The sequence below is a fragment of the Ananas comosus genome, linkage group 7, assembly GCF_001540865.1.
Source record: "Ananas comosus cultivar F153 linkage group 7, ASM154086v1, whole genome shotgun sequence".
NCBI lineage: Eukaryota > Viridiplantae > Streptophyta > Magnoliopsida > Poales > Bromeliaceae > Ananas > Ananas comosus.
In genome coordinates, this window is record NC_033627.1 from 369,800 (window position 1) to 506,797 (window position 136,998).

At 37.3% G+C, this 136,998-nt stretch overlaps 22 protein-coding genes across 45 annotated transcripts in view; 14 read left to right on the forward strand and 8 right to left on the reverse strand.

Annotated features, from left to right (window-relative positions):
* LOC109713499 (presenilin-like protein At2g29900) lies at positions 5,665–7,288 on the forward strand. The gene has a single exon (XM_020237615.1). It carries the CDS (start codon positions 5,728–5,730, stop codon positions 6,943–6,945), a length of 1,218 nt encoding a protein of 405 aa, XP_020093204.1. The 5' UTR covers positions 5,665–5,727; the 3' UTR covers positions 6,946–7,288.
* Positions 15,081–18,004, forward strand: LOC109712971 (UDP-glucose 6-dehydrogenase 4). The gene is made up of 2 exons (XM_020236854.1): positions 15,081–15,220; positions 16,217–18,004. Exon 2 carries the CDS (start codon positions 16,238–16,240, stop codon positions 17,678–17,680), a length of 1,443 nt encoding a protein of 480 aa, XP_020092443.1. The 5' UTR covers positions 15,081–15,220; positions 16,217–16,237; the 3' UTR covers positions 17,681–18,004.
* On the forward strand, positions 18,891–22,529 carry LOC109712973 (putative SNAP25 homologous protein SNAP30). 3 transcript variants are annotated; one of them, XM_020236859.1, is made up of 6 exons: positions 18,891–19,128; positions 20,540–21,054; positions 21,260–21,353; positions 21,435–21,562; positions 21,649–21,746; positions 22,290–22,529. In XM_020236859.1, exons 2-6 carry the CDS (start codon positions 20,560–20,562, stop codon positions 22,387–22,389), a joined length of 915 nt encoding a protein of 304 aa, XP_020092448.1. In that variant the 5' UTR covers positions 18,891–19,128; positions 20,540–20,559; the 3' UTR covers positions 22,390–22,529. The 3 variants fall into 3 exon arrangements, with proteins under 3 accessions (XP_020092448.1, XP_020092446.1, XP_020092447.1); XM_020236857.1 differs by having other exon boundaries at positions 18,892–19,171; XM_020236858.1 differs by lacking the exon at positions 18,891–19,128 and adding an exon at positions 19,620–19,725.
* LOC109712972 (BAG family molecular chaperone regulator 8, chloroplastic) lies at positions 23,013–24,704 on the forward strand. Its single transcript, XM_020236855.1, has 2 exons — positions 23,013–23,876; positions 23,977–24,704. Exons 1-2 carry the CDS (start codon positions 23,145–23,147, stop codon positions 24,436–24,438), a joined length of 1,194 nt encoding a protein of 397 aa, XP_020092444.1. The 5' UTR covers positions 23,013–23,144; the 3' UTR covers positions 24,439–24,704.
* LOC109712970 (probable inactive purple acid phosphatase 2) lies at positions 25,457–29,037 on the reverse strand. Its single transcript, XM_020236853.1, has 2 exons — positions 28,255–29,037; positions 25,457–27,112 (listed from the first exon to the last, which is right to left on the reverse strand). Exons 1-2 carry the CDS (start codon positions 28,951–28,953, stop codon positions 25,841–25,843), a joined length of 1,971 nt encoding a protein of 656 aa, XP_020092442.1. The 5' UTR covers positions 28,954–29,037; the 3' UTR covers positions 25,457–25,840.
* On the forward strand, positions 29,175–30,470 carry LOC109712974 (inactive protein FON2 SPARE1-like). Its single transcript, XM_020236860.1, has one exon. It carries the CDS (start codon positions 29,909–29,911, stop codon positions 30,284–30,286), a length of 378 nt encoding a protein of 125 aa, XP_020092449.1. The 5' UTR covers positions 29,175–29,908; the 3' UTR covers positions 30,287–30,470.
* On the forward strand, positions 35,803–41,852 carry LOC109712860 (probable galacturonosyltransferase 13). The gene is made up of 6 exons (XM_020236645.1): positions 35,803–36,566; positions 37,963–38,021; positions 38,117–38,272; positions 38,842–39,429; positions 40,066–40,368; positions 40,957–41,852. Exons 1-6 carry the CDS (start codon positions 36,356–36,358, stop codon positions 41,242–41,244), a joined length of 1,605 nt encoding a protein of 534 aa, XP_020092234.1. The 5' UTR covers positions 35,803–36,355; the 3' UTR covers positions 41,245–41,852.
* Positions 42,418–46,784, reverse strand: LOC109713063. Of its 2 annotated transcripts, XR_002217037.1 has the most exons (3): positions 46,299–46,784; positions 42,728–44,991; positions 42,418–42,636 (listed from the first exon to the last, which is right to left on the reverse strand). XR_002217037.1 is itself a non-coding variant. In XM_020237017.1 (2 exons), the coding sequence occupies exon 2, from the start codon at positions 44,947–44,949 to the stop codon at positions 42,895–42,897; it is 2,055 nt and encodes a 684-aa protein (XP_020092606.1). In that variant the 5' UTR covers positions 44,950–44,991; positions 46,299–46,784; the 3' UTR covers positions 42,418–42,894. The 2 variants fall into 2 exon arrangements, 1 of the variants encoding a protein (XP_020092606.1); XM_020237017.1 differs by having other exon boundaries at positions 42,418–44,991.
* LOC109713043 lies at positions 51,081–53,918 on the forward strand. 2 transcript variants are annotated; one of them, XM_020236979.1, is made up of 3 exons: positions 51,081–51,275; positions 52,714–52,761; positions 52,858–53,918. In XM_020236979.1, exon 3 carries the CDS (start codon positions 52,937–52,939, stop codon positions 53,708–53,710), a length of 774 nt encoding a protein of 257 aa, XP_020092568.1. In that variant the 5' UTR covers positions 51,081–51,275; positions 52,714–52,761; positions 52,858–52,936; the 3' UTR covers positions 53,711–53,918. The 2 variants fall into 2 exon arrangements, with proteins under 2 accessions (XP_020092568.1, XP_020092567.1); XM_020236978.1 differs by lacking the exon at positions 52,714–52,761.
* On the reverse strand, positions 55,812–63,061 carry LOC109713176 (cell division topological specificity factor homolog, chloroplastic-like). 3 transcript variants are annotated; one of them, XR_002217058.1, is made up of 5 exons: positions 62,833–63,061; positions 61,576–62,176; positions 59,215–59,437; positions 56,151–56,233; positions 55,812–56,048 (listed from the first exon to the last, which is right to left on the reverse strand). XR_002217058.1 is itself a non-coding variant. In XM_020237168.1 (2 exons), the coding sequence occupies exons 1-2, from the start codon at positions 62,874–62,876 to the stop codon at positions 61,858–61,860; spliced, it is 363 nt and encodes a 120-aa protein (XP_020092757.1). In that variant the 5' UTR covers positions 62,877–63,057; the 3' UTR covers positions 61,435–61,857. The 3 variants fall into 3 exon arrangements, 1 of the variants encoding a protein (XP_020092757.1); XR_002217057.1 differs by lacking the exon at positions 59,215–59,437 and having other exon boundaries at positions 62,833–63,057; XM_020237168.1 differs by lacking the exons at positions 55,812–56,048; positions 56,151–56,233; positions 59,215–59,437 and having other exon boundaries at positions 61,435–62,176; positions 62,833–63,057.
* LOC109713175 (flavin-containing monooxygenase FMO GS-OX-like 9) lies at positions 56,295–61,163 on the forward strand. Of its 3 annotated transcripts, XM_020237165.1 has the most exons (8): positions 56,295–58,236; positions 58,494–58,564; positions 58,745–58,903; positions 59,085–59,167; positions 59,287–59,422; positions 59,667–59,840; positions 60,279–60,356; positions 60,699–60,833. In XM_020237165.1, exons 1-7 carry the CDS (start codon positions 57,495–57,497, stop codon positions 60,312–60,314), a joined length of 1,401 nt encoding a protein of 466 aa, XP_020092754.1. In that variant the 5' UTR covers positions 56,295–57,494; the 3' UTR covers positions 60,315–60,356; positions 60,699–60,833. The 3 variants fall into 3 exon arrangements, with proteins under 3 accessions (XP_020092754.1, XP_020092756.1, XP_020092753.1); XM_020237164.1 differs by lacking the exon at positions 60,279–60,356 and having other exon boundaries at positions 56,300–58,236; positions 60,699–61,163; XM_020237167.1 differs by lacking the exons at positions 59,667–59,840; positions 60,279–60,356 and having other exon boundaries at positions 60,699–61,163.
* On the forward strand, positions 63,235–67,390 carry LOC109713053. 2 transcript variants are annotated; one of them, XM_020237006.1, is made up of 8 exons: positions 63,235–63,690; positions 64,210–64,312; positions 64,522–64,681; positions 65,184–65,332; positions 65,430–65,581; positions 65,808–65,922; positions 66,044–66,144; positions 67,162–67,390. In XM_020237006.1, the coding sequence occupies exons 1-8, from the start codon at positions 63,383–63,385 to the stop codon at positions 67,373–67,375; spliced, it is 1,302 nt and encodes a 433-aa protein (XP_020092595.1). In that variant the 5' UTR covers positions 63,235–63,382; the 3' UTR covers positions 67,376–67,390. The 2 variants fall into 2 exon arrangements, with proteins under 2 accessions (XP_020092595.1, XP_020092596.1); XM_020237007.1 differs by lacking the exon at positions 67,162–67,390 and having other exon boundaries at positions 63,237–63,690; positions 66,044–66,884.
* LOC109712348 (lamin-like protein) lies at positions 71,532–72,947 on the reverse strand. The gene is made up of 2 exons (XM_020235867.1): positions 72,612–72,947; positions 71,532–72,254 (listed from the first exon to the last, which is right to left on the reverse strand). The coding sequence occupies exons 1-2, from the start codon at positions 72,802–72,804 to the stop codon at positions 71,905–71,907; spliced, it is 543 nt and encodes a 180-aa protein (XP_020091456.1). The 5' UTR covers positions 72,805–72,947; the 3' UTR covers positions 71,532–71,904.
* On the reverse strand, positions 75,447–79,655 carry LOC109713214 (chorismate mutase 3, chloroplastic-like). The gene is made up of 6 exons (XM_020237212.1): positions 79,361–79,655; positions 78,064–78,283; positions 77,863–77,949; positions 76,408–76,551; positions 76,160–76,252; positions 75,447–76,072 (listed from the first exon to the last, which is right to left on the reverse strand). The coding sequence occupies exons 1-6, from the start codon at positions 79,561–79,563 to the stop codon at positions 75,836–75,838; spliced, it is 984 nt and encodes a 327-aa protein (XP_020092801.1). The 5' UTR covers positions 79,564–79,655; the 3' UTR covers positions 75,447–75,835.
* On the forward strand, positions 84,977–87,508 carry LOC109712413 (pentatricopeptide repeat-containing protein At3g29230). The gene has a single exon (XM_020235968.1). It carries the CDS (start codon positions 85,076–85,078, stop codon positions 86,876–86,878), a length of 1,803 nt encoding a protein of 600 aa, XP_020091557.1. The 5' UTR covers positions 84,977–85,075; the 3' UTR covers positions 86,879–87,508.
* Positions 93,889–100,334, forward strand: LOC109713339. 4 transcript variants are annotated; one of them, XM_020237367.1, is made up of 5 exons: positions 93,889–94,382; positions 95,105–95,235; positions 96,107–96,327; positions 96,802–97,567; positions 98,350–100,334. In XM_020237367.1, the coding sequence occupies exons 3-5, from the start codon at positions 96,109–96,111 to the stop codon at positions 100,074–100,076; spliced, it is 2,712 nt and encodes a 903-aa protein (XP_020092956.1). In that variant the 5' UTR covers positions 93,889–94,382; positions 95,105–95,235; positions 96,107–96,108; the 3' UTR covers positions 100,077–100,334. The 4 variants fall into 4 exon arrangements, with proteins under 4 accessions (XP_020092956.1, XP_020092958.1, XP_020092957.1 ...); XM_020237368.1 differs by lacking the exon at positions 93,889–94,382 and adding an exon at positions 94,470–94,828; XM_020237369.1 differs by lacking the exon at positions 95,105–95,235.
* On the reverse strand, positions 100,965–104,939 carry LOC109712319 (clp protease adapter protein ClpF, chloroplastic). 4 transcript variants are annotated; one of them, XM_020235817.1, is made up of 11 exons: positions 104,825–104,938; positions 103,788–104,258; positions 103,484–103,543; positions 103,306–103,397; positions 103,146–103,224; positions 102,891–102,984; positions 102,537–102,649; positions 101,891–101,936; positions 101,622–101,662; positions 101,310–101,529; positions 100,965–101,241 (listed from the first exon to the last, which is right to left on the reverse strand). In XM_020235817.1, exons 2-10 carry the CDS (start codon positions 104,112–104,114, stop codon positions 101,374–101,376), a joined length of 1,008 nt encoding a protein of 335 aa, XP_020091406.1. In that variant the 5' UTR covers positions 104,115–104,258; positions 104,825–104,938; the 3' UTR covers positions 100,965–101,241; positions 101,310–101,373. The 4 variants fall into 4 exon arrangements, with proteins under 4 accessions (XP_020091406.1, XP_020091404.1, XP_020091405.1 ...); XM_020235815.1 differs by having other exon boundaries at positions 100,986–101,225; XM_020235816.1 differs by having other exon boundaries at positions 100,986–101,225; positions 103,788–104,255; positions 104,825–104,921.
* Positions 105,059–108,635, forward strand: LOC109712320 (eukaryotic translation initiation factor 5A-2-like). The gene is made up of 6 exons (XM_020235820.1): positions 105,059–105,209; positions 105,320–105,447; positions 106,618–106,740; positions 106,826–106,882; positions 106,961–107,035; positions 108,147–108,635. The coding sequence occupies exons 2-6, from the start codon at positions 105,325–105,327 to the stop codon at positions 108,246–108,248; spliced, it is 480 nt and encodes a 159-aa protein (XP_020091409.1). The 5' UTR covers positions 105,059–105,209; positions 105,320–105,324; the 3' UTR covers positions 108,249–108,635.
* LOC109712317 (glutamate 5-kinase) lies at positions 108,926–113,532 on the reverse strand. 2 transcript variants are annotated; one of them, XM_020235813.1, is made up of 12 exons: positions 113,373–113,532; positions 113,007–113,255; positions 112,347–112,444; positions 112,176–112,218; positions 111,664–111,725; positions 111,500–111,556; positions 110,612–110,647; positions 110,399–110,476; positions 110,160–110,226; positions 109,972–110,034; positions 109,563–109,666; positions 108,926–109,473 (listed from the first exon to the last, which is right to left on the reverse strand). In XM_020235813.1, the coding sequence occupies exons 1-12, from the start codon at positions 113,467–113,469 to the stop codon at positions 109,363–109,365; spliced, it is 1,065 nt and encodes a 354-aa protein (XP_020091402.1). In that variant the 5' UTR covers positions 113,470–113,532; the 3' UTR covers positions 108,926–109,362. The 2 variants fall into 2 exon arrangements, with proteins under 2 accessions (XP_020091402.1, XP_020091403.1); XM_020235814.1 differs by lacking the exon at positions 110,399–110,476.
* On the forward strand, positions 117,681–122,028 carry LOC109712965 (probable serine/threonine-protein kinase At1g54610). 2 transcript variants are annotated; one of them, XM_020236840.1, is made up of 9 exons: positions 117,681–118,492; positions 118,803–119,087; positions 119,224–119,541; positions 119,649–119,876; positions 120,119–120,216; positions 120,435–120,531; positions 120,619–121,155; positions 121,240–121,372; positions 121,515–122,028. In XM_020236840.1, exons 1-9 carry the CDS (start codon positions 118,148–118,150, stop codon positions 121,523–121,525), a joined length of 2,052 nt encoding a protein of 683 aa, XP_020092429.1. In that variant the 5' UTR covers positions 117,681–118,147; the 3' UTR covers positions 121,526–122,028. The 2 variants fall into 2 exon arrangements, with proteins under 2 accessions (XP_020092429.1, XP_020092428.1); XM_020236839.1 differs by having other exon boundaries at positions 117,688–118,492; positions 120,435–120,546.
* LOC109712966 lies at positions 122,217–127,588 on the reverse strand. 4 transcript variants are annotated; one of them, XM_020236844.1, is made up of 10 exons: positions 127,343–127,588; positions 125,361–125,606; positions 124,959–125,042; positions 124,327–124,857; positions 124,071–124,206; positions 123,787–123,949; positions 123,577–123,705; positions 123,303–123,497; positions 123,080–123,202; positions 122,217–122,816 (listed from the first exon to the last, which is right to left on the reverse strand). In XM_020236844.1, exons 2-10 carry the CDS (start codon positions 125,374–125,376, stop codon positions 122,688–122,690), a joined length of 1,506 nt encoding a protein of 501 aa, XP_020092433.1. In that variant the 5' UTR covers positions 125,377–125,606; positions 127,343–127,588; the 3' UTR covers positions 122,217–122,687. The 4 variants fall into 4 exon arrangements, with proteins under 4 accessions (XP_020092433.1, XP_020092430.1, XP_020092432.1 ...); XM_020236841.1 differs by having other exon boundaries at positions 125,361–125,686; positions 127,343–127,511; XM_020236843.1 differs by lacking the exon at positions 127,343–127,588 and adding an exon at positions 126,564–126,785 and having other exon boundaries at positions 125,361–125,686.
* Positions 135,948–136,998, forward strand: part of LOC109712561 (formin-like protein 20) — an 18,178-nt gene continuing 17,127 nt past the window's right edge. For all 4 annotated transcript variants that reach the window (XM_020236185.1, XM_020236186.1, XM_020236188.1 and 1 more), the window contains exon 1: positions 135,948–136,345. In XM_020236185.1, coding sequence (XP_020091774.1) covers positions 136,273–136,345 — 73 coding nt within the window. In that variant the 5' untranslated portion in view covers positions 135,948–136,272. The remainder of the gene's footprint in view (positions 136,346–136,998) is intronic.

Genomic DNA, 136,998 nt, shown 5'->3' on the forward strand with positions numbered 1-136,998 from the left:
CGCTCAATTTTCAAAGTTGAAAACTTATATTCAAAATCTAATTTTTTTGGGAGGCTCATTATTTTAATAAATAAAGTAGATAATATGTTATCTTTTTCTTTCCTGGAAAAAAATATTGTTGATATAAGCAATGCTATTTTTACATCTAAAAAGAGGATGACAATTTTACACTCTCCGATTCAAGAATTCACATTATATTTTTATCTCGTTATTTATTTATACTAAAAATTTTTAAAAAAATTAAGTAAGAAGTTGCAAGATTACGGTCTTTCTTTCACCTCGCATGTATAATTTTTTATATGATAAATGAGAGGATTGAAGGACAAATGAGTACAATGAAATAGAGGTGCACGAAACTGCACTAAGCGTATTACCATTCTATAGCAACAAGGATAGAGAGGAAATAAAAATAATTTTGAAAGAAAATTTTCACTTTTAATAATCATACCCATTTTCGAAAAGAAAAGATTATAGCAAATGATGAGCAGACAAATTATCCATGTCTTTATGGTTGTAACAGAGGCATGTCTTTATGGCTGTAACAGAGGCAATGGAGCTGCAAAAGGAAAAGGCTAGCTATTCTAATATTCTAACGGCATAGCACAGGCACCGAGAGAGGAAAATGTCTAAAATGCATTTTGATACCAATCAATCAGATTGTATGTTTGAGTTCACCTGTTCCAACATGATAAATAAAAAAGGATTAATTTCATACATTGTCCTACAAACATAATGAATAACAAATATATTCCTACAAAGTGATGAATAGAAAATTTCATAGTGTCCATAAAACCTGTATAGTAACATAATTTCAAATTGTCGGCTAAAGCAATAGTAGAAGGAACGGTCTATCTGAATTGGCTGCATGTTGGTGGACCATTTGGAAGGCCAGAAACAACCTTGTTTTTCGTGATATTTAGTTTGACCTTATTTTAGCGGTGCAAAGACTCAAGCTTTTGATTGATTCTTGGAAAGACACTCTATGACATCCTTTTTTCTTTTTCTTTTTTTCTTTCTTTTTTTTCTCTTCTCGAGACCCTGGTTGTCTCATCTCTGTAGCCTAATTCATTTATTCAATGAATGAAGCAGGTAGCGTGCTATCTATTCTCAAAATCCTATCTCAAAATTATGGGTGTCCCAATTTTCATTCCAATAGTGAATAAAATATTTGGGTAGGGGAAATCGTGTAGAACCACATCAAAAACCGAATCTAACAAAGAAATTAAGCATCAAATTATTCAAAGAGATGTTCATGCCCCCAACAACGAATGAAGCGGATTATTGTGTGCTACCCAAAGAAACACTTCATCGAACATAGGGAGGCGTAGGCAGGCGCATACCTTCTTGCCAATATCCCACGCCGAGGGAGGCTGTTGGATGAAGTCGGCTGCCGCATTGCGGAAGGAGTCACTGCTCGGAGGAGCCATCATGGCGCATGGCGTGGAGAAGCAAGATCCCATTGGTGATAGGTGGGATGAGGTTCGTCTAGGGTTTAGTGTTTATGAGCGCAGAATGGGGGGTGCCTCGGCCTCGGAGTATCAGCTCTACGCGCGCTCGCGATGGCCTATGGGGACATTCTTTCTCATGACGATGCTGCTAAGCTGCTATCTTGTTTTTTTCGTAGTGCTCGATATTCCAAGCATAGCAAGCCTAAGATAAGACAATAGATTACATTGCAAAGATCACATAACAACTATGGAAAAGTTATTAACAATCCTAACATGAACAAGTCTAGAGACACATAGTTGAAAATATGAATCCATAGCATATATCAATTTCTAACTTTTTTTTTTCAGACTATAGTTGTATATAAATCTAAACGTCCGCAGTGATCTCTTTACAGAGCAAATCTATATTCAGGAAAGAATCTCAGCCAATTGAACATTAATCATATGGGCTAATCGAAAATATACATGGCCTTAAATAGTCTTGCTTCGAAACTGTAACAACATGTATATTCATTGTCCACCACAACAACAAGAATTTTTTTTCCTGAAAATGATGGATAGAAAATTTGTCCATGAGGCCTGTATAGTAACATAATTTCAAATTGTAGGCTAACGCAATAGATTGTTGGTTTCTTTGGAATAGTATCACTAATGTTTCGAAAATCAATGACTCGTATAGGCCTATGTTAGTTAATTTGTAAATTATTTGCGAAATATTCACAAATTATTGAGTCAAAACCAAACCAAACAAAAAACAAAAGCAATTATTCATTTGTTAGTTGATTATTGATTTGTTGGATTTGGTCTTAGCAAGATAAACAAATAAAAACAAATTATTCAGTCAAGTAATGTTCTAATAGTAGGTATGATAACATAACGCTCTGGTAGAAGCAATCTCTATCACGACACAGTCTCTCTGTACCCGTCTGAAATTTCTATAAAGCTAATTTTCAAAAAATAAACTGGTTTCTAAATTATTCAGTTGACTAATATCGTAGAACTTAAAATAGAAACGAGAAAAAACATTCTTCAATAGTATGGAACTTTTTGAGCCTCGGCATGTTTCTCGAAGATGGAGTTGCTAACAAGTGGTTCCTGCAATATACAATATACTTTTAATAATATACCCATTTTCGAAACGAAAAGGTTATAGCAAATGATGAGCAGACAAATTATCCATGTCTTTATGGCTGTAACAGAGGCAGGCATAGCACAGTGTCAATCGTTGGGGCTCGACCGTGACGCTCTTGTGACAATAGGCACCGAGAGAGGAAAAAGTCTAAAATGCTTGTTGATACCAATCAATCAAATTGTATGTTTGAGTTTACCTGTTACAACATGATAATTAAAGAAGGGTTAATTTCATACATTGTCCTACAAACATAGTAAATGACAAATATATATCACTACAAAGTTCAACTTTTATATGATGTCTTTGCAAAAGTCCTAATATTTTCAAATATGTCATTCTGGTTTGTTACCGTTAGAGAATCGTTAGAGAATTATTTATATTTTCAATTTTGTCATCATAAATATATACCTCCAAAGTCATACTAATATAATATAAATGGGTAAAAATGTTAAAAACTAACTAGGGTTAAGTATTTAACCTATAGTTAACTAACTTTTTATAACGGATTATAACGGCAGAAACATATTTAGAAATATTAAAACTTTTGTAGGGACAACATATGAAAGTTGAACTTTATAGGAATATATTTGCTATTTACTATGTTTGCAGAAATATTTATGAAATTAACCCATTAAAAATATTTTTATTATACTTTTTTTAAATAAAAATATATAATTAACTGGTTGTTAATGATGTGGTGTAAGTGATACATACATAATAAACTAACGATGAAAATATTAGGACTTGATAAATCTGACTGCAGAAACTGGTTGTTAATGGTGTAAGTGATTTACCTAATATATTTTAAAATTTGATAAAGAGAAATAATTACTTTCGATTTCGGTTTCGGATTCTTTGGTTTCAGTTTTGTTTTTTATGGCTTTTTAAAACTAACGATATTAGGTTGATGTTTCGGATTTCAATTTCTGCTGTCAGGTTCAGATTATGGTTTTTAAAAATCTTCACCGAATCCAACCCATATATAGATTAGTTTTGGTCTGCTGCTGCACTGCCTCATAATTTGCTTTTTTTTTCTAAAATATTTAGATAAATAACAAATTTTAAAAAATGTATAAGTATCTTTTCATTTGAGAGTACTATATAGCGAAACCTTTCTTCCCTTGTGAGTAACTCTTCAATACAAATGATAAAAATACGAAAACAAAAATAAAGTTCAATTTGTTTGTAAAAATATATTAAAATATGTAGATAAAGAAAGTCAACGGAAACAGTTACGAAATAGTTACATCTCCGTTCAATTAAAAAAAAAGAAGAGAAAGTGCAATTGATCAAATATGTAAAATGCAATTAATCAAATATGTAGAATATACTTACATGTAAAATGTACTTACCCTAAATAAGTAGTTAAAAGCAATGGCATCTCCGCCTAAAGCTGAAGTTATCTTCCTGTATCTCTCAAGCCTCCTCCGTATTCGAGATACCTCCGATCCAGCCTGTGTCTCCAGTATATACTTCTGTTTAAATATCACATTGATGAGAGCAATGCTATTTTTTACATTTAAAAAGAGGATAACAATTTTACACTCTCCAATCTAAGAATTCACATTATATATTTATCTCGTTATTTATTTATACTAAAAATTAAAAAATAATCTCGTAGATAGATGTTTAATGAGAGGAAGGATGAATAAGTAGAACAAAATAGAGTTCATTGGTGGAATACTGTCATCTTGCGACCCCTAATAATTTGCTCTCTATCCTACGTTTTTAATTTATGAAAATTCTAAATTAATATTTTTTATACAAAACATAATATAACCTTCTCTTTATTACTGACATAATTATACAAAACATAATTTTTTAAATATTTGAACGTATGTATCTATTATTTAAGTGAATAGTGACCGACCCAAATAAAGTTTACTATTTGTAATAGTGACTAGCCCGAATAAAGGTTTAAGTAACCACGATCTGGCCTATGGGGATATTTTTTATCGTGATGATGCTACTAAGCTGCTATCTTATCTTTTCGTACTACTCGGTATTTCAAACCCAACAAAAAACAAAAGCAATTATTCATTTGTTAGTTGATTATTGATTTGTTGGGTTTGTTCTTAAGAAGATAAAAAAATAAAACCAAATTATTCAGAGGTAATGTTCTAATAGTAGGTATGAGAACATAACGCTCTGGTAGAAGCAATCTCTATCACGACACGGTGTCTCCGTACCCGTCTGAAATTCCTATAAAACTAATTTTCAAAAAAAAACTGGCTTTGCGGGAAACCTTCCCAAACATTTCATACAAAAACGAGAAAAAACTAAAAAAAGAAACATCTTAATTAGCTGCATTGTTTTCGGGGGTTTTGATGAGAGGATATTGGGCTTGTTTTCGGGGGTTTTGATGAGAGGATATTGGGCGAGAGGTGGAGGGAAACCTTCCCTTTACCTATTCCGTTTGCTTTGCAGTCGCCGGTGCCTGGGGCTCTGGGCCTTTCAACCCCTTTTCCCGTTTTAATTAGCCACGCTATTTTATTTTTTAAAAAATAAATAAAATATATAGTATAATTTTATATACTTTTGAAATATTAAAAAAATTGTAAAAATCTAGTATAATTTTATATAATTTTATCTCGCCGCTTCACCGCTTCCGACGTAGTCTCGACGTTCTGACGCGTGGTAGAGGAGTTTGCATCTCGACGTCGCCGTGCCCTAGTGAAGAAGAAGGGTGGCGGCACGGCCTCAGCAGGGTTGGGCGAGTGCGAGGGCGAGGGCAAGGGCGAGAACGTGCATGGCAGAGGCGGAGGCGGAGGCGGAGGCGGGCTGTTTTCGCCTCCCCCTCCACTGCCTTTTTGGTTAATCAAATAAATTGCAAGATTACAAGTGCTATTTTTACATTTAAAAAGGTTTTTACTATAATATTGTAATAAAGTTTTTATTTTGTTATTGATTTTTACTATAATTTGGTGTAAGTGATACATAAAAAACTCCCTCCCGAGAGCGTGCATCTGGGCTAATAGCTCAGCTATATGCGGCCTTGGGTCCATTTCGGACCGAGCCTTTCCCAGACCCAGTTCGGCCCGAGAGTTTGTCCGTGGGCGACGGCGGCATTATAAAAATCCAAGTCCGAAACGACCAAGACCCTACTTGGCCCTTGCTACTCTCTCTCTTTGTCGCAGCTGTGCGACGATGGCCGATGCCGAGCTCGCCGATCCGGGGAGCGTCCTCGATTTCCTCGGCGAGGGAATCATCCGGATCGTCTCCCCCGTCTCCGCCTCCATGCTCCTCGTCGTCCTCCTCGTGTCCTCCCTCTCCTCCCCCTCCTCCTCCTCCTCGTCCCCCCTCTTCTCCATCACCTACTCCTCCTCATCCGCGTGGGACGACCTCAAGGTCGCCCTGCTCAGCTCCGTCGCCTTCGTCGCCCTCACCACCCTCGTCACCTTCGTCCTCGTCCTCCTCTTCTACCTACGCTGCTCCCGCCTCCTCCGCTCCTACCTCGCCCTCTCCTCCTTCGTCGTCTTCGCCTTCCTCGGCGGCCACGTCTCCCTCCTCCTCGTCCGCCGCTTCTCCCTCCCCCTCGACCCCCTCACCTTCGCCCTCCTCCTCCTCAACCTCTCCGTCGTCGGCGTCGCCGCCGTGTTCGCGCCCTCGAGGACCATCCCCATCTCCCTGAACCAGGCCTACCTCGTCCTCATCGGGGTCCTGGTCGCCTACTGGTTCACCCTCCTCCCCGAGTGGACCACCTGGGCTCTCCTGATCGCCATGGCCCTGTACGATCTCGCCGCCGTCCTGCTCCCCGGCGGCCCCTTAAGGCTTCTAGTGGAGATCGCCGAGTCCCGGGATGAGGAGATCCCCGCTTTGATCTACGAGGTCCGTCCCGTGGAGAACCTCCCCAGATTGAGTAGGAGGGTTTCGAGAGCAAGGACGCATTTTGACGCCAACCCACCTTCTAATTCCACCCCTGCTCCGCCCGGAGAGTCGCCGCCCCCCGAGATGGCAGTGGTGCTCGATGTGGATAGACCTGCAGCAGAGGAACCTTCGCCTGCCGATGTTAATGCTCCTTTAATAGAACAGAGACGAAACCACCCGGTAAATCGGTCCGGAGAAGAGTGGCTTGAAGGGATAGGAGTGGCTTCGTTGGGTTCGATCAAGTTAGGGCTGGGGGATTTCATCTTCTACAGCGTGTTGGTCGGGAGGGCGGCCATGTATGATTACACGGCAGTATACGCTTGCTACCTCGCGATTATAGCAGGGTTAGGTGTTACTTTGCTGCTTCTCGGCTTCTTTCGTCAGGCATTGCCGGCTCTTCCGGTGTCTATAACTCTTGGTGTTGTGTTTTATGTATTGACGCGGGAATTGCTCGAAGTTTTTGTTGTCCAGTGTTCGACAAATTTGCTGATGTTCTAAGAGGCCAACTCATTTGTTTAAGAGGAACCATTCCACACTGTTTTCCCTCCTGAAGGATTTCACAAAATCTCTATCATGTTCAACAAAGTTTTTGTGGTCCTGTGTTCAACAAATTTGTTGATGTTCTAAGACGCCAATTTATTTGTTTTAGAGGAACCATTCCACACTATTTTCCCTCCTGAAAGATTTCACTAAATCTCTATCATGCTCCTTGGACTGAAAGACTAAGAAGCACAGCTCCCAATTTCACTTCAAGCTGATGTTTAGCACTGGTTTCTTGGTGAAATCTGAATGCAACTCACAGAATGGCTTAACTTGTTTTTCTGGCTTTGATGGTTGAAAATTCTTTCTGAATCTTAATGGTAAAATATTTTCTCTGCACTTCATTCATGGTTAATGATGAGACTATTTCGCTGCATTTCATTCATATGGTTAATGATGAGACTATCTTATGATTATTCGTCTTAGTAAAAGTTTAAGATATTGATGAACTTGTAAATACTTGGATGTCTTAAGACCCTGAACCTCCTTTTAGGAGAATTACAATGCTGAAATATCATCAAATGGGACTACATGTAGTATCCCTCCAATTATTCCAAGCAGGTGCCGCTATTCGCTTCTAGCTCTTTCTGCTCATTTGGATTCCATTTACTTCTTTTCTGCAATTGTGCGGCATGTATTATGTATGACAGCAAGTGTTGTTCTTTATAATTTGGAACGTTTGATTGTTGAGACTTTTCTTATTGGTACGACTTGCCTCAACTTGGGCTTCTGCACTAGAATAGCTCTTCGATGTTGCAAGGTAATACGATAGTTGTGCTATTGGTGTATCTAATATTGTTTTACTTGAATAAGCAATACGCTATCTAGAACTTCCATCTTTTGAATTGAATTTTCCTTTCCGAGAAGAGGTACCTCTGCGTGTGTTCCACATGGTGTTTACAACTTTACATTGCATGATGTTATGTTTGCACATTTTAACGAGCGTGTTCCACATGGTGTTTACATTACATGATCTTAAGTTTGCACATAGTAATGAGCAAAATAATGGCCAGAAGCTATACATGTTAGATCCAAATGACTACATTATTTCCTATAGTATCCACTTTATTGTTATCAGTGCAATCTAAAGTGTATGGTTACTGTACAATTCTGATATCTGCATCCGATGATTGTAGATTTTGTCTTTGGCCCTTGATCTTTTATAGAAACTTCTCTTGCTAGGAACTTCTCAGTTCTCAGTAAGCGGGCAAGCCCAACATTGTATGAAAATTTAGAAGTAACTACAGAGTTTTGGTTGACCGCATTATGGTCAGGATAAGGTTATAATTTTACATTCCAAATTGGTTTTTAAGCTAAGCTTTCAATAAGCAAAGATTACATTGAAATTTGGTATCTAGTAAAATAAGGAAAGCTGGTGGATCGAATTCTGAATGTAGTAGTAGCTTCTACGTTGTCAGTAAGCAGTACTCAGACCCAAGATTACATGGAAATTTACAGTATCGAGTTGAACAATAACAGTTTTGGTGGATTGAACTAATTGCAACGAGTTCTCATAGTTGGTTACTTCTGAGCTGACTCTACTTTTATTAATATATATTTCATATTTGATTTTCGGTTCATTAAATCTTACATCTCTGTGTACCTGGAGACTCTTTTAATTCCAATTGGTTTTTCTAATGTAAGTTGTTTACTTGGTATCTGATCACTGCAGTACATAGCCAGAAGTATGTTACAAGATTATTTTGAATGTTCGTTTCATATACGGCAAACACGATATCTAATTTTTGAATGTAAGACTATCGAAAGAGCTTTTATTAAAACCAGAGCTTCCTATGTGTAGATAGATACTTGGCTATGGTCGGTGATGTAGGATAGTTGACATGCAACTTCTATTACTAGCTGAAGCTGCATAGTTCACACTAATTCAATTTGTGGGCTCAGATAATTAAAAAAATTCATATATTTCTTTTAAGATCGTCCTATCATTTTTATTAAAAAAAAAAAAGTTACAGAGACCCTAAAATATATTTAAGTAGAAAAAATAAAAAAATTGTATTGGCTCGTGGGGCACAAGGCAAGGCCCAGACCGTCTGGCTCAGGAAGAAAGCCTGGCACCTAATGCGTTGGATTGGGGAAGAATTACAGTATTTTCTTATAGCAGTATTTATGCAACTCAAAACTCGAGTAGCCAAAGAAAGATTCCATACAGTAAATATTGTAAGTATCAAAACATTGTATGTAGATGTTTTAATTTACTGATGACTTTGAATTGTGCCAGGTTTGCAATCGCCGGATCGATAACCAATTGATTCAGGCCAAACCGTGCCATCAGCATGAAGCGCTAGCTCCATCTTAACTACTGGACCTGCCGCCTGCTATTAGCGTAGGGTTTTGGATCTTGATATGCGCATATCAAGCAACTATTTCAAGCTATCCTATTGCAACTTTGCAAGGCTTCGCTCGAAGATGATCTGTTTTGCATGAATGTGGAGCAAAGTGTTTCATCTGACTCTCGAGTCACTATTCACAGGCTTTTGTGTTGTCTTAATCAGATTAGGTGCTGCTTATTACTCTACATTTGTTTTAACATCTTTTTCTCCAAAATTCTATAGTGCTTAAATCTGTACGAGACTCAAGACCCGTGCATCATGCGTGTACATCTCCCTCTATGACTGCATATAATGCTTGACGTATATTAAGTATTAACGTGTCTGTATGAGACTCTGGTAGCGTGCCTTTGGAGTTGGATAGATGATTGGTCAGAAATATTACATCTGTTACATCTTCATTCTTCCTCATCTGCAGTGCATTTTTTCTGGGAGATCTTACTATTTACGTTTCAATCATGTGAATCTTAGCTATTTGATCGAACAGTAAAAATTGCACTACAGTACTCAAATATTCTTTCCATAAATATATATGATACTCTAACCTTGCATTCCGTTGCCGCCACAGTTTTTTATTTACATCCCTCTTTTAACATGAACCCCCCCAAGAAAACCTAATTTTCTATTTATTACAAATTAAATTTCTATTATCGGCACCTGAATTCACTGGTCTGTGCCTTCAACTAACCTATATCATAGATCAGTTGAGGGCTACTTTGGGCACTCTGATTGCCATGTTACCGTTTTGTTTATTTGTACTAACTGAACGTTTAATTAGATTGAGAAAATTAGAGTAAAATATATTCATTCTGTTTTGCATGAAGAACAATTAGATAAAACTTTTACTTTTTATCTGTTACATTATTATCTATATTGCAAAATGATTATTATTATATCAAATAATTGGTTAATGAATCACATGTCATATGAAATGTGTGTTAAGTTACTGTCAATGAGCATTTTCTAACGGAAAAAATCAAAAATCTTTACTATTGTCACCGTGCCGATATTTACAATACAATCGCTATTAGGTGGTGTTTTAATTAAGGTACCACTACTAGTACTCTATTTAAAGATAGTACTAATTTAGGTTTGATTTTGGAGTCCAAATGGCTGTTAAATGTCATTATAAAATAGTACGGTATTATTATTTTTTCTTAGTTACTTTTTTGCTTTATTTTTGGACTTGATTACGTTGCTATTGACCAGTTGATAGACCTCCGAGGCCAATGGCGTCCCACGCATCCAAAATAATCCTCGCGACTAATGATGTTGACTTATATATGTGCAACATAAAATTAGGAAAGAAAAATAATTTTTATATTAAAATAAAAATAAATATGACTAGCAAAAATATAATAAACTTTCAATAAAAAGACTGCAATTTTGATACATGGTTTAAAAATGTACGTATAATATTACTCAATAATAAAATGCTATGATGCCGGTCATAATATTCTTATCCACTGTTGATGTATTAATGAAAATAACAAGGCTATATATTATTAATAGCATTAAATTATTAGTGCTATTAAATTTTCAGTCCTCGAATGAAGAGATGTGCGGTTAGCATGATAGTGGTCTCCGGTTAGCATAATAACAATTTTTTAGGGCTGAGTGGGTGGTTGATTAAATAGTATGATCCAACTAGTAAAAATGGTTAAAGAGGTAGATTCAACGGTGAAAAATTCAATGGCATCAAGCGCTTGGTACTATTGATAGCATAATAGTAAAAAATCTTTATATATATATATATATATATATATAAAATATTTAGACTGTATATATAATTTAATTAAAAAAATTTATAATATGTATTTCTACAAATTAACAATTCATATATAATACATGTGTGTATATCATTGAAGTACAGGTCCCTGGAATGTTGTTCTTTTGGGCCAGTAATTTATTGGCATATATACAAAGCACGCTTGACGCCACTCCAGCATACGAACAAATATTGGAATGTGCCCAGAATGCCTAATTTTGACGATTTCGAGCCGAGAGGGACCGGCACCTAACCGGCGGCGGCCATCGATCTCGATGCGCAGCCGCCCGCNTATGGCTCGGCGGGCGCTCAATCACGCCGCAGATGGCGGTGCCGGTCGAGTCCAAACGCCCAACTTTTGGAAGTCAATTTTTGACCACTTGGTGCCAACATATGTGGGGTCGATATGGCAGTGTTGTGTCCAATCGAGCGAGCGTTTCACATTAATAAGGGTTACATTGGAGAGGTTGGCATCTTGGCACGATCTCTATCGTCCTGGGTTTTCTCTATAGGTTGGTATAAGTTGGTACAAGTTGGTTTGGATGGTGACATCAATCCCCTCGGTTACTGCCACTTGTGAGTAACAAGTCAACTGTTCAGACCGACTGTCCCTAGAGCAAGTGGCAAAGGGTTTGATGATTGGTACCCGAAACCCAAGTTCGAATCCTAGTTGATTCACATTTCTTGCTAAGTTTATTTCTAAATAAAGTAAACGAAGCGGGTAGCGTGTAACCTATCTCTCAAAAAAAAAAAAAAAAAAAAAGTCAACTGTTCATGGCAACAAGAGTGCTGTAATGTGGACACTCCTGTGTGGTTGGATACATTTAATTTGCTGGTGCATATATAACTCAAATGTCTTACGTTTCAAATAAATACACAATTTTTTGATGTCTGAGGTTTCCATTGGTAATCTAAACTTGTATTATTTCGCAATTCTCAAAATGATATATACCTTTATGTATTATTAATGTTTTGCAAATTATAGCACTTTTCAATTCATGTTTCAAGCGGTTGGAAATTGATATGTCGGAGATATTCTATTAGATGCTTATATTCACAAAATACGAAAAGTAAGTTAAATAGTTAAAATATATGAAATTTTAATTAGTTTTTTGTATAAATAACACGGAGTACTAATATTTTTCTTCGCAGAAAAATATAAATCTGATTGAATATGATCATGCATTATATTTTCCGTATGATTCAATGAGAAAACTCAAAATTCACTTATATATTTTATGTGGACTACAAAGTTGACTTCTCAAGCCTAATGAGAAGTGGTTTTTTACTTCTGAAGTTGGACTTTGTTAATTAAAAAAGCTCCAAAAGAGGATTATAATGATGTAATCTAAAAGGACAAAACTGGGTTAAGTTCAATCAAATAGGAAGATTACAGATTAATCAGAGAATGAAAGTACAGGGCTAACTCTACGTGATCCGTAGATGATCGCTACGGTTGTAATGTGTTGGGTTGATCAGTCTCGGGTCTAAGCCGAACCAAACTCAACCTAGCAATTAAAAGGGTTCGCTCATGGACTCTCACAGTTGTGAAATAATAAGTCATTAAAACAATTTTCTTCTGTGTTTTTTTCACTGACCGGAAAAATGTGGTCAAATTCGCTCACTTGTGCTCAACATGTTTCCAAAAATACCTCGAGATAGTGTTATATATATTGACAGTAATTCAACTGCTGTCCCTGTGCTGCATAATTATTACATTTTTTTAAAAATTTAAGACTTTACTTAAACATAATAAGAAACTTTAAATTCAATTGACTTGTCAGAATATAAGAAAGTATACACAAACTTTTGGCACATGCAATGAATTTGTGCGGAGCATATATGTTTTATTATTATTATTATTATTATTATTTATTTGAGAGAGAATGATAGTAAATCATTTATTTTATTTATTTTTAAAAATTAATTCAGCTAGATATATAAAATAATTAGTTTCTGAATTTGAGACCGCGGATACCTCCATTAAATTCGTAAAAAATTGTACTAGATATAATCGGTATGTAAAAGCATGGATTTTAGGAAAGTACTTACACAGTTTTTTCTATTTAGGTATCAAAGATGCGTATAAAAATTCCCAAGTTCATAAGTTGTTTTGAAATTGACTCCTCAACTAATTTCTCTTTTAATTATTATATTTTCCAACTTTTAATTATTTTAATTTAAAATACTAAAAAACTTTACCTCTTATTTAGTTGTCAACAAAAGTATCATTGATTCTAATAAAAGTTAATTTACTTAATAAATATAATATAAATTTAAAAAATTATAAAACATATTTCAAAATATTTTATAGTCGAGGGGCTGTTGTACATTTTTCACTAGGAAATCTCATTGTACATTTCATTTATTTTTCTTTTGTTATAAATATATTTTTAACCACGGAGAGAGAGAGGGAAAAAAAAAAAGAAAAAGAAAAAAAGGCAACGGTAGAAAGGAAACGGTAAAAGGCACTGTTTTTTATCTTACTCCCCTCTCCACGCTCCACATACCCCACACCATTGGCGACCCCCAAAGCGCTCTCTCTCTCTCTCGAGATCTCGATCGAAGGCCCAACCCTAACGCCATTAAGTCGTTTTCGTCCAATTAAGGAAGGTCTCTGTCGCTCTCTCTCTCTCTCATAATTTTTTTTCTTTTTTTTCTGATTTGTAGATCTTGTGTTGCAGTGTTCGTTACGCTTCCACCAGGTGGGCCAGTTTTTGGTGGCATTTCCCTACCCCCAATTCCACTTTTTCTGGGTTAATTTATATATATTTTCCCCTTTTCGGTTGATCTAATTGTTCGCTTCAATCTCACTTAAAAGTCATCTCTTTTTCTTAATTTTTGACTCGTACGATCTCCTCTTTTCTGGGTTCTTAAACTTTCTATCGTTTTGCCTAACCCATAATGGGTAAAAATCGCATCTTGGGTTTAATTTCGCACATGCAATGTTGCGTTTTTTGTTTTTCTTTTGTAAGGACGAAAATATGCACATCAAGTGTATGGTATTTTTCTGCAGAAAAAAAAAATGCACTATTTTTCTGGGTTCTTAAGCTTTTTCTAGTTTTCTCTAACACATATGGGAAAATTCACATCTTGAATCTAATTATTTCGCACAGTCCATTTTAAAGTGAAAAATGTGCACACCAAGAATTTGGTTTTTGGTTATTTGAATAAAGGGGGGAATAGTTTGGTATTCCTATTTCTGGGTATTTTAGAATCAGTTACATATACGACGATTGGATCCATTATTCATGCTTGTAGAAATTCTACATCATGGTTCTCCTTGCGATAGTGATTGTTTGTTTGTTTTTTTCTTCCATATTTTTCATTAAAAAGTTTGATATTTTTCCCTTTTCTAGTTTCTTTTCTTGTCCTTATCAGGTTATTAAATGGAGAGGATGTTTAGGACCCACAATTTACATGACCTACCGAGTCATCATTAATATGAAAGGGGAGAATTTCTATTCCCATGATTTTTGTATGTCTAAAAAGGAAAATGGTGAAGCTTTTTAATAATTATTTCATGTAAATATTTACCTTTTTCATTTTTAACCCCGAATTGGCTCTTCTATTCCCATGAATTTAAACTGGGTTACTATTCAATGATTAATCTACTAGTTGACTACACGTCTACACATTAGAATATACCTTCTTAGTCGGTGTTATTATAGAGACCACGTTCCTAGTTTCCATTGACAGAGGTGTTGGAATCATACCCAGCTTATTTTTCAATTAAAAAACAACTTTTTTCATTGTTCTGAGTACAGTTGTATCAATTCCTTTTAACCATTTGTTCAATTAGGTAGGGTGTAGTTGTAAGATGGTTTATAATAATACGATCTTTAATTACTGTTCATAAGGAATTGTTGGCTCATTGAGTTATTGAAAACGTGTTGATTATTCCACCTTGGGTTTTTAACCCTGCGATTCTGCGCGGTTATTTCGTGAAGAAAACGGGGTAGATCTTAAGTGGGTTTTGGGTATTTAAGGAGCGGGGGCTGACCCTTTCTTGGGCAGCGAAAAAAGAAGGTTCCTTTCCTTCTCTTCCCCTCTTATTCTATTAGTAAAGATCTCTTCATTCAGTTCCTCTCTTGAGTCTTTCGGAGCATTTTTTGAGGTAATTCTCTAGCTGATCTGTGCAAATTTTTGTAATGAGAGCTGAAAATTTGGCTCAATTTGTTTTTGTTTTGGTTTGCAAGGTATTCTAATTGCCATTCTCTTTGGTTGGGTCATTCCAAAATGTGATCTTTTCCTTGCTTCTTTCTTGTGCCAATAAGGATCCATTTTTTTAAGGGCTTTCGGTTTGAGATATCGTTAAATTTTCCATTTTTCTCTTCTTGTTGCCCCTTTCTCTTAGATCTATGTTGTTTTTCTGTTTTCAATTTTAGCAATGCAGGTATAGATAGATCTGTAGTTTTTATTAATATATCTTTTGTCATTTTAAAGATTTGTAACTGTTTCTCGTTGGATCAATTAATCCTTCTCCTCCTTTTGAGATTGATATGCAAGTTAATCAAACGTACCCCGGAAATTTCTAAATTTAGTTTCCTATTCAGATCTACTCATTTGATTGCAATTTTTTGCATTTTTTTTTTTGCATTAATTTGCAGATCTCTGCATATTACTTTCTCTTTGCATTTTGGCTGCTCATTTCTTTTAGTTTCTCAGTCTTCTTGGTCAATTGGCTCATCTTGTTTATTTTCTGAAGGTGGGGAATTCAATTTGCTAGATCCTCTTTTGATGCAAAAGTGTGCGACGCATCTTTTGATTTGGAAGGATGCTGATCCCACTTTTTATTTATTTAGTATTAAGAGAGCAGTATATAAAATTTTCTTCTCCTTTATTATCTAGACAATGATCTATGGATTCCAGTATTTGGTGTTGAAACAAAATGTTTCCTTCCAAATCTTTTTTGGTATATATTTCTTTGAACCCTGAATATATGCCTATTTTGTTCGTCTTTAGTGAGAAATGAATTTTTACATTGGAAGAAATAAAAATTAATAATTGATATATTGCTGTATGAGATTTAGTTTTCTGAATTAGTACGAATGCTCTTTAGTTGCATAGGTGATGTTTATTTTCTTAAAATCTTCACTTAATTTACTTGCAGGCAGTAGAATAAGCCAAAAACATGGTGAAGATCTGCTGCATCGGAGCAGGCTATGTCGGCGGTCCGACAATGGCCGTGATAGCCCTTAAGTGCCCATCAATCGAGGTCGTGGTTGTTGACATCTCCACTACCCGCATTGCAGCCTGGAACAGCGACCAGCTCCCGATCTACGAGCCAGGCCTCGAGGATGTGGTCAAGGAGTGCCGTGGCCGCAACCTCTTCTTCAGCGTTGACGTTGAGAAGCACGTCTCTGAGGCCGACATCATCTTTGTCTCTGTCAACACCCCGACCAAAACCCGTGGTCTTGGTGCCGGCAAGGCTGCTGATCTCACCTACTGGGAGAGCGCCGCCCGCATGATCGCCAATGTCTCAAAATCCGACAAGATTGTTGTTGAGAAATCCACTGTCCCTGTCAAGACCGCTGAGGCGATCGAGAAGATCCTGACACATAACAGCAAGGGCATCAACTATCAGATCCTCTCCAACCCTGAATTCCTTGCAGAGGGCACGGCGATCAGTGACCTGTTCAACCCCGACCGCGTGCTAATTGGTGGGCGTGAGACTCCAGAGGGAAGGAAGGCAGTTCAGGCACTGAAGGAAGTTTATGCCCATTGGGTACCTGAGGATAGGATCCTAACCACTAACTTGTGGTCGGCTGAGCTATCCAAGCTTGCAGCTAACGCATTCCTGGCTCAGCGCATCTCGTCTGTCAATGCGATCTCTGCGCTTTGCGAGGCAACCGGTGCTAACGTGTCTGAGGTGGCCTACTCTGTCGGGAAGGACTCCCGTATTGGGCCCAAGTTCTTGAACGCCAGTGTCGGGTTCGGTGGGTCGTGCTTCCAAAAGGATATCCTTAACCTGGTCTACATCTGCGAGTGCAATGGTCTTCCTGAAGTGGCTAACTATTGGAAGCAGGTTATAAAGATTAACGACTACCAAAAAAGCCGGTTTGTGAACCGAGTTGTCTCCTCCATGTTCAATACTGTTGCGGGTAAGAAGATTGCGGTGCTCGGCTTTGCTTTTAAGAAGGATACTGGGGACACTAGGGAGACTCCCGCCATTGATGTGTGCAAGGGTTTGTTAGGTGATAAGGCCACAATCAGTATATATGATCCTCAAGTTACTGAAGATCAGATCCAACGTGATCTCGCCATGAACAAGTTCGATTGGGACCATCCAATTCACCTCCAGCCAATGAGCCCAACTGCGGTTAAGCAGGTTAGTGTGACTTGGGATGCATATGAGGCCACTAAGGGAGCTCATGGTGTATGCATTCTTACTGAGTGGGATGAGTTCAAGAACTTGGACTACGAGAAGATCTATGAGAACATGCAGAAGCCTGCTTTCCTGTTTGATGGGCGCAACGTGGTGGATCCGGTGAAGCTTAGGGCGATCGGATTCATTGTTTACGCCATTGGAAAGCCGCTCGACGCATGGCTCAAGGACCTGCCTGCGGTTGCTTAATAATAGAGGTTGCGATCAAGCAGAATGGTGATGGAAGAGCTTTTGTTGGTGTTAGATAAAACAACAATTCTTTATAGCTATTATTTCCTCATAGTGATTGGTTCTTTCCGTGGTCGTGTGTCGGATTAGGGGTTGAAACTAGTCAGTTTTATTGTTACCGAGCATTTTAGTATCATAACTGCTATGCTCTGTTTTTCTCTTTAAGATCTGGATACTGAAATTCTATTTTGCTAGTTGTCACATTTGTTCTTACTCCTACTTGATTACATCAGTTCTGTCAAATTTATGATATTTGGAATAAATTTTTCCTCTTCAATTTTTTAATTTTTACCAACTCTCCGATATTCCGCTAAATTGCTCTATCTTTCTACCCAGACACTTGATGTGTTGGAAATATTTGTCCCATTCCCAGCAGAAATAATTTCTGGAGTTATTTGGATTTATCAGGAACTGTTTGGGACGATGTTTTATAGTTATACCTTGCAGTAATTTAAATCTTCAATCCAGTTTTTATGTCACAGTTAAGTAGTAGTAGTAGTAGTATTACTGAAATTCGTTCCAGCTGGTAGTTGTATTAATTTTCTGCTTCTAATTCTATCAGCCAATCTTTACACTTACAGCATCTGAACTTCACCCATGAATACTATTACCAAGCATCGCGTGTGGAGATCAAGCGTGTTTCTCAAATTTCATTGGCTCTTTAAAAAGAGTATTTCACAAACTGTCACATTAACGGATGCTTGGTAATTACATGTTGAAGTGAATACTCTCCTTGCTTTTGCAATGAAATTAGCATAGAAGCAACACTTGGTGGTTGGGCTTCGTCTTCAATGGTAAGAGAAGGGGACAGGCCCATGTTTGGGCCCATCTCGGCCCGTAATGAGTCTGGTACAATTGGGCTTGGACTATAAAAAGATTAGGCCCAATGAGAGCCCAATTTTGTACAATGCCTACTACTTAGACTGATAGAGTAATTTTGCGCGTACTCTTCAAAAAGTAGATGAGAGTAAAATATGGACTAAAATAGTTAGGTTTTGTGAACGATGTTTTGTCTGCGAAAATTTGTTATCGTCAATCTGTCGTGTACTATTGGTATTGATATAAGTATTATCTTTGATCCAGGAGTAGATGAAGTAAAAGATGAACTTCATCTGCTTTTTTTAAGGTTTATTATTATCCATTAGTTGGGATTAGTTTATGCAACACGTAGAACGTTCTTATACGTCCGATCATCAATCAACGGGCAGGATTTCGCCATCGTCGTGTTCTTCGCTCTTGAGGAAAACGACTAGGAGTCCTAACGGTCGAAAAATAGCAATCGCCAACTCCATTCAATTGAATAGTAATAAATTAGGGTTTGAGACCTCGCTCCATTTGCTCTTTTATTAGTATTTTCCAAACTCGTACTTTCGAGAAACCCTACAAGCGTGATCGCTGCGCGGAGCAAGGCATAACCTTTTCTATTGCATTCTCCCTCCTCGATCCATTCCAGTACGATTCTAGTCGATCTATTTGATTGTTTCTTCCGTGTTTTGATCTCTTATGTGGCTTCTAGGGTTTGTAGATCGTAATATTTTGTTTAATCTGTTAAAAAATAGATCTTTTTTCAGTTATTTTTGAAAGGTTTGTGATCGGTTGCTCTATATATTTCGAGATTAGTTACTGTTCCAGTCTCATCCATTACTCTCAATTTTAAGTGATTTATCTCTCGATTTGTAGATCGACTTAAGCAATCTACAATGTTGTTTTGCCTTTTTTTAAATTAGGTTTTCTTTTTTCCTTTATTTTTTTTAGTGGAAAGGTTGGTTTTTTGTTTTGTTCTGTTAGTAGTGTTTCTGCAGCGACTTCTACTCCAAGAATCATTTTTGTTGCAAATTGCAACTTGTTAACTACAACTGTGACGTTTTAGTACCTATCTCTAGATTTATTTTGCATTCAATTACTCTATTTTGGAGTTCTCCGTTCTTTTCCCTTTTTTCCCTGCGTTTTTATTGTTAGTTTAACTCAAAAGAAAGTGATTTGGACTATCTTTTCAAGTGATCTTGGTTCGTAATGGCCTCGATATAGCATTCAATCCGTCTTATCCATTATGCTTGATGTTGTGTTATTTATTTGCTTATAGTTTTATGGATTTAACTCCAATATTTATTGTTTACTTTTTAAGTCATAAGCAGTTGAGCTTTTGATTGTGGACATTTGTTTTGGTTACACTTAGTTATTCTTTTCACCCTCTGACTTGTTCTATTGAGCATTATTCTTATTAACTTCTATTTTGCTCTTTCTGGCTTTGGAGTGGATTTGATTTCTCCAATTGTTTGATTACATATATGCAGATTTACCTGCAACATTACTTTGGTGTTGCTTCCCCTAAGATTTCATTAAATATCTGTATCTGTTTCTTGGATAGTCTTATGTTCAATTAATGCCTTGATTTCTATCTCTTGTTTATCTTGCTACCTGATAGGACTCTAGGGACCCTGTTTTTCTTGCTTGCTTTTATGGTATGTTCAGGCGTTCCCTTCCAGTATTCTTTTCCTTTTTTTCGTTCATGCATTCATTTATTTCTGCATCTTCTGAAATTTATAAATTTTTTTATGCAAATCTTTCTTCATGTGCAGCAACTCTTTCACCAAGTTCATTTTTGTTTACTAGAAGCATATGAGTATTATTGGCATGGTTTTCCTTCTTGTTTCCCATTCACTGTATTAATCTCTTATTTCTCAATCTTCCGCTTGTCATTTTCATTTGAAATATGTCTGTCCTGTTCAAAGTTCAAAACATTGTGTTCATTTAGATATATAAGTTTTATTGTATAATGCTGCCATACATCATTCTGATCAAAACTCTTTGTTTGTGTAGGATAAATTGTTTATATCATCATGTCAAATGCAAACATAATGAGAACACCTAATGACGAGGACTCCAAACAACGATCAGTCGATTGTAGATTTTCTGGTACAAACCAATTTGATTCTGATTCGGAACTCGATCTTGACCGTAAGCCTCCAAGAGCTTTCTCGGCCCCTCCGATCAGCAAGGCAAATTGCAGTAAAAACTCCCAACATAGCCACGAAGAAAATGAAGAGAAAGGAACTTCTACCTTCTCATTCTTTTTAGGCTTTTCAGCAGATAGAAACAGATACAGAAATGACTTTAATGGCTCAGAGAGTATTGAAAACCAGTCTGCGCAAGAGCTTGAAAATTATGCTGCATGTAAATCTGAGGAGACCACAAAGAAGGTAAATGGATGTTTGAGGATTGCGGAAGAAATTAGAGAAAGTGCTTCACGGACTCTTCTCATGTTGCATCAGCAGGGCCAGCAGATTACTCAGACTCATAAATCTGCTGTAGATATTGAGAATGACCTTAGCAGGGTATGTGTGCCTATTTATTTTCTTCTCTTTACATTTATTTTGTCATTTTCTTTTTCTGTAACTCATCTTTTTGAAAATAATGCTACCTACTACCAACGAAGGAAAATCATTTGAAAAAAATGACAGGAGAAAAATCAAGGAAATTGTTTGTATAAATCAATGATGATGTAGGGCACTGATTTAATCAGTTCATGCGCTTCTTCAGGGTGAAAAGCTTTTGGCGAGTCTTGGAGGAATTTTCTCTAGGACATGGAAGCCAACAAAAGCTAGCCCGATGAAGGGGCCTCTTCTAACAGGAGGTAAAGTACAACTATCTTATTAGACACTAATTCTCCTTTTTAATGCTTTTTCCTTAGCTGATGTGATCAATATACCACCAGATGATTCTTTTGAACGAGAAGGTAATCATATGGAGCAAAGACGGAGATTGGGAATATCTGGTTCTTCACTTCAATCTAGCCCTCAAAATACAGTTCATGGGCCTACATCTGCACTTGAAATAACTGAGGTAAAATACAATAGTACAAAGCTGGAAGAACTATGGCCAGCTGAAGCTATAACTGCTTATTGCTTATATTCTGATTATTTTACCAGATTGAAAAGGCAAAGCAAGATACTGCTCTTTCTGATCTGAGTAACTTACTGGGAGAGCTGAAGGAGATGGCCGTTGACATGGGTGCAGAGCTAGATAGGTTTGTATCTAATCTCTTCTTTATTATGAGCATATATCCTTCTTCATGAAAAAAAAAAAAAAAAAGAAAAAGAAAAAAAAAGAAAACCGTTCTGGCACAGCATAAAATTAGCTGAGAAAATTGCAGGTAAAATAGGAGGGCATTAAAAAGATGTCTTGTCAGTGTGCGCTTACACTGCTTAGCCTGGCATGTTGCAGCGATATTTTCTTAAACTGAGTTAATCTCATGTGTTTGCATAGCAAAATGTGCTTGTCCTTTTTTTTTTTCACATTGTTTACGGCGTTAGTTGGGTAAATTTACGATCGTTGGATGCCTCGCGAAGTTAGGGACACATTTGTTACCAAAACAACAAATAGATCTGCAAAATAAATGAAAAATACCAAATGATAGACGACCAAATTTTGTTTGCATTTTCAATTTCGCAATGCCAAATATACTCCTGACCCAAATAGTAAGATAGAGTGACTACTACTCAAATCGAATTAAATAAAACTAAAACAATATCAGGGAAAACTTAATAGCAACTTTTGTTTGGTGATACAGGCAAACCGCAGCTCTCGGCAATATGGAGGATGACATTGAAGTACTTAATTCGAGGGTAAAAGGAGCAAATATTCGAGGGCGACGCCTCCTTGGAAAGTAGTCTAGGTCCCAAAGATCTACACATGTTTTTCCTCATCTACTGAGGCATTTCTCGGTTTTTCTTTTCTTTTATGTGGCGAAGGCATAATTCTGATATCTAGCAATAAACATTTCAAGGCTATTCTTAATTGAATTTTGTGATTAATATGTTTTTTTACATCATACAATTTTTTTGCAGTTACAAATTTGTTCATGCTTAGATTTCTGTTCAAACTTCCAAATTATGCAGTTAGTTTCCAAGTATTTCTTAGAGCAGAACCATAATAAGTATAATATATATGACTGGAGAATCTTAAGTTTTATTAAGAGGAGACAGATCGCTTGAAATCAATGACCCTTTAGTCATATCCTCTTCGTTTAATCTGGATTTACCAAACTCAAGTTGAGTAACGTAATTATCACTTGTTCTCACCACAAAATAAAATAAAATGCATGCTCCTCACCACCTTCTACTCACATTATTAGCAAGAAACGTATAAGATCGTTTTTAAACCATAGCCCATTTTAAAATAAAGACCCGAACTTTAAAAACTCTAATTTTATAACATTATCTTTTAGAGTGTTGGTGAAAAAAAATTCTAAATTTCTGAAGATTTAGATTCGTATGGGTAAGTGCTAACCCATCCCGGTCCCGGGAAGAAAAGCCCTTTACCTTTCCTACACCCTAAATTTGACCACACTTCTCTCTCTCTCTCTCTCTCTCTCTCTCTGTACTTTTCACTCTCCCCTCTCCATTGCACCCCAATCAATCCCAAAATGTCCTCTCCTCGCCCCCATCACCATCCCCACCACCACCACCACTGCAACTCCCACCACTACTATTCTCCTTCTTGCTGCTGCTGCTCCTCCTCCTCCTACTACTCTTCTGCTGCTTCGTGCTGCTGCGGCTGCTGCAACTCCTCTTCTCCTCCACCATCACTACCGCCTCCTCCCTCCAACGCCACCGCCGCCGCAGATCCCCTTCTCCATGCCCTAGCCGACCACCTCCTCCTAATCCTCCAATCCCCCAAACCCTCTTCCCCTCCTCCCCCTCCTCTCTACTCCTATCCCCATCTCAAACCCTACCCATCTCCCCAAACCCATCAACCCCCACCTCACGATCACCACCATCAGCAGCAGCTCCTCCACTCCCTCCACCGCCGCATCTCCGCCCTCGAATCCTCTCTCCCCAGCCTCTCCCCTCCTCCCCATCCCCCTCCCCTTCACGCCCATTCCAAGCGATCGCCGTCGCCAAAGAAGCACCTTTTCTCTCCTCCGCCGCCGCCTCCGCCGCAAACGCTCCAGGATTTGGCGGCGCGGACCATCCAAACCCACTTCCGCCTCTTCCTCGTGCGGCGATCCCAAACCCTCCGCCACCTCAAACGCCTCGCCTCCATCAAATCCCATGTCGCCGCCCTCAGATCCTCCCTCTCCGACAAGACCCACCTCCACCCGGGAGCCCTCTCCGAATCCGCCATGGCTCTCCTCCTCGAGCTCGACGCCATACAGGTAAGCTCGACAAAGCCTACATTTCTATTTGGGTGGCTTTTTTTTTTCTTTTTTTCCTTATCCTGTGGGATTGCTCAACTGGGGTTTTTTTTAATTACAGGGCGGAGATCCGATGCTTCGTGAAGGGAAGAGATCGATAAGCCGGGAACTTACCCGCATGTTGGACTTCGTCGACAAGGTGTTGGTGAAGGAGAAGGAGCTCATGGAGATCCCAGAGAACGCCTACAGAGTGATCCCACCCACAAGGACGGGGAAAAAGGTGAGCTTTCTCGAGAACGAGAAGGGGAAGAGATCTCCGGTTTCTAGTGCTTCCCATGAACCATTTTCGGAAAAAAGAGATCTTTTACAGAGATTGAGGAGAGATCCTGGAGAGAATGGGATTCATGGATCTCATCATCAGCTCAATGGTGAAGAAGAAGAAGAAGAAGAAGAGGAAGAAGAAGAAGAAGAAGAAGAAGAGAAGAGCTCAGAGAGCAATTCAGAGAGCCCGAAAGCGAAGTTGGGGCTCTCCGCGCCATTGCCGGTGCAAATGGAGCCCAGGAGATTGACTGCTTCGAGGTGACGGTGCTGATTTTAGTGCCCAAATTTGATCTATATCGAGCAATGAGCAAAGAATTTTAATTTTTCCTACGAATCTTGTTTAGCGGTGAACTGTATTTTTAAGTAGAAAATCCTTTTGCTGCTGCTGCTGCTGCTGCTGCTTCTGCTGCTGCTGCTTCTGCTATCATTTTTTGTGCTTGCCTGTGTTTGCTAAGTAAGTGCTTTTGAGTGCGCAAGACTGCTGTTCCATTATTTATGAAAGATCTGCTGTCTTTGTTTTTTGATCGAGTTATTCTGCATTTGAGGAATTAATAGCCATAGGTGCTGTTATGTTGGTCTTGCTCATTCTTCTTTTTAAATTATCTCCAGTGTCCTAGATGTGTATGACACTTACTCCTTTGTGGGGGTAATCACTGTATGATCCATAGGAAGAGTATCTTAAATTTAGTATGATTTCATGATGTGGATTGTTTCCTGATCATGTAGGCGACCGGGTACACTATAATCAATCTACAGTTCTAGTTCGATTGTTGTACGTCACTGCTGAGGGCCAAATAGATGAAAATAAAGGACAAGGAAAAGAAAATGAAGACTAGTTGCTAGTGCTAACCCTACTGTTCCATGAAAATGTGAGCTCATGCTTCTTTCCCCCAAACTCATTTATTTTGTTATTGGATCTCAAAGGGAACATAAGCCATATTGGATTTTGTCCCGCTTAGAACCAGTTATCAGGTGCAGTAGCTATGTGTTGCACACCTGATAGGCCACTTGTAAGTAGGAAACATCTCAGAGTTTTCCAGGATGGTGGTAGGCACATGTCTTCACCAAAGAGACCTCTCCTCAGTTTGTACTGATCAGATATACTACGGATTAATTGTTGGGTAGATACTATGAAATTCTGAAAAATTTTCAAGAGTCGAGAAGATGTATATAATTTCTCTATGCATATCTTACGAAGTAGCTACAGGCATACATAAAGCATTCAGGCATACATAAAGCATTTTAACTATCACACATGGTTCGATAGAGCTCCAAAAATCTAGATCAAAACCATAACAGTGGACGATAAAACCAAATAATGGATAAAGAAACAGACTTGACATCCAATTGAGTACATTTCATCTCTGGCGCGTCATCTCTAGGGCATGTATAAGAACTCAATCAGAAGCACTAGATGAGCATTACAATTACTAGACAATGGATATAACTCAATGTACAATATAAGATGATAACACGGAAAAATTTACATACATCTCAGAGCCTCGAGCAAACTGCAATAGCAAAGCGGAGATTCAGAAGGATAATTGACCTGAATAAGCAGCTTGCACGTGTAGAACGAGCTCTCATCTTCACTTCATAGTGACGACAAATCCTCTTTAAATCATGTTTTTTAATGAACCTACACTGCTGTACTAATAGACCATCTACGATTCCTCACTCTTCACGGGCATCCACGAAGCACTCTGCCTGGAGTCCCGCCTCCAACGTGTCACAAACCCAAGAACGTAACCCAGTAAGACCGCACCAAGTATAAGGCTTGCGCCTTTCACATACCACGGGAATATAGTCTTAACGACCACCTTCTGACCACTGTCGCCACCGCCGCCACTCGTAATATTAATATTCAAGACTTGACCAGAAAAGATCTCCACCATATCATGCATTTGCCCATCATGGTTCCCAATATATGTAAGCGTTAGCTTCTCCCTCGTGGCAACAAGCCTCGTGTACCCAAACTCTCCCCCACGGTACATTGACCTCTCCGGCTGGGGGAAAATTGGCACATCTGGGTGGTCAGATCTTGGCTCCCATATCGGCTGCCAGTCCTGACCGGCCATTCCGATCACCACATGGACTGGCGCACCCCCAGCTGTAAAGCTTGAGTTTGTGTGAACACAGGTGAATTTCTTCACGGGGCAGAACCTCTCGTACCTATGGACATGGCCCCACAAAGCCAGGGTTACATTGTTATCCACTAATAAGGGTTCCAAACTCTCAAGCATTTTCTCTCTCAGTGGAGCATCCCTCACTTCATTACTTGTTGTGTACATTGGTCGGTGGCCTTGAACGACAATAAAAGGTGTCTTGTTTCTATCTACACTCTCGAGATCAGATTTGATGAAGTTATACTGATCGCTTCCCTGGAGGAAATTGGTCTCTGTCGATATGTAAAGGAAATGAACAACACCAAAATCAAATGAATAATAGAGGTTCTGCGTGTGCGGGGATCCTGTTCCTGTGGGGAAAGAAGAGTTCCCAGGCATTTGGAATCTGACACTATAAGGTACCCCACATTCACCTCCACCATCCTTTCCATAAACACCATATAAAGACCACCAAGGCCTCCAAGGCTGTGCCGGCCAGTCATACTCGTGGTTTCCGATGCAGACATGGTACGGTACGGCAGAAGCAATGGGCTCGATCTGGTTAAAGAACTCGTCCCATATCCACGCATATCCCCTGGCATAGCTGATGTCGCCTATGTGGGAAATGAAGGCAGGTTTATCTCCTAAGGCTTCAATGTCGCGGAGGATCCACTTCACAGTTGACTTGCTCTCATCTTGGGTGCGGTAGAAGGTTGAGTACGGGACATAAGTACCCATGTCCCCAAATAGAAAGGCGATGGTCTCGTTTGAATTATTGTCACGTGATATAAAGCTGCGGATTGCGCTCCAGCCTCCCGAATCACTACCAACCTGGTGATACAGATTATATAATATAAATAGAAATGATCATAGGCAAATCACAAATAACTCGGCAGAAACAGGACGGTGAGCTACTATATTCAACGAACGAACATTACTTATAATGAGATGAGCAATAAAGAGAGTCAGTCAAAAATCACCATGATGAGCAATCATCTCATACTAGAGATATATTGACAAATGAAGCTGAAACACAATCAAAATATTCACTAGTGTGATGTTTACTCATGAATAATTCTTGATATTATTGTCATATGACTCGCCATCTTTTTTTTTCCTTGCTATGCATATAGGTGCTAAAGCAAATCAAAACCTGGTGGAACCAAATTTGCTATTTTTTGTTATTCTTGTATATCTTATTTTGCACGAGTACATACATGCTCATATATATAAGCATATAATGATCATAGATTCATATAGACAATCTACAGAAAGACAGAGTGACAGACTATGATACATCATACATGGTATGCATTTGGAAAAACAACAAGCAAAGTACTCAACTAAGCAATCACATACATACTAATGCTTGTATAGTTTAAGCAGAACGTAGAAGATGTAAAGATTAAGAACAGCAAATTTCAAGCAATAAAAGTCATCGGATAGATAGGAAAGCATCTACATATAAAGCAGAAGCAGATGAAATGTAAATACAAGAAACCGATTAAAGTAAGACATGAACTAGCTATAAATATATATTCGCTAGAACTACCTTTCAAAACTAAGAGGCATACTAAGCAAAAACATGGTTATCTGCAGAAACCTAATAACCATTTGTAGAAAAGGATATGTGGATTAAGGAAATAAAAGCTAACATATATGCCAAATTATTCAGTCCGAAGTCCCTATAAACTGACTACTACTTTCCTCTGTGAGAAGAAAGCAGATAGAGTTATTCTGCGAAAATACGCTGGAGTTCCCACTAGAACTCAGACATGACATGACACAACCAATTAATCCAAAGGAACCTATGATTAGAAACATCTGCAAATGCCATAGCTAATGCCAAATTTTGATCTTTAGTCATCTGCAAGCAATTCCATACCCTTAAAAAGGGGTATTTCCAATTCCAATAGCCAAATTAGCAGCAAAAATAAACTATTGAAGCAATGGAAAGATCAAATCTTTCTCACCGTGTAATAATACCTCTTTCCCTTCTCCAAATTACTCATCACCCCATCGTGTGTAAACCCTGGATCCCTCCACCCGATGGTCGCGTTCGCGGGGTAATCACACATATCCTTCCTCTCATACCTCCTCACGTCCGTTTTCGCCATCCGATCGAGCTTCTCCATATCCAATCCGTAGCTCACGAAGCTCTCCGCCCCATCCACGGTGACAAACATCACCCGCATCTCATCCTCCCGATCCGTGATCGACAGGTGGATCTGATCGGGCCCTAGAACCTTCCCGAACCCCACCTCCTCCGACGCCGCGAGACGATGCTTCGTCCCCGGAAGTGGGTTCCCGTCGTGGTCGTGGTGGCGGTCGCTCACCTCGTTCCTGGTCCATCGAAACACCCGGAACACGTAGTTGGATCGGAGATCCACCAAGGGGAGATCAACGTACCCCGATCCGGATTGCCAATCGCGCGAGGAATTGAGGAAGACGTAGCCAATGAACTCCTTGTCGGGGGAGTTCGGGGGTGAGTAGATCCCGAGCCAATCGAGATCGGAGGGGGAGTCTACCCCCGACCATTGGATCCGCACGGTGCGGTTCGATCGGGTGAGGGTTTTGGGGGAGACCGAGAGGGAGACGTGGGAGGAGAGGGAGGGGGAGGGGGAGAGGAAGGAGACGAAGAAGATAAGGAAGAGGACTTGGGTCGACGCCATTGGGGAGGAGCTTATGCGGGGGAGGGGAGAGAGAGAGAGAGAGAGAGAGAGAGAGAGAGCTGGTGACGGACGTGGTGGTGAGGAATTAAATATTGGGTATAAAAGAACAAGGGTCGGGAGGAGAAACGAGAAACGGGGTTGGTTGGAATGAGTCGATCATAGCCGTCGGATTAGGATCGATATTAAGGGAGGGTGGGGGAAGGAGGATGATGCTAATGAGGTATCGGGTGGTGCGGTTACATGATAAGAACGTTTTCTTGAGTTGCAATTAAGGTGATATTCAGATTCTGTGTCCGGCCCAGGTGGATGAGTAGTTGTTAGTGAGTGGACGTCTCCGGACTTTGGAGCGATCGAAAGCAGAACAAAATTTATGAATTTTATAATATTTGGTTTCGTAAAGTTTGGATGATTTTACAACTTCGATGCTGAAATGAGCTCATGCTAAGTATAATCTTTTCTGAGATTCAAAAAAATAAGCGGGCCTTTAACACTTTTCACTTTGTTACTCGGAGGAGGGACCGAAGCCCGAATCGGAGTGTTGTATTGGGTTCCTTAAAATGGGCTAGAATTTTGGGCTATCGGTGGAAACTAGGCCCAGCGCCTTTGCATACATATTATTACTCACCGCGTTGGACTTGGAAATTAGTCTGAAACTGAAGCCCAGAATAAACCGTAATGAAGGGACGTATCGAATCTCAAAGCACCATTGGAGGGCTTGGATATCAGCGAATGTGGCTAAGACCCCGTCTCTAAAACAGATTAAGTAAACCCGACCCCATTGGTCTCTTCCGTTCATGCCATTCATTTTACTTCATGCCATTCATTTTACTACATTGATTACCGCACGTCCCGCTTTCCTCTTCATGGGTCTCTCGCCACGGCGTTTAAAGCCCACCACCCCTTCCCTCCCTCTCTTTCTCTCTCTCTCATTCCAAATGATCCCCATCTCTCCTAAATGATCACCGAGCATATTCAGAAAACAATGAAGAAGAAGAAGAGCTCTTCCGCCGCCTCCATCCTCTGGCCTCTCCTCTTGGCCACCCTTCTCCTCCCACCGCCCTCTCGGGCCCGGCTTCTTGAGCCCACCTCCGACGCGGCCGCCTTGGCCCATCTCTGCCGTGCCCATCGGGCCCACTGGGCCCACCACCACCACCACCACCACCGCCTTGCGGTGCATCATCCGCCGCCTTCTTGGTGCTTCCAATTCCTGCAAACACAGCTTCACCCACCGCCGCCGCCGCCGCCGCCGCCGCCGAGCGGAGAAGAGATCGACCCAAGGTATGGCATGGTGAAGCGGCTCGTGCCCACCGGGCCCAACCCTCTTCACAACTGATCCACAGGCTCGCCCGGCCGACCGACCGACCGACCCAGTCCGGCTTGGCGCGTCTTCTCTTGTGGATTTTTGGATAGTCATACTATTTCCGTCTTGAATTCATATATACTAGTACAAAGTCCTTTCTTGTTCTTTCTTTCCGTTTCTTGTTGTGCGTGGCTTCCTATTGCCGAATCAAGGTGAATCACTGTACTAGTTTCAATTGATGGAAAGAGATTACAATGGAGGATGTTTGCTTCAAAAAACAAAAAAATAAATAAAACTTTTTTTTAGGGGTTCATATTTCTACTATGGCAATGAAAAAAAAAAAAAAAAAACTTCTCTTTTTTTAAATTTTGATTCATATTTCCATTATGGCAATGGTGGTCTTTTAACAGTAGTCAAGAGAATCTTATGAGTTCATTAAATTATGGGGACTCAATGCACCAGCACTTTTCTGGTGGGGGCAGCTTTACATTATACGGACGCTCCCATAGTGTCCTCCAATGTATCTCCCCAACAGTTATGAAGAGCATTCATGGGTTGCTCATTTGTTCCAGTGAACATTAATGTCAACTACTAAGCCACTTATAGAAAGAAAAATGCGTGTTTCTGTGCTCTCCTACGTACGTCTATGTACTCTGCTTCTCCGCTTGTCATGGTTATTATTATTACTACTAAATAGGAATCTTTTGTAGCCTTTCTTTTTTTTCTTTTTTTCTTTTTTTTCCTACTGTTGGTTTTTAGTGAATTGCAAATTTATGTGTTTTTTGACTTAATTTCCTGATAATCTCATCTACAAAATTAGTTGTTGTTGCTAAAAGTGGTTTCCTGCTTTTATACACTCGGTTTACAATAGCTTCATTTTTATTTTCCTTCCAAGTTCTACGATTTTGAAGGCATCTATGTATAGTTTGTAGATTAGTTTGCAAACTCACTTTTTAAGGGAAAATAGAGTCCCAAAGAAACAATAAGCATTACTACTAACTTCACATTTTTCATTTAGAAACTGTTAAGAACAATAATTCTACACTGCCTCAAAAATTTGCTTAGTTCATCTCCTTTACGAATGAAGCGGTAGCATACTACCTTTTCTCAAAAAAAAATAATTCCGTAGTGGGTACACAGTAAAACCTTAATTAATATATAATATCAGGTATTTCTTACCTATTAGATTACGCTTTTCGGGTAGACCCGATTGAGATCCATTCGGGTTTACGATCAAATCCGAGTCCAAACAGTTGCCAACTATGGGGAAAGCAAGTTTGTAGTAAAATCATGGGCCAGGCTGGGCTGGATCAGCTCAAAAAATTTTGAATCCATGGGCTGGGCCTAAATGTTTCGGGCCTTAATATTTATACGAGATCTCGAACTTTGTAAACTTAAAATTATCTCGGGTATAAGGTTTAATTTCACCTAATTTAATAGATAAAATTTGGGCTATTGATTAATCTTAACAACTATCAATCATAAACAACAAAGAGCATGCAATATTTTCCAAGTCGTAGCCAAGATGCCAGGAAATTTCCGGCCAAATCTAAGCAATGAAAAAGAAAAGAGGTTCCCAGTGAGTGGTGTCGAGCACATGGTGGGACATTATCAAGCTTAGAGTCTCCCTATTCAGAGCTCCTACAACTAGCTTTTCCTCGTCACTTTGAATGGCTCTTTTCTACGCTCTAGCTCTAGGCATTTTCACTCTTATTGGTCAGAAACATGTTTCTAATCTCTAGCGGCCTGTTTAGTCCAGTTGAAATAAAAGTTAGATGTTTGACAAATAAAAATCTAGACACTTTCTAAAACGAGCGGGAAGCAGAACGAGCAGATCCAACTCGAAACTTTTTTTTGATTAAACAGGGATATACCCTATTTGATAAAGGGAGTACAGATTGAGAACTCGAAACTTTTTAACTACTAGCTTTAATAGAAAGCTATGGAGATTACTTTAATATGTCTAGTGCTTTCTCGAATAGATTTACTCAAAACACTTTTATAAAAGCTCCGGGCGAGGCCAAAGCGGTCATAGTAACGCCAAATGCAAATGCCAGGGAAGTCAACAAAGAAGGGAACCACTGAACACATACCTTGTGGCTTGTGGCTTTCATGAGATCACCATTTAAGTCCCTGATCATTGAAGCAGATTAATAGGAGAGTGGGGTCCAAGCTGCAGCAGCACAGCAGCAGCATCTGAAGCAGTGTTTCCTTGCACCAATTGAATGCTGTGGTTCTATCGATGACCATGGTTATGATACCATGGCTTGCCGACAGAAGCCTGCAATCATAAGATCCTACAAAATATAATTTTTTTAAAAAAAACCCAAGAAAAACCTTAATCAGTATTAAGATAATCATAGCAAATTTCTTCTCCTCCTTTTCTATGCCGTGAAAAACAGAGGAGGAAAAAATTCTCAATTGAACCAGGTATCACATTTAGTAATTATCTGTGAACAGTTTATTCTGTTGTGATAGCACATCATGGTATATTGAATAAAAAGGATGGTGTTTAGAGCCTTCCTTGGTTAGAGGAAGCCGATTAAGTGGCAAAGACAAAGTGAAAACAGCTTGGGATTAAAGAAATAGATGAATACCAAACAGGGCAAACTTACATGCATTGAAAAGCAAAAGGCTTGCAGAATGAGAAATGCGCTGTTCTCTCATGGGGTGCAAAGCATGTGATGGATTTTTCCAATGTATAAAACACGTGCATTTATTACATCCTGAATACATGCAATTTGTTTACGCAAAAATCAAGATTCTGTACTGTAACAACCAGTCCACATATGTTTGTAGTGCGATGGAACTAATTCTGAATAAAAGTCACATACGAAGTGCTTTCAATCATACTAGCAAAAACCATCATGAGGACCTACAGCGCAACATCATCCTCTAACTCGACTCAAAAGTAACTACGAGATGTTGAGATCCAATGCCAATGGACAGCTAGTCATTAAGCACCTTTGTTATGAATCATTTCAATAAGCCCAACATGATGATGCGTTTATATAACATGATGTATGCTCTGTAGCTTGATTATTCAACATGATGTACACTCTATAGCTAGAGCAATTCATATTTTAAAACAACTGATTGTTATTTTTCTTTTTTCTACAACATGATGTATGCTCTATAGCTCTATCGTACAACAGATGATACAAAAATTAATTACAAAAAATAGATAACAAGTGGTCAAATAAGTATATTTCTCTTCTGTCAACATCTTCTTTGGCCTAGCTTGCAAAGACTCGAAGGTGCAGAAAAATCTAGATGTCTGAACTTACTTGAGATTTTATCTTTTCTGGTCATGCAGATAAATCAAGTTGGGATCAGATTAATTCTCACTAGTCACTGAAGAGTCTATAGAGTCAGAGATCACTTAGCTAACAATGATGGGTTTCCAGTATATCAAATTCAGTTTTCACCAATCTGGTCGAGCAACCTGATCATTCAGTTTCTCCAATAAACTATATTTCTTCCATTTGCGAATGAATCTATTTTCCCGGAACAAACTCATGAACATACCCACCAAGCTCAATGGAGCTGCAACCTCGCCTTCAGGAAACCCTCTGTCCCTCATAGTCTTCCTCAACCTCCGGGCGTTATTCTCATAAGTATTCGATAACAGAATATAAGATCCGCCATGAACCTCCAATAGAGAGAGATGGTCAGCTGCAACTTCAGCCAATCCTGTCTCTCCATGAATCCAAGAAGCGCTCAACATGGATCTCCAAGCGATCACCTCTCCGAGGGGCTGCTTCAATGCGGCATCTCTTTGACGACCTTTGTAGCTTCTTTCAAGCACCTGGTTTGACTAAGAAAGTTAACAATACACCCATAATGCTCACTTTTAGGATCATCATATCATCATTCTGTATAATATCTCCGAGCATTCTTCCACCAAACCCGAATGGCTACAAGCGGATAATAATGCAGTGAATGTGGCATAATCCGGCCTCAGCTCTTCTCTCCGCATGAGATTAAACAGCTCTAGTGCTCCGTCCCCGTCGCCGTGCATGGCTAATGCCAAAATCATCACATTCCAATTTATGGTATCTCTTTGAGACGTTTCACTGAAGAGCTTTCTAGCCAAGCTCAAATTCCCCACTATTTACATACATGTCTATAAGAGCAGTCCCCAACCGAAATGCTCAGCGGCAAAACAACCCAGTTCATGGAGCCATGTGCCAAGATCGACGGAACCTTCAACATACCCAGCAATCATTGACCCCTAAATCCCCTTATCCTTTCTCAGAGCTCCGTCGAACACCATCCGAGCTTCGCCCGCCTCCCCCAGTTTACCATACCCAGATACCACAACAGTCCAAGACGATTCATTTCGTTGAGGCATATTATCAAACACCTTCCTTGCACAACCCGCTTCGCCAAAAACCAAGCTTCACCACATGGGCATGAACGCGTAGACCAATTCTCCCTTCCCGGAGCTTCGCGCGAGCCTTTGGAACGTACGGGAGAGTGTTGGAGATGGGCGTGGGATCGCTTTAGATGTTGCGGGGTGTTGCATTTTTGTGGCGGTTGGAGGCTTATTCGGCTGCTGCTCACGGGCGGTCGTGATGCGGAGCCTCGAACTCCGGCGACATGGATTAACGGATAGTCGGATAGGGCAAATTCACCCATTAGTCCCTAAACTTAATGTCGAATTCCACTTCGGTCCTCTAACGTTTTAGAATTACCTTTTTTTAGTTTTTTGTGACATGGAGCCATGGAGGGAAACCTAATACACACAGCTGGTTCATTTGTACGATTGCGCATCACAAAATTGTCGGTGTCTCCACATCTCGTATATTCAAATTAATAAATTAAAATAAAAGAAAAAGAATAAAGAAATAAAAGTTCAACACTAAAAGTTAAACGTCTTTAGAAATTCAAACTATTAAATATTAAATTTAAATATTTAAAGAATCGGAATGAAACTTTGGGCAGAATTTACGAGCCGGTAGTTTAGTTTACCTGTCCGGACGGTTAGAATTTTTGCACTTTCGTCCTTTAAAGTATGGTTATTGCATATATGCATTTTCTAACAATATCACACTTTAAAATATTTATAATGCTTCCATATTATATGCATTTTTGAAAATATTTATAATCCTTTAAAGTATGAGAATATTTTTTTTCAAATTTTTTATATTAATAATAATGAGAGCTACCGACAGTTTCTAGCTTACGTGATAAAAAAATTTAATAATTTAGAATATATTAGATTTTAAAATTTAAATTTAATTATTTTATATTTTTAGATAAGCTGAAATTTTGTTGTTTTATATTTGCAATTAAATTTTTTTTTTTTAAATAATAGTGTAGTGTAACAGGGGAGAGGTAAAATGGAATAAAAGTAAATACTTGGAAATCGTCGGTGCTTTTTTTACCGTCCCTAATTACTTTGTACCTTTTAGATTAGATTCCGTTGCATAGCTTATACGACTAATCACCCTTTTTTCTCTGCCTCTATGAAGTGGCCCCAATCATCATCAGGTCAAATCCTCAAAATCTTTTGTTTATTCGATTTACTCCACCTCTCTCTCCTCCGAAACAAATTAAAATGAAATAAAATAAAAGTCTCGTTCCCATCTCTCTCTCTCTCTCTCTCTCTCTCTCTCTCTCTCTTCACCTTCTCCGCCCCAAGAAGCGTTACGAGATCTCACGAATACGCGATCCAATTCGCTCAAAGCGATACGGATCTCGCAACAGAAGCGAAAACCATCGAGGAAGAGGAATCGGAAGGGGATTTTGCTTTGTTTTCTCGCTTCCTTCTTCGTCGCTGGAGTGGTAAAGGAGATCCTTCTTCTCCCTTCAATTCGGGAAGATCTCCCGAACGAAATTTACCTCGGAAATCCAATGCCGGATCTCGAGGGCCCGGCAAAATCCCACCTTTCCCACCCCCGCCTCTCGATCTCCCCGAGCTCCTCCGCTGTGTTCCATGGTGTTGGGTTGTGGCCGCTTCCGAGGTTCACACCCATGGCGCGTTGCTGTTGAGAGCATCTCCGTCTCCTCCACGACGACGACGACGACGACGACGAGGACGAGGGCGACGGGGGCGCGGGGAGCCGGCGGCGTGACGTGGCGGCGTCGGCTTCGAGGATGCAGATCCGGTTCTCGCCGAGCATGAGAAGCATCACGATATCGAGTACCAATGGGCTTCTCGACTTGATGAAGCTTAAGGCCGCGGCTCGCCACATCTCCTACCGAACCCTCTTCCACACCATCCTCATCCTCGCCTTCCTCCTCCCCTTCGTCTTCATCCTCACCGCCGTCGTCACCCTCGAGGGCGTCAACAAGTGCTCCTCCCTCGGTAAGCTCATTGATTTCCGATTCCTCTGTAATCTCTTGAATCTTTAGGCTATAATGCGTGGATTTCGTGTGAAGTGGGAAATTCGTGTTCATGTTGTTGATTTTGCATTAAATTGGATCACGAGGTGTTCGATGATTTGCCTTTGGATTATGCGATCTTAATTTATATGGTTTGAGCGAAAGGTACCAACTTTATCTCCTGTTACGTCTCTCATTTATCAAATCTCACTTAACTCTGGTGTAAATTAGGGAGTTTGAGTAAAAGTGTTGTTAATTCTGCATCATATTGGATCACAAAGTGCTTAGTGATTTGTCTTTTGGTTGTCATGTGATCTGAATTTCCAGGTTTTGAGATCAAGTTACTAATTTTATCTTTTACTACATCTTGTGATGATCAAAATGTGTTCGGACTCCTTGATTCTGGCACAGTGGCATGTGGTTATCCAATCTCGATCGGCAGGGTTTGTCATAATGCGAATTTCGGTACTTTTGATAAATTTGGTAGCTGAGTTTCCTGATTTGTTAATGTTTCCTTGCTTGTTAGTGCTTGAAGATATCTTTATTTCTATCCGTAAGTGCTTGCGGTTGTTGTCTCCAGCTGTTTTTAGAGTTGGGCTGATTTTGTTCTTGCCAGCTCACTAGGATTTCCAGTTGTTGCACTCTTTTCATTTTAATTGGTATTTTTCCTTTTCTGATATAGTTGTTAAGCTGGCAAATTGCACTCTTTCTTTCCTTTTTTTTCTTCTCGTACAAGATGTTTTGGTACATTTTGTCCAGTTTTCAAATCGCATCCTTTTAGTTGCCGTTATTAAGCTTCTCCTCTTCCTTCTTATCCCAAAAAGTGTGTCTGTAACTTTATGAGATGGATTTGCTTTTGGATGCCAGAGTGACTTGCAAGACGATTTGATGATATTTCCAGTAAAATTGGTTTCTGCAGCTGGTTTCATTGTGGTCTCAATCTAGATATTAGGAATAATGAAAGGGACTAGATCCTATCTAATTTTAGGTTTAGATCTGATTTGGAATTCCCTTAACACTTATTGTTTTAGTTTCCATAAGCTGTAGGACAAATTTAGTGGCATACATCAGGTATCTTAACTAAAATCTGCTGAAGCACTAGCCCAATTCTATCCTCTTCCTATATATTTTTGTGTTTCCTCTTCCACTTTTGCTTCTTTGGTATGAGACCACTACAAGGTGTTTGCTGTAGTGCAATGATTTTATATTGTCTTCTCTTCTCTTGTATCATAAACTCTTTGACTGTGTGTGTTGGTTATATACGAATATAAATTGTTAACTGCAAAATATATAGGCAACTTAGTAGCTTTGCTTTGGTGCAATACAGTTTGGTAGGTCAGTGAAATCCATTTTTCATTAATTCTTTCTGCTTGTATCAGATTGTTTAGGAAGGCGGCTTGGTCCAAGATTTCTTGGCAGGGGTGGTGACTATTCAATGGTACTTATCCATTCTTTTATATTCAAGTTTACAATATGATCGTTGAAAGAATAACTTTGGTTCTTACACTAGATTGCGTAATTGCACTTATGCAGAGGCTTGTGAGAGATTTATACAAGATACTTGACCAAGTAAACTCTGAGGAAGTTCCAGTTGGTTTTAAGGTGCCAGAATCTTTCAATGAATTACTCTCTGATATAAGGAATAACCAGTATGATGTGAAGACATTTGCTTTGAAGTTGAAGGCAATGGTATGCTTTCTAGTTTTCTGGCCAATAAGGGTGACTTTTAGAAATGCTGCATGTTGTATTTTATTTATCCACCATGTGGTTAAAATTCGTAGCATTTTGCCATCCTTCTTAACAGCAGGGTTCTAACAAAAACCAGAAACCAAAGGGGCACAAAGTGTTACTTTTTGAACCACAGGATCTAAAGTGAAATCAGGCTATACCATAAAGGGTTCTTTTTTAAGTTTTCCCAAAATAATTTCATTTATTGCTCTAAATTTTGTTCTACAAAAGTTTTAGCGTACGAAAGTCAACTTTTAATGTATGTTCTTCTCACTAGGTTATTTATGGCTTGCGCTTCTGCATATCCTATTTTCATTCTTGAATGCACATAAATTTTATGAGATGCAACATTTATTGAACTTAAAAAGTTTTTTCCCAACATACTAAATTGATTTAGGTGGAATAAGTTTTTGTCCTTGCTGAGAGCAACATTAAAAATTAATTATACATGGATTCTTTTTATAAAACTGATTCGGCGATTAGTTCTGGTTTTTTCCCCCTTTTCTCTTAGTAAATGTGTGTACATGCAGATGGAAAATATGGATAGGGAGGTAAAAAGATCAAGACTAGCAGAACAGTTGCACAAGCACTTTGCAGCGACAGCAATTCCTAAAGGCATTTACTGCCTCTCTTTGCGATTGACCGATGAATATTCATCCAATGCTCATGCAAGGAAACAACTACCACCTCCGGAAATGTTACCTCTCCTTTCAGATAACTCCTACCACCATTTTATTCTAGCCACTGATAACATTCTTGCTGCCTCAGTTGTGGTCACATCGGCTGTCCGATCTGCTTTAAAGCCTGAGAAAATAATTTTCCATGTGATCACCGATAAGAAGACTTATCCGGGTATGCATTCATGGTTCGCTTTGAACCCTATTTCACCTGCGATTATTGAGGTGAAAGGTGTTCACCAATTTGACTGGTTAACAAGAGAGAATGTACCAGTTCTTGAAGCTATGGAAAATCATCACGGTGTTAGAATACATTATCATGGAAATCACCTCACAGGGACCAATGATGGAGATAACCCTAGGGTTTTCGCTTCGAAACTGCAAGCCAGGAGCCCAAAATACATTTCTCTGCTCAATCATCTGCGGATATACCTGCCTGAGGTAAAATAGCTCATGTTATATGGGCATCATTTCTTTCTGTAGGTTATCTCATCTATATTAGTGAATCTTGTATAACATACTTCACCATTCCAAATGTTGAATCTGGTTAACAATACAGTTAAGAAATAATGTATTAGCAAAGCAGATTTACAAAGATGACAATGTCGAACTTTATAAGGTTATTTGTCCATAACAATACCTAAAATGGGTGGCTACAGGTTTGCTGTCGCTTTTATTGTGCTGCACCTAGGCCTATGCAGATACAGTATATGGGGAGTGGTGAAAGGAACTCCACTCACATATGCAGCTGCGCATGTAGGCATGCACTGGTTTTTAGACAACTGGTCAGTAAAATTGGTGAAATGTGCAACCAGAGAATGGGATCTCACCTTTTATAATTATAAATTTTTGTGATGTCAGTTAACAATAAGTATCTCAAATAATAAATCAAAAATTTTCCACTCTTGAGATATGATGAATACTGCCAAAATTGAAATGCATAAAGCAAAGGATTCAATAATCTCATAAATCACATTTCCTCTCTGGCCTAAACTGAAGTATTTCCCCTTAGTTTCTTGAAATTTGGGTCATTTTGCTCACTTACTAATTCTGGTGCTTTATATACTTTTTGAACAGCTCTTTCCAAACCTCAACAAGGTGGTATTTCTTGACGATGATATTGTTATCCAGCGGGACTTGTCTCCGCTGTGGGATATAGATCTTCATGGGAAGGTAAATGGAGCTGTTGAGACTTGCAAAGGTGAAGATGGATGGGTGATGTCTAAGCGCTTCAGGACATACTTTAACTTTTCTCACCCCCTCATAGCAAATAATTTGGACCCTAATGAGTGTGCATGGGCATATGGGATGAACATCTTTGACTTGAGTGCATGGAGGAAGACAAGTATTAGAGAAACATATCATTTCTGGGTGAAGGAGGTAAAACTTTAATTCATTCCCATTCTTCACAATTTAGTGAGTAGCCATGCAATTTCACTTTAAATGTGTCCCTCATGAGATTTGACTTTTGGAAAGAAATCTACGTGCTTATTGTTTATCATTATATATACTTGCTTGTTGAAGCATGTTTATCCCGGCTCAACTATGCAAAGCTTGGACTGCTGTAAGGCTTGATTCTGGAAATACCTACATAGTTTTATATCCATTAATCCTGTCATTCATTTTTTGTCATCCGAGTTCACATTTAGTGAAGAAAGCTAAATTTCAAGAATCAGTGGCTCATTGTTTTACAACTTCTGTTGAAAAGAAACTTTTGATTTAGTTGATAAATTACTAGCTATAATGTCATGGAAATGCTTTTAACAATATGATTTTTAGAGCACTTGTACCCTGTTCACCATTCAGGTTATCTATACTGAAACTTTGACGTGTGTTACTTTACGTTTTTGTCATATCATTTTACCAAATCACTGCTCTGTTTTACTTTCAATTTCCCTAATCAGAGCACCTGAGCCTGATCTTATTTTTATAGTCTTTGGTTCTTTCCTGTCTTCCATTCCATTGCAGAATCTGAAGTCGAACCTCACACTATGGAAGCTTGGAACATTACCACCAGCTCTTATAGCCTTCAAAGGCCATGTTCATCCTATAAATCCATCTTGGCACATGTTAGGCTTGGGCTATCAGGAAAAAACCAATGTCAACAGTGTACAAAAAGCCGCCGTGATACACTACAATGGACAATGCAAACCTTGGTTGGAAATTGGGTATAAGCATCTCCAGCCATTTTGGACGAAGTATGTGAACTACTCGAATGACTTCATAAAGAATTGTCATATTATAGAACCTCGATAACTGATAAATAAGACTTGAAAAATAATTAGAGGAGAGTAAGCAGTGAGATGGAATGGAATGCATTAATCTATCATTGGATGCTCGCGATAGGATATTCTTCAAGATTATCAAGAAGAAATTGGTGAGATGAGCACTACACTCAAAGATGGCTGTTGCCTCGACAACCCATATCACTTCAGCAGTACTCGCTTTTCTAGTGGCATAGGAAATTCTTTTAATTATGTATCATAGTGATTGAAGTTTCGTCGGTATTATGAAGGTAGTTATTTGATGTCTTCCTGGAGGGGTATATAATGCCTATTGGTGTAAATGATGCTAGAGAAGTAGCCATGGGCAGAGCAGCAGATTACATTTTTCGCCACCGCGAAAACAAGGATCGTAGTTTTGTCTCATGATGCGCTTATAATCCCGCTGTACACCCTTTCTTTTTTCCCTTTTTGCTATTTGATAATTTATTAAACTTAACCTTTTCTCGGTTCTCTATTTGTCCTCTGATTAAGAGGACATGATTATTGTTGTAGGCCCCCATGTATTTATGGGGTACTTTAAGATATTTGTTACTATTTATTAGATATTGAAATGTGCAGGTAATAATTTTTTAACTCTTATCTCCTTGCTAACATCTGTTGATGGTATTCTTATTCCATTTCTTGCCAGCTAATGTTGCTAACCGTGTAAGAATGAAAGGAAAGTTTACTGTTTTTTTCCCATTGCTCTTTTAATAAATGAAATATTGAAATAGGAAAGCTTAATTTAAAGGGGAGTGCTTTAATTTGTGGATTCTTCTATAGTTGGTGCTTCAGTTGCTTATTCATTTCTTTTTTAATCTTTTTGGCTTGATTGGCAAGTGGCGGTGAGCTTTTTGAATCTCAAAAAGCTCAGCGGGTGCCAAGAAGGTTTCAAATTGAAGATTCTGATTTTGGTGAAATTTGATTGGAAACAGGTTCGCAATCTTTTTCCTTGCAAATTGCTGTTATGCCTAAGTCATTGGCAAAAGCACCAAACCGAGGCTTCTACAGTTTGTGTCCATGCACCTGATTTTTATTTTCTCTATTAGAAAAATTATTTCAGAAGCTGGGCCACATGAGCACCTAGTTTGCCTACTGTAAGAAAAGAATTACTTGCTGATATACATATAATCACAACTAGTGAAAATAAACAGGAACAGATTGGTAAATCAAACATCAAATTTTGAGAATCACCAGTATCATTTACAAGATAGATTTAAATAACAAATTATAAAAGAAAACGACATACACATACACAAAAGGTTTGGAAATAACACCCTCAGATATTTAGTCCAATTACAACCTTCTGAGAATGACACAAGGGAAAATTCTATATAGATGCCACTCAAAATAGCAGTACCTCCCACAGCTTATTATTCAACATCTGACATGTATGAGAAGAATCAAATCAAATTGGTATTTAAGTATCAAACCAAAAAAAAAAAAAAGAAGAAGAAAATGAAAAAGATTTATACCGCCACTCTCTGCAGTGCATCGAAAGGCTGACAACAAGCCACTCACATATACAGGAAACATACAAACCTTTCAACTCCTCAAGAAAGAAATTAAAGATTATATGGAGTAATCCGCAAGGGGCAAAAAATGTACGCAATCTATTAAATACTTACGTCACGAAATAAAATCACGGAACTTCGGCTGTCGGAACTGATTTGCTTTCTTGCAGCAAGATCACAGTTTCAAAAGCACCCACCAAGGCCTTCACCTTACTCTTTCTAGTTTCAACAAGCTTACTCGCCGTTTCTTCTATGACATGATTGAATAGGCCTTGTGAATCTTTCTTTCCTAGCACATCTTGATGTCTCAACACAATAATTGGTGCTTCTGAGGTACTCGAGTCTACAGCAGCAGACTCTCTCCTCCTAATGAAGTTTCTCCCCTCCACTTCCCCTTTAGTATTCTGATTTTCACCGACCACTCTCGGCTTCCTGAATTTTAGTCTTCTCGGTCCATTGTTCTCGGACTGAATGTTCACCACCTTGCCTCTGCGAAATTTCATCTTGTGGGGTGAAGTCAAGTTATCGTCGGAGATAACACTTGCACTTCTTCTCAATTTCCTGATGTTTACACCTTTTAAATCATTCGAGACTTCAGTGATTGCTGACACGGAGCCATGCACTTCTTTTCCACGAGATGAAATCGATGGTGCAGGTTTTGATGATGAGGCCAACAATGAACTTCTCGCTGGTGAGGAGAAATTGTCTTTGAAAGATTTCTTTTTTATGATCTTAATATCTGTCTTCTCTAATTTCCAGTCAATGACATGTAAGGTTTTCTCCTTGATATTATCAGCACGAGAATCCAATCTTCCAAGTTCCCTTTGGTTCTTTGTTGGGGAGATGGAAATAGCTTTATTGTATTTTCTCAGCTTAATGCTTGAAACCGACTTGAGAGCAGCCTTTACAGGAATAGACGGCTTGAGCTGCTTCCTCACATCCTTTTGTCCATTGTCTGGCTCATCTTCGCCCTCGGTAGTCTTCTTCGCCAGGCTCTTTCGGCTTGCTTGGCCTCCTAAAGAAATTGATGAAAGTTTTGTTTTCACCACTGAAGTTTCTGGCTTTGGAAAGCTACGACGTTTGACAGATAAATCAGTTGCAGTAGGTGATGACAAAGATTGATTCTCGTTAACTCTTGATTTGACAGATGCAATCATACTCTTTACAGACGATGGGCTCTTCTTCGTCTTCTCGTTGTTACTTGTTTCTTTGAAAGATTTTAGTGTTCTTTTAAGAGGAGATGGAGCAATTTTATTTCTGCCAAATTCCCCTTCTTCACCATTCTTTTTCTTGGTAGTTTTAGCCTTATCAGAACCCTCAATTTTCTCAACAACCTTTGGTTTTCTCAGTTCTGGCTTTTTCAAATCGCTCGAATTCGAAACCTTCATTGATTTCTTTTCCATAGAAAGTCCCGCTGCTTGCTTACGGGGTGTTTCTTCCATTTGATTACCTTTGTTTTTGACAAGTGCTTCAGCTGTTCCATTAAGCTCAGCCGATACAATGGCTTCTTGAACATATTCTGTGATTGGCCCTAAGCTTACATGCTCCTCGGATAATCCTTCTCCAGCCGACTTTATGCTTAAATTTTCATCAGATGATCCCACCGAATCAGCTCGTGCATCTTTGTCCAATGCATCACTTTTCTGGATGGTTGATGGTATCACTAATTTTATGCTCACAGCCTCCTCAGACGATCCTCCATCTATATCAGGTGGTGTATTTCCAAGAGAAAAGGCACCCTTTAAATCAGCTGTGTGAGAGCTAAGATCTGTGCTCAAAGGAGCTTCTGCTGGTGCTTCTGCTAAATTCATGGGTGGATCAAAAAGCTGATATACTTTTTCAGGTGGCAATGGCATCGACTTAATAGAACGATCATCCTCTGACGAAGATATCTTCGGCTTAACCTCTTCTCTCTTTCTTCTCCCTTTATGGCTTGTAATAATTAACTGATCTTTTTCTCTCTCAGGAATCTTAATAGTATTATTTCCCTTTTGGAAATGAACAGGTATCCTTTTCTTAGTATCAAACCCATGTTTATGTCCATATTTACAGAAGTCGTGGCAAGAACCAGAAGAAGGCTTGAGATAATGGGGTATAGGCTTTGCGCTGCCATTATCTGCTTTCGCTCTCGAGTTTATAGGAGTTGGTGAGATAATGCCCCTCTCTGTTGCTTCTTCACTCATTGAAACAAGAGAAGAAGGATAGTGTCGCTCACTGCTGCAATACTATTAGCAAGAAGGCATGTGATTAAAAGGCTAGTCCTGTTCTAATAGTGAACAGAAGAAGTAGCAAAAGAACTTTAGAAACAAGTGCAATAGATCAAGTAAGTTTCCTGTAGTTGCTTTTACCAAACCTTTACTATACACAAATTTTAAGAGTCTGTATTGAAAATAATAATAATAATAATAATCTCTAATACAATCTACTGCGACTAGATAAAATATATGAAAAAGGTAAGCCTACTTTAAGAAGTCTAAAAAGAACTAAATACTGAAGCTATAATAAAGATATTCAGAGAATGGAATAGACACAAGCAAACAGCAGAGACTCCATTATAAACATCAATTATTTGATGAAGGTGACATACTATCTAATGTATCCTTTACCAATCCTTCATCAATCAAAAGGTTAGAAAAGATGATCTAATTAATGCTACTTCGCATCACCGATAAACTTTCCAAATTTCCGACAGTGTAAAGATATGCTGCAGGAAGAAAAAGTAAAGTACAAATTTATCTCTTAACAGCACACTTCAATTTAATGTAACAAGTTCCTGAAAAAATGAGGAAAGGGGATTTGATCTTATGATTCGCAGAATCCTATTTGCCGTAATTGAAATCCACCAAATTCAAGGAAAACATCAAAAGAAATTTGAAGCCTACAGGAAGTCTTAATTTTAAAACTATTCAACTTTCATGTCCATCTTCCTTGCAGGTAAAATCTACTAAAAATGATACATGCTATATGAATATGTAAAAGCAAAAATACCAATTAGGGACAATGACCTTAATACTATATATTATAAACTAAATTTGTTCCTCCTCATGCCATTAAAAAACACAACTAAGTACAGAATAAATTTTATTGAACCTATTTACTAATAAAACACAAGATGATGATGACAAGAACTATCCGAAGTATATGAAGTGCATCAATTACATTAATCTTTCAATTAATTATACAAGTCAAACAGAAAACAGAGAAGAAAAACCTATGCAAAAACTATTAATAACGGGGAATTGAAACTATTCATTCATATCAACAAAACCTGGTTATTCATTAACAGAACATATTAAACAAATACTGTTTCATATTAAAATACCACGATTTTTAACCTCTTCTACATCAACAAAAAAGGTTCCCTTTTTTTATTTTTACTTTTTTCACGTCCAAACAGGGCACGACAATTGAAACTAACCAATTCGAAAACAACAAAATATGAACTTTGGGCTTATAAATCAAACGAAAGGAACAAAACAAACTGATTCAAAACCCACCACAAAAAAAAAAAAAAAGAAAAAAAAAGACCAACCTTTTCTCTTCCACGTAAAACGCCTCGGTGGGCTCTGGAAAGATCGCGAAATACGCTTCAAGATCGCACCTTTCGACGATTTCGTACACCACAAACCCAAAAATTAAAAGGAACCGCCACCAATTGAGGTCTCTCTCCAACAGCAGCGAAAACGCAGCTCCCACTTTTAGAGACCTTGCACGCAAAACAAAAGCTCCCTCGCTTCCTCTCGGTTTTTCGCTTTGTTCCCACTTTTCCCGGGGTGGTGAATTGCGATGATGATCGAAAGCGAAAGGAATAAATAAAGGAAGAGAAAGAGAAAGAGAAAGAGAATCGAGAGAGAGAGAATCGAGAGAGCGAGAGAGAGAGAGGGAGAATGGGGAGGACCCCAAAAGCCCAAATGGGCAAAGGCACGGGATTGGGCTATTGTTGGGAAACTATGAAAGTGAGGTCGAAGGAGCAGGGGAATGGGATTATGAATCCTCTCACAATTTCTTCTTTTTTTTTTTCTCTTTTCCCACTGTTCGCTTTTATAGGGTCAGGAAAAGGTTTTGGAAAATAATTTAGTAAAGTAATTGAGTAGCAAAGGAATCCAAGAAAATAATTGAGTAGTTCAATTCAATGCGTTGAATAATTTATGGTAAACGTATTTATCCTCCGATTTTAAACAATTTACGTATTCTTCAAAAACATTTTACGCGGTCACAAAATAAATGAGTAAGAATCAAACTTTCTAATGACTGCTAAGCTCTAAATTAATAAGCATTAATGTATTTCATTAACTTCTAATTTTTCTTTTTAAGATGCATGATAGCCAATGAATTTCGGTAGAATTGAATATTAAGAAAAATCAAATATACAAAGTAACCAATTTAGATACACTCATACATTTGATTGTTAGCATAGGTAATTAGTGATCATATTATTTGGATCTAATCTACAATTTTGTAGAGTGACAAATCAAATTGAATTCAGTGCATAATTTTATTTTTTTTTTTTGAGTATTTTCACTTGCCATTCTCAATTTTAGGCATCTTTTCATATTTCTTATAACAAAAGTTCTTTTTTTTTTTAAAAAAAAAAAAGAAGAATCCAAAAGAGAAACTTAAATACATACATTTCAACTCTTTGTTTTACATACAAAGGCAGTTAACAAGTCAACTCCATCGATATGGGACAAAAATTATAAGTTTTGGATCCTACATTTGACCACTATATTCTTTTTTCCAAACAAAATCGAAATAAAATGTCTAAGTATAATTTATATAATTTTTTTTTTACAAAACCAAAATAATTTTCTAGATTTAGATTAATTGCACTCTAACCACACAAACACTCACACACACAAAAGAAAAAGAAAGAAAACAAAAGAACACGAGAGTATAGGATTTGAATTGGGCCTATTACGGATCTTACCCGAATCCGATCCACTGCTTGAAAAATTGATTAATAATTCAGAAAAATAGGCAAAAACGTGTGATTGGTTGAGGCAAAGTCAAAGGAGGGACCTCATTCGCTGGTCCACATGGTCCAGCATCCGTGATGCATTTAACCCGACACGTGTCATTACGTGGACACGCGTGATGAGTTGGCAATCCAAGTTACTGCTACCAATAGTGTAAAGGTCGTGATTGGGATTCTTCTAGATTACATCTTTTATTATTTATTCCTTTACTTTTCAAAATGCTTTAGTTATGCTTTAGTTCGTTTCTAGTTAAGCAAAAAATTTACCTATGTATTACAAAAAAAAAAAAAAAAAAAAAAAACATAAATTTCTTTATAGGTTACTCTATGATATTGGTATGTTTGCTATACAAACTCACCAGCGGAATCAAATACTTAGGGTTTTTTTTGCATTTAGACCCCTGACAAATTTTTATTTTAAAAATAGCCCTGTTAAAATTTAATTTGCAAAAATGGCCCTGGGCTTGCCACGCAGGCGCCACGTCAGCGCCACGCGGGCAGGGCTGGGCTCGTGTGTTAAGTTGAACACGGCAAACCATTCACCGTGTTTAGACACGGTGAATGATTCACCGTGTTCAACTTAATACCCTGGCCCCAGCCCTGCCCACGTGGCGCTGACGTGGCGCCTGCGTGGCAGGGATAGGGCCATTTTTGCAATTTTAATTTTGATAGGGCTATTTTTAAAATAAAAATTACTCAGGGGGCTATTTGCAAAAAAAGCCCAAATACTTATAATAAAACATGAGAAATATTAGAAAATACGTTGAATGTCTAGCTTGAAAAAGAATTATTATTAGGAATTACTATTTTAATGGCTCGTAGCACCCAACGCTGTGCTAAGAGAAAAGCAAAGAGCAAATGGTTGAACTCAGTTTAATTAAGGCATCAAAGTTAATTAGGAGTTGCGAAATATACACATTTGCACATGTAGTTTAGCTGCTTGTTTCTGTTTTTTTTTTGAGAAAAGTAACACGCTATCTGCTTCATTCATTGAAAATATGAATTAGACTACAAGGGTGGGACAACGAAGGCCCCGAGGAGAACGTGAAAAAAAATATCCCTTATAAGGATTGAAGGGTACCTTTCTACTTTGATCTTCAATTACAGTATAATAGGCCCACTGTAGATACTAAAGATTAGTGTTGAAANGGCTGTAGCAGATTTTTTTTTTATAGCTAATCATATGATTAGTCCCACTAACACAGTTGCTTTGGGTATAAAGATCACTTATCTATACATTATTTAACCTTAGAACATACTTTCAATTTATCCTTAAAATATACAGGAATATCCCTTATAAGGATTGAAGGGTACCTTTCTACTTTGATCTTCAATTACAGTATAATAGGCCCACTGTAGATACTAAAGATTAGTGTTGAAAAAAAAAAAACAAAAGAAAAGGATCACTGTTCCATCTCTCTTTTTTTTTTTTTTTTTTTTTTTTTTCTATCTAATGCCTACAAATTAAGCTAGTACGTACGTAGGCCCATATATACATAGTTATCTATGAAGGTTGTACAGCAAATATCTTTATACTGAGATCAAAGGAATTACATAGAGTTTAATATTTATAATAATAATTAATATACTCACGCAACGGTTTCATAATCAGAATACACAGTTAATTATAAGATCATTAACTAATGTCCAGTGATTATCAAGTTGTACTCTCTCTCTCTCTCTCTCTCATCTGAAAATGAAATCTCAGCCTTATGTAGAAATTAGGTGAGGGAGACGATCGACCCACCAACCAAACAAAGGGTGTACTTAATTAATTTCTAATAAAATCAGAATATTATATACTTAATTTCTCAAATGTTGCTTCCCTATGGTGACCACAAGATAAGCATCAAATTAGCATCGCATGGACCTTGCATGATATATATAATTTTTGTGGGAGATGAGATTCTTCTTAATTAGACCAAGTACTAATTAGTCTCCTAAGCCCAGTAATATAGAACTTAACTAATTCTTTCGCATAGGACGTGCGTTTGATCCACCAAACTCACCAACTTCACCCAGTCCTCAAAAAACATTTCGAGAGAAATAAAAAAAATATGTGACATGCATGCATTGGCGCAATGATGATTAATTATCTCTCCTTTAATGAGATTGATTGGACGCAATTTAAGCTAAGTTAGTATTTGCACTAAATTTAACTCAATGCAGATTGTATATAAATTAAAGCTTATTGGGGAAATAAATTAATTAAGCAGTCTAAAGAATCTTATTCACTTAATCATCCTTGTGCTTTTTCTTTGTATATATAATGATATTTTTTATGTAAATTAATCATCTTTATTCCTCAATTATGACATGCAACCAACTTCCAATTTAGTTAACGTCCCTTTTCGATGCTTAACTGTGAGTGCGACATATATATATGAAATGGTTTAGCATCAGAATATCTATCAATCGTAATGAACTAGTTAAACCATCCCCCCCTATTGATCATGACCTTAAATTCATGAGCTACAACACAAGACAATTACAAGTTACAACTACACATACAATGGCCGAACAGAGCCTGGTCAACCCATCGGGTGTTATGATCAATTTATAGACACATGATGAACCAACTTGACCACACCATAAGTTCCTGAGCAGGTCGGAAACATGGCATGCCAATCTATAATGATGGTTCGGGTGTTAAAAGGCGGTAACTTGATGACTAATATGATGGCAACCAACTATTACTTTTCAAAGAGAAAGATAGCAACTTATCTGCTTAGTTTTCTTTTGTTTTTTAAAAATAAACCTAGATAGAAATGTGAAGCAGCAATGTTTCCAACTTCCAATCTCAGATATCAACCATAAAGTTCTTAGCGAACTGTTCTAGGTACGGTCGGGCGGCAACTAACTATTATTGAATTTAAAGATTTAATATTTCAATTTAAAATCTTAATTCCAAAAGTTTTAATTTTTGGATGGAAGTTTAAATTTTAAATTTTAAATTTAAATTTAATTTTAAAATGGGAGACCAAGTATTAACTCTTTTTGGTCCAGTTGCTTTATTGAAAATGCTTAGATTATGGGCCTGGGCCTAAATTCCTTCGGGTCAAATTTAAGCCATATCCAGCTAAAGCCCGAGCTTCTCCCCATCTAGCTCGATGGGCTTTTATGACTCAAATTAGTGGGTTCGGGTTCGGACCCTTCCGGATCCGACTCAGTCCAACGAGTCTCCCCGATCTCACGACCCAAATTATCGGAACAATTTGCGGCGAAGAGCACGTACAGCTGTCCCATTTGATCCACCGTTCGTTTCCGTACGGACGGATTGGATTACTACACCTATTGATGCTTATTTGGCACCTGATCTCACAGATATATTACAATTACAATTAATTAATAGGACGAGGTCGGATTCGTTTCTCTCTCGGAGTTGAGGAGAGGGAGAGAGAGAGAGAGAGAGAGAGAGAGAGAGAGGAGGGAATGGAGGGTTTCGTCCTCTTCGTCTCTTCTTCTCGATCCTTCTCCTCCTCTCCCTATTTTTCCTCTCAGATTTCGTGGCTCTAGGGCTTCGCGATTCGTAAGGTGGTTTCCTCCTTTTCGATCTTATTGTGGAACAAATATAGTGATTCGATTGTCGTAGCTTGATCTGTAAGCATATAGTTTTGATTTGTAATATTTAACTCTCAATATGTTTCTTTTTTTTTTTGCTCTGAATTTGCGGTCAAAGTAGTTTCGTGTGTTTGTACGCTTCGATCGATTTAATTGTGTTTAATTTGGTCAGTTTAGCTCTTATTTTTTGTTTACTGTTTAATATTAGTCGGGTTAAGGTTGCAAGTTTTATGAGTTGTTTGCGGAAAACTAGGTGCTATAAAGGACTAAATTCGACTAAATTCTTCGCTATATATACTATTGCAAATTATGTACTTTATTACATTCCTCAAGCTTGCTTTTTGTTTAGGATTTATAGTTTTTCCTCTTGTTTCGTAGTAATCTGTAGAAATATGGCCTTAAAAGTTTTTTTTTTTCCCGCTGGTTTTACAACTTATAGTGTTTATTGCCTTCCTGTTATGTTGATTTGATTTTAAACCTATCAATTTTGTGCCATTTGTTTTGTTTTCCTAGTTGGGATAAGAATTGTGATGATGAATGGTCATCTTTTTCTAGATTAACCATTATACTTAATGTGGAAAAGTTAGGCGGTGAGCTAGGTAGTATTTTAGCCATAATTACTATGGAGAAATTATGCAACCGCCTTAGTTTAACACGCTACATGTGGCATGCCCATTTGTTCTAGGCAAGCCAACCAAAGAGTGACTTTTTTGTAAATTAATGATTCTTGTCATTTTTGATTGCTATGCTTTGATGACCCTAAGGTGTTAAAAAGAGATGGTTTGTAGTGTCTCTGTTGATCGTTGTTAGACCCGGAGCTTCCTGTTGAGTTTATTTAGAAAGCGTAGCGTCAGAACGATGAATTTAAACATTGAAAAACAATCGAGAAGATTGGAATTGCATTCTCTTGTGGCTTGTTCGGATGCTATAACATTTTATTCTTCTTGGATACTTAATAAGCCTTTAGTATTTGGTTCTTGAAAGCATGAGAAAATATCTTTTAGCAAAAGGGTTGTAGTGGTCGTAATATTTCCGGATGAGTCCATTACAGATTAAATTGGAGGGGTGGCATTCACTGTCCTGAAAAATCAATATTCCTAATGCTTCAAAATGTACTGAAAGTGAAATTCCCATGCTAAAATTACCATAGGAGACCCTAATCAAACACAAGTTATCACTATACAGCTTATTTCAGCATCTAAACTGGCCCTACAATGAGAAAAAGTTCGTGTTTTAGGAGTTAATCTTTCTTTTCTACTTCACTACTAGATGCATTGTATATAATTAGTTTTAACAATTGACATCAAGAAGCAGTTTTTGCCCCCTGCCCTATGATGATGTTCAAGCTGTAAATCCAATCCCTTAATATCTAATATATTCTCGGATTTGCGGTTGTTTATTCATTATGCAGGATTTGTCTCTTGGACCATTTGTTTATCTGTTTACTATTACAAATCTTGTAAGATCATTTATTCACTAGAATTTCTCCTTTCAGTTTCATTCTTTTCCTGAGAAGCTCTTTGCGATAAGACTAATCCTTAAATCCTTTTCTCAGGTTGCGTAGTTTGGCTGCTGATTGGATATAACCCTCCCCTGAGATGTCCTCTTAGCATGCTATACTTTCCCATACCACAATGTGGCGATTTGGTTCTCATGCCATAGCAAGAAATATAGGCCCAAAGTGTGGCTTGTCAAAACCACGCCCGACCAGCCCAGATTGCTCTGACGATGATGTATCCCCATGCGCGACGAGAGAAGAAGCGCTTGAGTGCCCAATTTGCTGGGAATCCTTTAATATCGTGGAGAACGTGCCTTACGTTCTATGGTGCGGCCACACCCTTTGCAAGAACTGTGTGTTAGGGCTTCAATGGGCCGCCATGAAATTCCCAACTTTACCCATCCAATTACCACTTTTCATTTCATGCCCCTGGTGCCATTTACTTTCATTTCGACTTATATATAAGGGTGAATTGAAGTTCCCATGCAAGAACTACTTTTTGCTGTGGATGGTTGAGAATATGAACGGTGATAGGGCGAAGCGCCAAGAGGATTGGCCATCAAATAGCTCAGTCCAGGGAAGCTGTTCTCTCCACCGCGACAATTACACCGTGGTCCCTCAACATCTCCACAACAATCACTCACTCTTCGACACTAGTCATGCCGAACACTTCAGCATGGAGAGGATATACTCGTCTCTTCAGAAATCGCTGGTTCTTTTTGTTCATCTCACTTCGAAGTTCCCTCTAGTGGTCATATTCCTCCTCATCATTTTATATGCAATACCCGCAAGTGCTACCATCTTGGCCCTGTATATGCTTGTCACTATACTCTTTGCAGCGCCTGCTTTCTTGATTTTATACTTTGCGTACCCTAGTTTGGATTGGCTTGTCAGAGAAATCATCACATAATATGTGCTGTTATTTATTGCCACGCCTTGTAGGGTTTGGGCATCTTCTAGTGCCTGTGCTGGGGTCACCGTGAACTATTGTAATATATACGACAGCAATGTCTTTCCTGATTGAACTGATGTTTGCGATGTACACTTAAAAGGGTTTGCATAGTGTACATGTATATGTTTGCTCTTTTAAAATGTCGGCATACGAATAGTTCTTCTTACTCTGTTTTTTTTTGGTGGTTTTAAGTTGCAGTCAAATATTTCAGACTTTCTTATTGTCGGGAATCTTTTCTCCTTTTCTCTTTTCTCTTTTCTGATCCTGCATTTTGATTTTGCTAAAACAAAAGATTCTGCATAAAGATAGTATTGAATTGATTGTGTGTAGTAGCTTCCTACATGCTTTGTGCCCTTTTCAGGTTTTGTCCTTGAACATTTCTCCTTCTATGTGGTCCGTTTTATGAATTATGTTGAGCTTGCAAATAAATCTACACCATACAGTTGCACGATTGATCTGCCAATTAATTATGGTTATATGTGCATGTTATAAAATAATCTAAAAATTTGTTTTTAAGGATAGAATTTCGCTTTCCTGCCTACCTCTTCGGTGCTTTTAAGATTGAATATTAACTTATTACTATTTTTCGCTTATAGAATGTGAGAGATCTCTCCAGAAGATTATCCTTATCACCTTTCATTTTGTTACTCTAAAAATGGGTAGTTTGTCATACTAATTATAAGCTAGGCATGCTGGAGCTATCAAGATAAGTTGGCTTTATGAATTGCGTATGTTGGAACAAACATTTCTCTTTCTATGAGGTATGCTGGAGCCATCAAGATTATAAACGTAACCTAATTGAAATAAAAAAACAGCAAATAGCAATCAAGTACAGTAATTCCCAAGCATCTGATAATGGCCCAACATTTAGAAATTGATGAATAGTTCTGCACAATTTTCCCGATGATGTCTCGGAGAAAGACACCTTTGAGTGCTGTCACATCAAACGAGAAGGCACTTCAATAATGTGAGCAAATTAATTAAGACAACCAATATTGCAATACCAGTTTTGTGAAAGAATCGTTGTACTCTAAAAATTTGAGCCGTTAAAAAATAATATTTTAGATATTTTTATATTTCACGTTCCCTCTCACGTACGAGCTCAAGATTTTTTAACCGGCCTATAATATAGGCTTGAATTAAATGAAAAAAAATTAATATGATAGGAGCCTGACGTGACTTGAACTCAAAATTCAGAAAATTAATATACTAGGAGCCTGATGTGACTCGAATTTAGGACCCAGATAATTAATATACTAGAACCCTGACATGACTCGAACTCGGGACCCCTGTTTTGATACCATGTGAAATAATAGTTGTACTCTAAAAACTAAATCTGTTAGAGAACACAGTTTATATATTTTTTAGTTATAGTTAATTATGTTAGAAGCTTGGAATGGCTCAAACTCAGGACCTTCTATTTTGATACCACGTGAAACAACTTTATACTCTAAAAGTTTAAACGGTTAGAGAACGGTATTTTAAATATTTTTATATTTAACAAGGTTAAGGTTGTAACAATCTTGCTAAATAGTGAATTAACGTTTGCTCTTTTGCACATGTAAAATATGTTTATTATTACAGCTTTTAATGTGAGAAAATTACTCGTTCAGGTGGGGGAACAAAAAAAGAAGTGAAAAAACTACAACTGTGGGTTCGTCTATAATGTTGTTGCATAGTTTGGGAGCATGCTGAGACGTGAAGATTACGCATCATCATGCCATATGCACGTCTCACTCCTCCACGCACTAGTCACATAATTACGAGCCTCAAAATGCGCTTAAGAACCCAACAAAATGATTTAAATCGGAATCAAACCAACAAATGTTATCGGCATGTGCATGGCTCTTGTTAAATGAAAGCACCATGTTGTGAAAAAGTTTAAAGTACTGAACCCATAAAAACAGAGGTATACGTAATTATATATGACTGCAATTTATAACTTATCCTAGCAATTGGCAGCGTAATGTCTAATAACATGGAGCAAAAATATTATTTGAGTAGAACTATTAAACAAACATTAAAAATCTTACTCATTGCAATTTGTCAAAAGCTTCCAAAAGTAAAAATTTCGAACCCTAAAAGTTTGCTTCAGCTTCTGGCCACAATAAAAGCTTAATTTTTTTTTCCCTCTCCAAATATTTATTAAAAGTCAAGTCAAACAAACTCTACCAATGAAAAAGTAACTTAAACCTCAAATAATACAACCTCAACTTTGAGTGAATTAATTATAGAAAAGAAAAGATTGCACCAGTGGATACCCATTGATTGGCTCCTAGTGTTTACAGGATTTGCCCTGCATAATGTTAAGCAGTACAAAAAGGAGTTAGCTGAAACTTTTGAGAGTCTAAAGCAACTTGGGATGATAAAAAGGAAAAGTAATGGAGCAGTGAGAGACCAAAAAACATGATCACTAACTCCACTGATCCTGCTGCGTTGTCCCTTGCATGGACGCTTCCCATGGCTTCAAGAAGGGGCAACCTAAAGTCAATCAAGAGACGAAGCAATGATTATTATTCATGAAACAAGTAAATTTTCTTCAAAGTATTGAAAATTATTCTAAGGGCCAAAAAAAGAAAAAGTATTGGGTTTACGTGTACTATGTTTTGAAATGGTTATCTGAACTCCGAAAATTTTGATTTCACTACTTAACCTTACAGCATATTAGATTTCAGTATATTTCTATCGTAATTTAAAAATAACTACAGCATTTTAGGTTTTTCGATGGAATATTTTGCAATCTAAAGTCGAAAGGAATTTTCTATCAGAATTTAAATATAACTTAGCTTCTTTTGGAATTTGTGAAAATTCTGTGAGGAACTTTCTAAAATCAAAAGGAATATCAGATTAGATAGTGAAAACAAGCACAGTATCCATTTCAAAATGCACTAAAGTTCAGGTAAGCTCTAACATTTTTACCATAACTGAGCAAGAACAAGAATTGCTCAATCTTGCTGAAAAACAAATGAAGAGTATGAGAAGTACTCCATATAACACGGACGCAGAGAAACAGGTAAGAAAACTTGAATGACGTGTTTCAAACTCAGTTCAACAGAAAAGAATTGTATTATCTAATTTACCTAGCTAGCTATAGCTAATAAAAAGCAGCACATCTTGGATACACTGTTCTAACAGTGAAAAGTTGGAAGAGGTTACCGTGTATCACCTTGATGACTGCTGTAAACAACATTAGATTTCAAAGAAAGATGCAAGTGCTCATCGAGTAGACACACTAACTATTTGCTTTAACTATGCATAAGCACAAGCTCATTATGTAACTCCAACTTCCCAACAGAAGCACACATTGTACCACGTACAAAAATAGTCTTTGAAAGGGAAATATTCATTGCACAGACATAACTGACACTAATTGCCCGTCATTCAATTAATATTTAAGTCCCAACTCTCATGCAGCTACAGAGGAAAGCAGAACGACTTGTCGGTCAGATTTCCCAATGCTGTCACTGTATTTAGTTCTCAAAAAAAAAAAAAAAAAAAAAAACAACTTCAATTATGTAAGTTTCTTAGTCTATGATGGTTGTACAACACCAATTTCCTTTTGCTTGACACTTAATTTAGTCCAGTCACATTCTCAATTACCCATAGTAAAGCTAGGCTTAAAATGACAGCAAAAAAAAAAGTTAGAAAGCTAAATGATTGACATAGCACATGATAGGTACATAGATCACTAGTGTAGATTTCTCTTTGTTAATCCTCTCATTATCAATTGTTTCCCAGAGATATGTCCTTACATCCTACCATATCTCATGGTGCACATGAGGCCTTTATATTACCCTTCCAACCTACTGTATCTTGTGGTGCACATGCGACCTTTTATTTTAAGCTTAGCTCATCATCTATATATCTCATGAACCAACCCACACTAACCAACATAAGGTTTGCTCCAAAGGGAAAAGGAGGGAAAAAAAATATGGTCTCAGAGAAGAGGCAACCCAAGCATGTATGTGTTATTGGAGCAGGGCCTGCAGGCTTGGTCTCAGCGAGGGAGCTAAGGAAAGAAGGGCACTCGGTTGTAGTATTGGAGCAGAAACATGATATTGGTGGGCAATGGCTATATGATCCAATAGTAGAGATTGAAGATGCCTTAGGTAGAATCACTCCTTTAAAGGTTCATAGCAGTATGTATGCCTCGCTTCGACTTATGTCACCTAGAGAGGTGATGGGCTTTACTGACTTCCCTTTCTTCACAAAGAAAGGAAGGGATATGCGAAGATTTCCTGGCCACAGAGAAGTGTATTTGTACCTTAGGGACTTTTGTCAATGGTTTGAATTAAGGGAGCTAATAAAGTTCAATACAAGAGTCGAGTATGTGGGCATGGTGTATAATATAGAATTTGGAAGCGATATGAAGTGGGTTGTTAGATCTAAAGAGGAGAAATGTGAAACGGTCAATGAGGAGATCTTTGATGCAGTTGTTGTGGCTAGCGGACATTATTCTCAGCCTACGATGCCAACCATCAAAGGTAAGTTCTTCCTTTCATTCATGGGATATTACCTAATTTAGCTTTCAGAAAAGAAGCCACATTAGATCGGCAGATAGAAGATAAAACGCATGGCTCATCATTCTAGACTACAAGCTCAATAGAACTAATGAGAAATAATAGACACTAACCGCTTCTTAAGATGAAGATTTAAAAATTTTGTCAACATGAAAGTCACTAACAGTATAAAGTGAATGTCTCATTAAGGTGCTGACAATATCTTTTGCTCTCTTCTGCAGGAATCGATACCTGGAAAAGGAATCAGATACATAGTCATGTGTATAGAGTTCCTGAACCCTTTCGCAACGAGGTTGAGAAAATCTTTCTCACAGTATAGATATATATATAAATTCCTTAATATTTTACGGACTAAAATTTTTACCCTATCTTTCTTCTCACACAACAAGTGAGATGCATGAAGGTTATTTCCAATAGGAAACATAGATCAACCAGCTAACTGGTATTAATTTCTCTTCCAAATGATAAACAGGTTGTCGTGATTGTTGGAGGCTCATTTAGTGGTCAGGACATATCACTTGAGCTAGTTGATGTAGCGAAAGAAGTCCATCTTAGTGTTAAATCCCTCGAACTATCAGAGGGCTTGACCAAAGTCATTACCAAGTATCAGAACCTTCACCTACATCCACAGGTATTCTTACTACAGCTTCATGGCTAAACAGCTCCATGCGTTTGCAGTGTCTAAATCAAGCCACTCCTGCAATCATATGGATAGTTTAGACATGTCAAGTTTGATCAATGTCACCAACCTAAATCACTATTCAACTATAAAAAGAATGATTGAAGCTAGTATTGTCATTATGTGAGTGCAGATAGACAATTTGTTTGAAGATGGACGAGTTTTATTTATCGATGGTTCATGTGTGGTTGCTGACTCAATAATTTATTGTACAGGGTGAGCCCTCCCGGAATAGTGTAGAATGCAAATAAGCAGATCGGTACCTTAAATTTCAGCTGTTACATTCAGCTTGTTGGTGTTTTGCCGGATTGATAACTCATTGCTGTCCTTTGAAGGTATTCCTATTCATTTCCATTTCTTGACACCAAAGGCATAGTTGTGGTGGATGATGGTAGAGTGGGACCTCTCTATGAGCACACTTTCCCCCCATCGCTTGCTCCATCTCTCTCATTTGTGGGCATTCCAAAAAAGGTAAGCTTCTTCCTTCTTTCAGAAAATAAAGAGTCGTCATATCCAGCAGAAATCAGTCGACATATAGATGCTTTTTTTTCTGATTAAATCAGATCTAACATCCTAACTACTAGCTTCAGATGCATTTTTAGGATTAAATTGAAACAAAAATAATAGGTCTTGATTTTGAACTTGATCAAAGGTCTCTCGAGTACTCGAACAAACATATTTCAAGTATTAACAATTTTATGAGTTGATGTTGCAGATTCTGGGGTTCCCTTTCTTTGAATCACAAGCAAAATGGATTTCTCAAGTTCTTTCTGGTAGAAGGACACTTCTATCACGGGATGATATGATGAAGTCCCTTGAGGAGTTCTATCACTCAAGAGAAATTGCAGGGATACCAAAGCACTGTACACATGACATTGCAGATTTTGATGTAACGGCAATTATTCACTACTTAATGCTATTCTCAAAAATATTTAGTACATTTTTAAGATTAAGATCAAAAGCAGCAGCTACAATGTAGACAGATCGCTAAGACCAAAGGAAAGGTTTCATGTTAGGATCGACACTACTAAAGAATACTTTGACATTTTTATTCAATTATGAAATGCAAAACAGCTACTGGTTGTTTATTTCTAGTTAGGTTTACTGCCATTACTTGCCACCTGGAAGTATGGACATAAATGACTTGGAATTCAAAAGTCAAATACCACTGAAGAGAAGTCAAAAGCTCATTAGGAAGCATTTAGATAAGTCAATATAGATCATCAGTCAGGAAAATAGTCCATACACCACCTTTGCAATTTTAGAAGTATAGAATCTACAACTAGCATTAAAATCTGCCCAATTTATTCAATTCGCTTCTTTTCAGTTTTGCTTGTATGTCTTGACAAAACCCAAGTCCTGACAGAACGCTCTAGTCGTTGTTCCTCAGCTTCTTCACTGGCAGGTGCTCAAACTGTCTCACCACTTCTATGCTTGGAAATCACTAAATTGTTCAATCTTTTCTCTTTTAAAATCATAAATAATATTTCTCTAGGTTTTTACATTTGCCACTAGTTGAATACTAATGATACCAAACTTCTTAGTAAGCTAGTATAAGATGGAGTGGCCAGATTACTAGGAAGTAATCTACCGTACCTTAAATGATAGCTCTCTAGCGTCATCTAGGCAGTTAAATGAAGATGTAGTATTTGTTATTTACTTCTTCCTCAAGTAATGTACCAAGAATCATAAGCAAACCCTTAATCTAACAAGGTCGTCACTCTCATTTTTCCTTTTCCAATGGCAGTACTGTGATAAATATGGTGATCACTGCGACTTCCCACACTTGGAAGATTGGAGGAAAGTGCTCTGCATTACAGCTCTTCGTAATTCCATCATGAATTTGGAGACTTATCGTGATCAGTGGGATGATCACATTGATGAATTGCTTCAGGAGACCCTCGAGAGCCCACACTTCACACAGCTAGACCCCGAAGCCATTCCTTCATAAACACCCATCATGCTAATGGGTTGTTCTCATTAAGTTATTTCATCCTTATTATGTTTATTTAAGCAAGTGTGTATTAAGGATCAAGTTAAACTACCAAAAAGTAAGATCATATAAGAAGAACAAAACTGTCATGAAGAAACAGTTTCATAAATATTCAGAATCATGTCTTGTATATTGGTAGAGCGGATGCCAAGATTAGAATGTTGAACATTCAAATTCCTTTTATCTTACCAGTTAAGCGATGCATATTTTTGTGCTTTATTGGTCGATACAACTTACTCATTGTAATCAATAGGAAAACGCTCAAGACACAAGTATCATTAAATTTATGAGACCCTCTATGTCTTTTAAGCCATAGTTTATAGATAAACTACCAAGAAAAATGGGTAAAAAAATGAAAGGAAGATACTGTTGGAAAATTTTGTTACGAATGGTGCCTCCTGCGTGGTTTCAGAACTCCTATTTCATGCAAATAGAAACAAACACATAAATATGTAACAACAAGGGCTTCCTGCTGCAAGACACCATGGTAGATCATAACAAGCAGATAGGCTCGCAGTACACCATAGTAGACGATATACAAACAGATAGGCATAAGCTTCCCAAAATATAACTAGCATGAAAGTGATCCCTGCTGAAAAGAAAAGAAAAAAAGTAGTGAAATGCATATGACCTTAGATCATTGCTCACTCGGCATGAAATCAAGCTCCACGTCACTTGAATGAGATGCATCACTGGTGAAGCTTTCATTGTACTCGACACTTGTAACGCCCTCAAATGTTCCATGCTCAGGCTTCACGCGCCGGACCGGAATCGTCACAGAGTACATGGTACCCAAGTCCGCATCCACTGAGAGACTTAGCTGAACTGTATCTTGTGACTCTATTTCGACAAAATCTGACAAAGCTTCAACAATATTCTTCACAATCTTTTGCTCGGCATCGTCACTAAGAGCTCATCTATCTGAGAAAAGGATCATTTTAAGTCTCTGCTTTGCAATCTTCGCATTAGAGTGCTTCCTCTCTGCAGTTGTTGGAAATAATATCCTCCAAGCTAGGCTCAATCGCTCAATGAAATTCATGGTAGCAGCATTTAGAAGGAACTCGTCGTTATTATGATCAACAGTTAATGTAGATATCTCATTTTGTTTCCTTGCGAAACACCGATAATTATTGGGTTTTGAGACACAATTGAAAGTTGCTCTGTGCAACCATTTGGGTGTGATCTCACAAGTGTTTACTCCTCGAGTGAAAGAACCCAATAATGTTTTGAGTCTGTAAAGGAAACATAAACATAACAATAGTAAGTATTTAAAGACACTTCAAATCTATCCCTTTTATCAAGTACTAGATAAAGCAAATAAAAGCTATGTATCCATGTAGCTTGTTACAATCTATCGAATGTCTATTCAGTCACAGAGTAGATGAAGCTCAGGATTCGCAGTGCAAAATCTCATTGCCTTATTTGAGATTTCAGAGATTATATTTAGAGAAAGAAAAGGCTGGAATTCACGTGAGGCAATTTCTTTCTCATATCTCGGGCGCTGATATTTGTAATCACTTACAATTTTAAATGCATGATGTAGAGATTAAGCAAATTTTACCACATCATCTTGAAGTCGTATACTTTTATACCGGAGCATTTGAAGCAAAATTAACAGCATTATCAGCAATTCAATACTTACGAAATCAAAGTATTAGGATCTCGATCAATTTATCAAACTGCTCAAGAATCCAACAACAAATTAAACCACTAATCAACCACCGATTTCTCAAATTGAAACCTTAAAATAGCCCAATTTACTCGCTATCGAAGATCGAAATCGACATATAGACCAAGTGATTAATCACGAATGATGAATCACAAATGATGAATCTAATCCCGAGCCATTTCTACAGCTTAAATGAGTGGGATAGGGGAAAAGAGAGACCTTCGAAGACGACGGAGGAGGTCGAAGCGAGAGGAGAGGAACATCGCCACAAATCGCCATGGTTGCTGCTCACCTGAGCTCTATATCACTCGGCTCGTTTCATCGTCGTCTTCTTCAACCTTTTGAAGCATCGTGTTTTGTATGTTGTCGCAATGTCGCGCGCAAAACGAGTCGGACACTCGGACACGAGCAGCGGAGCTCGAGCTCGAGCTCGTGCCCGAGTTACGCTCGTGTACAAATGACTCGAGTTCGAGTTCACGTGGCCGACCAAAATTGGCACATACGCACTATCATTTGACCCACAAATAGACCCACCTCACCCATCTCCACCACGTCACGCTTCTTCTCCTGGGCCCCGCGTAAACGTGTGGCTCACGACCATCCTCGTCGTCTCCTTCGTTCCCAAAGCCCAGAGGGTAGAGAGGGAGCGGGCGAGAGAGAGAGAGGGAGAGATGGGAAACCCTGAAAGGGCGAAGAAGAGAAAGAGGAGGGAGAGGGAGAAAGGTCAAGGTATCCGAATCGCTAATCACAGAGCTCCGATCTCTCTCTAATGGCGAGGGCGAGGGCTCGGCTCCTCCTTAAGCGCTTAATGGCGCCGCCGCCGCCTCGGAACACTCTCGCTCCGCCGCCTCAATCCCCTCTCCGCTCTCTTCACCGAAAAGGCGGAGGCCCCCTCTCGCCCCTTTTGAGGTACCTCTCCACGATTCCCGCGATTAACGATCCCTATGATCCCGGTTTCGTCGCGGGGGGGCGGAGAGAGCAACGCCATGGGAACGTGTATGAGTCTCAGGAGGATGAAGAGGACGAAGAGGAGGCGGTTAGATACATCCCTGTTAAGGCCTACTTCCTCTCTACTAGGTATTACCATAGTATTTTTCCTCCTCGGTTCTAGTACCGCATTTGGGTTCCATTTAAATTAGGGCTTTTCTGATGAAATTTGTGATATTTTTCTTGTATTTATTGTTCAGGCAATGCGCGTTTGGAGTATAGTTGTTCAAAGAAACCCTAGCATCTTTTTCCTCTAAATCCTCTTAGAATTTAGTTGTAGTAGTAGCTCTAACTTGAAGGCTCTGGTTTGGGAGATTAGAAACTCATTTCTGCTTCCTACTACAGGCAAAAGCTCTAGAATTTTTGCTTCCCAAAAGCTTGGCATCTACTTCTTGAGTAGCAACTTGTTCTGAAGCCGATCCTAATACGCATTAGTGGGAATTACTTGTTGCATGGCTATATTAGTTCCACTTAAGTAATAAATTTCACTTATATGCATGCATGTATTGTCTACAATTCTGTAGATGCCCTTTTGTGCTCTTTTATTTTTCTCTATAGCTTGTTGCTTATACGTAAGTTGATTAGTTTGAGATTGATTGTTTTTGGCAGTATTGATCTGAAGAGCATGCAGGCTGAAAATATGTGTGATGTGATCCCTCCTACTTCTCGCTCATCAAACTATATTGCCCTTCGTTACTCTGATTTCCCGCTGGTAATTACAGTAAATAGTTTGATTTTAATGTACTCATCTTTCATCTAAAGCAATGGTTTTGTCTAGAGAGCTCTGTTACTGATGATAATACTCTTCATGTTTTTGCTTTTTCATAAGATTAACTTAAGAAGTCAGATTTAGCCTGCAAAGTTGTCTTATTTTTAAAAAACTCAACCTGTTATTCACAATTAATTTTTTCTGGGTTGCAGGATATAGGGGTCAAAGACAACGGAGATTGTTGCCGCTATGTTGTTGTATTCCAGTATGGGTCAGCTGTCCTTTTTAACATTGCAGATCATGAAGCTGAGCAGTATCTCGACATAGTTAGGAAGCATGCTTCTGGGTTGCTTCCAGAAATGAGAAAGGATGGTAAAACTTCATTTAGCATTTGTTGATTCATCTTCCTTGAATGTCTTAATAAGGATACTGTATGTATTAATTCGCACTTCACGCCTGGACTTAGTGTTCCTATTGCCCTTATATTCGGCTGAATTTGTTGAGCCCGACGTGTATGCTACTACTTTTCGACCACTGCTACTAGAATCTCAGGTAGCTTCTATGGAAATGTATGTGGAACTTGGAAGGACTTTAGATGGCTTGCCTGTTTAATAAGATCGGGAGATTTAGTGTTTGTCAAGTTAACAGATTGACAAGATGATATATTCAGTAATGAATGTCCAGCTTATGATTTTGTTGTTTGTATAAAATGCGTCGACTATTCTATAGTTACCTTACTACCTATCTTAAAACTTGCAGTTGTACCATCAGTGATATCGTTCTGTTGGAAATGTCATTCACAGCAAACAAACCTCTCTATATCTCCCCTCTCTTCTCTAAGTAAGCCTTTCACTCATCCATCTTGCATGAACAGACTATGCTGTAGTCGAGAAGCCGTCATTATCGACATGGATGCAAGGGGGCCTTGACTATATAGTTCTGAAAAGTCTAGATACTGACGGGATACGGATCATTGGGAGTGTCCTCGGCCAAAGTATTGCTCTTGATCATTACATACGTCAGGTAATCTTATCTATACATCCTCAAAACTTCAGCAGTTATTTGCTAGGAATTCAGGGCTATATGTAGATTCTAGTGAGTTGCCTTCTTCTCTTCATAGGTTGATGATATGGTAGAAGAATTCACAGACATAAATCGCATCATGGAGAAAACAGGAACCTTCAACATGAAAAGAAAGAAGCTGTTTCAACTTGTGGGGAAGGCAAATTCAAATCTTGCTGATGTGATAATAAGACTAGGCCTTTTTGACAGGTATATATGACGCATTATCAATGGACTTTGTATACACTTCAGCTTTGTAAGGAAATGAGATCTTTAACTATAATTATCAGAAAAAAGAAAAAGGATCATAAAGGATTCTACACCATCCCAATGGAGGGAAAGATATTTTGTAATTTGGATTTGTCTTTACCGTCTATGATATATTACGGTCTATGATATATTAAATAACTGTCATTTGTCTTATGCTTTTTAATAGGTCTGAAATTGCTTGGAAGAATGCAAATTATGCTCAGATTTTGGAGTATCTTAGGGAAGAGTATGAACTAAATCAACGTTTCGGCAGCCTAGACTTCAAACTGAAATTTGTGGAGGTAATTCTCTGATGAATCAATCCATTCGGTCTGACAGCTTGAAGTGATTGCTTTCTAAGCCGTGCTTTGCTTTTGACTTAATCTGCTGTTTAGTCTAATTCCTTGTTTTTTCTATTAACAGCATAACATCCATTTCCTACAAGAAGTCCTTCAAAATCGACGATCTGATCTGCTGGAGTGGGGAGTCATTATATTGCTGAGCATTGAGAATGTCATCTCAATGTACGAAATTGTCAAAGATTCAAACATAATCCCTTCCTGAGTATTCCTTTTTTCAGATTCTTTGTCCTTTTCTTTGTGGCACCAATTGTGTCATTCTTCTAACCGTGAAACTTCATAGCTACTGATTACCATGGTGATTTCTCTCTCAAGCCTCAGTATTATCTTGGTCGATAAGTTACCATCTCTTTCTTCTTATTATACTAACTTACATATCCAGCAAATCCTTGATTAGTGTTTGGTCCCTTTACTTCGGCAGTTCAAATCTACCAATTCTTGATACCTCCTAGACGCATCTCACATTCGCCCTGATACTATTTGCTTCCTCTCTACCTTCCAGTATTTATTTCTTCTGGAATATTGTGGACAAGTTAAAGGGACCAAAAGGAAAAGCTTTCGACACACCGGATATACAGTTGTTTCCACCCCATACAAATTTTGAAAAAAAGACAGTTTTGAAGCACTAGGAATATTGCCCTTTGATACAATATCATTACATTGTGTAGATTGGCATTGTCTCATAAATCTTTTGAAATTGTATGATATTTTGGGTTTCTTTACTCGGATTGGCTCCTGCCTCGGAACATATATATTTCTTCTTCTTTTTTTTTATGTTAAGGCTTGCTATTTGGTGATTTGTTGGAGCCCAAAGAATATGTAAGAACTCATGTTGAGACACGGATTAGATTGTAATTTCTGGCAAATTCGGTCAATTTAGCAATCTTATTTTTTTGCCTGGTGAATTTTGTGTCTCATTTCTTTTATTTATTCCCTTTTGTTCCTTGAAATGCAAAACCTTGGTGTTTTTTTGAAAAAATTAATTTGATCTGTAGTGATGTCAATCCAGAGTGAGCAATTTGCAGTATTTTGTGCGGCGGTAAAAATTGCTCGTGCATGAAGTAGAAAGGCACTTTTATTTCTGTTCATCACGATTCGCTAGAAACTCTAGATATTATTTGAGGCTGCAAATATTTTGAGTAAATGAATGGAAGGATTTGAAATTCAATACAATAATTGCAGGTATGGATGCATTGCCCGATTTGTTTGGTCAACGCTGAATTTATTTAAAATATGGGAATGGAGTGCAATCAAGTTTTGCAAAGTGATACATACATTGTGTATGGGAATGGAGAGCATGCGGGTGAAACTGCGCTTGCGCTTGGTAGTCCCAGCCTTAGACAGCAAATGGAGTAAAGTTTCTAGTTTCATCATCTGCATGTATAATCCTCATTAAGGATGCTCACTTTTTTGAGAAAAAAAAAAAAAAAGAAAGAAAGAAAGAAAAAAAAGCAATGTTGGATTGGAGGAGTGGGTGGGGATTTGCTTCATTATAAATAAGTCTATAGCATTATCACGAAATTTGTGGGAATGTTGTGGTTACCTATTCTATTTCTTCAAGTGATGTGGGATCAGATTTCTGAACCAAATTTCCCTTTTCAGTCGGGGTTGGCTAGGCTCCTACTTTTGCTTTTGGAATTTTCTATTTTGGTGTGCTCTTATTTCTAATAGTGAATCGTTAACGTGAGTGGTCGTTGCAGAGTAGGGCGTATTAGGGACGGAGACACATGATTTGCCTTTCAAAATCAAATCAAATAACACAAATTAACCACGGCCTTTTCCTTAACTAAAAATCTACACGAGTCCGAATGCCACGGCCCAAGCCAGGAGGCCAAACCAAATAGCATTATGGCTGATCCACCCTCCGTCAGAGGTTTTAGCTGGCTCAGGTGCCGGAGACGGCGATGTTAGCGGCTCTACGACCACTTTGAGCTTCATCCCCTGGTAGCAGAAGCCTCGGCTACATATGAAGTAGTACGTCTTCGTTTCGTTAAGCTCGAACACATAGTTGTGACCCTTGCTCCAGTTCGCTATTGGATCATCCCCGGAGCATGTATCGTAGGCCGTCGAATTCACCTCCACCACATCATACATTCCCTTTTGATATATAAAATCTACAGAAAGAAAGAAAGAAGAAGAAGAAGAAGAAGAAGAATAAACGATTATAATTTTAGCCAAATTAATTCATTAAAGGTTCGTTCAACCCTACGTACTACAGAAGATATAATGCTATTAGTTAGCGAATAATTAATTTAGTTAGCGAAAGCTGTAGATTTGCTTATTTGCCAAACGCTCTATAAACCGTGATTGCAGCTGAAATTATAAGCTGATCAGGCGAGACTAATTAAACGTGCACCGAAGTAAAACAACAGAAGAAAGATCAAGGATAAAGAAAATGAATGACCTAGCCAGTCGCCAACGTGAAAATGATACTTCTCGCTCCAAGCAGTATAGTCGACGCCAGCGGCCCACATTTGATCGCCGCCGACTCTATACTTCTCCGCGGAAGTTGGAAACATCTTCAGCGGGACGACGAGAATCAAAGTAAACAAAAGAGACGCATATTTCGAGCTCACTACTCTTCTTTCCTTGTCCATTGCAATGGTGATTGTTAAAAATAAAAAAATAAAATAAAATGAAATGTACTAGCTAGCTAGGATATGCGTGTTTGTATATTTATAACTCGCATGTAGAGCACGATTCATGCAAAAAAAAAATAAATTGCGTAACAAATCGGGACAGGATTTGTCTGGTCCAGGTCGGGTCGGTGACGCATGCATTCAGTTCAGGTCAGATCTGATTACAAATATATCTACGATCGTAGCGGTCTCGTCTGTGATTAATTAGTTCATGTGATTAGGCCGTTAATTAGAGCCGACACATGCGGGGAGTGTTGTACGGGACAAATTAAACTAACAAGTCCCTAACTCCGATCAGAAGGAATTTATTCTCGTAAATTACATTTTTTAAGAAGCTTTCTCGTAAACGACCAGGGATTGCTTTGGACGGTGGTATAAGGAATTCAACGACAATAATTAATTACGAGAAAAAAAGTTATTAATTGAGGTTTTAATTAGAAGAGGCTTTTTTCACTTTTCTATACTTATAGGGTGTTACATTTAAATAAAAAAATAAAAAATAAAAAAAATAAAAAAAAAACCAAACCCTTATGGCGCGTTACATACAATAAGCACTAACCTCGAATTGCTCTTTAGGTGCGCCGGCGAAAGGGCCGTATAAGTGGGCCGGAATGGCTTAGAGCCCATTAGGCCAAATTTCCATTGGATGGGCTTGAATTGCTCAACGAACAGGACCATGTACGTGGGAATGGACTTTTTTACCACGTATCCATTGGTCCAGGTTTGTGCTGGACAGTGGTGCGTTGGTAACTAATTTTGCTCGCATTAAAAAAAGGGAAAAAAAAAAAAAAAAAGAAGGGAAGAAGCCGTTTGACTCAAGGTAATGCAAAATATCTTAACCCAAGGGTGCTGCTTCCTTACAAACTCGGGCACTGAATAGATTTAAGTCAATTGAAATCCTATCCAAGATTATAGAAGTCATAGATCCCGTATCAAGTATAAAAGTACAGAAATATTGTTTTCAAATGGTTTTAAGTTTACAGAATAGAAGATTGATTCCAAGTTCAAATTCCCTTCGATACTTGTAACTTGAGAGAGATTTAGTCAAAAGCCATTCCAGTTTCCTTTAATAAATGGCTTTTGTGCCTCGAAGTTTGCGGTTTTTATTAGCAGAAAAGGGGTGGGGCCGAAATCGCTTTTAATTTGTCCAAAACCAGCAAGCACTGCGCCTAAATTAAGGACAGCAGACAGCAGGGGTACCAAAGCTGCAACTGGGCTCGGCAGTCGGCAGTCGGCACAGCCTGGACATCGCTGGTTCATTGGGTGGCGCACATGGCAGGTCGGCCACGTGTCAGGTCCTCATTGGTAGGCCTCATGTGCTGTGTCCCTTCCTCTTTTCTTTTTTAAATTTTCTTTTTTAATTTTTTTCACTCATTCCTGTTTTTGGCTCTAATGCATGCCATTTCTGGACGAATAATACACTTTTATACTCTCAATACTAACAAACCCGATAACCAACACAAAATAGGGAGAAAAAAAAATTATAATCAAACAACTATGGTTGATCTGATACTGTTCCTGTAAAGAATGAAACTAGATAAACGATGTGTGCGACACATGGCTCGTCCGCTGATCTTAAATCTTTCATACGCAAAAGAGATTTTGTTACGAGATGCATAAAGAAAAGAGTAAATATCACCACCCATTGTATGTAGGGGTGTAAACGAGCCGAGCACAAGCGAACTGGGGTCGGCTCGTGTTCGGCTCGTTTATTAACAGACCGAACACGAGCTGCCAATAACACAATAAATTAAAAAGAATTAGATTAAATAATATATATATATATAATAAATTTAATAAATTTTATTCATTAGATTTTAATGTAATAGTTGAAACTTTACATATAAATGAGTCTTTTTATAATTAAGCTCGCATTTATATTTTATTTTGCTAAAATTAAATAATAAAAATATATATTACATATAATTATTTATTTATATATAAATATAAATTAAATAAATTATATAAATATAAAATATATGTATTCGAGCTGATTATCGAGCCGAACACGAAGCGAGCTGACTCAAGCTCGTCTTCGGCTCGTTTATTAAACGAACTGAAAATTCAACTCGTGTTCGGCTCGTTTACTAAACGAGCGAGCCGATCTCGAGCTCATTTCGAGCCGAACATGAGTGGCTCGCAAACAGCGAGCTGGATTGCTATCCCTAATTGTATGTATATCACTCTCTAAATAAGTGTAGTTTTTTTTTTTTTTTTTTTTTTTTTTTTTGTTTTTCTAAGGAGAAAATCCGGAAGGATTTATTATTGCCATATCTCGTGCAACTAAGCCTTGCATCCAGCAACCCACGTGATCCACCGAATTCGCACAGTTTCGGGAACCCACACGCAACGCTCTCTCCTACGCGGAGCCATCGCTCTTAATTATTAATTTATTATTATTTATTATTATTACCTACCCCATCACGAATCCAATGAGCCCTGACCCACACCAATTTATTTATTTATTTATTATTATTTTTTTTTAAGATAGGTAGCACGTTATCCGCTTCGTTTATTTCATTTAAAAATAAACTTAGCTGAAAATATAAATCAACTAGAATTCAAACTTGGGCCTTAGGTACCAACTACTAAGCTCTTTGCGACTTGCTTTAAGGACGGTCGGTCATTTTTTTTTTTTATCCTTCGTATTCACTGAAAACGGTGACATACCACGATTACATAATGCGCACACTTGTGGGTCGTGGACCCACACAAATTTTACAGTTGATTAAAGAAATTTAAAATGCATTCCTTATGAATTCATCCATATATTATTATAATTATTAATTAAAACATATTTTTTTATAATTAACTGATTATAAATAATATGATTAACTGATAAATAGTAAAATTACTATTTATTCAGATGCAGCCAGCCACACTGATGAAAAAGAAAGCCTGAGGAGACAATTCTGCGCAAGAAAAACAAAGCCAGCTGTCGCCCCTCTCAAGTAAAATTCGAATCTCAAACCACAACCAAAAAAGAAAAGAAAAAAAAAAAAGAATAATCTTCACATTTGCTTGCTTGCTTGCTTTTGTGATGCACGACACTAAAATCTCATCACCGCGCACTCTCACAACCACGCGCGCGCACACTCGAACGCATCCAGCTAATCAAATTTAATAAGAAAGAAGAAGAAAACCCCCCCAAAAAAAAAAGGAAACTAAAGAGAAAAAGAGAACATAAAAGGAAGAAAAAAAAATGACTACGACTAAACTTTAATTAATGGCGGTGGTGGCGGTGGTGGTGGTGGTGGCCATTCGATTCGATTCGATCCGATCGAGATCACAGCAGCAGGAGGTCGAGAAAGGTAGCGGCGGCGGCGGCGGAGGTGACGAGGAAGAAGAAGACGCAACGGAGGCGGAGGAGGAGGAGGGGAGAAGATGGCGCTTGGGATTTGGAGTGGGAGGGGGGAGGGGAGGGAGGGGAGAGGGGCTGGGCGAGGACGGAGAGCTTCATCCCGCCGTAGCAGTAGCCGTAGCTGCAGATGAAGTAGTAGCGCTTGGTCTGGTTGAGCTCGAAGGCGTAGCTCCGCCCCTTGCTGTAGTTGGAGATGGGGTTCGACGCGTCGCACTTGTTGTACGCCATCGCGTCCACCTGGACCACGTCCGCCATGCCCGACTGGTAGTAGAACACTGCCCATCCATCCATCCATCCATCCATCGATCAAGCGCATGCACCAAATCAATCATCAACATTACAATCAATAAGAGTAGGAGGTTCTGAGTTCGAGTCACGCCAGGCTCCTAGCATATTAATTTCCTTCCATTTAATTCAAGCCCACGTCATGGGCCGATTAAAAAAATTTCGAGCCCAGACGCGAGGAGAAGTGTTAAATATAAAAATGTTTAAACACCGTTCTCTAATAACTTAAACTTTTAGAGTACAACGGTTGTTTCACACAAACCAAAAATTAATTAATTAATCTTCACGACGACGACAAATTAAGGAGCAGGTAGACGATCGACGAGAGAGAGAGAGAGAGAGTATACCGAGCCAATCGCCGACGTGAAAGGGACGGTGCTTCTCCTCCCAGATGGTGTAGTTGACACCCGGGTTCCACCCCTTGGAGTCGCCCACCGTGAACCTATCGCCGGAGACGACAAAAGGGAATAATAAGAAACCCAACAAGAAGAGAACAACAGGGGAGATCGGCGACGCCATTCGCCTCCCCACTCCCACCATTTTTGTGATCGATCTCCGTTGAGTCAAGGTATTTAGTTTTAGGAACGTAGTAGTAGTAGCGAGAGTGGATGGGGTAAAAGATGGGAATAGAAGCAGCACATGGAGGAGGGGGGGGAATGAATGAGGATATTTTTATTAGAGATAATTGCCTATAAATCCATCAAAATTTTAAAAGTATTTAATTTATATTTTTTACTTTATTTTTTAATATTATTTAAAAGTACTTTCGTACAGTTATTTTCTGTTAGGTTATTTCGAAATTGAATATGAGTTAAATTTTTAATCTTTCTCTTAAATAAAAAAAAATTACGAATGATATAAAGTTATATTTGAAAAGATTAAAAATTAAAATATATTTTTTGTTGGTAACTTAAGAATAAATAAAAAGATATTTTAAAAAATAAAATAATAATTTTACAGAGCTAACAAACCAACAAAATTTAACTTTAAAAATATATTTAAAATAATTTAAAATAAAAAAATATTTTTAATATTAGTAGGAGTAAATTAAAAAGTCAAAAAAATTTTAAAAATTTATAAGCAAAAGCTCTTTTTATTATTATTTTATATAATATGCAGCAAGGCCGAGAACAAACATATATGTAGGGGCACATGGGAAGATGCCGCTGTATAGCAACCGTACACCGTATCGCTTTATTTATCACGAGAAAGTAATCAAGTATGTGTTGAATACGCACTTGGGCCTGGTCCATAGACCAATCCGAGCTCCAAGCCCATTATACTCCCTCACTCTCACTCTCTTTCACTTTGTTAGATTTGGTTCACACATATGCTACTATCTTTTTTTTTTTTTTTTTTTTTTTTTTCTGGGAAATATCTGCAAGGCACAAATGACATAGGTCTTTTCTGCATAAGCAATTTATGCTGCTTTTCGAAGGTATCCGTTAATTAAGCTGATGGATGCTTCGTTCAGAATCAATTCGGAGTCTGGTACTGAGATCAAGATGTTTCTCGCTGCATCTGTCAGAAATTAAAGAGCAGGGGAGGGACTGTCCTCGTCTTAGTCGTCTATAATAAATCTATTTCATTAGAACAAAGAACAATATTTCCAAAATAAGTACGATGTTCGTTTGTTGGGATCATTAAATCTTTTGGTGTTCCAAAATAAGCAGTGCGTGGTGAGGATCTTAACTTTGTTCCTTGTTATTATAACTTTATAATAATAATATATAATTTATACGAAGTTTTGACCGCTTATCACGGCGTAAAGCGAGAGAACGCGCCGAGAGTAACGCACGCAATTGGCCTGCTTCTTCCTACTGAATAAAATAAATAAATTGTGAAAATAAAAACAAAAACGAAAAGGTCACTTGCCGACAAAATCAGGGTGGGGCGCGCGGGAGGAGCCAAGCAGTAATCAGTAACGTTGGCCGCGTGGGTCCCACAGATGAGTTGGCGTGGTGACTCACTCACGTGGCTCGTACCTATTCCCACCCAAAAAAATAAAAAAATTAATTTTTTTTTAAAATTTAGAATTTATCAGTTTTATTATCAACTTCGTATTCCGATTTCCTAATCAATAGAATTGTCTTTCATAAATTCATTCGTCCCATCGTTATTAATAAAAAAAATTATTATACTTTTTTTTAAAAAAATATATGATTAATTTGTTACTGATGACGTAATGCAGGTGTGACAATATAAACTTTCTCCCGCAACCACACTGCAAACCGCATGGAAGGAGGTGACAGGTGCTATTTGGTACCATTAAAAAGTTCAGAATTTTATCTTTTAAAACTACTTTGAAATGTGCCAACAAAGATTAATCCGTTTATCTATCTATTAATCCATGATTACATGCCTTACTGAATGAACAAGCTCAACCAAAATAAACCACCAGGGAGATCACCGGCATGTTTGTTAACATGACGGCAAGTTCCATCTGTACAGTAAAACTCGATTTAGTGCATGAAAAGTGCGAAGTCGCGAGATCACATCGTATGTGAACTCGCCGTCCCGTGAGGCTGTCTCATGCAGACTACAGGTCTGGGCTCCACGAAAGTCGGAGTTTGACGTTACCTCCAAATAATCTTGAGTTATGCAAACTCACGAATGACTTGCCGGACTTCAGTGTAAACGAAACCCAAGCCCATATCCTATTTGTCATATTTGATCCAATGCTGACCGGGCCCAATTGACACATTGAGCCCATGACCAGGAGGTTGCTGGGCTCATTGTATTCAACAGCCAAAAAAGGCCCATCGCCAACTCAAAATTAGGTCTGGGCCTAACTAGGCCTACTACAATCTCAGCCCATACCGGCCTTCCACTATGAATTTAAATAAGCAGGTTTCAGCAAAATTTTAAGTGCCTGTCGGCACGGGCCGTATTCACCATGCTAATAAGATACTGACACGATACAGACTCTATACCGATGGCACAGCTCAAAACCCTCTATTCTTTAAATTAGTAAGTAATTTCCTCAATAAAGTTCAAAAAATATGATAAAAAGATATAATAAATAGTTATAATATTTTGTTGCTAAAGTAAATAAATATTTCATGCTATTATGCGTTGGCACACAATAATTTTTTTGACCGGCACGTATCGGCACGGCTCGGCACGCACCATGCAGGCAAATTTCCGGCACGACCCCATACCACGACACTTAAATCTTTGGCTTTCAGGATAAGATTTCTTCGCATTACATTATTTCAGCAAGGCAAAGATTCGTAAACCCAAATTTACATTATTATGATTGGAAAACAAAACACTTGATGATAACTACCTGATTACATATCGGAACACTTAATACAAGTGAAACGAGACGCGAAATCAAGAAGCAGAAGCAAGATCACATCAGAATTTGCTTCGACTCTTAAATGCGAGAGATATAACAAACTACATTCGTATAAACATTAAACAAAACAGAAGGGTATATATCATGTTGTAGTTCAAAAAACGAAATGGCTTTTCTTCTGTTATACGCGCTTTTCAGGCCAGAATTTTGTAACTTAATCCAACCTCCGCAGCAGGTATTGGACCTCCCAGGCCAGCATATAATATAGCTTTAGTCCAACCTCCTAAGCAGGTATTGGACTTGAACTTCCTTGGTGAGCGGCATGATCCAGTCATCATAGAGCTCAGCAACTAATGTTGGCTTGATCTTGTACACTGGTGGGTTTCCGTTTCCGTCGCCACCAATAGTCACCTCTTGTCCAAAGATTTTGGCCTTTGTTTCTACCCTGCGTGTGATTGCTCTCTCCACAGACTCGTATGTTAGCAAGCGCATTAGCTGATCACCATCCTGAAAAATATGCACAATATAAGAGTTTAGGGGGAAAGAAAAAACCGGAACAATTACAACGCCAATTAAGGCAAACAAAACACTTACCTGTGCTCTAATTGCAGGTTCGTAGGAATCAGGAGATTCTTGAAACTTCGCCTCCGCCACAAATTTACCATAGTGGATTCTTTTCGAGAGAGCCTGCACGGTGAAAATCAAGTGAATAACAAGACTAAGAAATATTAGATGAATAGATTTAAGCATACAGGCCAAATTAGTTCGACAAATTGCAGACTAAATTTGCAAGAATCTAGAAATGAAAACTTTCTTCTTCCATATAAATTTTGGATTAATACCTGCAAACAGATTGTGTCACAAACGGCACTTGATCCACAATTACCATCATTTCCTTCTCTTACTAATCTTGGGAGAAGGTTACCGAAATACATTTTCCATATCATCCTGTTTATGTTGATGGAATCAGCAATGGGATGCAGAACCTTCACATACCAACAAAGGAAAAGCTACTTCAGAATAATGAGAACTTCTCATAAATCAACAAGAATGATAATGGTCAAGCAAAAAGACAAAAAAAATAATAAAAAAAAAGAAGTGCAATTTGCCATAGGATAGATTAGTTGGAACTTGGCCATAGCAAGCCAAAATTCTAGCGGAGTCTTATTTATTGTTTTTTTTTTTCCCTTAAGGTCAAAAATAGTAGGCTTCAGTGATGTAAGGCCAAAGTAAGACAAAATTGTTAGCCGATTTTCAAAGAGGCAGTATGAATTGGAGGTGTCAAAATACAATTATAAGGGGAAGGAAAGGGTGAAAAGAAAAGAAAAGAAAAAAAAACGCACAAAAGCAAAATGCGAGCTAACAAATTTCTGAGGAAAGATGCCATGGGAAGCTTCCAAAGATGATTAATTATAACATTTTCACATGGAAACTGGGGTCAAAGTGTTGTCCTCATATTCTTCCGTATATAATGGTTATTCAGGTTTTGACTTCAAATTCACGACATCAATGCAATTAACTAGCGACGACGTCATGCAATGACGTAAATGTGCAATTCATAGATTTGACTATCAACTTTCCTCTGATTCTGGAAAGCAGGTGTTCAGCAAAAGCTTCTGGCTGGAGAGAGAAGCCTAAATCGGCTTCTGGAAAACCAGAAGTACAAGCTGCAGTTTGAATTTTCTGCGTCTAGATTCAACAGGAAGCCAAAAGCTATTACGGCTTCTTCCAACACAGGTACTCAAACAGCACTTCAAAAGCTACAGCCATGTAAAAATGGTCCTCATCTATGCCTTGCTGGCAAAGAATGCTACATTACTTGTGGAACTGCACTAAAACCATGCAGAGGCGAAAGCTGTACTTATCGGCTTCCAAACACAGTGGTCTTTTGGCAAAAAAAAAGAAAAGAGAAAAAAGAAAAAAGCATTTCTACATATTTTTTGTTTGACAAAAATATAAGACCAAATAATATTTTGTTGTTTTAAACTTTTTGAGCCTGCCTTTTGGAATTGTAGTATTCAAAGAATTTAGACTAGCCATTAACTCTTTTCATAATGAAATTGAAACCTTGCAAAACAAGCTGACCAAAATACAACTTGTAATGAAACAAAAATTCATGATTAAATTCATAAACCCATATGAAGGACTAAAACTGCTAGTAAACTGAGTTCTGTTTGTTGACAGCAAAAGGAGAAGTCAAATTCCCTGGTGCTTCCATCCCATAACACCAAAAAACCAAGAAAATTGTAAAAAGCATATCTTAGCACCTTCAAAATGTGATACTTTTATCCATTTACCTTTGGATACTGCATAGGTGGCAGCATGGGCTCAGGCAAATCTTCTGGAAAGAAAGGATGCTCATCCGGGCTCTTGTATCTCCCGACCTTCAAAAGAAAGCGAGCAATAGGTTAAAAAACATAAAGCATAGAATCCACAAGCTGTCATTTTAAAAAAAAAAAAAAAAAACAATTCTTATGCTCTCTTTCATCTCCACTCACCTGTGCATGTAGCTTTTCAGTCTCTCTAACCATGAATTCAACTAGAGAGCCTTCAAATCCATCCATGTCGAAAGCATTGCTATCGTAAGTGTCGGCATTATAACAATATTGGGCCCTCTCCAAAAGGCTGAATATTATGCTATCTTCTTGACGAATTAACGAGTGTCTGATGCTGTCAAGAGTCAAGATCTCACTTTGATCGATTCGCTTTTTCTCCAGCCTATTGATGGAAAAAGAAAATACGCCCTCAGAAGATAGCAACATCAAAAATTAATGCATATAATGCAAAAAAAAATAAAAAAAAATCCTTATAACAAGAAAAAGGGCGATAATTGCAATCATAGCTAACTGGCCATGGACATTATTAGCTTCAAATGGACGAGGATCTAAACAAACAGGAATTGTCTTCAATAGTAATCAGTTTATCGAGAGGCTAAAATTGCCAATAGTTTCACTTCACCGCTGTTCTTATTATGTCCAAGAACACATGGAATTAGCTAATAGCATGAACAAAAGTAAAACATCTTACGTTCACGACAGTAATGGAATTCTACTAAAGTCAATGTTCTGTGACTTTGCAACAATCTCAATGAATTCGGTATCTGAATACTCCCGTTGACAGCGTAGACAGGAATGAGGCTTTCTTTTTCTTTGGTTGCAGAAGCAAATAAATAAGTATAACAAAGAATACCTAAAAATCAAAATTTGAAGATTCCTTGGAAACAAAAAGGTGTTCCTCTCTTTTGGTATTAGAGCAAAACAAGAGCAAAACAAGAGTAAGAGATCCGCAACACATAACTTACAAAGTTCACAGATACGCAGAAACATTCACACCCACCCATAAATTTGAACAATAGATGAATTACTCACAAATTCGAGCCATGGACTTTTTTTTTTTTTCCTTTTTCCCAATAATTTGTTGTTTCTACTAACTAGATCATCAAGACCTAACTTCTACTACAATAGTTGACTTCTTACGTCAACCAAGGAAAAAAAAAAAAAAAGTTTCATCAACTACTACAGCTCTTTATTCTTTTCTAAATCAATTGGATCTCAAGATGTAGAATATACAAATCCAAAAATATTAAACTCTTATGCCACAGAAACACATCTAATTCATCAAACATCACTAACTACACCACAACAGACCAAATTTGAGCAATCAAAGCAAAAAATGAATACGAAAACCCAAATTCATCAACTACCCAAGAGTTTAATATTCAAAAAGGCACCTTTTGATCTAAATAGGCAAAACCCAGACGCAGGGCCAATAAAAATCGGATCTCTTCCACAATACCTTGGCGAGTACGATACGGAGCATCGGATTGAATGGAGCTTCGCGTTGTGGAGAAGGTATCCATTGTTGCTCGTGGGTCTTCGCGTGCTCGGGAGGGAGAAGGGGATCCGAACGGGCATTTTGGGCCCATAGAGGCGAGGAGAAGAGGAAGAGGAAGAGGAAGAGGACCAACAAGGAGAGGGCTTCAAGAGCTTAAGCTCCATTAGAGATGCGCCTGGGGGAGAGAAATTTGGGTGCTTTTAAAAACTGCGCCTTTGGGAGGGGGATTTATAAAGGTGGAAAGGGGGAGAGGGGGGAGGGAGCACCGAAACGGGGAAAAAGGAGGCGGGGGTTAGGTGGAGCCTCAACTTCGCTTGAGAGGAAGGTCCATGTCGCAAGTCGCCAATAAAACAATAAAATTTTTATGGACCTGGTCTAAATGAATTCTTCCTAGACCAGGATAATTGTTACCTAACACCTGTAGAATAACTTTACTTAAGAGAAAACGTGGTAGATACAGTTTACTTACTTATATATATGAATGGAGAGTTTTGAGATGTACGAATCAAAAAAAATTTGAAAGTGTCCATCGTGCAAGAATTATCATAGTTGATAAAATTTATAATAAAAGAATGGCGAAGATTAATAGCAATATATCTGGTGGACCAGTTGGAAAACCTCAATATATTTTAGGAAAGTGTATTGTTGGTTCATGGTTAGGTTGTTCTGCGTCCAATGAACTTGGAGCGACCAAAAAAATTTCTTCGTGGTTAGGTTTAAATTGTGTCCTGGGGCTTGAAGTTTAGAGGCCTCCAACGTGAACTGGATGATTCGTGACAAATTAAGCATTAATTCATGACATCATGTGAATATATATGCATATATAAAATAATTCACCCTATGAATTGTGCCTAGAAATGGACACGATCATGTATGGTAGTGTTCTACGTACCCACGAATAGTTTAATTACAAAATTATAAAATTGATAGATTGTGTGATTCAGTTTGAAAACTTTTAGAATAATTATAATATTTGTCTTATTTTTAAAATAGATAAGCCCTAATATAATATTCTCCTATTTAAAAGTTCTTTGTTTCTATATTGTTTGGAGAGCTTCTAATTTTTAGTTTATTATTAATTTTTTTACATACCTAAAGTGGAAATTTTGTTTTACCCCAAAACTATAAGATTTTAGAAAATGCATAATGTATTATGATACTATATTTCGGATATTCAAAGTTTCAAACAGCTATTTTTATTAAAAAAATTATTCATTTAACCAAAAGATTTTAATTTTTTCATTACAATACATTTTTATATAGTTCCTAATTAATACGCCTCCATAATTCACCACCAAAAAAAAAAAAAAAAACAGAGAGAGAGAGAGAGAGGGAGAGATCGGGTGGTTGCCCGTTGCGTTCGCAGGTACAAAAAATTATTAGTGTTAAATATGTTGCACATGCAACAAATGATCGTATATAATCTATTCTCCTCTAAAACTTACTGATTTATTATGTTTTAAATGTGATGCTATGTTATCATTCAATATAGGGGCATATTAGTACTCTGCAAAAACAAAACGTACACGAAATCCGTTTTGCAGTTGAAAGAACTAGAATAATTTACTTTTCAAAGAGATATATATAAAATGTCTCCTATATATCAAGAAAATGAAAACACACTTTTTATCCAAATTAAGTATATAATAAGTTTCATATTTAGTCGACAAAGGTGTAAAAGAAGAAAAAGGCTACAAAGCCTACAATAGTTTGGGAATGATAGTTAATGGTGAGCTATATGTTTAATTAGTAACAACATATGAATTAAGGGAGAAATATGATGAGACGATAATTTCAAACTTGTGATAAGAATAGTTTACTTTGCTCGTTTTTTTTTTTTTTTTTGAGAAATTGATTGTGTCGGAGTAATTAGGTGAGAGCAATGTCGGCAGAAATGGTCATAAATATGCAAACACTATGAAAGAAATAAAAAAGAATAGACATAAAAAAAATTGTTGCAGTTTATACCAAATGGTCGATGTTCTATTTCTTTGTATTGCATTGTACGCTATTTACAAAGTCAAAAATTTTGTGTATAAACTTAAAATTACAATCATTGATGAATTGTACACTGTCAAAATTTGTGTGTAGAAACTTAAAATTACAATCAGTGATGAATTGTACGCAAATAGATTTTTTATACTGAAAAAGTGCATCTTTTGCACCATTATTTTTTTTTTCCTCTCTCTCTGAGTGGAAAAAGTTGGATGTGAAAGTACGTAAAACTACCCAGAACTCGTGTGAACAACCAAACTGCATAGCTTTTAATTTCGATCGAGGATTCTTTTTGAAAGAATTTTCAATTTTCCATCACCAAAAACTTTTCTTTGCAGGAGATAGAAGTCCCAGACATGTGAACATGTGTAAAGACTTAAGATGCCTAAGAAGTGCTCAATCGATCCTTTATAAAGTTTTAGATTCTAAATCAGTGTTATTTGGTAATTGGGACTTGCAGAGATTCACATCTAGCCTTTTGTTTCGAACTTGAAGATGGGCCCATCTTGATTATTACAAACATTAATTATACATGTATGGAGGTCTTGTTCTTGTATCGTTGTGTAGCATTAGTCATGCTTTGAAAAGTAGATTGATTGAGATCCCCCGATGGTAAAACTTTTCTACCAGCTTAGCTATCAATGTGTCCGCTTGACTAAGTTAGAGTTATGCGAGTGTGGTATAAAAGTTTTAATTTGCAGCTTTTTATACCGGGCTTATGCTGTGTTAAAGAATAATATTTTAATATTTTATATTTAATGTTCTTTTTCTTGCATTTATATTACCGACTTTACGATTGTTGCCGATCGAAATATTATGTCATTCAAAGAATTAATCTAATGTAACTACAAAAAAAGCACTAAATCCAATAAAAAAAAATACAGCTTTTTAGTATAGTGATTATTGAATTTACCATCACTTAAAGTTATCACAGTATCACACTGCACCAATAAGTGACTATTACAGGTTAAAAATGTAGAGAAAAAGAATCTGCAAACGAATCTTCAATGTTTGAGTGCTCAAAAGCCTCAAAATCTCTATTGTTAGATTCCTACTTTATACTGCACATTGACTCCGGAGAGAGTGGGCAAAATGCGTTATATAAATTACGGATATAAATATTTAATTTCCACACCATCGAAATATGAAAATATATATATATATTTTTATCAGATATGTGCATATATATTGTTGATAATGATTTACGATTCAGATGGAGTGATATCCAGTGGTGGAGTAAGGTGTGCTTTTAGAGGTGCAGTAAAAGTTTTTTTTTTTTTTTTTTTTTATATCAAATGGACCAACTAACTAACCTGCTTGGAAATAGTTTGGTCCAAATGCAAATTTTGAGAGTTTACATATGCATACTCTGATCCTACATGCAACTATTAACTTCAAGATTTGTGTACCTGTAACTAGTAGCTTAATTATCTAATTCAGATTCAAATTATTACGATCCAATCTGCAAATTTTAGAACCCGGTAAAGTTTCTTAGGTAAAAATCGAGGACTAGTTCTAACAAAACTATTCTGTGTCTGAAAAGTATATGTAGGAGTACTTAAGATGGTGTTAGTTTAGCTCGAACGACTTTTCTCCCGCTAACAATCGTAAATGAAATAAATCATTCACTTTCTTATAATCAGAGACAACCTTCTCAGGAATTTAAAACCTTTCTCTCAGTTTCTTCTTGTCTCCTAATTGAACTTGTACTCCCCAACTTGCTGAAGTAAGAAATTTATGTTGACATAGAGCGTTTTGAAGTAGCAATTTAATGCTTTTGTACTCATACCTTTGCAGGACTTGGAATTTTTCTCATAAAAAGAGAGAGAAAAAATTAAGAAATTATCTTCACTAGGATTTGAATATTTTCATATACCAGAATCGTCTTCATTTTGCATAAAACGATTGAATAGATAGAAGCCAAATCACGCCACTTCCGCAACTAGATATACGATGATTTTTATGTAGTAAACTTGTAGAACATGGAAAATATAATTAGCCCTACATGGAAAATATACGCGCCGAGACGAATCACTTTGTGACTTGCTTGTATCCATCCTTGAAACGTTATCTAAATTTAAGTTATCAATCAAATAAAAAATATTCAAAGATTATTCTGATATTTAGTTTCTGTTTATATATAGTGAGTATTAAGTAAACCATGTGATTTGAATGATCGAACAATAATGAAAGAGTCAATGAATCAAAATTTGAGAGATAGGTTAGCACGCTACCCGTTTCATTTATTTCATTTTGAAATAAACTTAGTTGGAAATGTGAATTAACTAGGATTCGAACTTGGGTCTCGGATACCAACCACCAAGTCCTTTGCCATTTGCTCTAGGAACGGTCGGTCCGTAGAATGTATATATTTAATAGAATGTATATATTTGGAGGGAGTATTACGATATTTTCAATCTTTTGAAGGATGCCGGTGAAATTAACCCAATAACTTTAATACAAATGAGCTAGGAGGTTGTTAAGATTATTCCAAAACCATTTTTTAGTCATATTGATCTTTTGCTTGAATATTCCAAACGATATTAATTTTAATTCTTTATATTTATCATTCGATAGCACAAATCCTCATTCGTATAAGTAAACTGTTAAATTTATTTCTAGCTCAATTTTTCGTTTTAATTCAAGGTACTGTATTTTGATTGAGTCTCTAGAAGCACCAAACCTACCAACCCATATCCCATATATATATATATATATATATATATACACACACGCACACACACATGGTGGAACAAGGTTCATAAATTGATTGCAGGGGAGGCTTCTAGAGAATCCGAAGTTGGACTTGCATAATAGACAACGGTAGCAGGTGACGTACATCGCACTGCCAACATCGTGATCGACGTGTCGGCATCCGGAGACTAAAAGAACAAGAACACAATTTGGCATGGCTGCTGAAGTACATACAATTCATCATCGTAAAAGCGATTAACTAGGAGGTTATTTTTGGAAATTGTTGTCTACGACAATTAAGAGTTAAATTTTTTGTAGGATTCCAGGAGTCTAGGTTTGAGCCAGACAGGTAGGAAAGCAGATTTGAGACGAATTTTTAAAAATTTGAGTATGAGCTCAACTATCGAAACTAAAATCTACATATGAGCCCAAACTTATCGGGTCCTGACAATCTTTAATCAAAATCAATTCCACGATAAAACTGAAGTTCTCAAAATACGAATTCAAAAGCAATCATTTCTCTTTACCAAACTTAAAATATATCATATATTCAAATCTAAATTTCAGAGTATAAATTTAATTTTTTATATATTATTTTAGTATAAAATCGATTCGGCTTTGGTTCCGGTTCGGATTTCGGTTCAGATTGGATATAGATAAAAATTATATCTAAATTTGAATCTGTCATGTTTTTATTTTTTTATACTCGTAATCGAAATCAATTTTGTTAATCATCTATTAAATCTATTCATTTAAAGATCAAATTTGGATAAAATTTTGGATATCCATATCAGTCGATGTTCCTACGAAGTTAGATTCGGGTCGGGTCTAGACTCTAGAGACCCTCCAAACCAAATTTAAAACTTTTGAATCCTGCGTTGTTTTCTCCTCCCTCTCTCAGTGTCTCTGTCTTTTCCCTCGCCGCGCAAACTCTGAAGTGGCGCAAGCCCCAAATCCCCTTTTGTGAACGACGCGGAGAGGCCTCTAATGCTCGCGCCCACCACGCGTGCGCCGCGATGGACCTCCCAGCGTAGGGTCCTCGAGCTCCACCTCTCGGAGCTCCACAAGTGCGGCGACCTCGACCGCCTCAAGCAAATCCAAGCGCAAGTGTACAAGTCCCACCTCCACCGCGACCCCTTCGTCGTCCCCAAACTCGTCTCCGCCTACTCCCTCTGCGGCCGCCTCCCCGGCGCGCTCTCCGCCTTCCACCAGGTCCCCAGCCCCAACACCCTCCTCTACAACACCCTCATCCGCGCCTGCGCCCACGGCTCCCGTTCCCGCTCCCTCGCCTTCGACGCGTTCTTCGACATGCGGCGGAGCGAGGTGTTTCCCGATAATTTCACGTATCCATTTCTCCTAAAGGCTTGTTTGGGCCCCTCCGCGCTTTCCCAGGTCGAGATGGTACATGCCCACGTCGTGAAGTTGGGATTTTTATGCGATATCTTCGTGCCCAACGCGCTCATTGATGCCTACTCGAAGAATGGGGGTTTGGGTCTTGTGGCGGCCAAGAAGATGTTTGATGGAATGCCAGAGAGAGATACCGTGTCGTGGAATACTGTGATTGCTGGATTGGTTAGAGCCGGGGACGTGAAAGAGGCACGTCAAATGTTTGATCGAATGCCTGAGAGGGATACAGTCACTTGGAATACGCTGTTAGATGCTCATGCCAAAGCAGGTGAAATGGACGAAGCGTTTGAGCTGTTCGAGAGAATGCCTGAGAGGAATGTGGTCTCTTGGTCCTCCGTGGTCTCCGGCTACTGCAAGAAGGGTGATATGGAGATGGCCCGCCTGTTGTTCGATAAAATGCCGACTAAAAACTTGGTCTCTTGGACCATAATGATTTCTGGGTATGCAGAGAAAGGGCTTGCAAAGGAGGCTCTTAGTTTGTTTGATCAAATGGAAAATTCTGGTTTGGAGCCTGACGTTGCTACTATTGTGAGCATATTAGCTGCGTGCGCTGAGTCTGGTTTGCTCGCTCTGGGTAAAAGGATTACTAGTTATGTTGGTAGGAATAAGCTAATGCGTACTACTCATGTATGCAATTCACTGATTGATATGTATGCTAAATGTGGCTGTCTTGATATTGCGTGCGATTTGTTTGAAGGAATGGTCGAGAGGGATTTGGTGTCTTGGAATTCTATGCTTCAAGGATTTGCCATGCATGGTCATGGAGAGAAAGCACTGGACATTTTTTTTAGAATGAAGCGAGAAGGGATTAGACCCGATGGTGTGACATTCCTTGGTGTTTTATGTGCTTGCACACATGTGGGATTCATTGAAGAGGCTCGGAAATACTTTGCTAGTATGGAGAGGGATTATGGTATTGTTCCTCAGATAGAGCACTACGGCTGCATGATTGACCTTCTTGGGCGTGGAGGGCTCCTGAAAGAAGCCTTTGACCTCACCAAAAGCATGCCTTGGGAGCCCAATGCTATTATTTGGGGCTCTCTTTTAGGTGCATGCAGAGTGCATAACAATGTCGAGTTTGCCGAAGAAGCAGTTAATGAGCTCATCAAAGTGGAGCCATCAGATGCTGGGAATTATGCAATTTTGTCAAACATATATGCTGCCGCTGGGAGGTGGGATGGTATGTCTAAGGCGAGGGTTCAAATGAAGGGAACTGGCGCACAGAAACCAGCTGGGTCCAGTTGGATTGAGCTTGGTGATGTGGTCCATGAGTTTACTGTGGGCGACAGAACTCACCCTGAATCGGATAGAATCTTCATGATGCTTGATAGGATTGGAGAGCATCTTAAGAAAGCTGGATATTTTCCTAGGGCTTATTCATAAGCTCATGAGAGAAAAGTAGTTGTTGTAAACAGATAGTATACAAGTTGGTGAACTTTCAAATGTGCTGCTAAGCTTCCACTGCTGTGGAGCCATGAGAAATGCTGCATGGTAATCGGAAGCATCATGGACTCGGGCAACAGATTTCCACCTCGAGTCTCAGCTCGAATACATATGGAAACGATAAAAGGAAAAGCATGACGGAAATTGTGCTTTCCCTGCAGATATTATGCCTTCAGGCTTCAGGTTATGAAAATTGAGCTTCTCATTCATGAAGAATTCAAAATGTGTGGCCTTTCCTCTGAACAGCATCTGGGAAGTTATTTCATCTTATAGATGACCAAGGAGAGTGGAGAAATTTTGATGTGAAACAAGATTATGGGTGCTTGGAGTTTGTACTGCAAAAGAGGTTTGCATTGCCAGGTGCATGCCCCACTCTGAGGTACAACTATAGTGGTAGAAACATTTCGATGTTGTTCTTTGCTAAGTCACTATAATGTTCTTCCTTTTGTATCTGAGTATTAAGATCTCATTCTTGCTGATTCCTTCAGCTATCAATTCACTTGTTCTAGAGTTGCCGAAGTTTGTAACACACCGGGAATATTTTATGTTAATATGCCTTTTTTTTCTACATTTGTTATTATCAATCATGAGAAGCTATTAGCGCACTTCAAAAAATTCCTGCACATTGAGCTATATGGAATCACTAGGCCATTTTGTCTCAAACCCCCCCAAAAAAGGTAGAAGATTTTCCTACAAGACCACCAAATAGAGATAGCAGCAGCAGTGGATACTAGTCTTGGATATGAAGTGCCCTGTAAGAAAGCCTTGGTGCTACTTTCTCTCATCTACTTCAAAACTGGTTTTAGCTTTTTTGACAACTAGCTTTTTTGACAATTAGCATACTTGAAAATTAAGTCATTCTTTATATATGAAAAAACGAAGGATATCATGTACATTTATCTCTTGAAATGCCACCTCTTGGATGCTCCAATTTGTGATGGAATAAAACTTCGAAAAAAGACAATGAAAAGAGTTTCTTTCTTTGGTAATTTAGTGCAAAAAATGCATATTCTTTTGTTTGTAAACCTTATTATGTCCTTCTATAACTATTCTAAAAGGTGCCCAAGTTGTTGCCAGGAGAGATTATTGGCTTCTTTCCTATCTATCTACCTCTCAACCTACTTTTTTTCGGAAGGAAATAAAAGAATATGGAGAAGAATAAAAGAATGATATTACATAACTCAAGTAACTTAGGCTCCCAAAAAGAAAAGGAAATTATTCCAATTGAGAAAACGTGTCCTTCTTTTGGTGTTATTTTATGTGAAATGTTGTTTTGTATTATTCTAAGCATTCCACTAGCCTGAGTCCCTGACACCTTTTCTAGATGCCACTCCCATGATATAGTTGCAAAGCTGAGCTATCAGAACAGGGTGTCTATTTAAGTAGTTGAAGTTAGGTGATTAGTAAAGTAAATAATCCATCTAAAAAGCCGTAGTTTGGGGGTCTATTGCTATAGTTGAGAGGTCCCGATACATGTTTGACATTAAACTATCTTCTTTTTTCTTTTCTTTTTTTTCTGGGTGTGCCAAATTTAATTTTAGCGGCGCCAAATTTATGGATGAACAATTGAAGAACATTAACACAAACTCCAGGTTCTTTATATGAAACTCATAAATCTTTTTTGGTATCACAAGAGTCTGATTGACACCGACTACTATAATTCTATAAGTTTTGAGTTCGAGTTCGAAAGTATGTTTACATATCTATTTTCTATAAAAAGAGGGGAAAAAGAAAAAGCTTATATGGGGGCCATGCCATTAACCCCTCTTTTTGTGCCCCCTGTATATCACTTCAACAGAAGCCTATCTAACCTCTTGACCTAAAACATATCATACTATTAATAATTTTTTTCAATAATTAAAGACAATTGAGTTGTGGATACATGGAGCTTTTGACTCACATCCAAATCTCAACCATAAACTCAATTTTACACCCTCATGCCTTTTTAATGACACCAAAAGAAACTCAAACTATTTTATTATACCCCATTCCAACTACGGATAATTTTTCTAAGTTTGTGGTCTCTTTGTCTTTAACCAATTTATTTCAATTGATGTAAATTGGTTGATGGTTGATAATTTTTCGAAGCCTTCTCTGCTAATCCCAATTTTTATTATGATAATAAAGAATTGTTTTAGGTACCTCATTTGAAATTCCCATAAATTACTAGTATAACAGTAATTTCATATGATATATTAAATTGTAAATGTATAGCTATTAAGTAGAGTATGGATCAAATTATATGTGTGTAAGTTACACAAGGTTTTACATTAAGTATAAATTTAAATCCAAAAGATTCAAAATTAAGATATAAATCATTAAGAATGATTAAGAATGAAAATTTTATTAATTATAAAAATTTATTTTCTATGCATCAAGTGGTAATAAAAATTAATGGTCTGAAATTTTCAATGAAAGACAATATCGAAAACTCAAAATATATTTTTTAAAAATATATAAATTTGTGCATGCATGTCCTTTTTATGTTGTAAAACACTTTTAACGATTTGGATCTTTATTTTAAAATTTTTATAATTAAATTTTAATTTGTATAAGACGTGTATAACTTAAAACTATGTAATTTGAACCTTAGTCTATTAAGCATTTTTGTATTATATTATATTAAATTAATAACAGATATTTGTAGTACTTGGTAGGGTAATAAGGAACAACCATGGTGGCAATTTGTTTTGTTCACACATCCAAAACCAGAAGTGGGACCCACACGTGCCTACCATTTTAGCCACTTGTGTGAAAACTAATTAATATATACATATATTAATATATGCCTAAGCGGGAATACTATCAAGTTATTGGTGCTATTAGATTTTCAATTTTTTAATAAAAAAATAGACGGTTAGGATGATATGGGCCCCCTAAAATTGAGTGAGTTATTGGTTTAATAGTATAATCTAACGGATGAAAATAGTCACAGAGTTAAATCTAATAGCGAAAAACTTGATAATACTAAACTCTTGGTGTTATAGATAGTATTCCAGTCGGACTCTCTCTCTCTCTCTCTCTCTCTCTCTCTATATATATATATATATATATATGAGTTCGGCTATTATATTATCAATATTACCAATCTCTTGGAGTCTTGGTATTATGATGCTATTGAGTTTTCTGCTATTGAATCTATCTTTTGATCATTTTCGCCCGTTAGACTATACTATTCAACCAACCACTCACTTAACTCTAAAGGACTACTATCATCCTAACCGCACATCCTTTCATCTAACGACCAAAATTTCGATACTACCAAAAGCTTAGTACTATCGATAGTATAGAAAAATAATTATATATATATATATAGAGAGAGAGAGAGTTGGATTGGGCTACTATTAGTAGCAAAATTTTTTTGTTGCTACCAGTTTTTTAGCCTTTGGATCAACTCTTTTCATTATTTCTAACCATTAGATTAAATACTATAATCTAGTGGGGACCACTCAATCCTAGGGAGACCACTCAACTCTAACCAACTAATATCATCCTGACCATATAATTTTTCATCTAAGTATTAAAAATTTGATAGCAAAAAAAACGTTTTACTATTAATAGTATTCCAGCCTAATTCTATTTCTATATATATATATATATATATATATTCATAAAAAGTGCTTAACTAGAGTACGACTGTAATCAAAAGCATTTTCCTTTTGTAATATCATAATACAATAAAATTATAAAAAACGAAAATGGGAAGAAAAAGGAAATGCTGGATTTGCGTAGATTCGGTGAAGTGGGCTCTAGTGGCCCTTCAGTCTAACGCTTATCCATCAGAAAGATCGTGAAGTGGGCTTGTTGGGCCCACAAGAGTGGGGCCAACATTTCAGCCTCACATCCTTGTTATATAACGGTTGTACTGAAAATTTGGTTACTTTTCGTTTTTCTTATATATATATATATATATATATATATATATATATATATATATCAATAGCATCAAGCTATTGGTCCTATTCATTTTTTAGCCCTTAGATTGAGAAATAGATGGTTAGGATGATGTGGGCCCCCTAAGGTTGAGTGAGTGGTTGGTTGAATAGTATAATCTAACGGGTAAAAATAATCAGGGTTAAATCTAACGGTGGAAAACTCAATAGCACCAAATCCTTAGTGCTATCGATAGTACCCAGCCGGACTCTATATATATAGAATTTGACCGGAGATAGTACAAAGTTGTTGGTGCTAGTAGTTTTTTAACTCTCGAATTAAGAAATAGGGTAAATTGCANTAATCATAGGGTTAAATCTAACGGTGAAAAACTCGATAGCACCAAATCTTTGATACTATTGATAGTATTCCAACCGGACTCTATATATATATATATATATATAGAGAGAGAGAGAGAGAGAGAGAGTTCCGCTTATGATGCTTCGGAAGCATAAAAAATTAATGTTTTTGACCTTTTAGCTCTTGAATTAATCTCTTGGACTATTTCTAGTAACTGAATTAATATTATTCTCCTAAGGAATCACTAAATTTCAAGGGGACCACTATCATTCTAATCCTATAATTTTTAATCCAAAGATCAAAAAGTTGAAAACACTAACTTCTTTATACTTCTGAAAATATAATAATTTTACAATATATATATATATATAATTGAGCTCCTATACTTTTAAAAATATCAAGTCATTGGTGCTTGTAAGTTTTCGGCCCTTAGATTAAAGAATGTGCGGTTAGGATGATGTGGGTCCCCTAGGGTTGAGTGGTGGTTGGTTGAATAGTATAATCTAACAGTTGAAAATGATCAAAGGTATAGATCTAACGGTAAAAAATTTACAAGCACCAAGTGCTTGGTGTTTTTACAAGCATCATAGCCGGACTATATATATATATATATATATAACCATGGTAGCTTTCATGCTAACGAGTCTTTTTCGATGTTGGGATTTCCGAATCGACGATCGATTTCGTTGGACTTAACTTTGAGTATTAAAAATATCTAAAAAATAAATTTTATGATTTATCGATATCACTTAACTAATGATCAAAAGAGCTTAAGATCAACGACTGAAAATAAATATCTCACAAAACATAACGATGTGATGCTAAGATGTTAGATAAAAAATATTGGTCTTATTTTACATAGTATAAAAAAAAATTTATCAAAATTTTACGTGATTTCTGAGGTTTCGGCTGCCTCACTCTGTGTAGCTTAATTCATTTATTTAATAAATGAAGCGGGTAGCGTGCTATATGTCTCTAAAAAGAAAAAAAATTATGTGATTTGAATATTTTTATACTTTAAACTTGCAAACACTTATTACGACCATTAAAATTATTAATTTTGGAGCAGTTCGATAACTAGATAAAGGATATCGAAAAATAGCTAAATATATTTTATAGATACTTCAAACTCTTTAAATCAGTTTAATGAAGCCGATTTTCGATTCAAAAGTCACGGCATCGAAAATCACTTAATAGCAGAAAAGTTACCATGCTTCTAAAAGCAAACTAGCCTGGCACTGGATCACTATTGCTTGTGCCCATGTGATCTCATGCCACGATACACTATATTCAATATTTAATAATTAACATTTAAAATGTAAGAGATTTTTTTATTTAAAATGTTTATTTACAAAAACCATCATAAGTTTTGAAAACTGTTTATCTGGCAATCAAGTTCTTCAAAATCAACAACATAGAAAGAATTATTACTTAACATACAATAAATGAATATTAAATTTTGTTATAATTGATATAGACTTTTGTAATATTTTAAAATATATATTGTAAGCTAAATCTTCATTAAGGAACTTTATTTCTAGAGCAAGTGGCAAAGAGTTTGGTAGTTGGTATCCGAGATTCCAAATTTAAATCCTAGTTGATTCACATTTTTAGCTAAATTTATTTTCTAAATAAAATAGACGAAGCGGATAGCATATTACCTATCTCTCAGGAAAAAAAAAAAGAAAAGAAAAAAAGAGTACGCACTGTGTACAATAATTTCTTCGGGCAAGGGAGATGAAGAGAATCTTATAAGTACAAAGAAATAATCCAAAATAAAAAAATAATTTAGGCTTCTATATGATGTTGATATGTTATTAAATTTACATAATATTTTAAGAATGCTGCTAGGATACTTCTTAAATACAGTTGGTATATATTGTTATTTTATTGATATTTATTATATGATTGAAGAAATTAATTATTCTAATCGTACATTTTAAAAGGATACAATTTTGTTGGAAACATCAACATTTTTTAGCACGCTATACATTATATATGCCAAGGTAGAAAGCTATTTAGATTAGTATTCAAACAAATAAAAAAAAAGATTAGTATTCAAACAAATAAAAAAAATTGTTTCTATAAACTGTTAATATTTTAATAAATTTTAAAAAAACTTCAAATACCACTATTGTGGTTTTATACTTCCTCACTTTAATATTTTGTGGTTTAAAATGTGTCACTTTCATATCATGTCGTTTTATTTTTCTCTTTTCGTTATTCTTTTTATTATTTTTTTTGTTAAATCAGTGACAAAGTTAAAATTACAAAATATTAAACTAAATATTCGATAAATCATATGTGATGTATGTGAAGTTTTTTATATATAATTTAACGAATAGTTAACAAAAACGCTGATAAAAAAAGAAAAATAAAACTACAAAATATTAAAATAATACACTTTAAATTACAAAATAGTAAAATAAAAAAATACTAAATTATTGAAATGATATTTAAAATTTACCCATAAATTTATATACTATGCCTCAAATTGATTATATCAATAATTTATCGTAAGGACATCTAGAAGTACTTGAACTAAAAATTTCATTTTCTACGGCCTCTTTTATTGAAAAACCGAATGATGAGATAATATTTGTGTTGGGAAGAGAAAGAGATTAAAAAAAAAAAAAAAAAAGAGAAGGGGCAAAATGGGGCAGCGAATAAAAAAGACCAGATGTTGACAAATTTCATGTCACTGTTCTTAGAAGCAGGTCGTTTGTTCTTGTGAGAAGAGATTTTCTTATCTGGGATCTCTCTCTCTCTCTCTCTCTTCTCTCTCTCTCTCCTCTGTGGCCCATCATCAGATCGAAATCTCCCAAATCTGATGTTGATCCACATCTTCGTCCCCTTCCAATGCCTCTGGAAACATACCCACTTCTCTTCCATTAGTACTTGTTAATCTCTCCCTCGCTCTCTCTCTCTCTCTCTCTCTCTCTCTCTCTCTCTCTCTATTCTTATAAAAAAACAATATTTTGTCGTGCCCATCTTTTGTTATTCTTTACTGCTCCCACTATCCTTGTCCTTGGTTGGTGTTTGGCTGCTTCAGTCGCCGGCGCTCACGGGAGAAGAAGAAGAAGAAGAAGAACAAAAACATATTTGGCATTTGGGTGTCGGCTTCTCAGTTCGGAGAAGCCGAATCCGGTCTCAAAAAGTCGTTTTGGGAGAATCTGGAGATTGCTGAGGGGGAGGGGCGAAGTGGGTCGAGGTGAATTTTGATGTTCTTTTTTTTTTTTTCGCTTTTGTTTAATGTGTTTTGGTCGTTGTTGATTTGGGTGTTGATGGGTTTTGTGAGATCTTTTTGATTGATCTGGGGATTTGAGCCTTCGTAATTTGGGTTTTTTTAATATAAAAAACAATATTTTCCCCCCCTCTCATATGGATTGTGGGTTTGGGATACCGTGCTTTTGGGGGATCTTTTTAGATTTGGGTTGGTGGGTTATCTCGAATTCCTGTCTTAAAATGGTCGGTTTTGCGTGTTACTTAAGAAATAAGCCTATGTGGGGATTTGGGTATTCCTAATTTCGGTAATGTTTAATTTGCTCCTAATCGTTTGTATGATTCAATTTTTAAGTTGGAGTTTCTCCTTTTCCTGTTCTTTCTCGTTCTTACATCCAAAGTTCCAAACTGGGCAATTTAGGAGAGATTTATGTTGTAAAATTCTAACCTTTTTGGTAACTTTTTTTGATATCTGAAGCCTCCCATTTAGTTGCAGAAACTCAGGAGTTGTATCAGAGCGCCTGTTCAACAACATCAATGCATGTCAAATTATCTTAAATTTTCTTAATTTGCTCGATTACTATTTTGTTGTGATTGCATATTACTGTTTGGACTTATGCAGTTGTTAGTTCATTCTTTTTTATGCTTACTGTTTGGATAATGTTTACTGCATTTAGTTTTTCCAAGTTCTCACTTAGTTCTTTTCCCTAGATCTCTCCATGGCTGGATAATGTGACATTTCTCTTTTGATCCCAAACAAGGATTGTATTTAGTATACTTCTATCGCATTCTCCGGCACTACATTGTGAGACACCAAAAGATGGTGCAGTAAGCATTTGATGGTAAAGTTTTGCCACTGGTTGCGGACCCCTTGATTTTGTAATCTATGATCTGTCTGTGTTATTCTCAGTCACATAAAGCACCTTCCCGCATTTTAATTTCTGTGTTGTATATTTTTGTTATTAATATCCATACACATAACCTCTTTAGCTCGGTCCCTGGCATTAGACTTTTTCATATTTGTGGATAGACATTTCTTGTGTTAACTGAGATCTTGTCAAAATGTGAGTTTGCAACAACAACCTGATAAAACTGGTGTTGAAATTCAAGTGAAGCTATCGTCAACTCAGTAGTTCGATGAAACATGCATGTGGCTAACCATGATATCGAGTAGAGATACCTTTTTATTTACGTAAGCCTTCTATTTATTGCTTCATGCAGCAATTCTGCTTGTGACATTTGGCTTCCACAATTATGGGAGTATCATGGATTCTTGCTTTTCCATGTATCATGCATTAAATTGGTAGCCGACAACGTAGAGCAACAATGAACAATCGGCAAGTCATCATGCTTTTATAAACTTGCACGTGGATGTTGAGTTTTTAAGTGTACTATGTTTAATTTTGTAGTTGATTTTTTAACAATAACAATTTATTATTGCTTGTTATTGTTATTTGGCTTTAGTGTGTTGGTAACATATGGAAATAAGCTCTTCAGTAATGTACGGTGGCGTAATTCTTGACTTACTAGATCCTACTTTGCTGGGAACTTTCATTGCTTAAACGTCCTCATGAATAATGTATAGCGTTAACATTATATTTATTTAATTCTTATGCTATTCTCTTTGGTAGAACACTTTTCTGGTATATTAGTTATTAAGTTTGCTTAGAAAATGTATTGAATATTCTTCACTATTTGCTTGTACGATTGTAGGAATGGGGACAAAGGTGGAGGGTAAAAGCTTCATGCCTGGATATTTTGCTATGGGAAAATTTAGTGTGGACGAAAATAGTTGTTATTCTCGATACGAGAATACAGTGAATGGGCAGATACATAATGGTTTCGTGCTCGGGCCAAACAATGGATATATGGGGTATGATAAAGAAATGTTGAAGCGCACAATGCTTGAACACGAAGCTATATTTAGAAAGCAGGTGAGCATTTTCATGTTGTTAGCGTGGACATCTACAGCCATTTGTTTCTGCAGAATTTCCTAAACGGCAAATGGCTTACATGTTCTGATGATTTGGTGCTCATTTGCCCTGGCTTTGGACAGATTCTCTACTCTAGGGAGTAAAAATTTCCGGAAAAATAGGCACTTCGCTAACAAAATTTCAGGAGCATTTGCTCTGACAGGGTCACAAGAAACTAAAATTAGTTTTGTGACCCATAGCAGAAGCTTCAAATTAGAGACTCTCCTGCTGCAAAAAGCTCCTGAGTACATTTTACTGAAAGTGCTTCAAGCAGCACTTCTAAAGAAGCTTGAGACGGGCCAAGAAGGGCTCCATCGTTTACTTTGAGCAGTTTGTCTTCATAACTTGTTTGTTCTTTTCAAGTTTATTTGTTTCTTCACCCGCGTATGTGTTTTCTTTCATTTTTGACTTCTGAACTGTTATTGTTATGATCAGGTCTATGAACTTCACCGCCTTTATAGAATACAAAAGGATCTCATGGAAGAGTTCCAGAGGAAAGAGTTACACGGGTACTCAATACCAGCAGATACATCGCAATCAAACTCCATTACATCTCAAATGCTACACCTGCAGAATGCAAATGATAGATCACCCACCGTCGGTCCTGATCAGTGGAAACCTTATTTAAACTTCTTAAAAGAAAATTCCATTCAGTCCTGTCCAGATGGACTGCACTTGAATAAGGACAATCTTCAAGGGTTCACGAGAAAAATGTTTGACCTTCAACTTCCAGCCGATGCACGTATTGGCAACGATGGCTCCGAAATATTTGGAAAGAAAAATGCTGCTGAGTCCTCATTTAAACCTATCATTCTTGTTGGCAAAATCAGTGGAAAAAATTCTAGAGATGATTTCAAGCTTTCTCTTGGTGCTAATGAGGGTCCTAGTTGCAAAGAAGACAGTTGGATCTCAGATTCTCAAACACCGCGCACTATAAATGGCCATAAAGTGGTTGATTTGAATGAAACTGTTGCAGATTCTGAAGGGGCTACAGATAATGCATCTATAGATTTTCTTGGTGTCAAAACTTATAATGCAAAGGATCAACTGAATTATCCATCAACAAGATCAAATGTAGATTTCTTGGGCCCACCAAGGTTCCTCGTCAAAGACAGGCATGCGAATAAAGGGACTAGTTCAAATTTCTTTGATGCAAATGAGGAAATTAGGCGGGATATATCATTCGTTAATAGTGGAAATGGTAAGACTTACCCTAGTAGAGTAGGTACTAACTGCTGCATTATTGTGCCCACTTTAGTTTGTTTTTGCTATGGTTCTTTTTATAAGCTGACATATTGAGAATACAGATTATCTTAATATTCAAGAGACTTTTTGTTGGGCAGAAAAGAACGCAGGCAATTGCTGACAAGTTTACATGCATTCATCTATTAGCTGCTCTTGTCAAGCAGAACATAAGAGAGCTTGCCACATAAATTGTTAAGAAAATTATTCCAGTTCTGTTGATCAAAACTGATTTTACTAGTGACAAGTATAACAGAAGCACAACTGAATTAAGGATGTTGATATGTCCTTAAAAATGTGTGATGCTTTTAACTTTATACATACTAAGGTTCTCTAAATTTATCATTATGTATAAATTTCCTAAAAGGTATGCTCTGATAGGGATTGTTTTTTCTTTATTTCATCCGGTATAAATGAAAAGTTTATCATCTATGACTACTTAGATTAAATGGCTATTGAGTGTTTGTGGAATATAGAAGTAGACTTCTACTTAAGTTGTTGAATATATTTCAGTAATTGTTGTATCCTTCTGTTTCAAGTTCTAGCATACTCGTTATTTTCTGACGCATTCTATGAGTCAATGTCACATCCATGCTTTTTCCGACCTTAAAGTAATAGTCATGTTCAATCAACACAAACTTGAGATTTGCTTTTATTCTTGGCTAGTGAAAATAAAAGTTCCTTCTTATCTTTTTTTATTTTTTATTTTTCTCTTTTGATGTTATTGATTCATTCTCACAGGAAAAGGTACGAGCTGTAAGAACAGTTTTACCCCCAATAGCTGCAATGGTGAATTTGGAATTTCTTCTAAACTGATACATTTTAAGCTAAACCAACTAGATCAAGATAGTAAGGCGGCATGCCCCGCACAAAAACCAGCTGATAGCATTGGAGCTCCCGGAAGAAAGTGTTTCGCTATCCCGAACAACTTAATGGCTTCTTCCTCTGTTCTTCAGAAAGACCACTCAAACACTGCACCTCAATCAGTTCTATACTGGGCAAATTCCAAAAATGAAGTAAGCCACACTTCAGCAGCGGTCAAAGCATTTCCATGCCTCAATTCATCAAATTTGGAAAGTAGTAATTCCAATGTATTTCACCAACAATCCGGCCTTTTTACCCAAAATTGGAAAAACTGTGAGGGTTTGTCTAATTTAAATAGCTATAATCATGGTCTTTCATTGGATTCAATTTCTGCAACAAATTTACAACACCTTTCAATGATTCGTCCTGAAGTGAACTATGGGTGCAATGAATCAATGGATTCAAGAAGGCCAAATATGGCATTGAGTTCCGTAAATGGTCATTCTGAGATGATGTCCAGCTCCAATGGAAATACTCGACAACTATTGAAGAAAAAGGAAAATGTGTTCGGTCTTTCTGTCTGTAAGGCGCAGTTTCAGGATAAACAGTTTGGCTTGCCAAAGAATGAAACTTCTGATGAAACTGCTATGAGAATTCTCGGCTTTTCTGTTGGTGATAACATTCAGAAAAGTGCATTTTGTTCATCTAAATCCTCAAATGACTCTAACAACAGAAACAGGGAAAAAGATTATATACATGATGCTTGCTTCAATAAGCCACTGGCTGAAAGAGCTTTGGAAAAGAGCAGCATGACCCTCAGGATTTACATCGATCTGAATGATGAGTTACCATCAATGGACGATCCGAGTTCATCAGAGTTTTTGCCAGAAACCCAGAAAGCTGAAGGTAATGTCAATTTTCATCAGGAGTCTGTTGCATCGAGCAAACCAGACGGTTCACTGAAAAAAGTAAACTCTGATGATTCATTCGCCATATCAGCGGCGAAGAATCTTATTGCTATCTCAAAGGACATAGCATGTTTGCCATCTTTAGCTTCTCATTGTGACACCCTACAATGGTTTGCCGAGGTTGCTATATCAAGTAAAGAGAATTCGGGGATTCCATCCGTAGAAGATGACGATGAATTAGATTTATTTGAAACCATGACCTTGGAGCTTGAAGAAACTAAGATCGAGGACTACTTAAACCAGCCAAAAGCACCTGAATGTGAAAAAGGGGAGGAGACAGGTGCGGCTTCGCTCCTCTTTACAAGGACTAGGAGGGGCCGTGCGAGAAGGCGGCGGCAGCGAAGAGATTTTCAAAAGGATATTTTGCCGGGCCTTGTATCATTGGCCCGGAACGAAGTAACGGAGGATCTTCAAATGATCGGTGGGCTGATGAAAGCCTCGGGCCAATCATGGCAGTCAAGCTTAACAAGACGGGCCAGTCGAAATGGGCTGCAGGCAAAGGGAAGGAAGCAGTCTCGAAGCGTGGCTGTCGCTGAAGAAGAAGAAGACATTCAGATAAGCACTTCTGCGGTGTGGCCAAATTGTGCTGAGTTGGGCACTCAAGGGGCCAGTATTGTCGGGTGGGGAAGGACGACGAGGCGATGCCGTAGGCCGAGGTGTCCTCCGAGTAATTTGCCTACTGTTCCTCTAACTTGAAGTTTACTTCTCTTTTTTTTTTGCCAAAAAATATTTGCTATACTTATGATGATGCAAAAGAGGGAATTGGCAGTAACAAAGTACAAATGGAGTATACAAATTGAGGACTCTGAGGTAAATATACTCATGAATGTACATGTTCTAATTTGGATATTCGACTATTTGTATTGAGTTGAAACAGCTTGTACATTTTTGAAATAAATACTGATATTGGACTAGTATTCGAACCCATGGAAGTGATGGGGTTTTTGGAGCAAACTAGGAGCTCATAAAGAAGATAAACTCTGTAATCAGCATCGTAATGCGGCTTAAGCCCAAGTTTTAATCCTCCTTTCCTTAATATTTTGCGATGTAGAACTATTTAAGGGTGGAGTCCCCGATGCTCATTTTAGCTTACTTTGTTTTGATTTATGTGCTTGAGCTTATTTTGGATCGGATTCAGGTCAGGTCAAATGGATATTCAAAGCTTTCAACCTAGGGAACTGTACATTTATAATTTAGTCGAAATTAGGATAATTTTCATCCCTCCGTTTTGCTGGTAAATTTAGGTAAGTTTAACAGGATAGGATTTTAGATTTCGAGTTCCTATTTCTCATGTTGGAGAATTGAATGTACCCACTCCTGTTAAGATAACTTTGTAAATTTGTTCCATTTTTCACTTTTGATTACATCAAATGAATAGAAATTGCCTTGCTATAAATTCAGCACATGGTTATGCTGGTGAGACCAGGGCCCAGCGAAAGTAGAGTTTTGATTTGAGCACTTAAGGAGGGCACCGCTTGAGTAGATCTGTATTTCTTTTCCATTTATGTGCCCATTAATTTTCCACTACAGCAAAAGTGAAAGTTTTAAATAGAAGTTATGCACTGAATTAGAAAGAAAAAGAAATTTTATCGTTAAAAGTGAACCTGCTTCTTCCTAAAGAAAAGTCTACAGAAACTAAAGTACAAAGATTCAAAAAGGTCGATTTCCGATGAACAAGCAATCACATTACAAACTTCCTCTATTCAGCTGTGCTTGTAGCAGATTATATACATAAAACCAACCAAAAAACTAGTCTCTTGCACTTCGCTTTGCTTTAACTCGAAAGTCTTTTCACTTCCTGATTCCTGAGCTGATATTAATCATAACAGATGATTTCCTCAAAACCTGTAAAACAAAATTTCTAAACAAATAATCAATAAATGCCTTACGAATTGAAGAAAGACACAGTCGACATATCAGCATACTTACGTGCAATGATGCTCAATCGCAGTCGCATAGTTTCTACTGGCTACACAGAAACCAAAAACATTTCTTAATTTTTTTCATTTCCGTCCTCATCATTTTGCTCGAACGGAGCTTCGTATCGTGGCCTGTTGTATTTCTCACGAAGTTGCTTGATAGGGATGAAATCTCCTGCTGTATCCATTCCGTAAAACAGGAACGAAACATACGGGTGATCAAATCTGTCCTGCGCTTAACAAATTAATCTGGATTAGAATCAAAGTTTGTCAGAACACCATTTGATCTTGAAATGTTTTTTCTGTAACTTTTTAAGCTCACCATCTCTCGTTCTTCACTTGCTAAAAGACTTTCCTCGGGAACTGAGAGATAATCACAAGATATTAATGATAATACAGAAGGAAAATCCAGTACCTTGATGTATGGAGGTAAAAGCTTTCTAATAATCACTGTAGAGAAATGAATTTGTTTCTTCCGAGCGCGTTAAGTTTTGTTTGCGAATCATCCATTTACTTCGTTTTTATAGAAGAACCAGATACCTTTGAAGAAAATCATCCAGAAGTAATTTACCTAAGAAATAAAGAATTTACCATATGCTACAAGGAGGTTTGGGTCTGCATGAACATCAACCAAAACCTGAAAAGTAGTTTATAGGAGTTCAAACATTTAATATCATTATAAAAGGATCTTAGGGGGAAAAACATATATCACTTAAAATGAATTTTCTACATATGTAAGCATATGTATTAAGAAGATACAAGACCAGACCAACATTACTTTGATAGCATCACAGGCCGCCTAACAATTATGTCGAAGTTTCAACTAGTCTTTCGCGAAATCCTAAATTCTTCTCAAGAAAATCAAGCCATTCTACATTCCCAATTTTCTCATCAGAAGGTCCTAAAAGAAATCATGAACAATCTTGCAGCCTCTAGAAAATATTATATGCTTGATTGTTTAAGAGATGAGCTTTATGTATCACCCTTACATATACAAATACCAAGCTGATAGATGTAGCCAGTTGCGCCGATATAAGCAAGGGCGGTGGTCAGGGGAAGGGGGAACATGTTATACAATTATTTCATGCCATTTATCTAAATTACGTAATTTGCATTGTCGATTCACAAGTATGCGTGCCAGAACATAACTACAAAAACGAATGAAAAGCAATGATTTCTGCAGATTATAAGGTAATGGAGGTGATGGATATGCTGCTTGTTAGCAATAAAATGTTACCTGATAAAAAGGCTGATTAGGTCCTTGAAGTAACCTACCAACTTTAGCTAACTCCATCCATGAACTAGATTCACAGCACACAGGATCCATGCCACAAATTACACCTTGATATCCTGTAACGGAAATCCATTTAAAATAGTAGTCAACAGAGTTCAATAATAAATCATGAGACCAAGTGTTAAAATTTGACAACTGCAATAGTCCATTCTACATATGGCACTTCAAACCAGTTAATACCAACATTTGCTAAATATTTTCTAACTTGATTCAAGTATCTGAAAGCTAGAAAACTCTCACATAAAACAGCAAAGTGTTGCAAGAGAGTTTCAAACTAGAATGGCATCATACACTCACCAAACACCTTATGATGTACTTTTTGCCCCAGTCGAAATGCATACTGTACATTTTCATATGCAAGAGCTTTTGCTGATGCAACCAAAGAGTCGGCCTACAGCAGCATACCCCAGAAGTTACCAAATATAAGAACTCTAAAACCGAAAATGATTTAAGTAGTGGGCAAAACAAGAGATTTGGCTATAAAGGTCGAACAGCATGATGAAAGCTAGAAAGTAACATCTAACAACATATAAGTAGGAAATTTTGCTATACTTCGAGTTTATAGATTTCATCACGCAGATCGGCAGCAAGAGTGTAATTTTCATTCTCAATAGCTTTCTGCATGTCTGCACTGCAATAGCAGAGGCAAATAAAATCAAACTAGGAATGTATTGGGTATTCAATTATCACACTTTTGGTATACTGTACTCACCGTAGACGTAAAATGTTAATTGCTTTATCCTGGGCCTCGCTCTTTGATGAACCTCTCTTAGATTCCTGTTGCTTAATTATCTCCGTTTCAACCTTGCAAAGAACAAATAATAATGACAATTGGACTTCAGAATTGATGCTTCACTTCTGTTTCTTTTAACCTGTTGACAACTTAGTACCTCAGCAAGTTTGTCTCTTAACTGCTTTGCTGCTTCATACTGTTCCAAATTCAGAGCATACTGGTATAACCACAACAACAACAACCACCACCGAGGAAAAGGGGTTAAATTTGGTAGAACAGGACATTAGGAACCTAAGATCACATGTTGATAAGTGCCAAAAGCAACACATTTTAGTAAGCGTATAAGGCGTATTGCTTGTAACTTCACCCGGCTAAAGTTAAACGAAGAATAGAGAGCTATATGAGACAACTTCAGGAAATGAAATTGACACAGTAGCAACTAATAAGAACACACGAAGCACCTGTATTCGAGTCTCCAAGTCCAACTGAAAAAAGAATATTAGAATGTCCTCATTAGCAGCCTCGCTGCGCTCTATACTTGCATCCATGTCCTTGTCATCTCCCCCAAATAGCCATTTAGCTTTTACTGCCGAGGCCATTCGCCTTTCTCTATTTCCGTTTCTCAAGTACACATTCGGCATGCAGCGGTGCCAAAATAACGGTCCGTCAATTCCAGAACTCGCATGGATCTTATTGAAAAACCTCAAATCATTTCTCAACATAGGAGTCACTCCACAAGCTCCTCCATTGGCAGAGGCTACTAAACTGTTTGCGGTAACGACCCGCATAATTTGGCACAGCTTAATTTCTTTGCCGTAACGTGCCGTAGAATGTAATCCACTGATAAATCAACAGTATCAGCGCGGATTTCACAATCATGCAAATTGCTCCAGCAATGAGTTCTTCAGGATTATAGCAGATCCATTTAACTTCTAGCCATTGAATACAAGACAATGCGAGTTTAATTAAATCAAAGATAGGAAATTTACATACAAACTAGAGAAAGAATACCGAGTAGATAAATTTAGATTGAATTCGAAGAACACTAGGCCAATAACTCCGGATAGTGAGTATGTTTGTGAATAATTTGATATATAAACAAGCTCTTTTGAGAAAATTTTCCTTCTTCTTTTAAGGAGATTAGGAAGAGATTTTAGAAGCAGTTAAGTTCGCACTTCAAATAGTTTTTATCTTTTTAATTTTTTGTTTTCTTCCCAAATAAGTGGGTAAAACAAAATCTGTACCATTAATTAAAAAAGTTCCTTCAATTAGTGCCAGTAATCAATAAGTTAGATAGGAAATACTCGCTCTTCACAGGATTCTTCCGAAAGTTTTTTTTTTTTTTTTAAATTGTTCTTTTCTTCTGTTGAGAAACTCTTCCAGAAAAAAGAAAAAAAAAATACTAAGCTAAAGTTTAATACTTGTCACGTTATTTTTTTTAAAAAAAAATTTCCAAGTAAACTAACAATAATGCAAAGCAGGGAATATAATTCCACACCTCCGAACTTGCGGAAGAAGCAGCCCTAAAGGGAGGAACGCACCGAGGAGCTCTTCACCACCAACAAATGTTTCTCCTTAACCTACAACTAGTTATCTTACTAAAATGGGCCTATATTAAGGCCCAGGAAATACGTGGTCTTATTATTTGGTCCGGGTTCGGGTTATGTATGGTTCGATTTTGACCCGACTCCGATTCAACTGTAGATCGGGTTTGTGTCAGCTTGAATGGCCGAGCCCTTATCCTCGGGCACTGTATATATACAGCACGTTTTAGAAGCCCTAGACGGCGGTGAGATTCAGCATCTTCGACCTCCACCTCGCGCTCCGAGCGGCGATTCCCGAGTCTCCGCCCTTCTCTTCCTCGTCCTCCTCCGCAGCCCTAGGTAAACCCTAGAACTTTCGCTCCTCTCCTCCATCTATTTCCCCTCTCTGATCTCTTCGAATTGTTGAGGATTTCGATCTCCATTTCTCTCTATCTCGGTCTTCAATTCAGCGATCATGTCGGACGAGGAGCACCATTTTGAGTCGAAGGCCGATGCAGGAGCGTCGAAGACGTATCCGCAACAAGCTGGGACGATCCGTAAGAACGGGTACATTGTGATCAAGGCGAGGCCCTGTAAGGTTCGGTTTCCGATCGATCTATCTCTTCTTTCCATTTGCTTTGATCTATCTCTTGTTTCCACTTGCTTTGATCTATCTCTTGTTTCCACTTGCTTTGATTTCGTCCAGATCATCCTCTTCATGGATTGGAGAACCCCATCCTTTTCTTGCTCTTTATGTGTTTAGAGTGCTTGTTTGCTGATCCCCCCCCCTTTTTTTTTCTCTATGCTTCTTATCTGATTAAATGTGTCCTGGATTATTGCTTTAAACTGATATTTGATCTTTTCTGAGAAAAAGTGTTGACGATCGATCGAGTTTATCATGTATACTATGTGTTCGGAAGCATTTTTTATAGGGTTTCGATTTGTTTTATTAAATATTGCCTTATACTTCTTGCATCTTTTTTGGGTGAAAGTAATGGGAATGTTAGATCCATTTACCCTGGTCTATTATTTGTATAGGGTTTTTGATGTGTCAGGGGTTTTCTCTTTGTATCTAGATGACTTGTTTACTTCTGTTCTGTAATGATGATCAAGCTTTTGGTTGGAGGGATAGAAAAATAGGTTGGCTGCTACATTTACAGGTTTACCATTCATGAATGGCTGTTTATACTTCATAGACTTGATATTAGACTAGCTCTTTTTTCTGAAATTAATGCCTGACTAGTTCATTTTTGTTGCCTTCAATTTATGTATTATAATTGTTGCTCTTTATGAGTTGTGAGATTTTTATTATTTTTGTCCTAATTTGTTTTTCTCATGTACCATTGAAGAATTTCTATGTTTTTTATTATCTGTTGATATTCTGTAGAAAGTTTTCTGAAGATATGGTGAACAGTATGACCATTTTCATTTAACACAATAAGAAAGTGGTTTCGTTTGCATTGATGATTGTTGACAAATGATAAACAGAATGACAAAATCAGCATAGCAACAGAGCAGGATTTTAGATTCTTTTGATGCTAAAAATCTAGAAAGTCAAGAAGAATGCTTCTGATGCTGGAGTTTTCGTTTGTGAAGCCTGTATTTATATAGTAGGTTCATTTATACTGATCTATGCCACCAAAATTTAGCATATCTTGCCTGCTGATAGACGAATCTAGTCTGAGATGGCAAAAGCCTTTTATTCTCTTTGGGAGAAATGTTTTGTTGTTTGCTTCTTATTTTGACTCTTATGATGTTGCTATTCTAGGTTGTGGAAGTCTCAACTTCAAAGACTGGGAAACATGGGCATGCGAAATGCCACTTTGTTGGCATTGATATTTTCACTGCAAAAAAGCTTGAAGATATTGTGCCTTCATCTCACAACTGTGATGTAAGTTGGGACTAATTGATAGTGAAATGTGTTGACAGAATCCCTTTCATTTATTCATCATATAATGGCCTCTGTATTTTTGCAGGTTCCTCATGTTACTCGTACTGATTACCAGTTGATTGACATTTCAGAAGATGGTTTTGTATGTCAAGAACTTCCAGTTATTCTTCTTCCTGATTGTTAATTAGTCGGTGGTTTGAATGTTAGCTTTCTGTTGCAGGTGAGTCTTTTGACTGAAAATGGCAACACCAAGGATGATCTGAGGCTCCCTACTGATGATTCTCTTCTCACTCAGGTCAGTTGTTTAGATTGTGTCTTTGTCCTTGACTTTGTTGTCATCCTCCGATAGCTTGCGAAATAACAGGTCAAAGTTATTAGAAATTTTGGCTATCTGGAGAGTGCTAGATCAATCCATATGGGTCGATGAATAGTGAGTCAATAATGGGATTTTTTTCGATAAACAGGAAGCTTAAGATTAAGATGATTGTCATTGCAAAATTTGTGAAGTAGAGAAGCTTGAGAATATGTCTGTATGTTTTATTTTTTTAAAAAAGAACCTTGTTATCTCAGAGAGTCAATCTCAGATTCCTCAATATGAGAGAGAAGCAATACTTTCACCTTAAAAAAAAAATCAAATATGAAATTAAATTAATTGCATATAAGAATGGCTATGAGTAGTCGGGGGTCAAAAGATAGTCAAGAAGCATTTAGGTGGACCGAAGCTTGTGAGGAACGTAGGAAATTGCATGAATAATTGTTACAAAAAGAAGCAATACTTTCACCTTAAAAAAAAACCAAATATGAAATTAAATTAATTGCATATAAGAATGGCTATGAGTAGTCGGGGGTCAAAAGATAGTCAAGAAGCATTTAGGTGGACCGAAGCTTGTGAGGAACGTAGGAAATTGCATGAATAATTGTTACAAAAAGATTTGTTCTCAGAGAAAAAGAAATGCAAACAAAGCTTTTCAATGTTGGACTATGTACTCATGAAGTGATGATATTGTGGATTATGGCTATGTGGAAGTTTGTTGTTACACAGGTTATAGGAATTGTACAATCAACAAAGATTCCATAAGTTCATTACTTTTGGAGATTTACACCCGACCTTCTAGATATTGCTATGTAATAAAGGGGCTGTTGTGAGTACACATACGTGCGCGAGTAATCCTCTTTTAACCATTTGCTTTTTAGTGTTGTCTTTTTGTTTGTTTCATTTCACCTTAGCTTGCTGGAATCCAAAATATTGAATCCTGATTCATGTTACTATTGCTGCTGCCTCAAAACTTTAGGACTATGGGACTAGTAGATTTAAGGCAAAATCAATTCTTTTGCTGGTAATGCCTGGGTTGGTTTTGCAGCAGACTAATAAAAGGATTTTCTTGGATGTGGCAATCTTAATGCAGATAAAGGAAGGATTTGCAGAGGGGAAGGATCTGGTGGTGAGTGTGATGTCTGCCATGGGTGAAGAGCAGATCTGTGCGCTCAAGGATATCGGCCCCAGGTAAGGTGCGTACCTCTTCATCTTATCAGGCATCTCTGGGCTAGTGGTCCCCTCATCATTGGGGTTTGGTAAATTAGATTATGTTATACAATACATTGGCGGTTTGACTCCAACAACTATCTTTCTTTACTTGGAATATGGTGTATGGTTTTTGTCAGGGAGCTAACGGGCAACGTCTGTGCCTCGTTACTTCTCACCATTAGATGTCTGTGAACCTGTCTCTAGTTTTCCCCTGTTGCGACTGTCCGCACTTTCGATTGGCTTAGATGGTTTTTTATATTTTTGCTTACCCAATTATCCCAAACGAGAATGGCCGTGCTTTTTGAATGTTTCTTTATTTTTTAGCTGAGAAAAAATAAATTGCTAAGTTAACCGGTGATTCTTTTTTTTATTATTATTGTCTTTTTACCATGCTAACTTTTCTTTGGAACGTTTTCCTTTGTCTTGCAAAAATTATTAGTGTAGGCCTGGCCGATGATATTAGGTCCTCTGATGACCTTAAATCATTATTATTTAGCAAATTATTTTTTTTAATAAAAAAGTGGAAGACATTTCTTCTTAACATATCAGATGGTATAGCAAGGTGACCAGGTTGTAGTTTCGTTTTTATAATTGAGCAGCAGCAGCAGCAGCAGCAGCTACCCTCTTAAGAGGGTTACTTCGAATGTTGTTTTAATAAGCTGTGTGTGTTACAAAATTGACTACATCAAGAGACTTGAAAGCCAGTTGTTATCAACAACTAAAATTGGTACGCTAATAACATTTTATTATATGGCCGGCTGGAATATGTTTGGCTGTTCAATAGCTAGCTGATTCCTTTTTGGAATTGAAGGCGCATCAACAGACTTTACAGTCGTCTCCTATATCGGAAGACTAGTCAGTCTGTTGCTGATTTTGACTGGTGTTGCTTCCATTTGGATTTCAATGGCGTGCCATACAGGTACATAATGATGTGTTAAACGGTTAAATAAGCTCTAATCTCATAGTAATTTTTGTTTGGTCCTGGCTTGCTCGTGGTGGCATGAAGAAATCTAGAAAGAAATCATAGGTGGACCCCAATCCTCTTTGGTGCCCACTCTAAGTTAAGCACAAAGTTAAATGTTCTGAGCACAAATCATTCATGCGGATAGGGGGGCGTGCTTGGAAGAACGTATTACAGTTCCCAGCCAATCCTCAGTATCGTTATCCACCTGCCCCTTCAAAGCTATCAGGGAGTGCTCCGTGCCAGCCTGCATCACCACGGAATCTCCAAGGTTTTTATGCATCTAAGACAACACTTTGATTTTTAAAAAGAATAGTGTTATTATCAGGTCAGTACCTTCGTAATATAGACATCAATTCCAAGCCTCGCAATCACTGCAGCTTCGGATATTTTGGTCTCCATTCCTCCAGTTGTGTCATGGGCCGCCACGGTGATCTCAACTGCATGAGCCGAGCAAATTTCATATAGCACAAACTGTTTTAAGTTTTGCAAACGCCTAGCGTTGAGGGGTTATGAAGAGACAACCGGCTTGAACTAAAGTGCTAACTCAGATTAAAAACGTGATGTACGGTTTGTCAGCTTCAAGCAGATTTTAGAATTGGTAAAAATTAAAACAAAAAAGAAAAAGCTCCAAGTATCAATCTACTGGTTCAAAGGCATTTTAGAGAGCACTAGAAATACAATGATATTAATTGACTTGCTAAAACAAGATTTCCAGTAAGGTCAGTAAAAGCAATGAACATACCTTCCTTTTTAAGTTGTTCTAATGTAGGTTTGAGGACAGACCAACTCCCATCTTCATCTACCACTGTTGATCAGTACACAAGTATTTTTATATAACAAAGAAGATCATATATTTAATTAGCAGCAAAGGGAGACAACCTCAAGACAGTTAATGCTTTAGGATATGCTGTTTTGTAAACAAGTGCTCACCTATCTCTCTGAGAAGTATGGCATTCGGGTCGGATGGTGGGCGGTCATACACTCCAAGGACATCCGTCTTCATTGTGTGGCAGCAACAAAAGAGAGAGCCCAAAATTTTTTAAAAAAAGGATAAAAAGAGACAAGCAGCTAATCGAAAGGCCCTAAAGTAAACCAATGAGCATGCATAAGCGTGGTTAGTTAAGAGGCAAATATGACTGCACCAATCTAAACTTTTAGATTGTTATTACCAGAAAAACAACGTATTTGGGCATTAATAGCTGTGCAAGATGACGTATAATCACATCCCCGCTCAATATGGTACATCCCTGCTAAGTTAGTCCTACAATCAGTACCAGACCAAAAATCCATAAACAAACTTGTTATTTATTTCCTTCCCACCACCAATAATTTTTAAACAGTACTTTCTTGGAAAAAAAAAAAAAAAAACTGGAAATACCTACCTGCAAGTGGTCCAATACAGCATCTCCATGCAGAACCTACAACAAAATGATTTTTTGTAACATGCCATTACCACATCAATATAAATTGATGTCGGCTAGTCACGAAAATGCAAATAAAAGAAGTCGCATGCATGTTGCTAACCTCTAAACAAGAAGCTAGAATTTTATCACTTGAAACCCAACTACAAAGTAGAATGTTCACAACAATAGCACCTTAATAATTATACATGAAATTTTAACAAATGTTTAGTAATGTTCTGTATATTTTCAAGAACTGTCCTGCAAATGTTGGAAATATTGTATCTTAAATGACAAAGTGCTCGAGCAAAGAGCAAGGCATGTTATACTGCATAATTTTGTAACATAGAAAATAGCAAACAGAAAGCAGTCAACAATAAAAAGGCAATTCTTTTAATTGACAGTACAAGCAGCGAGAAAAGCTGGTGAACATTAGATTTTTTTTTTTTTGTGTATCCAGCTTATTGCATTGTCAACTAGATACTCTCAAATTTATCATGTGGTCTTCCAGTTAACAAGGATTTAATCCAACTCATCAGTTGAATAGACGAAGCTTCTGACAAAAGTATCAAACAGTCTCTTTACTTAAGTGTTTGGGGTATTCCATTGTCATGCATGTATCGACATGCTTAGAAGAGATTCATGTTTCCCTAGTAGTCTCCAAGTTATAGCCTGCTTGAGATTTAAGGTCGGAGAGTAGCGTCCGCCACACTATTGTTGCTGAATAGAAGAAATTCTTATACAAGTAATTGTGCTATGTTAAAGTTGATAACAAAAAATCCACATTATGATAACTAAGATGATGATTGCATTTGTTAATAAACAAAATAGAAAATATTCATGTAGCAATAGCCACTTCTCATAACTTACAGGTACAAAACCAGCAGAGAGCGAATGGATAATTTGAGCAGCATCAGCTGAAGCAACCTGCAATATAGTATACACATGATTCAATGAGATTAATCCCCCTGGGGGAAAAAACATAAAATTGAACCATCCAAAAGAAAATGGCAGGTATTACAGTTGCTTCTGACATTTCTTTTCTGCGTAGACCATCCACAAGCAAATGGCGACATTCCAACAGATGGTATTCCTTCTGCAAGATAGTAGAAGAGATCCGTTAACTATCTCTGCTTCACTAGTAATCCAAACATCTGGTACACTGAACATAACTGTATTATTAATGAAGTTATTAGCCTCTGCATTACTAAAATCCAACTGGAGAATTCCTGTTGCGGGGCAGAAAGACAAACAAAGTAATGGTGTTTTGAATTTTTGAAGGAAGAAGCGCAAAAGAAAGAAAATGACAAGTCTCTTGCCAGAATTTTCCACAAAAGGAAGGAAATATAAGACAAGTGTTTTCACTTTGATGAGTTGGATTGGATCTTTATCAAACTCGAGTCTGACAATTTATAGGATTTCAATTTCACTTGGAGTTAATTCACCTTGTAGCACAGAGCACGGATATCAAGATAATTTGTTCTGACATTCAAACATGCCGTCAATGATTTTAAATTCACGGTAAGGATAACAAGAAGATGCATACCTCGTGCTAGTGCTCTCACAATTTCAAGGTTGAGCGATGTCACCTAAGTAATGAAAAACAGTCACAGATTAAACAAGGAGCATGCAATAAAGAGCAAAAGTTATGTTACACAAGTTTAACTGTAAAAGCCTTGAAATTATGTAAAAAAAAAACCCTTTAACAGGTACTTACAGAAATCCGTGTAGCAACAAAGCCTGCCTTGACAAGAGGCAAATGCAATCCTCCTTTATGGACCCCAGATGTACTAGCTTGAAAGTGTCCAAAAGAACCTAAAAAATAAAAATTAAGTAGCTACACCAAGATATCGCTAAGGACAACATTGGTTGGCAACTTGGCATTGGCTCTGTACAAGCTAAATACCTTTACTGCAAAAAGAACATATATAGCATACCCAATCCAACCTTTTTAAGCTACTGACTTATATGCTATGCAAAAACTTATAAACTTTCACGTGAAGTTGCTCCACCCATCCCCTTCTAAATTCGTACATTAATATTTACAAGATAAACATAATTCGAATACTTGTGAGTGTAAGAGCCACAAACTTGTTTTCTAGATAAGCTCAATGCATTCAAACCTACTTATTTCAATCCGGTTTTGGCATATCCTTGTACCCTGTTCTTTATAAAAGACATCACAAATTGATTAATGTACTACTTCAGGCGCCTCACGATAACATTACCAAATATTTCGGAAGACCCTATTCTAATTACATTAAAATTTGAATCCTACAAACTCTTCATATGAGAAACAACATCAACACGTACACAATGTGATCAACTCTGTAAAAATAAATAAAAAAAATTAAGAAGGGGTCGCGATCGAACAAACCTGCTCCGTGGACGATGACGAAATTGTTATCAAAATCTACGGCACTGTGCTCTCCAAAGTCATCGACGCTCACCGGAAGAATTCGATCTCCGCTCCGCCTACTCCAATCCATGCTAATTCCCCTCGGCGGCGGCGAAGCACTTCCGATTGAGGACGACGCCATGGCCTCTCTCAGCTGAGCACAAACCGATCCAAGACTCTCCTCGTTTATGCTCTCCAACTCGTTCTTACGCGTGATCGCCGCCCCACCTGGATCATCAGAAACCCTAACAATGTCGTAAGATCGCAGAGCTCGGGATCTGAATCAGAGAGCGAGCGAGCGAGAGAGAGAGAGAGAGAGAGAGAGAGAGAGAGAGAGAGAGAGACCGAGCTTGACGATGCATCGCAGGGGCCTGCGCCCTTCGATTAGGGTTTCGCCCGAGGAAGAGGAGGCTGGATTCGGCTTCTTCCGCGCGTCGCCCATGGAGCTCTCCTTGTCGTTGACGGGGATTTGGGGATCGGAAGCGGTGACGAAGAGTAAGCGAAGAGTTTATATATATTCGATTGGTGAGGGACGCGGAACGTCGGATACGTTGAATCTGTACCGTCCGTTTACCGGATCGGACCTCTCTTCTGTAACAGTGATCCGAATCCGAAGCAATGAACAAGTACGTACTGCTATTTTGATTGATGGAGGGCCGTTGGATCGATGGCTCCATTTGTTGACTAAGCAATTAACGTGACAATTAACAGTGCCTAATTCTTTTCCTATTGTCCGAGCAGGGAGAGCCTTAATCCATAATTATTTCAAACTCAGAGCAGTGCACGCGCTACGAATTCGAAATACCTATTTTATTTTTTCTGAGAATGTGTAGCACAATTTTGGTCACAAGTAGGATGTTCAAATACTGATATAAAAGGTTGAGAGTTAACTCGATCTTGAATAGACAGCAAAATTATTCTACTTTATATGATGTGATATTAATCTAATAATCCATCATAAAGGGAGCCGTTTTTGTTGTTGGATTTGTCTTTCTTGTGCCGATTCATCTATTGCATCACCTTTGATGAAAAAAATAAGTTTTTTTTTAAAAAAAATAAATGGTTTGACAAATAAATATGCAAACCATATATACTGTCTTGCTCGGACCAATGTCATACTACTATGTTAAAAATATATTGTTGTCTTTTTTTTTTTCCTTTTTTAACTGCAACTACTCTATTTACATTGCGATTTGTGATTAAAGATATTTTCCGTCATTTGTATTGCAATACAATTTAAATAGGTCTACATCTTTGTATTGAGTCTAGAAATGATCCCGTCCTCATCAATGCCACAAAGTTGGAGGAAATAAACAAACATGAGCACTAAAGCCGCCCGTCAATAAAACCAAAAATAGCAAAAAAGTGATGTAGTTAGAGGATCGATAGAGAAGAGGATAGAAGTGCAGGGGAAACGGATTAGAAGAATATAATTAGGCACCATATGGGATTGGAGTACATAACTCACTCTCTCTCTCTCTCTCTCTCTCTCTCTCTCTCTTGATGTACTACAACAAAGATACTTACAATTTTTTATGGACTTAGTAAATAACAAGATTGACAATAGAAAAATGTGAGACAAAGCTAGCTGTGATACTAAGTCTTACATATTCATAGCTTTTTTATTTTTTATTTTCTATTTTCGTTCTATCATTTTTATTTATATTATGAAACTTGGCCAACCATCAAATTAAAATTTTATAAACCAAATTTACAGAAATTTGTGGAGCACGGGATCCGCATTTTATGCATGAGTGGTTGGAAAAGCAATACGCATTCTCTAGAGCTACTTGCTTAAATGCCCGGAAATTAATGCAAATTTTCTTGTGTCATATCATCACCTCCAATGTAATGGGAGAGTTGGAGACCTTCCATTGACCTTGCAATCACAGTATACTCCTACGAGTATAAATTTTTTTATACTCACAAATTTTTTACCGTTAAATTTATTTTTTTAATTATTTTCATCCGTTGAATCGTACTGTTCAATCAATAACCCACTCAATCTTAGAGGACCATTATCATCCTAACCATACATTTCTTCATCCAACGACTAAAACTTATAATTACAAAAAGATTTATTTATACTTTTAAGAGTATAGTAGCTAACTCTAGCCATATTATATATAGAGTTGGACTACTATAAATCCTTAATAGGGTTAAATAGTTTGGGTTAGTTAAGTAGCTTAGACCCAACCACCACAACCAACTTGTCCAACTAAATCACTTGTCTTGGGATTAAGTTTGTTATTGTTGTATTTTTCTTTGCCTTTTCTCCCTCTTTCATATGGCTTACACGTGTTAAAGTTTTACATGTAGTAGAACTCGTAACGACCTTTGAATTTGAATGAGAGACGTTTATATGTACCCACTACCCACTCTAAATATTGTGGATGGAGATTTGAGCAAAAGATATATTGATGCTGGTTGCTCGGGAGTGTTTTTTTTTTTTCTTTTTTTTTTTGAGAGAGATAGGTAACACGCTATCCGCTTCGTTTTATTTCATTTAGAAATAAACTTAGCTGAAAATGTGAATCAATTAGGATTCGAACTTGGTTTTCGGGTACCAACCACGAAGCCCTTTGCCACTTGCTCTAGAAACAGTCGATGGGAGTGTTTCTTTCAAAGCATGTATACACTACTTACTAATTAATGAAACAAAAGCGAGAGAAAAAAAAAAAAGAGAAAAACGAATAAAGATTTCCACGTGCTAAAGCCTTAATAAAGGCCTAAAGCTTAAATAAGCTTGGAGATGTAGAAAAGATGCACGTGCTAAAGTTACATTGATGGTTTCCTTGTCTAACTTTCTTACGACTAATTAATCAGCAGGTATAACACACACACACACAAAAAAAAAAACACTATGAGACACAATTAATAAAAGTAATAATGTATGGGGACCCTCCAACAATAGGTCACTTTAATTAAAATAGCTCCATAAACTTTAATTTCTTTTTGTTTTATTAACATTCTTCAAACTTTTGTTTTAAGTTATTCGCTTCAAGTAAACTGCGAATTCTACCTAATTTAATGGCAATTTTGTAAAATTTGACATCTTTTTTTTGTCCTTTTAGTCATCGAGAATGTTAATTTCATTAATGAATAATGGCCAATAATTAATAAAGTTGTCGATCCTAATAAAATGTGTCAGTCTCGTGAGAAGAATAAGAGTTATTAATCAAAAAATTCAAGTTGGGGAGTCTAATTCAAAATGAGCTAGTTGAGGAAATCTCCTTGCAATTTTTTTCTGCAAGTATAAAATTAGTCAGCAAAATGCAAACTCAACACAATGATACTGTTGTTTTGAAGTATCAAAGAACATATTCCATTATAGATATAGGTTTGGATACGCAATAAGTTTGATGTGAGAGTAAATTCATGCAGAAACTAAATCCCCCACTACAAAAAGAGAACTAATTAACTAGGAATATCATGCAAATCTTGTAGACACTAGCTCGTAGGATCAACCGGCAAACAATATACTCTACATTAAGTAATCTCTTGTTCTATCCTTTTTGGAGAATATGTTGACTCATGTATATAAATGCTCCGAATCCATATATATGCAATTGTATTGACACTTCTCATAAAATTTGTTCTATACAACTTTTGTTGACAATCATCTGAATATATAGGCTAGACAAATTCGTTGAAGTAGTCAAATATTGATATTCAATTATATGATTGTAAAAATACGAAGTACATCATTTTCTAGTTTCTAATTTTATTGCATGATCTTCTAGAGGAAGGGGAAAAGAGAGACAATAAAAATGATTTTGAAGAGAAAATTTCATCAATTTGTGTATTTCTTTTTCAGATGGAAAAGCCAACAAGGACCTACCAATACATTTTGGTTTTGTGGTCTTTATAATATGCTGTGCCCACATGGACCCAACCTTAATCAATTAGTGGGTTTCAAGTAGTCCATATTCCCCACTGATGAGTGGAGATTAAATTCGTATCTCCCATTGGATCTCTCTCTCTCTCTCTCTCTCTCTCTCTCTCACACACACCTCCCACCATGCCTCAGCTCACAAAAGCGCTACAAGAACACAAGGAAGATAAACTATAAAAAGACTACTTACAATAGTCCACTATCTTCTGTTTATCACACAAAAGTTTATTCTTTTTAGCACATATTGTAAACAACAGAACATTTTTAATATAAGTTTTTAGCAAATTTGCACTGCATAATTATTTATTGCTCTTAATAACACTTATTTTTTGTATTCTCCAATACTGTAAGAGTTGAATTTCATTACAGTACCTTAGAAATGAAATTTGAAATTCAGAACCAACTCTTAAAATAAAACTAAATAAGATTCTTCATCTCCTAAATTTAAATTCACATGAGGACTTGAACCTTCGACCTTACAGTCGGCACTCAGTCATCTAACCACACACAATGTTATAATTCAATAAGAGTAATATTACTAGTATATTTCAAAATATGTATATATCTCATATCTTATCTATTAAATGAGTAGGATCTTAATATTTATCATCATACGCGCGATGTGGTATGTAAGTAGCATTTCTTAACAACAAAAGAGGTGGGCTTGGGCTGGGGCTGCTTAAAATATCCAACGGCTACGTTGTTTTTATTTTTTTTGTTTTGTTGTTTATTTTATTTTAGTTTAGTTTCTCCCTCCTAAATCAGTCCTAAATCGTAATACGTACGGGGGGGAATGGCTCAACCATTCCCGCGGAGAACCCGGAGTCGTGGATTCGTTGCCAAGTCTCCCACTCCTCAAAAGCGCTCCCCACCCCTCCCTCCTCCGCCTCTCTCGCATATTACATCGTATGTATATAGGGAGAGGGAGAGAGAGAGAGAGAGAGAGAGAGAACACACTCATCATCATCATCATCATCACAAGGTGTGGACGAAGCACAAAAGTAAAAGCCATTAATCATTTATTCTTAAAAAAAAAACTAAAAATCGTACCTTTTTGCTATATTTGGGGAAGTAGAGGTTAGAGGAGGAGGTAGAGGCTCCATCCCTCTCCCCCCTCCCCTCATTCTCCCTATCTCCTCCTCACCCTCCTCTCTCTTCGTCCCCCCTTCGTCTTCTTCTTCTTCTCCGCCGATCTCCCTCTGATGGTGCCACGTAAGCCCTAGGAATGGGGTGCGTGGCGTCGAAGAAGGAGGCGCCGGTGACCCCTGCGGCGATCGACTCGTCGGGCCCGTCGGGGGAGATCGTCGCCGAGTCGGGGTCGCTGTGGAATCGGCCGCCGAGGATCGGGAACGACGAGTCGTTCGGGGATCGGCGGAGCGAGTCGGGCGAGTCGGGGAAGGTGAGCTCGAATGGGGCGAGCTCCACGAGCTTCAGGCTCAGGAACCTGCACAAGTATTTAGAGGGGGAGCAGCTCGCGGCGGGATGGCCCGGGTGGCTCACCGCGGTGGCCGGGGAGGCGATTCGGGGTTGGGTCCCGCTTAAAGCCGACTCCTTTGAGAAATTGGAGAAGGTAATTGAGAGAGGAAATTAAAAAAAAAAAAAAAAAAAACAACAACAATAACAAAATGTTTAATTTGAATTGAATTGCTTGTTTAATTTAAAATATTTTGAGAATCTTTTGTTGAAATGGTCACGTAAGGAATTGAGGAATCAAAGAGAATTGGATGTCAACAACCCAGAGAAAGTAAAATTTTGTAAGAATTTTTACGAAAACACTGACGAGTGCTTTTGATTTTTTTGCCATTTTAATGCTTTATTCAATTCAATGTAAAATGCATGATCTCCGACTGGATCTTTATTGACGTTGAATGTGTTTGCAGATCGGGCAAGGCACCTACAGTAGTGTGTTCAGGGCACGGGAGCTCGACACGGGGAGAATTGTAGCCCTAAAGAAGGTCCGGTTTGATAATTTCGAGCCAGGGAGCGTCCGGTTCATGGCGAGAGAAATTCAGATCCTACGCAGGCTCGATCACCCAAACATCGTCAAGTTGGAGGGGCTGATAACTTCTCGGTTATCATGCAGCATATATCTTGTTTTCGAATATATGGAACATGATCTTGCCGGATTGTCCTCTTCACCTGACATCAAATTCAGCGAGCCTCAGGTTCATTTCGTTTCCAATTTGCAAAAAAAAACAAGGGAAAAAAAAAAATTGTTGATCAAAACCCAAATTCGAAGAAAAGAGAAACTCTCTTTTCTTTGGTCGTAAATGAACTGAATTTTGTATGGATATGTTGTAGATCAAGTGCTATATGCACCAGTTACTATCCGGGCTCGAGCATTGCCATTCAAGAGGGGTCATGCATCGAGACATCAAATGCGCTAACTTGCTAGTTAACAATGAGGGGATCTTGAAAATGGCGGATTTCGGTTTAGCAAACTGCTTCACTCTGGGCCAAAAGCAGCCGTTGACTAGTCGGGTAGTGACGCTGTGGTATCGTCCACCTGAGCTTCTTTTTGGTTCGACTGATTATCAAGCATCTGTCGACTTGTGGAGTGTCGGCTGCGTATTCGCTGAGATGTTCGTCGGGAAACCTATTTTGCAAGGAAGGACTGAGGTGATGATCACTTAAATTAAGTGCTTTTCTGATTTGTATCGCATAAAATATCTTACTTCAGTGTCAAACGATTTTATTCAAAGGAATTATTTTCTTCCTGTTTGCAGATTGAACAAATCCATAAGATCTTTAAGCTCTGTGGATCTCCACCAGATGAATATTGGAGGAAGTCGAAGCTGTCCTATGCGGCAGTTTTCAAACCCCAACAGCGGTATGAAAATTGCCTTAGAGAAACATTCAAATTTTTACCCGAATGTGCCTTCGGTTTACTACGATCTCTTCTCTCTGTCGAGCCTTACAAGCGAGGCACAGCATCAACTGCTCTCACCTCTGAGGTAACCATGCCATGCAAGTATTAGATTTTCTTTTTTTTCGTTTTTATCATGGATTCCCCAACCTTATAATTCTATCTCTCCTACTGATTTTTCGTCTTACTACAAATGTATTCATATCCATAGAATTTGCTTCTATAACAATCAGTAAATTGTTGTATAACGTTTTACTCGCCTTCTGATTTTGTTACTAATTCCAAAGCAAGGTATATTTTAATACGTAAATTGCATTCATTCTTGTTCAGTACTTCACAACAAAGCCATATGCATTGGACCCATCGAGCTTGCCGAAATATCCACCTAACAAGGAGATTGACGCAAAAGTCCGTGAGGAGGCACAGAGGTGAATTTGAATTGTCTGTCTTACTATGCGCCGACTGCCTTCCAACTTAGACCTACAGTTTGCTTCTTGATTTTAACAAAGAGCTCACAAATTATTCATCCTACCATTAAGTAGCCAGATGTTTTTATTTGTAGTATTTCATTAAGCATCCTTACAGCTGGTGATGTTTAAACAAAATTATTCGCAGATTTTATTTGGTTTATCCTGTTATTTTTCAGGAGAAGGGTTAGCAGTAGACCTCAAGGCCCAGAAGAAGCTAGAAGACCTTCAAGAACATTTAGAACTTCACATGAACAACATAGATCGAGTCATAAAGTATCTCATCAAGAGGTCTCTCTCTCTCTGTCTCTCTCTATTTCTTTTGCACATAATGAAAAGAACAAAAATGTTATCTTCTCACAGGAGTCTACTCATGAAGATGGTAAGATTGCTGCCAGGAGAGATCATCATAAAGTAAATGGTGAAACAAGACTATTTGTAGATCTGCAGCCTCTGCCAACAATCAATCCTCACGATGGGACCCGATCTGTGAAGCAACTCTCTCAAGAAGACAATCCTTTCTCCGGCCCTTTACAAATCTCCGCCTCTACTGGCTTTGCATGGGCAACAAAGAAGCCAAAAGAAGAGCTATCCTGTGCCAAACCTCAAATCAGAGTCAGCTCGAGAAAGCACGCGACTGCAGTAGAACCGTTGAGTGTTTCACAAGCTGAAGATAATACCACCAACATGAAGGGACAACCAAATGGGACTGTTAGAAATGCTGCTTTTGCTGGTTCAAAAAGCTCCAAGTCATATGAGGTTGCAAAGGAAGCGATGATGAAGCAGTGGGCACAAGTCGAAGTTCCAGATCCATTCGATTCTTCCAATGCTTACAGATGTAGGGATTCATCGGAAGAAAAGTATAAGAGAGATACCGTATCTTTCAAGAGTGGCATTCTGGTACTGGTTTAATCAATCTATCAATTTTGCGTTCCTTCATAGTTATGATTCCATTACTAATCATGAACTTTTGGGCGATTCTAGAGTTACAAAAATCAGGAGGACAGAGTTGAGTTCTCAGGGCCTCTACTGTCTCAATCTTGTAAGGTTGATGAGCTTCTACAGAAGCATGAACGGCAGATCCGTCAGGCTGTTCGAAGATCATGGTTCCAAAAAGGTTAAAGAAAAACCTGCTGTTAAATGTTGTACCACATTAGTATGTTTTATATTTGCTAATCATGCATTGGTTCTAAATCATCTGCTAAGAATCACAATTTCATCCAAATATAACATGCTGTTAATCTGATTATTGAATGCAGGGAGAAAGTGAGGACAATGAAAAGGCCATGGGCAATCCATCTCCTACTAACCGAAACAGCTGGCACGAGAAGCACCGAGGGCAAAACTTGGAACTCTAGGGAGAAGCACTGATAGATTTCTAACATCTGAATGAGGAAGGAAATGTTTTGCAAGTGATGGATAAAATTTGAGGAATCAATACTACTCACCAGTCTTTCAACTTTCTTGCTGCTCATCGATTGTAGTGACTTCTCCAGGGGTACTAAAAATGTCTAGATGTCGGTAAGCTCCAATGGCTTAAAAGAAAGCCAAGCTACTGTATAAATTTATTTGTAGAGTTGTAAACACTACCTTTTGTCCTGACATCTTCTCATTTCTGTTAATTACTAATATCTGTTAGTATGACATCGATGACTTGTAAATTTTCATGATTACATTTGAATTATCAATATTGAAATGATGTTGAGCTTTCTACAATTGGTAAAATGCACCAGGGGTTTCAACATTTTAATGAAGTTTCAATCTGAGCCCTCACTTTTCAGTTCTTCTTGCACTCTTTGCAATGTTGCCCTTTCTGTTGAATTCTATCTCACAGAATTATACAAACAAAAACCACATAACCACCATCCAAGAAAAAGCAAGCCAAGCAAGCCGCCCACTATTTGGTCGATTTTTTTTACTGAAGGAATGTGATGGAAAGGGTAAGATTGCACTGGAACAGATTAGAAATTTAAAAAGATAATGATCAAAATAAAATTACTCTAAGCATGCTTTGATGTACAACCTCTATGTTTTGTGGCAATGTAGGTATGATTGTATGAACACCCATGTGACTCCTCAGCAAATAGGCTCTTGAATGCCCAAGAAACATATATATCAGGTGTTTATACAGGGGGAGCTGTAAGTTGATTTTAGGGTTTTAGAAAAAAATAGCTGTAGTTAGATATGGTGCAGGGAAGAATCTGCTTCTCCGAATCTGTAAAAGCAAATTTCCCTTAAATCAATGACCACCATACATATTTATCAGGTGTTTACACAGATAGAGGAGCTCGGCTTCAGTACCCCCTCTTTCTCTCTCTATTTTTCCATTCCTTCCTCCATGACCACCTAGTCTTCAGGAGCCAGCAAGCATAAAAGAAGCTTCAACCATCATTATTCTTGAGAACCTAAGGCTTCTAAAACGGTCTTGAAATTTAAGCTCTTTCTTGTAAGTCATCGTCGAGTGCCATGAGTGTTGGTATCTGCCCATGATCGATGAAGTCGATCTTGTTCAACCTCACACAACACAGCATATGCTCTGGAAGCTCCTCCTGCTTTTGTGCCTGTTACAAACATCTAATATATTAGCTAAGGTGGTCGGAAAAAAATTATGTTCAGAAAAGCAGAGACATTCAATTGAATACATTATGAAATTTTGGATGGTTAGCGAATAGATAGAGTGATAGATTCGAATTTGCACCAGATGCATCAGCGGCTAGCAAAGTCAATGCATAACAACAAGTAGCCATTTCCAAATAAAACAACAGGTGAGAGTGAAAGTGAAAGTGAAAGTGAAAGTGAAAGTGAAAGTGAACAAGCAAAATACCTGGATTGCCAACCCAAGATTAAGTACACCGTGTTTCAGCCGTTCTCGGAATGCTTCAAGCCCTTTCCTTGATATGAAGCTAAAACGATGTATATCAAGGTCAATCTCGAAGTAATTTGAACCCTGTACTTCAACAATAAACCAAAGAAGAACAATGTCATGAAAGATAAACTTTCTAGTACTCGGAGCATGCAAAGGAGAGTGCAGGACAAGCGACTGCTACCATGTAAAAGTTGTGCTGTGGACGTGATAGCACTGGCTTTTCGTTGTAAGCATTCACAAGCTTCTTTTCTGTGGCACTTAAATGCATGTCCTCTGGATTAACTAGCCCAGCCATTATTTTCAATCTCTCTCGATAAGGGACGGTCGAGTCTAATGGAAATCCTTTAACCTTCTCAATCTCATCATTCACAAATCTCTGCAAAATTCCAGATTATATGATTTCACTCAAAAAGCTCATTTGTGAAAATCAAAAGAGACTTTCCAAACTATTTTACCTGAATGCTATCCTGAAATTGAGGAGAAATCTCTTTGTCGAAATTCTCAGATAGTTTGAAATATAAAACAAGGCTTAGTCCTTCCCCATCACTATCACCGAGAAACATTGCAGCAGGATACGTAGGCATCTGCCAAGAGCAATGGAAAATAATAAGTGAATAGTTCTGCTCACAATCACATTGCAAGGATAGAATAACTGTGAGTAATACCTGAATATTTATAATAAGTAGAGAGGGAACTGTGCCATGTGCTTTCAAAGAAGGAAGCTCAATATGCTGAGCAATGTGATGTACTTTACGTGGACAGAGAAACAGATCCACACCAACAGGAATATACGGTGAATGATTTGGAGCAGGAGATTTCTTCTTATCTCTGAAAATAGAGGGGAAAAAAAGGTGAAAATTTAGAAGAAGACATTGTACGACCCGGAGAAAAAAAAAGAGTTGAAGTAGTACAAATATAGCAATTGTGAAATTACTCTGAGTATTCTTACCTGAAATAGCTATCCCCACGAAGCCTAAAGGTTGAAGGTTCAAGAATAGACCAGCATCCTTGCGTTAGTTTCTCCCCTACTGAACAAGGAACTGATACCCCTGCTTTGGGCCGATACAAATATCTTTTAGAAGCACCTATTGAGAAAGAGTGCAACATCAACCATCAATTAATTAAAAGAAATACAAAATTATATGAACAATTCCCTGAACAACTTAAGCACTAATTTTAGTAAAAGTAAGAGGATTTGAACTCACAGGTTTCAGTAGTTTCTTCCCCATCATAAGATCTCCTCTTGAACGAAAGTCTTATAATGGCCGACTTTCTCTTTTGGGCTCGTGGGCTTGCAGTAGGAAATGGCTGAACCTTATTACTAGAATTTACACCTCGAGGTGTACAACATGAAAGTGTATTCCTCAGAGCAATTTCAAGAGCATTTTCCTGAGGGCCATTTTTATCCTCTTTCGAACCTTTGAAATTCTCACCCTTCATAGTTTTCATCCCAACTTCTTTGCTTTCATTCCTTAAGTTTGCTTCCTCAACTTTTCCATTGGGGATTACAGAAATTTCTGGGTTTGTAATTTTGAATCTTTCAGGGTCTTGGGGTTCAGCATCTACCAAAAGCTTCTCGGTTTTTACACCTTCTCTCCGGAGATACTGTTCAACAGCAAGAGTGACTGGAGGGCTGTATAGTTCTTCAGACTTATGAATAGCGTCCACCACTCGCGAAGCATCTTCATACTGCAACAGTTGGGCTTCGACTGCGTTACTTGCTGGCTGTGAGAAGTCTACAATAAAAGAAATGAGGTGAAGAGTTATCAGGAAAGAACTGGGGCATAAAAAGATAGTTGGTAGGCCATTAGCAGTTGGAAATTCTGTTGGTAAATACCTCCGCTGACACTACTGAAATCTTCATCAGAATCAGACTCCAGAATACTAACAGAATCAAACCACGCTTCTTCTTCGCATATTACTGAAAAAGCAAGTACCGAGTTCAAGTCACTATCGAGGCACTCATCTATTTACACGTATCTAACCCAACAAAGAAAGAACAAAGAAAGAAACGAAGTGACAACAGATTAAGGTAGTTGGTGTTTTCAAAGCTTCAAAGATAATACTTTTTATAACTGCTGCCATAAATTACTGGGTTCGGTTAGGTTTTAGCCGAATCTGGCGTCAACCCTCACAAAACCAACCTATTAATCGGGTTGGGTTAGGCGGATTTGGCTTGAACCCAACCCAAGTTGCAGCTCTACTTGTCTAATGAACCTTAAAAGTAACTCTAAATTACCATTTCCGGCATCCATCTGACTATGATGCCATTGCAACTGCGTCAGGTGGAAAGTTAGATTGGAAACCTCGGATTTTTGCCTATTGGTCGCAGTAGTCCCAACATGGACAACCTCGCTGCGGGCATAATAATTTCCAGCATCACTGAGACGGACTATAGGTGCATCAGTGATAGATGCAGAGACCTTGGAACGGCATCTCCTCGATCTAAAACAACATCTTCGTGACCTGTGCCTTCTGTTCGATGCTGATACACAAGAACCCATATTGAAGAGATTATGTTATATAGCCCAATGTGAAGGACTTCGTGTTCTTATTTAGATGAACCTGCCATGAAAATGCTCAGAGGAGATCAGTAGGCTGTCCGAGAATACAAATCCCTGAAGAAGTAAGCAGCAGAACCAACAACTACTACGTGGTTCTCCGTAGTTAATAATTTGCAGTTAATTCAGGACTAATAATTCCTCTAAAGGCACATGGAAAAATAAAAAAGCAAAAACCTAATGCCCTTTCTTAAACTTCCAACCCTCATTACACATATATTTTCTTCGGAACTAACTATATTTCAGCATGAATCTTATCATCAAAAAACCATTCTCTTACTTTCGTGTAGAATATTGTGCAAGTAAACAAAAAATTTAATCACAGTTGGAGAACAGATTATCCTCAGAGAGAGCGATGCATTCTACAAATTCAAAACGACCTCTAGTAGAAAACCTGAAGTAATATATAAAAGTTGCCGATTTATTAACTTGAAACAAGATTTCGTGAGCATAGATGGCCAAAAGAAAAACATATCAAACAAGTTATATCACAAGCAACTTCGAAGAAATGCGTCGAAGTTGCACAAACCCAAATAACAAACTACCACAAGATCCACGGATAAGCAATTATAATGGTTCGTATTTACCTTGATAACTCAAGGGAATAAGGTCGAAAAGATAAGCAAAATCTCCGAAAATAATTGGAGAATAATTATTCTCTTCAACATTGAAACATCAAGGCCCTTCAGCGATTCACTGAGCTAAGCAAAATGGAAATTTTCTCCAATTCATAGAGACGAGCCATCCACCTTCTACGACAGACTAAGTATAATCCATCAACAGATTAAAAATTTTTTAAAAAAAACAAAATTAAGTACTATATATATATATATAGCAAAACTAGAGTATGATTTTATACACAATTAATAAACAACTCATGCCTGGCCCAGCCGAGTAGATGTGACCTCCACATAAAGAAATGGGAAATGGGCAAATCACGCGGATTCGAATCCGAGCTTTGTTACGAAGGAAACTATGGGGTTTAGCTAAAAAATTTAAAAGTTTGGAATAGTCCACGGACGAAATAAAAAAAAAGACTAGGAGGGTAGTAGAAGAGGAAAAACTGCAGAAGAATTGGTCAAAGAGCAAAAGCGACATAAAAATCCAATTTTTGACAAGTACATCACATCAATTATAAGATTAATCACTGTAGAAGTTTCAAAATCAAATTTTTGGTAATAAAACATTATAAATTTTGCGAATATTTGCCCCTAATACTTTCACATCCAGTTCCAATAAGAGGTTGACTGAGTAAAGAGTTTAACTGGAGGGAGGAAGATCACAGAAACATATGCAATAATAGAGTAAGCAATACGGCATTTTATATTCAAATAATAGCTAGAGAAACGGATCTTAGCCGAGCTACATAAAATAATCATTTCTAACAAATTTCGAATTTAATAATTGCTCCTCGTCGTAATTTTTAACCAAAAAAAATGGGGAAGGAAAATGGAAAAACACAGCTCAGAGTGCAAAAATTGCGTCAGAAACTAATTGAACAAATAAGAAACAATTTACAAACCAAAAACCAGAAGAAAAAAGAAAGGTAAAAAGGTGAAAAAAGAAAAGTTACATTGCACACGATCAAATGAAGAGATCTAAAGCATCAAATCGAAGCAAATAACATAGAACGAGATCGATCGAAGAGCATCGACATTACATTGGAGTTTAGATGAAGGATTCGAGAACGGTAGCCTCTCCGCGATCCCCTCGCGGTTCCGCGGATCCTCTTTCCCGATCGTCGACGACAACGACGGCGACGACGACGCCGCGGTACAGCGTAGCAACACAAAGTAGCTCACACAGCGACACTCGACGCTTCCATTAATATCGTATATATTTATAGATCGAGGTCCAAGCGTCGAGCTCGTTCTCGCTGATCGCGTCGTCGTCCACGTGGACGGTGGAGATGACTTGAATGGTGTACACTTTACTTGTTATGCCATCAACTTCATTAAATGGGTTTCTCGACGATCTAATTTCTAACTTTATGACAGCAATAAATGCGGATTCAGAGAAAAATCTATATTTTATTCAAAACCAAAAAATAAAAAAAAATAAAGTAGCAATAAATTGAATTTAGACTCAAATAATTTATCTTTTAAATGTGAATCAGATCAATATAATAGAAATTCTGTCAGCTGATTTATCAGAGAATAAAAAAATGTTAAGAAGCTTCCTACTAACTTGAATTAGCTTCATGCGGGTAATTAAGCTTGCCTAGTTATTGGAGAGTAATATTAATATACTAACTTCTATTGTTAATAAAGCACATCCAATATTGAGACCCTCAACTCTGTAGTCATCTATTCAATGAATGAAGCTGATAGCGTGCTACCTATTCTCAAAAAATAAAGCACATCCAATAAATCTTGAGGAGATTGTTATGTAAATAGTGATTTATTTCATATCATAATAATGTGAGTAACTTATTTCATGTCAATTTATTTCATGTCAATAGTGATTTATTTCATGTAAATAATGATTTATTTCATGTCAATTTTTTTTATTTCCATAACTGTATAACTAATCAAAAGTTATAATTTAAAAATATAAATTTTATCGAAAATAAACTAATTTGGATTAAATCTTTATAATATGTAACTTATTTGTTGGTAAATTAATATACTAAAAGCTTGATTTATTTCCTTTTTTGTCCTTTTGAAGGTGCTACATGCTTTATATTAAGATGTAACGTTAAGGCCACCAAACTTTTTTTTAATATTTGATACAAATAACTCCAATGAACATTCAACAAGGTAGGGTACTGGTGTTGCATGCATCCAAGGTTCATGTATAAGATTGATGTGAAAGAACGTGCATGGAACAAACAAATGAATGAGTCATGACATGAAAAAGGCAACATCATTTGAACATTTGGTGTGATTTAAAATTACACTATGTTTAAGGCTATGTTAATTAATGTACGGAGAACTTATAACCATAATCTAATAGCTGGAGAATTGATCCGACTTAAGCATGGCAATATGATTTTATTTTTTTATTTTAAAAAACATTTGGCACGTCACCTTTAGTAACGAAAGTTAGAAAATAAAAAAAATATGTGAGACGTCCCATCGGCGAATTTAAAGGTTGTTTCAACAATGATGAGAATGGAGTGCATGATTGCGCCCACTGAATTTATCAGAAACAGTACCTTCACTTCCACTTCCACTCCCTCCTAACCTTTCTATCTAACACAAGCAAAATGCAAAAGCTTTGAGCCCTCAAAAGAAGTGCTTTTCTTTCCCTGTAGATTAAAGAAGAGATTTACACGTACTCGAATGACAAACAACTCCATTGTAGTTCGAGCCTGGAAGAAGGAATTAATAAACGAAGAAATACATCCATGCACTTCATATATATATATATATATATATATATATATATATATATATATATATATATATATATAGAGGTATATTTGGTGATCACAAATTTTTTATAAATTAATATTTATCTTATCTATAATTGTGTTTTTTCTTTTCGCTTGAACTCTTTAAATCAGTAGATTATAGTTATAAGATTTAATTTAATTCCAAAATATAAATTAATTATTAGATATTAGATTTGATGGATGAAGTCTTTGTATATACACCATGTGCACGGAATAATTTATGGAGACAAAGTATGGTAAAGGAAAGCCCCACCTCAGTCAGTGCCCCGTCCATCTCGGTGACGGCTTTTTGTTGAGGGGGCCTAGTGCAGAATTGTGCTTGTGCACGCGCGAGAAAGACGAGGGAATGTACGTGCATGCCCCTACTATGTATAGTCTAATGTCTCTCCCTCTCTCTATAGCGAGAGAACCAAACAAAAAAAGGGATCCAAAAAAAAAAAGGTTACAACTGGCAATAAGATAAGGTGCAAGATGTAGCGGACTGGATGATAGATTATAAAGTAATTTTTTTGAATCTAATTCAGTTCATACACGTGATGCAATGACTTGACCCAAAGTGATATAATAATTTCAAGGTAAAAACATATAAAATTTAGAGGAGGGCTAGTGTGCTATTAGGAGCACAACAGTTTTTGTGCCCCTAACTTTCCAACCACTAATCAAATTTGATGGGTGGTTAAAATGAGAAGGGAAAGAGATATTGAAAAGAAGAAAAATTTAAGGAGAAGAGAATTTGAGACATCTAATTTCTCTCCAATATCTCTCATCCCTCTCATTCTAATCACCCATCAAACTTGATTGGTGGTTAGAAAGTTAGAAGCATAAGGGCGGCTGTGCTCGTAATAGCACAGTAGCCCTGCTCTAAAATTTAACTGAATTATAGATCATTTTCAGTCGACTACTTAATCTTTCAAAATTTTAATTTTATAATTTATTTTTTCAATTTGTTTTATTTAATCAGTCAATGATACTTTGATTGCAAAATATAAGCGAATTGCTTACTTTAATAAATTTATAGTTGTAAAAATTATATGAAATATTCTAACTAAATATATTGTCGTTGACTAATTCGAATCAAATAAATTAAAATGTTGAATGGTAAACCGAATTTTAAAACATTGACAAAATGATCTAATACTTCAGATAAGTTTTATATGTTTTTATTTGATTCCAATCTTACAGGACTTCTTATACTTTTGAGTTTTTAAAGCTTTTCTTTTTTCTTATATCTTGCGCTTCTTATCTTATACAATCTACTATAATATGCGGTTAAAACGAGCGCATAAAATATTTTGTTAGTATATGGGATCAGAGCCTTTATTGAGGACATTACCAATTTCTGTGTGCCGGCAGGCAGTGGTCCATTGAGCACACAAATTATGTTCATGAACAGAACATCTCCACTTATTTTTCATATTTTGTTCTTTCTTTCCGTACTAAAAAACCTAAAGTTTGGTGGTTAATTTGGTTATGTACTTTTGAATGGTCTAATTATTCTAGAACAATGATAACGCACAAGTTAATTAATTAATTAGTCACGTGTAAATTAATTATATATTTAGATATCTCATGAGTGGAGTATCTGCAATTCTTTCCTTTTCCTTTATTTGAAAAAGTCACTCTTTTCTTTTATTATTTAACTGATCAATACAAGGTTGGTTAGGACTTAGGACAGAGGGGTCCAGTGACCAGTAACACCACTAATTTTTGGAACATAGCAAAAAGAAAATCTTTTACCCACTAATTATAATATACTGATAATAATGTTTGTGAAAATTATTACCAGCGCCAATATATTTATATGTTAAATAGTAACCTTTATTCAGGCAGTGCTATCATCCAATCAACTACTAACAAAAACTATTTGATCGATGTGGCCGCATTAATTTGGAAGATTACAACCTCGTGGAATATTATAACGCAAGTGTGCATTTAATTCATTAAAGAGATCAAGAGATTCAAGAAGCAGGCATAAAATTTCTCTTAATATTAGATACGCGATCATAAAATTAAATACCCGACCGTCCCTAGCGTAAGTGGCAAAGGGTCACCGACCGTCTCTAGAGCAAGTGGCAAAGGGCTTGGTGGTTGGTACCCGAGATCTAAGTTCGAATCCTAGTTGATTCACATTTCCAGCTAAGTTTATTTTTAAATGAAATAAACGAAGCGGGTAGCGTCCTACCAATCTCTCTAAAAAAAAAGTAAGTGGCAAAGGGTCTGGTGATTGGTATTCGAGGTTCCAAATTCGAATTCTAATTGATTCACATTTTCATTTTTTTTTTTTTTTGAGAAAAAGGTAACATGCTATCTACTTCATTCATTAGAAAAGTGTACTAGGCTACATGAGTGAGGCAACACAGGCCTCTAAGGCTCCGTTTGGTTCGGGAATTAGTAGGAACTAGTTATACCGGGGATAGGTACAAGTATGGATTTTTGTAGGAACAAGAGTATTTTTTTGTTTGGGTGAAATTGTGAGTATAAGCTGGAACTAGAAAAATTGCGTTTGGATGGTTTTTGGGAATAAGAGGAATAGTTAGTAGTTATAAATAGAAAATAATAATATTACCCCTATAATTGAAATTATATTTTTAAATTTTAAATATATAATTTTAAATTAAAGTCCTAAAGTTTTAAGTTTTAAATTTTAAAATTAAATTTTAAATTTTCAATAATTTAATTTTAAATTTCAAAGTTAAAACCAAATTAAAATTCAAAGATATAAAATAACAAATTTATAAAATTTAAAAACTAAAAATATCAAATTTAAAATTTAAACTTTAAAAATTAAAAATTTTAATTTATAAATTTTAATTTTAAATTTATAAATTTTAAAAATTTATATTTAAATTTAAAATAAAACACCTCTCTCTCTCTCTCTNTCCCACCAAACCGGGTTGTACCGGGTACAACCCGGTATGGGTGGGAACACTTGTTCCCACCAAACTCTTTTTTTGTTTGGGTATAAAGGGGGGGATATCCCCCTTATCCCCCCCCTTTATATCCGAACCAAACGGGGTGTAAAGGGGTGAAAAAAAAAAAAAAACACAAAGTCATCGTAAGCTGATTAATCTTTCCTATGTCCATAGAGAAATTCCACCCATTGAGACAATAGCTGATTAATCTTACAGATTCCAAGAAAAGGGTGTCTTCTTATTTTCAGCTAAATTGATTTCTAAAAAAATAAACTAAGCAGATAGTATGCTATTTAAAAAAAAGAAAAAATTGAAGGGAGGATACAAAATTTTAAATATGAATCTCTCCAAAGTTTAAAATTGATCAAAAGCACATAGCCAATTAGTAATTAAGAATCACGTGACAAAACTCTCCAGCCCCTTCCAATTTTCGTGCTGCTTTCTCTTTTGACGCAACTGCGGTCCGTGTTAGTTGGTGGGGACAAAAATATGGGTACGGATTCTCGTGACGATAATGCCCTCATTGCCACCAGCTCAAAAAAAAAAAAAATAAAAATTTCAAAGATGATTGTTTTATTCACTATTCATGCTGTTTTAAAATTCATAATATTTACACAATAGATGGTAGATGAAATTATTTTATGTTGCGATTAACTCCACCAAATTTATATTGCATTGCGGGCTCATCATACACTATGAGTGAAAGGGTATTATGGTCGAAGAACATGCGCCGTGTTCGGTTCCTTGACCAAGCAAGGGTCGTGACGATTTTAATGGCCCCCGTGGTGGAGACTTTTGGTCTGGTAGAACAGTTGCTCTGACGACATTATAATTAAGAAGTGTTTTTTGTAATAATTATATAAAATAATTTGCATTAAAATGATTTTATTAATAATGAAAAGTCACAGAGGGTCTCGTTGAAAGTAATACTATAAATTTATTTGGAAGAACATTAAAATAATTTATAAGTACACTCTACAAAGAAGAAAGTATTATATGGCATTTATAAATAGCCCAATAATATGAGTATTTCGTGTAACCGGCCGTCCCTAGAGTAAGTGGTAAAATGTTTGGTGATTGGTACCCTAGTTAGTAAATTCGCGAATTATTCGCGAATTATTGAAAATCCGAATTAAAGGATCCGTTTACGAATTTTTCCGAAAGAAAGAGAATTATTCGCGAATTTTTGGGTCGGCCGAATAATTCGCGAATTATTCGTGAATTATTACCGAATTATTGAAAATATGAATAAAAAACTTATAATTTTATTTTTAAATATAATTTATTTTATATCTTATATTTTATATTTTATACCGAATCTGTTTCTTAAGCCGAATTTTTCAACGAATTTAAAAGTTAGAAAACGACTTTTATACGTATTATATCCGTACCGAATTTTTGCCGAATCCGAATTAACTAACTATGCTTGGTATCCGAGACCCACGTTCGAATCCTAATTGATTCACATGTTCTAGCTAAGTTTATTTCTAAATAAAATAAACAAAGCAGGTAGCGTGCTACTTATCTCTCAAAAAAATATTAGTATTTCGTGTAATTTTTAAAACCGTGTTTATTAGTGTTTAATTGTTTATGCTCATGTGTATGTTGGGCAAATATATTTTTAGAGATGTCTCCATAGAGGGCACTCATATAAATAAGCAATTCATATTAAAATAAACATGCGAATACTAAAATTTACAAAAGTATTTCTATAATTTGGTATGTTCCACAAGTAATTAAGCAAAACAAATCTAAATAATCAACCAAAGAAGTGAAACAATACTATCGACATTTCAAATCCAATGTGTAGGATCCATAAAATAGTATCTCGACAATTAATTCATTGCTATGGGTACTCACTTGGATTGGTGGCCTATTATTATTATTATTATTATCTCTTTTTTTTTAATTGGTGGTTAATTAGAAGTGCATTAAAAGGGTTGGGTCAAAGGGGAGTTAAGTGGGCGAAACGCAACCCAAAAAAATCCATTACCAAACATCTAAGCACACAATTTAATTTCCTGAGTTCTTATTAGGTGACACAAAGGAGGCAGAAGATGAGCAATCACATAGTTCTTTAATTTAATGAGTCCATCCAATTGTATGTACAACTAATTTGCATGCCTACGGACTTAGTCCCAAATTCAGGTTACAGGCAAAACTGACACGTTTGAAAGTTTGAATTTTGCCCAAAAAAAAGCATGATATTTGAAAAAACAAAAAAAAAGCTACGTATAGGTTGTAAAAATGTATATAGAACACTAAAAAAGTATAGTAGTGCAAACATTTACATAAAGGATTATATTTGTTATCAACTTTAAGGAAAGGAAGTTGCACATATGAAGACTAATTTATTCGGTGAAGAATAACACATTACGGGCGTGTTTGGTTCGAAGTCGGAGTCGGAATCGGAATCGGAATCAAAATAAGCTGGAATCGGAATCGGAATGACTCATTACCTAATTCTGTTTGGTTCATCACCTGAATCGGAATCGGAATAAATCATTCCCATTGTCGGTGTTTGGTTCAGGTGGATATAAAAAACGTAATCAAATTAATATACTAACATTATCTTTATAATATATTAATTTAAATTCAAATTAAAAATTAAATATTAAAAATTTACATCAAAATTTTGAAATAATGTCAAAATTTTAAATCTATTTTTTTTTAAAAAAATAAACTTTGAAGTTGAGTGGATAATTCAAAATATGAAACTAAATTTTAATTTATTCAAATTCAAACTTAAAATTACAATTTAAATTTTAATTTGAATCCATAAATTTAATTTAAGTTTGAAATAAAATTTGAATAAAACTTTATATAAATTAAAATTTAATTTAAATTCAAATTCATAAGTTAGATTCGAAATACTTGATTAAATTTTAATTTTTAATTTAGGTTTAAATTAAAATTTAAAATTATATATTTAATTTTTAAATTTTAACTCATATTTTAATTAAAAAAATTAAAAAAATAAATTTAATCCGAATAAATATCCATTCCGTCCGGATTCAACTTTCAATCCGGCCTCCTAGGCCGGATTGAAAAAAAGGTAATTGGGGGATTCCCATTCCACTCGGGAATCGGAATCGGAATCGGAATGGGATTCCTGCGTACCAAACACCCACAAACGAATTTACTCATTCCGATTCCGATTCCAGGGTGAAAAAAAGCGAACCAAACACTCCCTACATATGCTTGAATTAGTATACTTGCCCCTTTTTTTATTTTTAAAAATTTATCTGGTATTCAAGCAAAAATATTGGTAGATAGTGGATTGCCAAAAATTATGTAATTACCAGTTTCATTTGGTACCCAAAGAAGAAGCTATTGTGGGCTATTTAAGCGAAATGGGCTCTGTATGGGCCTGTAGTTTGGAGAAGGGGTTTGGAGTTGGGTCTGGGCCTGTATGCTTCTTAGCCTGACTTTTGGGCCCAACAAAAGCACGTAGCATCATGTGGGCATCCATGTTTGCTGTTCGGAAAAAAAACGCAGCTTTACAAGGTTTGTGCCCCAAATAACGGTTGGAAACCGTTGCCCAAAACCAACTCTCCTCCCACGTGCGGGTGATTGATTAATGATTACCACAAGCCGACGAAAATCCTAACACCTTCCTTATTCCTTTACATTCCGTTGGTTCGATATCACCAAAAGGAGGTGGCCCCCACTCAGCCCCCCTCAACCGTGGAGAAATTCTTGAGATTTCCTTTTCGCTATGAATCTCAACGTGCCAATTTTCACCTGATGCATTAAGTGTGCCCACAACGTACGTGCTGTGGCCCACAAATGTAGGCCCATGGGCCCCACAATATCCAGTGGACGAGGTATTTAATTAATGAAATAGACGGTGGGCCCTCTTTTGTAGCGAATGACACGGCGACACGTAACGGCACGAACGGTTCGTTGTTTGAAGCAGCTGAGCCCGAACTATTTCTCGCCTCTACCAAAAATTCCCTCACGCTTCTCCGTGCTAAAGCAGAAGAAACGAACCAGGAAAAAATTACGAGCACCGCCATTCGCGACCTCCTCTTCCTCCTCCTCCTCCCCTTCCCTCCTCCACGCGATTACAAAACCCTAGCGATATCCGCACCCGTAGAAACCCTAATTGCTCGTCGCGTTGATCCTGCATCCCCAATTCGGAGCCGTGGATTCCTCCGACGCTTCGAGGTTTGATCCCCTGCTCGCAGCGTCTAGGGATTGGTTTGATCGTGGGTCGGCGCGCAATTAGGGTTTGGATCGAGCGCGGGAAGCGACGGTCGCCGGTGGCGGCGCCGTCGGATGGCTCTGTTTAGGAGGTTGTTCTACAGGAAGCCGCCCGATCGGCTTCTGGAGATAACAGAGCGAGTCTACGGTAACGCTTCTCCATCTTTTTTTTCCCAATTCATTGTTAGAATCTTTGAGTCCTATGTAAAATTCCCAGCTATACGGTGTATCGTTGTGTGATTGGCATGCTATCTATTCTATGGTTGAAGTTGAAGAACACTTAGGTTATTCCCGCTGTTTTGACGGGCATTATGTGCGTAATCGAAAGTTCATATGGAACTGGGTAACCGTTGAGCAGAACTAAGGGGTTAGCTCTCAATCCTGGGAAGATTCGTGAGCAAGAGTGCCAGCTGCTTGTGGGCAATTGTGCTATCTATGTGGTTTGCATGAGATACTGGGGAGAGCTAAACCTAGTTAGTCTTCTTTCTGTACTTCCTATATGATGACTTAATCTGAGAGACGAGCTTGCTTTAGCTATTCTCATTATAGCGCCTAATTTAACTCTTTGAGTTCTTGGATGATTCCTTGTTATCTGAACAAGAATATCAGCTTTAGGTTATGCTGACAAATAATAGTTTCTTGCATACGCAGAATTTATACGATGAGGATAGAAAGCTTTAGGTTATGCTGACATACAAGGTCTGGTCTGATTTATCAGTACAAATTTCTTTTGGTTGGGTAGGTCTCTCATTGTCACCTGCGTTGAAAGGAGGAACAAATCACTTGAAGAGACTTGGCTCA

Excerpts from the sequence above, each read along its gene's own strand:
- LOC109713043 (XM_020236979.1), top strand. The coding sequence starts at position 52,937 with ATGTGGCGATTTGGTTCTCATGCCATAGCAAGAAATATAGGCCCAAAG.
- LOC109712320 (XM_020235820.1), top strand. The coding sequence starts at position 105,325 with ATGTCGGACGAGGAGCACCATTTTGAGTCGAAGGCCGATGCAGGAGCG. Across the intron at positions 106,741-106,825 it reads CTTCATCTCACAACTGTGAT|GTTCCTCATGTTACTCGTAC; the intron begins GTAAGTTGGGAC and ends GTATTTTTGCAG. Across the intron at positions 107,036-108,146 it reads ATGATTCTCTTCTCACTCAG|ATAAAGGAAGGATTTGCAGA; the intron begins GTCAGTTGTTTA and ends ATCTTAATGCAG.
- LOC109712413 (XM_020235968.1), top strand. The coding sequence starts at position 85,076 with ATGCTCGCGCCCACCACGCGTGCGCCGCGATGGACCTCCCAGCGTAGG.
- LOC109712972 (XM_020236855.1), top strand. The coding sequence starts at position 23,145 with ATGTCCTCTCCTCGCCCCCATCACCATCCCCACCACCACCACCACTGC. Across the intron at positions 23,877-23,976 it reads TCGAGCTCGACGCCATACAG|GGCGGAGATCCGATGCTTCG; the intron begins GTAAGCTCGACA and ends TTTTAATTACAG.
- LOC109712319 (XM_020235817.1), bottom strand. The coding sequence starts at position 104,114 with ATGCGGGTCGTTACCGCAAACAGTTTAGTAGCCTCTGCCAATGGAGGA. Across the intron at positions 103,398-103,483 it reads TAAGAGACAAACTTGCTGAG|GTTGAAACGGAGATAATTAA; the intron begins GTACTAAGTTGT and ends GTTCTTTGCAAG. Across the intron at positions 101,937-102,536 it reads CTAATCAGCCTTTTTATCAG|GTTTTGGTTGATGTTCATGC; the intron begins GTAACATTTTAT and ends ACTACTTTTCAG.
- LOC109713175 (XM_020237164.1), top strand. The coding sequence starts at position 57,495 with ATGTCCTTACATCCTACCATATCTCATGGTGCACATGAGGCCTTTATA. Across the intron at positions 58,237-58,493 it reads TACGATGCCAACCATCAAAG|GAATCGATACCTGGAAAAGG; the intron begins GTAAGTTCTTCC and ends TCTCTTCTGCAG. Across the intron at positions 59,423-59,666 it reads TTGTGGGCATTCCAAAAAAG|ATTCTGGGGTTCCCTTTCTT; the intron begins GTAAGCTTCTTC and ends TTGATGTTGCAG.
- LOC109712860 (XM_020236645.1), top strand. The coding sequence starts at position 36,356 with ATGCAGATCCGGTTCTCGCCGAGCATGAGAAGCATCACGATATCGAGT. Across the intron at positions 36,567-37,962 it reads CAACAAGTGCTCCTCCCTCG|ATTGTTTAGGAAGGCGGCTT; the intron begins GTAAGCTCATTG and ends TGCTTGTATCAG. Across the intron at positions 38,273-38,841 it reads CTTTGAAGTTGAAGGCAATG|ATGGAAAATATGGATAGGGA; the intron begins GTATGCTTTCTA and ends GTGTACATGCAG.
- LOC109713214 (XM_020237212.1), bottom strand. The coding sequence starts at position 79,563 with ATGGAGCTTAAGCTCTTGAAGCCCTCTCCTTGTTGGTCCTCTTCCTCT. Across the intron at positions 77,950-78,063 it reads CTGAAAAGCTACATGCACAG|GTCGGGAGATACAAGAGCCC; the intron begins GTGAGTGGAGAT and ends TTTCTTTTGAAG. Across the intron at positions 76,552-77,862 it reads CACCTATGCAGTATCCAAAG|GTTCTGCATCCCATTGCTGA; the intron begins GTAAATGGATAA and ends TGGTATGTGAAG.
- LOC109713176 (XM_020237168.1), bottom strand. The coding sequence starts at position 62,876 with ATGTTCCTCTCCTCTCGCTTCGACCTCCTCCGTCGTCTTCGAAG. Across the intron at positions 62,177-62,832 it reads CTCCTCCGTCGTCTTCGAAG|ACTCAAAACATTATTGGGTT; the intron begins GTCTCTCTTTTC and ends TTTCCTTTACAG.
- LOC109712973 (XM_020236859.1), top strand. The coding sequence starts at position 20,560 with ATGTCAAATGCAAACATAATGAGAACACCTAATGACGAGGACTCCAAA. Across the intron at positions 21,563-21,648 it reads CTGCACTTGAAATAACTGAG|ATTGAAAAGGCAAAGCAAGA; the intron begins GTAAAATACAAT and ends TTATTTTACCAG. Across the intron at positions 21,747-22,289 it reads ATGGGTGCAGAGCTAGATAG|GCAAACCGCAGCTCTCGGCA; the intron begins GTTTGTATCTAA and ends TTGGTGATACAG.
- LOC109712974 (XM_020236860.1), top strand. The coding sequence starts at position 29,909 with ATGATCACCGAGCATATTCAGAAAACAATGAAGAAGAAGAAGAGCTCT.
- LOC109713063 (XM_020237017.1), bottom strand. The coding sequence starts at position 44,949 with ATGAGTGAAGAAGCAACAGAGAGGGGCATTATCTCACCAACTCCTATA.
- LOC109713053 (XM_020237006.1), top strand. The coding sequence starts at position 63,383 with ATGGCGAGGGCGAGGGCTCGGCTCCTCCTTAAGCGCTTAATGGCGCCG. Across the intron at positions 64,313-64,521 it reads GTTACTCTGATTTCCCGCTG|GATATAGGGGTCAAAGACAA; the intron begins GTAATTACAGTA and ends TCTGGGTTGCAG. Across the intron at positions 64,682-65,183 it reads TCCAGAAATGAGAAAGGATG|ACTATGCTGTAGTCGAGAAG; the intron begins GTAAAACTTCAT and ends TTGCATGAACAG.
- LOC109712971 (XM_020236854.1), top strand. The coding sequence starts at position 16,238 with ATGGTGAAGATCTGCTGCATCGGAGCAGGCTATGTCGGCGGTCCGACA.
- LOC109712970 (XM_020236853.1), bottom strand. The coding sequence starts at position 28,953 with ATGGCGTCGACCCAAGTCCTCTTCCTTATCTTCTTCGTCTCCTTCCTC. Across the intron at positions 27,113-28,254 it reads GAAAGAGGTATTATTACACG|GTTGGTAGTGATTCGGGAGG; the intron begins GTGAGAAAGATT and ends CTGTATCACCAG.
- LOC109712317 (XM_020235813.1), bottom strand. The coding sequence starts at position 113,469 with ATGGGCGACGCGCGGAAGAAGCCGAATCCAGCCTCCTCTTCCTCGGGC. Across the intron at positions 113,256-113,372 it reads GCGATGCATCGTCAAGCTCG|GTGGGGCGGCGATCACGCGT; the intron begins GTCTCTCTCTCT and ends CTGATGATCCAG. Across the intron at positions 112,219-112,346 it reads TTGTTGCTACACGGATTTCT|GTGACATCGCTCAACCTTGA; the intron begins GTAAGTACCTGT and ends TTCATTACTTAG.
- LOC109712965 (XM_020236839.1), top strand. The coding sequence starts at position 118,148 with ATGGGGTGCGTGGCGTCGAAGAAGGAGGCGCCGGTGACCCCTGCGGCG. Across the intron at positions 119,542-119,648 it reads TTTTGCAAGGAAGGACTGAG|ATTGAACAAATCCATAAGAT; the intron begins GTGATGATCACT and ends TCCTGTTTGCAG. Across the intron at positions 121,156-121,239 it reads CTTTCAAGAGTGGCATTCTG|AGTTACAAAAATCAGGAGGA; the intron begins GTACTGGTTTAA and ends GGGCGATTCTAG.
- LOC109712348 (XM_020235867.1), bottom strand. The coding sequence starts at position 72,804 with ATGGTGGGAGTGGGGAGGCGAATGGCGTCGCCGATCTCCCCTGTTGTT. Across the intron at positions 72,255-72,611 it reads TCACGTCGGCGATTGGCTCG|TGTTCTACTACCAGTCGGGC; the intron begins GTATACTCTCTC and ends ATGGATGGGCAG.
- LOC109713339 (XM_020237367.1), top strand. The coding sequence starts at position 96,109 with ATGGGGACAAAGGTGGAGGGTAAAAGCTTCATGCCTGGATATTTTGCT. Across the intron at positions 96,328-96,801 it reads AAGCTATATTTAGAAAGCAG|GTCTATGAACTTCACCGCCT; the intron begins GTGAGCATTTTC and ends TGTTATGATCAG. Across the intron at positions 97,568-98,349 it reads ATTCGTTAATAGTGGAAATG|GAAAAGGTACGAGCTGTAAG; the intron begins GTAAGACTTACC and ends TCATTCTCACAG.
- LOC109712966 (XM_020236841.1), bottom strand. The coding sequence starts at position 125,625 with ATGGGTTCTTGTGTATCAGCATCGAACAGAAGGCACAGGTCACGAAGA. Across the intron at positions 125,043-125,360 it reads TCAGATGGATGCCGGAAATG|TAATATGCGAAGAAGAAGCG; the intron begins GTAATTTAGAGT and ends TTGCTTTTTCAG. Across the intron at positions 124,207-124,326 it reads GGAAGAAACTACTGAAACCT|GTGCTTCTAAAAGATATTTG; the intron begins GTGAGTTCAAAT and ends CTTTCTCAATAG.
- LOC109713499 (XM_020237615.1), top strand. The coding sequence starts at position 5,728 with ATGGCCGATGCCGAGCTCGCCGATCCGGGGAGCGTCCTCGATTTCCTC.